The sequence below is a fragment of the Bombina bombina genome, chromosome 1 (assembly GCF_027579735.1).
Source record: "Bombina bombina isolate aBomBom1 chromosome 1, aBomBom1.pri, whole genome shotgun sequence".
Lineage (NCBI taxonomy): Eukaryota > Metazoa > Chordata > Amphibia > Anura > Bombinatoridae > Bombina > Bombina bombina.
In genome coordinates, this window is record NC_069499.1 from 649,948,721 (window position 1) to 650,092,899 (window position 144,179).

The window sequence follows — 144,179 nt, forward strand, 5'->3', positions numbered from 1 at the left end:
AGAAACTATACTCACAAACAGAGCGGCACTATGGTGTGCCTGAAAGAGCAGACCGGGACCTCAGCGTTGCCCGGAAGACCAGCATAGGCAGCAGCAAATCCTCGGTCCAGAGCGTGTTGAGTATGGCCAATCAGGATCCCAATGTGGAAACACACCTTCCTCTCTGTGTTCCGAGAGTCTGGACACTTACAGGAGGCAAAACAACTCACTGTAGACAGTGTGTATGACTCTGATCACTCAAACTAGCAACAGTCCAATGTGGGAAATAGGGGAGAACAAACTCCAGCAGGGTAAAAATAAAAACAATTTTATTAAAATGTTTTAAAAACAAGCAACGCGTTTCTCGGCTACACAGAGCCGTTTCATAAGGCTAATCAGGGCATGCTATTACCTGGCTTAACGATTTTGGTTCTCATGAGCTGCATTAACTTTATTGAGTTCCTGGTAGCCAAGCGTGCTAAGCCTACTGTTAGCATAGCAAGGGCTCTGGCAAGAAGAGGATCAGGTTAGTGAGCTCTCCAGAGCATTAGGATAAGTATTTGACCCTTAAAAAAATAAAGGAAACAAAGGAGTACTGATGTTTTTTGTCAGTAGTTTTAATTTTCTTAATTTTCCTTGGTGCATTCATTCAGATTTTTTTTCCTAAACCAAAATGAAAATCTGAATGACTGCACCAACAAAATTTTTTCTTGACTAATGCACACCTCTATTGAATACGCATTTGCTATCTGGGTGAATTTTTACATGCGACTTTCAGACAAGGGACTGTGATAATTTTGAGAACTTAATCGGATTTCGCTTAGTAATAAAATATGTCAAATTAATCAGGTGTGATTACACATCATAACTAAATCCGGGCACAGGAAAAAAACATTGTTTTGAATAGTGTGCATAACTTGATTAATCAGAAAGCTGAATTACGCGTGTATTGTGAAACACAGACACAGGCAGATTGAGGGAGCCCATAGTGTTCAAGACACATGTATGTTCCTGAGCCTACCTAAGTATGCTTCTCAATATAGGATACAAAAAATAAACTAGAATTTGGAATTAAAAAAAAGGTATGCTCTGTCTCATTCAGTTACACTTTTATATTAGGAAGAGAAATAGAATACGTTTGAGAGACTTTTAGTGCTTTTAGATATCTAACTAAGAAAAAAATAATGTTTTTTTCCCAATAAAATATTCATTCAAATATAGGTTGCAGTCGATAAATAGTTAGCTAGGCTCCCAGACCAAGCTGGCAGACAAGATGATGATGATACACTTATGCATGAAACCACAGCTCATTGAATTCCACAGGCACATATGCAGGTTGCAGAGTTTGCAAAAAGAAACAGCACAATCTACTAGGATATGAGAAATAAAATATGTCTGCATAGAGGGCCAAACACAGGCAAGCAAAATGAAAGATTATCTTCAAATACATCAACACATCCATTTCACTTAACATTTGTTATAATACCATGAATATTAAAGGGACATTCTACACCAGAATTTTTATTGTTTAATAAGATAGATAATACCTTTGTTACCCATTCCCTAGTTTTGCATAACTAACAGTTATATAAATACACTTTTTACTTCTGAGATTACCTTGTATCTAAGCCTCTGTAAACTGCCCCCTTATTTCAGTTCTTTTGACAGACATCCATTTTAGCCAATCAGAACTGGTTCACTGGAACTTCACGTGCGTGAGCACAGTGTTATCTATATGACAAACATGAACTAACACCCTCTAGTGGTGAAAAACTGTCAAAATGCCCTGAGAGAAGAGGCGACCTTCAAGGGCTTTGAAATTAGCATATGAACCTCCTAGGTTTAGCTTTCAACTAAGAATACCAAGAGAACAAAGAAAAATTGGTGATAAAAGTAAATTGGAAAATTGTTTAAAATTACATTCTCTATCTCAATCATGAAAGTTTATTTTGGACTAGACTGTACCTTTAAGCTGTAACACTTCAAAGTTGGTAATGTACTTTTAAGATAAACCTTAGAAAACATTGGTTATAATGTATGTTCAGTTTACTTTTAGACAGATGGATAAACATAACAAATGTAACAATCAAAACTGGAAAATTGATTGCAATTATTACTTCTAACATTCTTAATCTTGAAGGCATAATTTCCTAAACATAAAGAACGTAGCAATTATCCTCAATTAAAGAAAAGAAGAAAAAAAACAAGTGTGGTTATGTGTATTTCTACCAGTCTGCTTCCTGATGTTGGTGAGTAATGTAAGTTGTATTGTTGCAATAGAGAAATTGTTTTTCCTCAAATAAGACCAGGCCATTTTGAAGTGCTCTCCTGTTTTTAGTTCCCTTTTCTAAATATATTCATATGAGCCCTCTATGATTAATTTATTGTGGTATGAATTCATTTTCCTTTAGTGTAAAGGTTAGTCTTGTGTTTGTTTCTTTTGGTGAATAAATAATATTTTCATTGATAAGCCAGTCAGCTTTTTTACCTGCAGCTTTGATTACTGCCTCCTAGGTTAAGTAGAGAATTAGGAATACTTAATTATTTGGTCTCACTGTGACAAAATGACATAACCTGTGCTTCTGAATTTAGTCATCAAATGTAGTTTGAGATCAAAGAATCCAGCCTGCTTAGAATAATAATAGGAAGACATTTGTTCAAAGCATGCTTACTTAGGATACTAAATATTTAAATATTGTCCTTGGCATCTATTCAAGATATTTAACGGCAAGCATATAAATGGAATTCTGAATCAGTAACCAACAATTTGCTGTAAATGCTTTATTTTCGATGTTCCATTTCTAATTGCTAAACCATATAACACTTCTGCCCCCCTCCCATTGCCAAGTTAAATTACCCAAATGTATACCTCTTTTATGCTATCATTATTACAGTTAAAAGCTTACTTTCCATTTGCAGAAAATGCTCTATGCCTCAACTGTAAAAAAATATTTTTTTGGTGTACTGCAGGTAACTGAAACCTTTTTATGGAAAATTGTTTAAAAAAACAAAACAATTTAATAAAATGGTTTATATTTGTAGTTCACTGTTTTTGTTGTTAGTATCATGTCAGAGTATATAAAAAATAGCTTCCATGGTATATAGATGATAATTATATATTATTTATTCAGCATATATAAAAGCTAACGTAGTTAAAAACAATTTACATAAATATCTGCAAACTGAAACATAGATACAACCACTTTAAAACCCAAGCCCTGTACTTTACATGTCAAAATTTTGAGGAAAAAGACTTTAAAACTTCTTGAACTTGCCTGCTTTTATGTAGTATTTGTTGAACACATAAATATTGAACTGTGTAACAAACATTTAACATTGATTTAGAGTGAGCGAATATGGCCACAAGTTGCTGTTTTAATCAAATATACTGCAGCATTCAACTATCCACCCAACCACTTCCTTTGTCTTGGTTCAAATTAAAATGTTATTACAGGGAAATCTTATAGAAAGTTGGTCCTTAGTATAGGCTCCATTTATTAAGGAGCAGAGGCTACTTTGGAGAACTGACAGTGCAAGCTCACTCATGCTCAGATTATTTTTAACCCCACCAGAGATAAATCACCTCAAGCTCATTCATTCTAGGTGACTGACAGGCCTTGCTCTTGCTAGGATGGTCATTTGAATGCTGGATTGGTGCTGCACAAGACTTTTCTTGTGGAAAAGTAAATATGAGTAGCAGACAATAGTTTGTTTTCCTTGCTTAGCTGTTCAATCAGCCTCCAGGATTATGGGCGCCATGTACTAAGCTTCGAAGTGACCGTCCGTCTGTATTTCCGTGTCAAAATTCGCTCACGATCTGCTTCTCGTATGTATCAATCTGCGATCTGCTCAAAAAAACACTATTTTCATCAGCGATCGTAATTTTACTCAACTCATCGTTCCGAAGCCTTTTTCCACTTACTACATGTTCGATCGCACGTAAATTCGATGTAATCGGAAATTATGAATGTTACAACTAATCCGCCCGCTCCAACTTTCACTGTAACTTCGCGTGATTTGCTTCGCGACCATTTAGGTAGCGAATACAATAGAAAACTATAGGGGGTATCAACCTGACGCCAGGTAGAAGTACTTAAGTGAAAGGACTAGACTACTATTGTAGCATTATTGGTTGTATGGTAGTTTATTTGGTAGTTTATGTGCAATTTATGAAATGCTAATTAATAGTTAAATGTACTCCCATTATAACATTTTCTAACTATGATTTGTATCTTGCTTTAATATACACAAATTAAAAGGTCTCTAAAAACATCTTTCTCAAATGTTTCCAATAGAGAATACAATAAAAAAGAAATTACAATTAACTACTATTATCTAATTTGCTTCATTCGTTAGTTCTCCTTTGTTGAAGAAATAACAGCTAGCGAGTATTTCTAATATCAATATATGTTATTCAACAAAGAATATATAGAAAATAAAGCAATTTAGATAATGAAAAAAACTAAATTAAAGGTGGGTTAAAATTGCATGCCCTTTCAAAATCAAACATTTGGGTTTCATTTTACTGTGCCATGTAGGCCTTATTTTTTTAAAATACATTAAGCAATATGAAAAAAAATTGAGCATATTAGATAATTTAAAATGTTTTTCATGCTCCATCATGAATGCTTTCCTTTTTCGTTCACTGGAACTTTAAAAAAATAGATACAGAGAGAAGTTATCTAAATCATAAATCTATTTTAAAGGAACAGTAAAGCAGAAATTGTACAATCAAGATTCTGTTAACAGAATCCAATTTTGTAAAACATGAACGTAAGAGAAACAATTTTGGAGCAGACAAGTAAACAATATAAATATTAATTTATAAATTATAATTACCACAAATATCGCTATCACAGTCATCGGTTATGCCCTCAATGACCTCCGTGCCAAGCCTCTGTAAAACTTTTCTTTCAAAGTCTGTCAAATCTGCGACATAAGGTTGTCCGCCTCCAGTACCTCGGTCATATTGCTTTTCTTTGGCAATTTTTGATTTAGTTTGACGCTTGATATCGTTGAACCTTTTTTTGCAGGACTCGATATCTTTTTTAGTGGGTCCTTGAGCACTCACTGCGTCACTAATTTTCTCCCAAATAATCTTCTTACGAGCGCCTGGGGTTTGCTTGACTCGACTACCATAAATATTGTCATAATATTCGAGTACTAGATCAACAAGTACAACATTCTGTTGATGCGAGAAGTTAGGGTTGCGAGTCTTCTTAGAAGTAGCAGAATCTCAGGAGCAAGCCATCTTGTCAAAGTGAATACCGAAAAGTAAATAAACAATATTCTAAGATTTCTGGGAAAATGCACATTCTTATACATGTCAGCAGCCAGACGTTGCCGCTTGTCTGGCGATTATGACACCTAGATCGTCACGTGGGTAAAGAACTAAACCAATCAGGTCGCAGACTGCTTCTTAACTTTGCTCTTTCGCGCCGAACGAAGCTTCAAAGTTATCAATAATCCGATTGTCTTCGACACACAATAGACGCAAAATTTTACGGCTTGGTTTTTAGTACATTCATGTAACGAAGTGCCATCCGCATGGTGCGAATGCCGGCGGGTTATTTCGATACGGTCTGTGCGAAAAAATTGACGCCTTAGTACATGGCGCCCTATGTTTGTATCTCAGCCCTTCCTTGTTCAGGACTGTTGCTGTTTTTGAAGGATTCCATGGAGTTCTCCCTTTCAGCTGGCATCATAACTCCCATGAGTACAAACAATTCAGCCAAGTTTGTCAAGTTTCAGTTCTCTTTTTAAAAGTTTAAAATTTCTGATTACTTGTTGCTGTCAAAATAAAAATGTAAAATATCAGTTATTTGTGAAACTTTTTGAAAGTCCAAAGTGTCAAGTCACTTTGCCTTTCTTTTAAGTTTTTACTTTGTAAAATCTGAGTGCTTTTTCGGTTTCGCCGAAATTAATGCTTAAATAATGTTTAAGTCTATTTTCTGCTGGAACTTATCTGAACAATATTCATTTTAAATATTACTATTTCCATCTTGATTTCTCTTAAACTAATCATGTCTTGGATTCACTATAGCTCGTCATACTTGCTTCGCATTTTAAGTGCATAAGGTATGTTATATAATATTTATATTGATTATAATGAAAATGTTTTTAGGTCTGAACTTAAAAGGACCTAATAGTAAAATAAATAAATAAATAAATAAAATGTTCCGCTTATATATTTTATTTCTTCACTTGTCATGATGTTGAGGTGACCCACATCGGTCACAAAATGTCTCCTTATGTTTAGCCCTGATGATTAGTAAAAAAAATAAAATGTTTTACAAAATAGAGCAGTTATGTTTTTTAATGTCTCAATATTTTTTTGTTAATATAGTCAAATATATATATATATATGTTGCAGCTTTGATTACTTCTTATTGATTTGAAGATATTTTAATGTTGTGCATAATATTTATGGAAACTGGCTGTAATATTTAAAAAAATGTTCAATGAGCAAATATTTGTTCAATGAGCAAATATTTGAGGTCATATAATAATTAATACATTCAACTACAGATGAATAATCGGAAACTACTTAATTCTGATATTTTAGAAAGAATGAAAACATGTTGAAACTTATAAGGACTTGCAATGTCTCTCATGTCAATTCAATGTCAGTGAGTCTTACTGCAAATTAATGAGGCTAAACATGCCTGTACATTAATAATGAATAATTGGGAAGAAGAAATGCAAACAGTGAAGGAGGAGAAAAGTAGGAGGGTGTGATAATCATCCGTCTGTATCTTTGCAAATTAAAGAACAGATACAAATCCTGCATGCAGTACTAATCATGTTTCCGTACTTCTTCTAGGTAAATATAATCATTGCTGAATAAGATGAAAATTCTATTAAGTTGAATGCTCTAGGCTATTTATTAAAATGATCATATTAGAATGCTAGAACCAGCTAATGCAAGTAATTAAACAGAGTCTAACATTTCAGACCTTCTTTATTTTGAAGTCAAATCACCACTGCATCTATATCTATTATTTTTATTATTGTTTTATTTTATTTATTAAGCGCCAACAAATTCTACAGAGCTGACCATGGGTACAAATGATATAAGTACAACAATGATACAATATTTGTAAGAGACAAGACAAAATGTATCAAATAAATACAGGAAGAATGAAGGGTCCTATTCCCATGGAAATATACAATCTAGAAGGGTAGGAGAGTGAGAAATAGGAGGTGAGTAATTCAAGGGTGAGAATGATGTTAGTACAGAGTTAGATTAGGACAATTATAAGGGAAGTGGAATGACATGTGAAAGGACAAAGAAAGAGAGAGCAGGGGTGGTGTCAGAATTGATAAAGAATAGGAGCCTAATAGTGGAGTATAGCTAGCAGGACCGATAGTAAATACAGGAGTGCTTGGTACAGAAGGAAAATCCAAAAGCAAGGTCAAACGTTCCTAGGTCAGGACAGACAGCAAAGGTTCATAAACGATATAACAAGCAAGAGGTCAGGGCAGGCAGCAATAGTTCATAAACGGGAAAAAAGGCAGAAAGTTCAGGTAACCAAGATTTATACACAGAACTTAACTCAAGGATAGCTCTTTAATAACTGAGCACTGAGTTCACTGAACAGCAGTGCTTTATAGGGTTGCTAAATGAGTGCCAGCTGGTAAGGGGTGTCGTGTTTGCTTTAAATCTCTCACATCTCACATATCCTGTACAATACTGTTTGTCCAATACTGCATTGCTGCCACTAGATGGAGTGCTTGTGCAACCACTGCAGTACTAGGTACTGTCTAGGTACTTTTCACAGTTGCTGCAGTTTGTAGGGAAGAGAAATAATGTTGCACCAATATGGAGGATTCCAATAGCAGCCAATGGAGGTAAAGCTGGCTTTGCACTGCTGAGTCTGGACACCAATGGAAGACTAGCAGGAGTACCCTCTGCAGCATTAGTAGAGGTAAGTGCATTACAGTGCCCCCGCCCCTTTAGATGTACCCCCTGGGGGCAATCAGGACCAAGTTTCTCTGGATGACTTTTGTGAAACCTTTGAACAAATAAAGGGGCATGGACATCATCCGCAAGAACCCAAGATCTCTCTTCTGGTCCATAACCTTGCCAGTGGATTAGATATTCAAGGCATCTCCTCCTCCTTCTGGAATCAAGAATATCCTGGAATTCATACTCCTCCATTTTATAATCACAGGATCAGGTCTAGGAGGCATTCTTAATGCAAAGGGATCAGGAACCATAGACTTTAATAAGGATATATGCAATACAGGGTGTATTTAGAAATCATTTTATTGCAGTAGGGGTTATTATTTTAATTATTTCAAAAGGCCCAATATATCTAGGACCCAGTTTCTTTGAAGGACAGTTTCTGGTGGGCAGTGGAAAGCCATACTTTTGGCTAGATTACGAGTTGTGCGTTAGGCTTAAAAAGCAGCATTGGCCGGTCCCAACGCTGCTTTGCAATGCCTGCTGGTATTACGAGTCTTGCAGGTACAGGTGTACCGCTCACTATTTTGGACAGACTCGGAAATACCGCAAATCCACTTACATCAATTGCATAACCTCTTTTTTTAATGGGACTTGCATAGCGCCGGTATTACGAGTCTGCCAAAAAGTGAGCGGTAGACCCTCTCCTGTCAAGCCTGGTACCGCATTTTAAAGTCAGTAGTTAAGAGTTTTACACTACAACGCCGTAGCATAAAACTCTTAACTAAAGTGCTAAAAAGTACAAGCACCCATAAACTACCTATTAACCCCTAAACCGAGGCCCTCCCACATTGCAAACACTAAAATAAATATTTTAACCCCTAATCTGCCGAACCGGACATTGCCGCCACAATAATAAATATATTAACCCCTAAACCGCTGCACTCCTGCCTCGCAAACATTAGTTAAATATTATTAACACCTAATCTGCCATCTCTAACATCGCCGACACCTACCTCCATTTATTAACCCCTAATCTGCCGCCCCCAACGTCGCCGCCACTATATTAAAGTTATTAACCCCTAAATCCAAGTCTAACCTTAACACCCCCTAATTTAAATATAATTAAAAGACATCTAAATAAAATAACTATCATAAACTACATTATTCCTATTTAAAACGTAATACTTACCTATAAAATAAACCCTATGCTAGCTACAATATAACTAATAGTTACATTGTATCTAGCTTAGGGATTATTTTTATTTTACAGGCAAGTTTGTATTTATTTTAACTAGGTAGAATAGTTATTAAATAGTTATTAACTATTTAATAACCACCTAGCCAAAAAAATACAAAAGTACCTGTAAAATAAAACCTAACCTAAGTAACAATTACACCTAACACTACACTATAATTAAATTAATTCACTAAATTAAATAAAATTATCTAAAGTACAAAAAAACTAAACACTAAATTACAGAAAAAAATAAAAAATTACAAGATTTTTAAACTAATTACACCTAATCTAATCCCCCTAACAAAATAAAAAAGCCTCCCCAAAATAAAAAAGCCCTACCCTACACTAAATTATAAATAGCCATTAAAAGGGCCATTTGCGGGGCATTGCCCCAAAGTAATCAGCTCTTTTACCTGTAAAAAAAATTACAAATCCCCCCCAACATTAAAACCCACCACCCATACAACCAACCCTACTCTAAAACCCACCCAATCCCCCCTTAAAAAAACCTAACACTAACCCCTTGAAGATCACCTTACCGGGAGACATCTTAATCCAACCAGTCAGAAGTGGTCCTCCAGACAGGCAGAAGACTTCATCCAAGCCGGGCAGAAGTGGTCCTCCAGATGCGCAGAAGTCTTCATCCAGATGGCATATTCTATCTTCAACCATCCGGCGCGGAGCGGGTCCATCTTCAAGACATCCGACGCGGAGCATCCTCTTCTTTCCACGGCTAATGACGAATGAAGGTTCCTTTAAATGACGTCATCCAAGATGGCGTCCCTTCAATTCCGATTGGCTGATAGAATTCTATCAGCCAATCGGAATTGAGGTAGAAAAAATGATTGGAACAGCGAATAGAATGCCAGCTCAATCCTATTGGCTGATTGGATCAGCCAATAGGATTTTTCTACCTTAATTAAGGGCTATTTGTAATTTAGGGTAGGGCTTTTATTTATTTTGGGGGGTCTTTTTTATTTTGTTATGGGGATTAGATTAGGTGTAATTAGTTTAAAAATCTTGTAATTTTTTTATTATTTTCTGTAATTTAGTGTTTATTTTTCTTTGTACTTTAGATAATTGTATTTAATTTAGGGAATTCATTTAATTATAGTATAGTGTTAGGTTTAATTGTAACTTAGGTTAGGTTTTATTTTACAGGTACTTTTGTCTTTATTTTAGCTAGGTGGTTATTAAATAGTTAATAACTATTTAATAACTATTGTACCTAGTTAAAATAAATACAAACTGGCCTGTAAAATAAAAATAAACCCTAAGATAGCTACAATGTAAGTATTAGTTATATTGTAGCTATCTTAGGGTTTATTTTATAGGTAAGTATTTAGCTTTAAATAGGAATAATTTAGTTATTTTTATTTAGATTTATTTAAATTATATTTAAGCTAGGGGGTGTTAGTGTTAGACTTAGGTTTAGGGGTTAATAACTTTAATATAGTGGCGGTGACGTTGGGGATGGAAGATTAGGGGTTAATAAGTGTAGGTAGGTGGCGGCAACATTGGGGGCGGCAGATTAGGGGTTAATAAATATAATGTAGGTGTCAGCGATGTTGGGGCAGCAGATTAGGGGTTCATAAGTATAATGTAGGTATTGGCGGTGTCCGGAGCGGCAGATTAGGTTTTAATAATATAATGCAGGTGTCGGCGATGTCGGGGGCGACAGATTAGGGGTTAATAAGTGTAAGATTACAGGGTTCATGTTAGGGTGTTAGGTGTAGACATAAATGTATTTTCCCCATAGGAATTAATGGGGCTGCGTTCGGAGCTTTACGCTGCTTTTTTGCAGGTATTAGTTTTTTTTTTAGCCGGCTCTCCCACATTGATTCCTATGGGGAAATCGTGCACGAGCACATTCAGCCAGCTCACCGCTAATGTAAACCGAGCTGGTATTGAGGTGAGATGTGAAGCAAAATTTTGCTCTATGATCACTTTTTTGCGGTTAACGCCGGGTTTGTAAAAACCAGTAATACCAGCACTGTCTGTAAGTGAGCGGTGAGCATAAACTGCTCGTTAGTACCGCACCCTTGTTAACGCAAAACTTGTAATCTAGGCATAAGTTTCCTATTTTATAATCAGGAGTAGGGATGTTGATAAACAAAATATTGACCAAAGTTCTTTTGATAACTGAAAAATGTGTTATTAAGTTTTAAATTTGTTTATCTGCTTCAGGAACTGAAGTTGAAATAGGTGATCCAGGCAACATTGCAGGATGGTAGCCATAATTAGCAAAAAAAGGAGACCTTTCTATAGAACTGTGAATTTGATTGTTATAGGCAAACTCAGCTAGAGTTCTATATAGATTCCAATTATCCTGTAGATGAGATATAAAACATTGCAGATACTGTTACAAAGTTTGGTTTGTTTGTTCGGTTTGACCATTGGTTTGTGGATAGAAGGCAGTGGATAATGATCTCTAAATATGTAACCCTTGGCAAAAGAAAGTCCAAAACTTAGAGGTGAATATTGTGCCTCTATCTGTAACTATAGATTCAGGTATGTCCTGCAATCTGAATATCTCTTGGATGAAAAGAGTAGCAGTCTGCTTTGCTGAAGGAGTGCCTTTGGTAGGTATAAAATGTGCTAGTAAAATGTTCTACTATCACTAGCAGTGTATCATACCCTTGGGATTTAGGCAATTCTACTTTAAAGTCCATTGAAATGTCTGACTGTGGTCTTTCAGATATGGATAATGGTTTTAGCAACCCTTGAGGTTTTTTATAGGAACCTTAAGATCTGGAACATACCGGACAAACAATTGCATATGTTGTTACATCTTTAGTGAGAGATGGCCACCAAAAATTAAGGGTAATCAGGTCTTTGGTCTTTTTTTTAAAACTTTTAAAGCTTTATTAGCAATAAAATTAACAATACAGGTAAGTTCCCAAACACAGTGGGAAATGCGAAACGAATTGTATAAGGATCACAATACAACAAAGATAACAAGAAAGAGAAAGGAAACTGGATATGGCACAGTCAATTTTCTCCCAGTTGCAAATGGTGTCATAACTAATACGAATAAACAAACAGTAAGCAGTTATATCTGGTACATTATGAGAAAAAAAAGGAAGGGAGAATAGAAAAAGAGGGAAGAAAGAAATGGAGGAAAAGAAGAAGAAGGGAGAAAGAAAGAGGGAAGAAAGGTTCTTGTAGAGATATTACTTAAGCAAGTGTAATCCGGAGAGTCCATCTACATATCTGACCTAGGGAGCCGATGAGGCTTGAACACTTCCCAGGTCAATTCAAAAAGATCTATTTTATTCAAGGTGTAAAACACATTTCTTTCCATAGAGTTAATGTAGGCCATGATGTCTACAACAGAGGACCAACTTGGTGGCTTCTGGGATTTCCAAGCTCTGGTGATCGCCAGTCTAGTGGCCGAAAAAAAGGTACACACACATATAGCTCTGGAACTTAGGGAGGGTGTGTAGGCCTACATGTAATAAAGCAGTTTCTGGGGGTTTTGGGACATGTATATTTAACATGGTTAACAGAGTGTATACCCTATGCCACAGATGCTTAATCTCAGGGCAAGCCCACCAAATATGGAGAGAATCCCCTGGTTCCCACAGATCTTCCAGCACTGGGGCACAGGGATCAATTTACGTTTAAAGAGTCTCATTGGGGTAAAATGCCAGTGAGAAAGCAATTTATAGTACGACTCATAGAGGGTCATGCAGTGTATGGCTTTTGCAGTAAGATCAAAGGCCCTAGCCCATAGGGACTGGGGGTAATGCACATGTAATATATCTTCCCATTTTTTTATATGTAGTGCCTTATTTTCTGGGGTTGCCCCCTCCATAAGCCAGTAGAAAAGGGACATGGGTCTGCTAATTTTCCCCTCCTGTTTCCACAAAGTCTCCCATACGGTCAGAGGACGGGGAAGGGGTTGGGTGAATCCCCATGATCTCAGAAAACTTTTGATTTGAGTGTATTCAAAACGTAGCTTAGAGGAGCGACCGGCGTACCGGTTAGTTGTTTCTTTTCCCATGGTCATCCAAATCTATAGTGTATGGAAAACATCTCTTTGCATTAGGTTGTTCCTATTTTCTTTCTAAATGTCTTACTTTTTAAACTGTACATTTTTAAATGAGGTCTCTTAGTAGTTGTTAAAGGACTATGTATATTTCTGTATAAAGTATAATGATCATTGGATTGAAGGTACTGAATGAGTTAAACTTGTAAAGGTGTTGAATAAGTTGTAATTGGCTGAAATACCTCCTACCCTGATTATTTAACAGCTGTAAGTGACGCTGGTTTGTTAACTCTGATGAACTGCCTCTGAGGCAGGAAACGCGTCAGCTGTGTCCTGTGCTGTGCCTTTACTGTGATTTTAAACAGATGAAATAAAGGATCATTTTTACACTTTATACCTTCTCTCCTTGCTCATTTTCGGTGAGATTGCTACTAATTTTGGTGCTATTGTTGTTTCTGTGTTGCTACGGGGGTGTGGAGGATTACTGAGATCTTACTGGTCAGCCGTGCTGGGTGACGTATTGCCAGCACCGGAAAGAGGCTTTACACATCGCAGCGGATTTCGGCTTTACACGCCGCACTGAGTGAAAAAGTGAGTACCTGTCACAATAGGAGGATTTCACGACGATATCAACTTGACTCCTTAGATACCGCTTGATGAGGGGTAAGCCTTTGTTCCTTATTATATGTTTTACCTTGGGTAAATGAAAATTTGAACTTTGGTAACAGCCTGTGTTTAACCGCACTAGTGGGACTCCAGAGTGAGTAGTAAACACAGGGCTTTGGATAAACGAATGGCATTCATACACAAAGTTATAAAACTATATTGGATCATATTTACCGGTTAGTTGTGACAGAGGACGGAAAGTATCTGAGGAGAGGGGTGAAATTAGGTCAGAGACTGATGAAAGGCCCAAATTGGGGTGCGAGTCAGGGAGGCCCAACAACAGGCCAGTAAGCGAGTGGATAGGCGGGGATATCTTAGGATAGTGTCTTAATTTATCCCAGGAACTCAGGCATTCGTTTATTATGAAATTCTCTATGTTAAGTGTGCGTCGGCAGTGTGGGGGAATCCAAATCAGATCATGTAAATTAACATTATTGGGGAGGGATGCCTGCTCCAAGGCACGCCATCTGCTCACACCTGATCTGTTTCCCCATTGTGAAATATGGGAGAGCATGGCCGCTTCGTAGTAGCGGGTAACAGAGAGAGAAGCAACTCCACCAAATGATTTCTGGTATTGAAGAAGTTTGTGGGCAACCCTGGCTGGTTTACCCTTCCAGATGTACCTTGAAAAACCACTTTGAAACTGTAGCAACAAACATCTCATAAGTCTTATGGGCAGGCATCGAAAGAGGTAGGTCAACTTGGGAAGAAATTACATCTTCAAGGCTGTAATTCTGCCCAACCAAGAAATTGACTTGCAATCCCATTTAGAAGGTAGGGATCTCAGTTCAGCCAGCAAAGGGAGGTAGTTGTCGCGTATCAGCTGAGCTTTATCTGGTGAAATAAAAATTCCTAAGTGTTTGATATTGTTAGGGCTAAGATTAAACCCATATGTTTGTAATAATGCCTGAGTGTAGTCCACTGGGAATCCCTTAGCATATACCTCAGTCTTTGAGGTGTTGAGCTTGTAAAAAGACATGTCACCGAAGCGTTGGAGCAAAGATAATAAGGCTGGAATAGTTGTGTGGGGAGAGGATGTGAATATAGTGATATCGTTGCCGAAAAGGGCGATTTTATGGGTGGTGCCGTGGAGAGTGATTCCTGAAATAGATGGATCTTGACGCATGAGCTCAGCGAGGGGTTCTATAGCGAGCGCAAAGAGCAGGGGAGACAATAGACACCCCTGGCGCGTTCTGTCGGTCAAAGGGAAGGAGTCAGAGCAGAATCCCAGACCTCTGACCTTAGCCGACGGGCACGAGTATAAGGCTCTAATAAAGGACACAGATTCAAAAGGAAATTTAAAAACATTGAGTACCTCCCATAGGTATTCCCAGCGAACCTGATCTAATGCCTTTTCGGCATCAAGAGAGATAACCGAAAAGGGCTTACCTAGTCTAGTAGCTTCCGTCACGATATTCAACAGGCATCTAGTGTTATCAGGACCTTCTCGGTCATGAATAAACCCTATTTGATCCGTATTGATTAAACTAGGCAGTAGAGTTGCCATACGGTTCGCTAAAATCTTAAAATACATTTTTATATCGGTGTTAATAAGGGATATGGGTCGGTAACTGGGGCACAAGGAAGGGTCCTTCCCAAGCTTAGGTATAGTGACAATTGTAGCTTCCAGGAACTCCCTTTTAAAGGAGCCCCAGGAGCCAGAGTATTGGAAAAATTGGTGAAGGATGGGAATAATATCCTTTTTGTAAATTTGATAAAATAATGCAGGAAATCCATCTGGACCGGGGGCCTTAAGTGGTTTGAGGGAGTCGATTACCCGTTTAATTTCAATTGTGGATATAGGTGCTTTAAGAGAGTCCTGTTGTTCGTCAGTCAGGGTAGGGAGGTGAAGGTTTTTAAGGGTCTGCTGGATATTGAGTCATGGAGTGAGGGTAGAGTACTCTGAATTCTGGATATTATAAAGCTCCTCATAATAAGAGCCTATTTGTTTAGGCAGCGTGGAGGAATGACCCTTATGTTTCAAGATTTGAATTCTGGAGGCGCTTTCTCTATGCCTAAGTTTATTTGCCAACATAGTGTCTGCCTTGTTCCCTTTATAATAAAATAACTGTCTAAGTTTTAGCAACTGCTGTTGCGTCCATTGTAGCTCTAATGAGCAGATATGAGCTTTGAGTTCTTTTATGGCAATGGACTGTGCTGGTGAGGGGGAAAGTCGATTAAGTTTCTCTATTTCATTAAGCTTACTAAAGGCTTGTGAAAGGGGCAACCCACGGGATCTCCTAAGGATGGCCTGCTTTTTTATAAGTAAGCCTCTAACCAAGGCCTTAATAGCCCCCCAGAGGGTATCGTCGGCAACAGCTTGAGTGTCATTTAAAGCGATTAACCCTTTTAGGTCTTTTTCTAATTCTATTCGAAAGGGAATATCAGAAAGGATAGTGTGTGGCATAGACCATGTTGGTAGTGGTGAGGAGGTGGGGGAATTACATACTATAAGTGACACTTGGTCGTGATCAGACCATGCGCATGGCAGGATCTGGGTATCCCTAACATGGTCTAAGGTTTGGGATTGACTAAAGATGTAATCTAATCTAGTGTAGGTTAGGTGAGGGGAAGAAAAGTGGGTATAATCCCTGTCCATGGTGTGAAAGGTGTGCCAGGTGTCGAAATAGCCAAATGCAAGCATAAGGGATCTATATTTGAGGGAGAGGGAGTCTAATCGGTGGTCCTTAGAATTCAGTTTGTTAGTTTTTTTTATCCAGAAGGGGGTCCCAGATAATATTAAAGTCTCCACCCAATATAACTCTACCTTGCTTATATTTATCGACTGTCTTAAGATTTTTGCGTAAACATTTGCACTGACCTGAGTTAGGTAGGTAAATCGATACTAGAGTGTTCGTGCATTGGTTTAGTCTGCAGCCAAGGATAATGTATCTAGCTTGGGGGTCAATTTCATGAAACGTAATTTCGCAAGCCAGCTGCTTGGGAATTAAAATAGCGACACCTCTGGCCTTTGTGGTAAAGGGGGCTAGGACTAGAGTTGTTTAGTGTTTGGAAAAAAGTGTGGGAATGTTACCAACTTTCCAATATGTCTCCTGAAGGAGGACAACATCCGGATTAGAGTGTTTGAGTGATCTGAGGAAGACACTACGTTTGCCTGGTGAAGTCAGCCCTCTTACATTATGTGTAAGGAATTTTAAGGTATCCCTGTTAGCCATTTTAATAAAGTGGGAAGCATTCTGAGAGCAAGAGCATATGGAAAAAAGAAGGAAGAGAAGAGGAAAGAGATAATAAGTGAATAGATTAAGAGATACGGTTTTTATTAAACATCTGATAAATTGTTGTAATGGAAATAGTCCACCAAGGTGAACCCAAACTTAGGGTTAAATGGGGGGGAGGGGGATTGCCAAGGTCTAGCAGAGAGACCGGGCGGTTTGACCTAAGAATGTAAATACAACAATAAACATTTGAATAAAACGATAAACAGAACATAACTGTCAAATAATTTAACTCACATAAATACTTGACCCTGGGTACTCTTCAGCTGCAATGAAAGCCACAGCCAAATACCCAAGGCCAAGGGTAGCAATGAATACATACAGAAAATGAGGTATATACTCATCTTATTACCGAGAGTCCAGGCCTATGGGTCGCAGAGTCCAAAAGTATGGGCATTCAGGGGATCTCCTCCCGAGGAGTGGGCTGGTGTTTCTGCCTCTTAGACCGCTGCTCCTTGACCTGCCACTCAGGGGCCGAAGCCTTAAGCCAAGAGTGGGTAACAGGTGGTTGAGGAGTGTTCATAGATGGAAGTAGGCCCCAGGATTCAAGCAGTGTGAAGCCTTGATTGAGATTAGCCACTGTATGTGAGAGGTTGTCTTTTGTAATGAGTATTTTGGTTGAAAGCCCCATCTGTATTTAATATTTTCACGCCTCAGAACCCCCGTTATTGGGGCGAGCAGCCTCCTCTGCTGGAGGGTATATTGGGATAAGTCCTGCAGCAACTGAATATTCTTAAACTTTTCAGGAAGGGTGGGCTTGCAAAAGGCTGCCTGCAAAATCTGATCTTTCAGGCTGTAGCTGTGGAAACACGCCACTACATCCCTGTGTTTGTCTGACGCGAGTGCTCTAGGTCTCAGCGCTCTATGGCAACGCTCCAAAGTGTTAGGAGTCATAGTGAATGTTCCCAAGAGTTCTTTAAATAGCCCTGAGAGGTAGCTGTTTAGTTCAGCAGGTAAGATATCCTCTGGGATGCCACGGAAGCGAATGTTGCTGCGGCGCTACCTGTCTTCCAGGTCGGCCAACTTATGCTCCAATTTTGTGATCTGATCCGCCAAAGATTCAGAGTATGCCAGGAGATTAGTGTGGTCAGTAGCCAGGTCATCTTGTTTGCGTTTGAAATCATCCACCTGTTCCCCAATCTCAGAAATGTCTTTCCGGAGCTCAGCCGATCTGTGATGTATCTCTTGAGTGATTGTGTCAGGGTATTCACTATTGCAAACCTGTCCCTTTAATTCTTACTCCTCTTCCCCTATTTAAGGCCCCTCCTCTCTGTGCTCTTTGCTTGGTAATTTTTGAATTGTTACTCTATGTGACTTGTCTCTGAAGAAACCTAGCCCATTCCTCTATCTGAGGGGTTACCATATTGCTGCTGTGAAAGCTTGTCAGTCTTCCTTACTCATCTGATACTTTGAGCCGGTCTGCCTTCCCTGCCTCTTACGGTACCATAGGAACCAAAGGATCAGCTCTCAGTTTCCCTGCCTGTTACACCGGGTGCCTGTGACGTCACACCCAGCATCTCAGCGTCTCTGCAGCGCGTGTACCGCGCTGTGTCCCTCCAGCAAACAGTAAATCAGTAAGCAGTATCGCTTCCATCAGGCTCTCACTTTGCCTTCAAACCAACGAACAGGATTTGGTCTGTATATTTACTTATTACCTGGGATATCAGTGTCTCTCTATTCTGCAAACTAATTACTGCTATTTCATTGACTGTTATTAACACCATACTGCTGGATAAGCTTTAACTGCTTTACTACTGCATACTCTCCTTGAACTGTTGATTGCATTATTAACACTTGCTGTGAACTTTATTCAGTGACTGTTTTTCATTACTACTAATCTAAGCTTGCAAATGCTATGTCTATCAGCAAAACCTAACATATCATTGTGTCTGCATAACTTCACTGCTTAAGTGCTGTATATCCAAAAGGTATCTCCAGCAACAACTCTGGATTTGGATTCAATTGTAATTCTATCAATTAACCCTGGATTAGTTTGCACTCCTGTATTGCCATATTTCTCATGCATCTACTGTATAACCATTACTAATCTACCATATCTCTTCAAATTCATTTTGGGATAATATCATCTGCCCTTCTAACACTACATCATTTCATTACATAGTCTCTCAGTATTTTGTGTCTGCTATTTCACATTTATCCTCACTTGCTATCTGCTAGATTATTCTGTCTATCTTATTTGTAGATACATCTCCTATGTGTTGAAATACATATACTCTTGTATCTTGGTTGCGTGACGGCTCCGTTTTTACTCTGTACCCTGCAGTAGTGACCCTCAGTTCAATGAGCATAACTGGATTCCTGTAAGTTAAATCTGTGTGAATCCAAGGTTTGGTGTGAGGCTGAGTGGTCCTGCTATAGCGGATACTAGGTACCAGAACTTATTTTCCTCCTGTTCTATCAAAATACACCACATTACATCACATATCATCACAGATTGATTGGGTTTGGGCGGCCAACAATTTCTGCATAGTTGTCTCTGTGATGTATTTGGAAGAAGATACACAGGAGTTGACACTGGATTGCGAATCCCCATCGTGGGAGTCCTGATCAGCGTGGCTAGAGGCCGACTGAGATGGTACTCTGGAAGTTTGAAGAGAAAAGTGGTCTAACACTGTCTTCTTGGCCTTGGACTGAGGCTTAGACTGTCTCCTGGAGCCATGCGGTATTGTGAATGTGAGCAGACAGTAACGCTGGGGCGAGAAACTTCAAAATATGTTTGCCAAGTAATCCTCGGATGAGGAGCCCCCGCAAGCTGTAAAGTAATCAGTTAAGTTATACAAGTACAAGATATAGCATAGATTAGGACATTAGACAAAGGGTGAGCTGTGCTCAATTATGCATAAATTGCTAGATAAGGTCAACTGCCCCAGCCATGTAAGCTCTTCCACCTACCACATCAGAGAGGAAATACACTCCTCACAGAGTGCACAACAGGGCAAAATACAGAAAGCAACTGATGTGGCGGCGAAAGAGCTCCAGGGAGGGAAGTTAGGGACAATGTTCTGCTTAGGGATACGCACACAAGAGAGTAAGCAAGCTGGAGGGAGCGACTCTAGAGGCTTGAAGCCAGACCCTCACCTTGGGGAAGAGGGGATACGACCCAAAGGAAGGGAAAGGGAAGTGGGAAGTGACCCACCCAGACAGGCTGGGCGGGAGCGGGAAGATGAGGGGTGGCTATCTGCATACAATAATTAAAAGTAATTGGTGAAAATACAACATCACAATCTGAAGCATATCATATAGGGAGTGCAGAATTATTAGGCAAGTTGTATTTTTGAGGATTAATTTTATTATTGAACAACAACCATGTTCTCAATGAACCCAAAAAACTCATTAATATCAAAGCTGAATAGTTTTGGAAGTAGTTTTTAGTTTGTTTTTAGTTATAGCTATTTTAGGGGGATATCTGTGTGTGCAGGTGACTATTACTGTGCATAATTATTAGGCAACTTAACAAAAAACAAATATATACCCATTTCAATTATTTATTTTTACCAGTGAAACCAATATAACATCTCAACATTCACAAATATACATTTCTGACATTCAAAAACAAAACAAAAACAAATCAGTGACCAATATAGCCACCTTTCTTTGCAAGGACACTCAAAAGCCTGCCATCCATGGATTCTGTCAGTGTTTTGATCTGTTCACCATCAACATTGCGTGCAGCAGCAACCACAGCCTCCCAGACACTGTTCAGAGAGGTGTACTGTTTTCCCTCCTTGTAAATCTCACATTTGATGATGGACCACAGGTTCTCAATGGGGTTCAGATCAGGTGAACAAGGAGGCCATGTCATTAGATTTTCTTCTTTTATACCCTTTCTTGCCAGCCACGCTGTGGAGTACTTGGACGCGTGTGATGGAGCATTGTCCTGCATGAAAATCATGTTTTTCTTGAAAGATGCAGACTTTTTCCTGTACCACTGCTTGAAGAAGGTGTCTTCCAGAAACTGGCAGTAGGACTGGGAGTTGAGCTTGACTCCATCCTCAACCCGAAAAGGCCCCACAGGCTCATCTTTGATGATACCAGCCCAAACCAGTACTCCACCTCCACCTTGCTGGCATCTGAGTCGGACTGGAGCTCTCTGCCCTTTACCAATCCAGCCATGGGCCCATCCATCTGGCCCATCAAGACTCACTCTCATTTCATCAGTCCATAAAACCTTAGAAAAATCAGTCTTGAGATATTTCTTGGCCCAGTCTTGACGTTTCAGCTTGTGTGTCTTGTTCAGTGGTGGTCGTCTTTCAGCCTTTCTTACCTTGTCCATGTCTCTGAGTATTGCACACCTTGTGCTTTTGGGCACTCCAGTAATGTTGCAGCTCGGAAATATGGCCAAACTGGTGGCAAGTGGCATCTTGGCAGCTGCACGCTTGACTTTTCTCAGTTCATGGGCAGTTATTTTGCACCTTGGTTTTTCCACACGCTTCTTGCGACCCTGTTGACTATTTTGAATGAAACGCTTGATTGTTCGATGATCACGCTTCAGAAGCTTTGCAATTTTAAGAGTGCTGCATCCCTCTGCAAGATATCTCACTATTTTTTACTTTTCTGAGCCTGTCAAGTCCTTCTTTTGACCCATTTTGCCAAAGGAAAGGAAGTTGCCTAATAATTATGCACACCTGATATAGGGTGTTGATGTCATTAGACCACACCCCTTCTCATTACAGAGATGCACATCACCTAATATGCTTAATTGGTAGTAGGCTTTCGAGCCTATACAGCTTGGAGTAAGACAACATGCATAAAGAGGATGATGTGGTCAAAATACTCATTTGCCTAATAATTCTGCACTCCCTGTAGAAAAAAAAAAAAACACTCCACTCTGGGTACAAACCTCAGAGGCACATATGCTGACACAGCAGCTAATGTAGAATCCCCCCAAGTATTCTAGTACAACTTATAATTAAATTTTCCTGCAGGGAGAGTCAAGGAGGAACACTTGTGGTGTGAAGGCACTATGAGAGGTACCTAAGAGGGTTCCAAGCAGCTGGTAAAACTGGAGAGAGAATAAAGTGTTAAGCTGGATACACTCAGGATCTCCTGCAGATAGGTAGCCCAGCACTCTCAGGGGATCCCCCCTGAATCTGTGTATTTAGCAGTTCTGTGAGTGTCAATAAGGCTGTGGTTTTATAACACTCCAAATAGGTAGTGCAAGGATGTGTAATCTGGTTTAAGCAGGAAGGGCTACCAGAGGGTAGCAATGTAAAGGGTTCCAGCCTTGTGATACTGCAAAAGGGGACTACAGGGATTGAGGTGTGCAGGTCTCAGAGCTCTTCAGGCAGGATAATGCACTGCCTGCTTTATAAGTGGCCTCAGGAGAGGTGGAGAGAGATCGAGAGGGGTAGGTGTCAATCCAGGGTAACCCCCAGGCTGTGTGTATCTTAGTTTGGATTGACTCACCTCCTCTTGTGCTGTGCTGGATCAGATCAGGTCCGAAGGCCTCCACCCCAGCTGAGCCTATGTTTACAGGATCCCTTGTGCCCCAGCAGTCAGGGGATACAGCAGAAGCGTCCTCTCTGGAACCGGAGGCTGTTGGTTAGTAAGGCAGCAAGTGGCTTGGTATGAAGGCCCCCCTGAGCACACCAGCAGAGGCCACGTCGGAAGAGAAAGGCCCCAAGCAAGATGGCGTCTCCTCGCGCCCAAAGTTGTTTAGGCGCGCAGAGGACCCGGTATTGCGGGGCAACAGGTAGAAGCTCATGGAACTTGGGCTGTGATGTGTCTGCTCCAGGGATGGCAGTCAGTGGGCTATATAGGCGGTCCCAGGGGAAGGCAAGACTCAAACGGAGCAGCATGAAGGATGTTGCGGCTAGGTTTCCGGTCCCAAGTGCGGCGGTCAAACTGACCTCTCAGCCGGTTAGGAAGCAGCAATCTTCTGCTCCGGAGCAGATCCCCGACCCTCCGGAGCTAGTAAAGGGCGCCTCGGTAGGGATGAGCAGCAGCTAAACCAGCAAATGCACCAGTGATTCAAAAGTTTTTATGGAGGCCCCTTATTTTATGATAGGAGAAAGAGGCTGCTATTGTAGGCTTAAATATGTCAGAATTACCCCAAAATATAAGCAGTATTGTGGCTTTTAATTCACTTTTAGGGGTCTAGATTCAGGAGCTCTCCTCTGTCACGTCTGCTCCTGCTGGCTGTTAACTCCGCCCCCCGTCTTTGGTCTTTTTTATCCCACCATGGCCACTGAGAGGAGTATCGTGATGATATTGAAGGATGTCCATAACAACTGAGGGAGGAACAAAAACTTCATTTTTGTATAAATATATCCCATCTTGTGATATCAATGGTGGCCCTGTATCTGGTATGTCTACAATAGTACTGCTCTGTTTAATCTTATCCCAAATGGAATGTATAGTAGCGATAAAACACTCTTGAGATAATATTGGTTTGGGTTCTTCTTTAGGTATGGGTAATTCTTCTGTCATGTGAGAAAGAGCATCCGCCTTGCCATTAAGAACCAAGTCTATATGTTATGAACAAAAACATCTGTTGAAGAAAAGAGCCCATCTGGCTTGTCGTGGTTTTAATCAACATGCAGATTGCAACTATTCTGAGTTGCGATGGTCTGTGTATACAGTGACAGGATTTTTTTTCCCTTCTAATAGATGTCGCCATTCTTCAAGAGTCAATTTTATTGCTAACAACTCCCTATCTCCAACATCATAATTCCGCTCAGCTGTAGATAAAGAGTGAGAGAACAAAGCTACTGGATGCATGATTTCCTTAGCTCTGTAGCGTTGTGAGAGAATCAGTATTGATGCTGAGGTAAATAATCTTTTCAACTCTTCAAATGCCTTCTGGGCTAGAGGATTTCAATTAATGTAGTATCTTTCTTAGTTAAAGGGACACTGAACACAATTTTTTTCTTTCATGATTCAGATAGAGCATGACATTTTAAGCAACTTTCTAATTTACTCCTATTATCAATTTTTCTACATTCTCTTGCTATCTTTATTTTAAAAGCAGGAATGTAAATCTTAGCAGCCGGCCCTTTTTAGGTTCAGCACCATGGATAGCGCTTGCTTATTGGAGGCTGACATTTACCCACCAATAAGCAAGCATATCCCAGATTCTCAAGCAAAAATGGGCTGGCTCCTATGCATCACATTCCTGTTTTTTCAAGAAAGATAGCAAGAGAACAAAGAAAAATTGATTAATTGATTATAGGAGTAAATTAGAAAGTTGCTTAAAATTGCATGGTCTATCTGAATAATGAAAGAAAAAAATTGGGTTTAGTGTCCCTTTTAGGCATTTATAGGTTGTACAATCTTGGAAACATTTTGAATGAAGTTTCTATAAAAGTTGCAGTACCCCAAAAGCATTGTACTGGCCAGGAGAGGATAGCTTTTATCTTGCTATAGTCAATCTCTAAAATGCCTGGAGAGATTACATAGCCAAGAAACTTTACTTTTTGAACATTGAAAGCACATTTCTTCAGTTTTGCATACAAATGATGTTTTTTAAAAAAAAAAAGAGATAATACAGTTTTCACATATGTAATATGTTCTGGCAGTGAAGTCGAGTAAATCAGAATATCATTCAGAATAAACGGTATAACAAGCAAGAGGGCAGGGCAGGCAGCAATAGTTCATAAATGGGAAACAAGGCAGAAGGTTCAGGTAACCAAGATTCATACACAGAACTTAACTCAATGATAGCTCTATAATAACTGAGCACTGAGTTCACTGAACAGCAGTGCTTTATAGGGATGCTAAATGAGTGCCAGGTGGTAAGTGGTGTGGTGTTTGCTTTAAATCTCTCACATCCCCTGTACAATACTGTTTGACCAATACTGCATTGCTGCCACTAGGTGAAGTGTTTATGCAACCTCTGCAGTAGTCTATGTACTTTTCACAGTTGCTGCAGGTTGTAGGGAAGAGAAATATTGTTGCTCCAATATGGAGGATTCCAATAGTAGCACATGGAGGTAAAGCTGGCTTTGCACTGCTGAGTCTGGACACCAATGGAAGACTAGCAGGAGTACCCTATGCAGCATTAGTACTGGTAAGTGCATTACAGGTGGAGAGGTAGATCTGAGTGTCATCAGCATAGAGGTGATATTTGAAGCCATAGCTGTTGATAAGTTTACCCAATGAAGAAGTATTAATAGAGAAGAGCAGATGACCCAGGACAGAGAGTTGAGGAACTCCAACCTACAGAGGCATTGAAGAGAGTCTTTAGGAAAGCAGGTGGTCAACAGAGTATAAGGCAGTTGAGAGGTCAAATAAGATAAATATAGAGTAGTGGCCATTACCTTTAGGAGAAAGAAGATCGTTAGTAACCTTGGTGAGGGTGGTCTCAGTTGAGTTTTGGAGATGAAAGCCAAATTAAAGAGGGTCAAGCAAAAGTTGGAGGACAGGAAGTGGGTTAGTAGGTCATAAACTAGTTTTTCAAGGAGTTTTGATACTAGTAGAAGCAGTTATATGGGGTGGTAGTTTGCAGGAGAATCAGGGTCAAGGGAGGGTTTTTTGAGTATGGGAGTGACCTTTGCATGATTGAAAGGGGATTTGAATGAACGGGTAGAAAGTGATAGATTAAATATGTGAGTAAGAGCTGAAGTGAGGTTGGAAGACAGAGAAGGTATTAGATGTGAAGAGATTGGGTCAAGCGGGCAGGTAGTTAAGCGTGAGAAAGACAGTAAAAAAACATTTTATTCTCAGCTGCTGGGGGGGGGGGGGGAGAAGCAGAGAGTGGCAAATTGGGTGACCGGGGGTGGAGATGGAAGATTGCAGGCTTGTGTCGGGAGTCCTTTAACATGTGAGGAGAGAGTAGATATAAGAGAAGAGAAGTAGGTTTGCTTGGCTAAGGGCAGATGTGCATGAATGAATAATGAAGAAACTTATAGCTGAGGAGATCAGGTTCAAATCAAAATTTACTCCAGTAATGCTCAGCAGCGCATGAGTATTTTTTACAAGTAGCGCGTTTTCTGAGAGTGCCAGGGCTGTAATGGACGATGTGAGGTTTTGAGTAGTTGGGGAGGAGCAAGAGTGTCTAGTGCAGAGAAAAAAGTATTGTGATAGTGTGCAGTAGCAGGGTCAGGACAGGTTATCATGGAAGTGTCAGGGGGGGGGGGACGTTGAATAAGTTTGAAAAATTAGAGAGGATCCACAGCGTGCATATTTCTACATGTGACTAGAAACAAATATTTACTTTGAAATGAAGTTAGCCAGGATGGGTAACACATTATCATCATAATATCCATGTTCAGAGTAAAATTAGCCCACATGGAAGAAGATGCCGGTCCTGCAATGGATGAAGATGGAGCAGCCTGGATGATGATGCCTCTCTGCTGGGATGAAGATCGTTCGCCGGACTTCAGCAACTGTGAGTACCGATTTTGGGGTTAGAGTTAGGTTTTTTTGGGTTTTTTTGGGGTGGGTTTTTTTTAGGTTAGGGCTGGGCAGAAAAAGAGCTGAATGCCCGTTTAAGGGCAATGCCCATACAAATGCCATTTAAAGCGCAATGCCCATACAAATGCCCTTTTCTGGGCAATGGGTAGATTAGGTTTATTTTTATTTTGTGGGTTTTGGGGGTGGGGGGGTGTAATGTTAGTGGGTGTTTGTTTTTATTTTTTGCAAAAGAGTTGTTAAATTTAGAGTAAAGCCCTACAAAAGGTCCTTTTAAGGGCCCTTGGTAGTTTATTATAGATTAGGCATTTTTTTATTTTGGGGTGTTTTTTTTCTCATTAAAACAGGGTATTAGAATAGGAATCATTTTTATTGTTTTGTATAATTTCGTTTATTATTTTTTGTAATGGTAGTTTTTTATTTTTTGTAATTTTAGTGTTTATTATTTTTTGTAATTGTAGTTATATTTTTTTTTAGTAATCTTAGTTTTTTGTTTTTTTTTTAGTAAAGACTGACATTAAAAAGTTCAGTTTATTGAAAATATAAATATAAAAAGCTGAGGCACTATCCAAAATATCAAAGGTTAGGACAGCAGTCCCTGAATGGCAGCTTACGTGTTAGGGCTAATAAGCCTTAGTCATAGCTAAGCAGGCATTTTTTTCTTTTCTGCTTAGATTGACCCTTTGATCCGACCGAAGGAAACTACGGTTACAGGAGCAGCACCCGGCGATCCAGAATCAAGAACACAGTCATTAACATCAGCTGAATTTCTTCTGTGGCATCTTCTGTAGAAAGATTGCTGTTTCATTCAGACCATACTTACTGGAGACTGGTACCATTACAATTCAAGTTGTATTCTTGCTGACTACGAGTTTTTCATTAAGACAGCATTTCTTAATAAGTCCATTGTGACTGGCAATGTAACTGGCCTTGCCATCAATATTTCATCTGTGGCTATTACCATAGTTGTCCCAACATTTGTTTTTTGCCTCTCTGACATAGTTTTATTAGCGCTTAAAAATTTCTTGTGTGGTTTTTGAATTTATAACGGGGGGCAACTCTTGGACTGACTCAATCTATAAGTTCAAAGGTGGGTGAAGTTAGCATAATGTCTCAGTCACTCTTGGGCCTTAGTATAATAGGGATACAGTGAGTAATGTTTATGGTATATGTTAAGAGAGAAAACATTTATATATTACTGAAGATTAATATAACAACTCTTACTATAATATAAGAATCAGCCACAGTAAATATTTTATGGAAGCCTCAATATATAGGATATGTATAAATAGTGATGTAAGCACATAGGGCGTTTATGAAAATATGTAGATGTTATTGCAGACTGTTTGTCTCATAGGATCTGGGTCTACATCAATATGTTGTATTGAACTGACAATGAAGCTCAAGATATAATATATCTGGTGAATAAGTACTTGTGAGATACTGCATAGTATAGATTATAGTTGTATCTAATAGCTGGGCTATAACATGCTGTCCCGGCTGCAGATAGCATATTTAGGATGTGATGTAAATTAGTGCAGTCAAACAGTTTATTATAATGTATGTCGCCTATTAGATAATAAATAAAGAACCCAAGAGGTTTCATAATATGTGGGAGTATTCAGATCTGCGTTAATAATGACACTCACTGTAGGGAAGACTATATTTATACATCTCTATTAGTTTCATGAAAAATGTTACACAGATAAAGAGAAAAATAGAAAAATTAAAAAAAATATACCTCCTTATACGACCTGTAAAATATGCTCTGCTGTATAACACACATGTTTAAGTTGGAGCATATAAGATAAAACATTAATATCATAGGAACAACTGAACAATTGAATGTGAGGAACCGTAACGTAATGAGATGATCAACATGTATATGTCAGGAAGGCAACCAAAACAGGATCAAGTCCAAAGTAAGCACTGCAGTCCCAGACCCACTGTTGAAAGTAGGCAACATATTACTCTATTCCAGTCTTCCGAGGGTTAATAGAAATTAATGGGAAATCCATTTTGGAAGGCTTAACTCTCTGGTTCTTGTGGATCCTGAGCACTGTGGACTTCCATCCTGTCAATAAGCCATCTGATAATAGCGGCTGGTGAGGAGAGCAGTAATATTCTGTAACGGTACCTCTCTCAGAATCATTTTACTTCCTGTGAGCCAGGACCCATGTGTAGGCGTTAGCTCATCTGCAAGTTGCGAAGGTAGCCAAACATCTGACCTCTACCGCACCAGTGTAGTTGAGGCAGCGTGGTTATGTTGGTTAGAGCTTAACGGAGACCTAGTATCGCTGTATGTTGAAGGTCCTGTCAGCAGGTCAGAAAGAGTTTGGTCACTAAAATTAGAGACATCATCCAATTGATTCACTCCTTCCTCGTGCTCCCCTAAACTTGCTTCATCGATTGCGTCCCCTGCTTGTATCAGTCAGAGGAGGTTATCAAAGCGTGCACACATTCTCTGTTCAAGGTCCTTCAGTAAGTCTTTAATGGCTTGATAAAAGACTTGCTGATCCATGATGAGGCTGGTAGAATAACCGGTGGCTGTAAATAAGCAGAGCGTAATCTGAGAGTTGTAGTATTGGTTCGTTTTCTGTTTTACCCGGATTACCGGGTGGGGGGGGGGTTGAGTAGTTTATTGCAAGGCTGCCGCCATAGAAACACCATCAACCATCCAGATCAGAGCCTCTGCTGTGTCAAACCACATGATAATACTATCATCTGAAACAGCAACTTCTCCTATAGTAGTATTTAGTGTGGGATATGAAAAATGTTGCATATATGCAGCGATAATCTGCATATTATTATAGTCTCAGGCAGAGCTTCCAATTTTGCAGCTAAACATGGCCACCTCCCGGACACACCCCTGTTTTCACTACTATTTAACTTGTTTTGCCAATAATATAGTATATATTACATTTTTGTAAGTTAATAAGTGTATTGTGAATTTTTAGGAAATGTCACCTGCATACTGCTGACAAGAAAATTCAGTGAGTCCAGCTTGTTTAAAATGCTTACAACATTTCACAAGAATTATGAGAGAGCTTCAGGCATACCCTGTTTAACCAAGGGAACTGACCTGTCCCTCCCACTTTCTGAACCTCTGTTTTATTTTACAATAGAGAAAATACAAAGTGAAATGTAATTTGCAAAAGATACACAGAAATATACAAATAAAGTAACACAGAAACTTTCAAAATATAATCAGAATTTGTAAAACCACCAATCAATCTAAATGTAAACGTATTAAAATAAAAAAATAGATAGTACAAAGCTTAAATGTAATAGTACTGAAAGAACCCAATCTGAAGTGTAAAGTAATATGAAATGCGAAGCACAAGTGTAAGGCTAACAAAACTCTCATATCATGCAGTGTTATACTGCACTGGGCTTGTCTCTCCTTCATATACAGAAATGCAGGGAACACCCTTTAGACCAGTACAGCAAAATTTGCCTGTCAAGAATCTTTTGAGAGAGCTCAAAGTGCTAAAGGGTTCCACCCTTTTTTTTTAACATTCAGTGAGTACCGCCCCTGTGAAATATGCACTAGAATTTCTCTCCAAGCAGGAGAATCTTTTATCATCAGGCCCCATGTTAGCACCTAATTGGGACATGTGACACCTCTTTTAAAAAAAAGAGAGGTGTGCCATCTTTAGGTTTCATGCAAGGTGATCATTTAACCCATAACCCCAATATGTAAAAGTATGTCAGACTCTACATGTGATTCCTTTACATGCACATAAAATATATTATTTAATGGAGAAATGTATTGCCATTTATTTAACAAGTTTCATGCCTTTATAGGTGACAAGAACCATGTGAAAAAAATTGCTATGCTAGCCTAATTTTTCTTTGTTGTTTGGATTTGGCGGCATCCTAATAAATTTGAGAACTAACTAAATGAAAACATAGGTGAGAATATATATACATTATATATATATATATATATATATATATATATATATATATACATACATACATACATATATATTTATGCGTTTTTAAAAAAGAGGAAACCAAGAATTGGTTAACAGCGTCACAACATAAACCAGGCAGTGTACCATGTGGACACTGTGTATACTGCCCATTTGTTAAAAGATCTGCCATATTCAGTACCCCAACTAGGGGTAAGGTGTACTATGTAAGAGAGAGGATATCATGTACCTCTAAAAACGTAATATACCTGCTTAACTGTTCATGCCCCAGATTCTATGTAGGTAAAACTACTAGAGAGTTCAAAAGTAGAATTCGAGAGCATAGAGACGACATTAAGAATGAAGACATGGATAGCCCAGTAGCAAGACACTTCAAACTCTACCATAATTCAGATCACACCAAGTTGCAAATTATGGGCATCGAACAGTTAAAACAGAATAGAAGGGGCGGTCACTTAGACAAAATCATTTTGCAGCATGAATCAAGATGGATTTTTAGGTTAAATACCTTAAGTCCTATTGGTTTAAATGAGAAAATAGAGTATGCACATTTCTTGTGAAAAGCTCTCCTTATCTAAAGTATGTATAAGCAAAAAGGGTTAACTTGCGATTAATATGTATTTAGTTAAAAGAGGGTAGTGACATTTAGGAAGCTCCATATACCTTTGTTACTATAGTATAATGTAGACCTTAATGTTCATTAACTGAAAGTTTCTTTAACTTAAAAAGAACATAACAGCTACATAATTATAGTTAAAACAAGTAAATGCAGGTAAAAAGCAATATATTTAGTAGTGGAGGTGCATCCATAAAGTCGTAACTATAAAATTGTAATAATCCGTAATATGTTGCAATCTAATCCTAAGTATGCATCAGCCAAATTTATCTCTGTGTATATATTGTAAATATTAATGATCAGTTCCTTTGTGTGCGGTTTTTACACCGATTGAATGACACGGTTTTGCTTTGAAGCTGTGTAGTTTGAATAGTGCTGTGGAAGAGAGGGGGAGGTACTGATAATCAATGGTAATATAAAGCCTGTGACACACACCCCTAGACACACATCTGATGAGGCCCCGACACTCAGCCCTATGTGGGAGGGGAGAAACGCGTCATGATTGAGCAAAGCACAACAGGTGAACAGCTGTGAGCAGCAGAGAACAGAGCCAGCAGCATTTGAATCTCACTGAGGAACGCTGAAACGCTGAAGGGTACATGGCGGTAAGCAAGTGAAGCAGCCCCATTGCAGCAACAAAGACTCTTCCTTTGCCTAACTGCTATAACAGGTACTGAAATAATAGTCCTTTATATTGGCTTTAAAGTCTTGCAGCTGACAGCCGGGTCTGTCCCGCCAAGGTACAGTGTGCGTTATATCTTCAGAAAGACACTGCATACATATCTCTCACAAGTTTAACCATAAAAGGAATCACAAGCATAAATCTTGCAATCAAGCTGTTACATTGTACAAAAGGAAAGTTAAGAAACTGTGTCCAGATCCAGAGCGTGTGTCAACACTGAGAGCTTGGAAACTGAACAGTTACTTGTTAATAACAGCTGCAACATTGGGGCCCCATAACAATCGAAGGACTAGTTTTGTTTACTAAGTTCTTTATTTACCTGTCTCCCAGTTACATTTGTAATATTGATATTATGTGTATATGGATACTGTGTATATGGTGCATACAAGTCTGTGAGATATATTTCAATGAATAGCTGGCCAGCCTGTTCTAAATACCTGTATATTTTAGTTGGTGTGTATTCCACTTTAAAGGAATAGGGTGGAGGGTAGACGTTCTGATTTACGGTTGTTCAGAATTACATAGTAATAAAACTCTGTTTAACTAAGTGCGGCCTGTGTCCCTCTTTGATTGACTGATAATTTTTCGCTCAATCCTTCTTTTATATTGTATTGCATATATATATATATATATATATATATATATATATATATATATATATACACTCACCAGCCACTTTATTAGGTACCCCTGTTCAATTGCTTGATAACACAAATTGCTAATCAAATGGCATTAACTCAATGCATTTAGGCATCTAGATGTGGTGAAGGCTGATTGGGAGTCAAATATGTAAAAATCCAAATAACCGTTAAATGTGCGAATGCAAAAACAAAAATAAAAATAAAAAATTAAGAATAAAAATAAAGATTGTCAGTGAAATCCAAGTGGCTGTGTGGAAGAAGTCCTGATATACAAAATAAGAATTATAAAGTCAAGTGATCCAACATGAAATAAGTCAAATGTTCAAATAACCTTTGTGATCAAAATCAATCCAGGTGTATAATCTGATCCAAATACGTGAATAAAAATCAAAAATCAAAAATCAAAAGTCCAGGTGATTTTTGATTTTTATTCACGAATTTGGATCAGATTATACACCTGGATTGATTTGGATCACAAAGGTTATTTGAACATTTGACTTATTTCATGTTGTATCACTTGACATTATAATTCTTATTTTGTATATCAGGACTTCTTCCACACAGCCAGTTGGATTTCACTGAAAATCTTTATTTTTATTCTTAATTATTTTTTTGCATTCGCACATTTAACGGTTATTTGGATTTTTACATATTTGACTCCCAATCAGTCTTATATTCCCACTGTTTTTGTGCCCCAGGTCCTTAGAGACCTATTTTTGTATACCTTGGTTTTATATTTGTTTTTACCACCTCATCATATTTTATTTTATTTATTGTATTTTACTGTAATATGTTATTGTATCACCTTTTTATTGTATCACTATCATTGTATACCGGTTTTATTAGTACTATGGATCCATGTACTCTTATACAATTGTGTTATTAATTATCTGTCATTATATTATTTATGTGTTATTAACTTTATTAAATATTGTCGACATTTTAGTATCCTAATTTGTAGTATCCACTAGACCCAGCCTTTCAGCTTAGGCGCTCCTAACATATCCCACATATTTCTCTTTCTCTTTGGGTTACTAGAGACCCATTTGTTTTAGGAGCTAGGTCTTGGGAGTTAGCGCCGTCGGATAGACTTTTTTCTTATTTTTCTTATACTTCAGAATTTGGTGTGAACAACATTAAAGCATGGATCTATCCTGCCTTATATCAACGTTTAAGGCTGGCGGTGGTGGTGTAATGGTGTGGGGGATATTTTCTTGGCACACTTTGGGCCCCTCAGTACCAATTGAGCATCGTTTAAATGGCACGGCCTACCTAAATATTGTTTCTGACCATGTCCATCCCTTTATGTCTACAGTGTACCCATCTTCTAAAAGCTACTTCCAGCAGGATAATGCACCATGTCACACAGCTCAAATCATCTCAAACTGGTTTCTTGAACATGACAATAAGTTCACTGTACTCTAATGGCCTCCACAGTCACCAGATCAAAAAATCAATAGAGATGGATGTGGTGGAATGGGAGATTCACATCATGTATGAGCAGCCGAAAAATCTGCAGCAACTGCGTGATGCTATCATGTCAATATGGACCAAAATGTCTGAGGAATGTTTCCAACACCTTGTTGAATCTATTCTATGAAGAATTAAGGCAGTTTTGAAGGCATAAGGGGGTCCAACCTGGTACTAGCAAGGTGTACCTAATAAAGTTGTCGGTGATTGTATATATATATATATATATATATATATATATATATATATATATATATATATATATATACAAGTAGCCCTCAGTTTACGTCAGGGTTAGGTTCCAGAAGGAATGGTTGTAAATTGAAACCGTTGTAAATTGAAACCCAGTTTATAATGTAAGTCAATGGGAAGTGAGGGAGTTAGGTTCCAGGTCCCTCTCAAAATTGTCATAAGTAACACCTAATACATTATTTTTAAAGCTTTGAAATTAAGACTTTAAATGCTAAACCACATTATAAACCTAATAATATAGATTGTAACATCAACAAACTAAGTTTAATGAACAAAAACATTTGCTAAACATCACCTAATAAAATAATTACACAACAGACTGCATCATCATCAAACTAAGTTTAATGAACAAAAACGTTTTTTTTACTTGCATTTTTCTGCAATCAGTCCTCTGCATTGTTAACATGTTAGATAATATTGGGTCTGCACCTATTCTATGCATTTCAATCTGCAGTGATTAATAGGCAGTTAGGCACCCTCAGCTCAAGCTGCTGGACAGGAAGATAACAGGGAAGTGCCTGCTAAATTTTAGTCGATAGCTAATGTCTGTTCTGTGTACACAGATCAATTTGTGCAAAACAAGCGGACAGCTCCACCTACTGGCTATTTTAATTAGTGCACATGACTGAAAAAAAAGGTTGTTATTCTGAAACGGCACAAATTGAGCCGTCGTAAACCGAGGGTCACCTGTATATATATATATATATACAGTTGTATGCAAAAGTTTAGGCACCCCATATAATTTCCATGATTTTCACTTATAAATAATAATTGGGTGTTTGGATCATAAATTTAATTTTGATCTATCAAATAACTGAAGACACAGTAATATCTCAGTAGTGAAATTAGGTTTATTGGATTAACAGAACATTTGCAATATGCATCAAAACAAAATTAGAGAGGTGCATAAATTTGGGCACCCCAACAGAAATATTGCATCAATATTTAGTAGAGCCTCCTTTAGCAGAAATAACAGCCTCTAGACACTTCATATAGCCTGTAATGAGTGTCTGGATTCTGGATGATGGTATTTTGGACCATTCCTCCTTGCAAAACATCTCCATATCAGTTAGGTTTGATGGTTGCCGAGCATGGACAGCCTGCTTCAAATCAGCCCACAGATTTTCAATGATATTCAGGTCTGGGGACTGGGATGGCCATTCCAGAACATTGTACTTGTTCCTCTGGATAAATGCCAGAGTAGATTTTGAGCAGTGTTTTGGGTCGTTGTCTTGTTAAAATATCCAGCGTAACTTCAACTTTATGACTGATTCCTCAACATTATTCTCAAGTAACTGCTGATATTGAGTGGAATCCATGTGAGCCTCAACTTTAACAAGATTCCCAGTACTGGCACTTGCCCCACAGCCCCACATCATGATGGAACATCCACCAAATTTTACTGTGGGTAGCAAGTGTTTGTCTTGGAATACTGTGTTCTTTTGCATAACGCCCCTTGTTATGACCAAATAGCTCAATCTTTGTTTCATCAGTCCACAGCACCTTCTTCCAAAATGCAGCTGGCTTGTCCAAATGTGCGTTTGCATACCTCAAGCGACTCTGTTTGTGGTGTGTGCAGAAAAGTCTTATTCCGCATCACTCTCCCTTACAGCTTCTCCTTGTGCAAAGTGTGCTGAATTGTTGAACGATGCACAGTGACACCATCTTCAGCAAGATGATGTAGGTCTATGCAGGTGGTCTGTGGGCTGTTTTTGACCATTCTCACCATCCTTTGCCTCCCTGATATTTTACTTGGCCTGCCACTTCTGGCCTTAACAAGAACTGTGCCTGTGGTCTTCCATTTTCTCACTATGTTCCTCACAGTGGACACTGACAGCTTAAATCTCTGCGATAGCTTTCTGTAGCCTTCCCCTAAACCATAATGTTGAATCTTTGTTTTCAGGTCATTTGAGAGGTGTTTTGAGGCCCCCATATTGCCACTCTTCAGAGGAGAGTCAAAGAGAACAACAACTTGCGATAGGTCATCTTAAATACCTTTTCTCATGATAGGATGCATCTGTCTATGAAGTTCAAGGCTTAATGGACTCACCCAACCAATTGTATGTTCCAATTAATCAGTGCTAGGTAGTTACAGGTATTCAATTCAACAAAATGACAAGGGTGCCCAAATTTATGCACCTCTCTAATTTCGTTTTGATGCATATTGCACATTTTCTGTTAATCCAATAAAACTAATTTCACTACTGTGTCCTTCAGTTATTTGATAGATCAAAATTAAATTGCTGATCCAAATTATTTATAAATGAAAATCAAGGAAATTGTCAAGGGTGCCTAAACTTTTGCATACAACTGTATATATAAATCCAGAATGTTAGAGAAAGAAACAGTATAACTAAATGAGTTACTGTGAAAGTAGGGGATTTCAGCACTCTTTTAATTCCCTAAAAAATCTAGTAAAGAGATAAGCAGCTGGAGGATTTTTCAGACAGAGAAACATGCACACACGGATTCAATAAATGCAAATAAGTTTATTAAAAACTCTATAGAAGTAGAAAAATAGGGCATCTGTAAAAATGTTAAACATTATTATTACCACTACAATGGGTGATCAACCACAATTATTAATTATGCAAGTTTGCCTAATCTAAACTAGTACTATTAGATTACACATCTGTGCACAGATTATGAGAGGAGGCAGTAATATCAAATGAGGACAAAGATCTAGAATATCCCCAACCATTTGATTATGGCAGTCACTCAGATAGTAGTAAAGAAAGTGGCTTATTATCTTAAAGTAGCATGGTAACCACACTGTTTCATATTGAATGTGACAAATCACAGAGGTAATACGACCTGAACCAAGTGGATAAACGATCTTCCAGAGAAGGTTATATGCATGTAGCTGCCATTACAAGCTCATCATCCTGATGAATCAATAGAAATCAAGGTGAAAACGCCTTCTACAGGGAGTGCAGAATTATTAGGCAAATGAGAATTTTGACCACATCATCCTCTTTATGCATGTTGTCTTACTCCAAGCTGTATAGGCTCGAAAGCCTACTACCAATTAAGCATATTAGGTGATGTGCATCTCTGTAATGAGAAGGGGTGTGGTCTAATGACATCAACACCCTATATCAGGTGTGCATAATTATTAGGCAACTTCCTTTCCTTTGGCAAAATGGGTCAAAAGAAGGACTTGACAGGCTCAGAAAAGTAAGTAAGATATCTTGCAGAGGGATGCAGCACTCTTAAAATTGCAAAGCTTCTGAAGCGTGATCATCGAACAATCAAGCGTTTCATTCAAAATAGTCAACAGGGTCGCAAGAAGCGTGTGGAAAAACCAAGGCGCAAAATAACTGCCCATGAACTGAGAAAAGTCAAGCGTGCAGCTGCCAAGATGCCACTTGCCACCAGTTTGGCCATATTTCAGAGCTGCAACATCACTGGAGTGCCCAAAAGCACAAGGTGTGCAATACTCAGAGACATGGACAAGGTAAGAAAGGCTGAAAGACGACCACCACTGAACAAGACACACAAGCTGAAACGTCAAGACTGGGCCAAGAAATATCTCAAGACTGATTTTTCTAAGGTTTTATGGACTGATGAAATGAGAGTGAGTCTTGATGACCCCATTGAGAACCTGTGGTCCATCATCAAATGTGAGATTTACAAGGAGGGAAAACTGTACACCTCTCTGAACAGTGTCTGGGAGGCTGTGGTTGCTGCTGCACGCAATGTTGATGGTGAACAGATCAAAACACTGACAGAATCCACGGATGGCAGGCTTTTGAGTTTCCTTGCAAAGAAAGGTGGCTATATTGGTCACTGATTTGTTTTTGTTTTGTTTTTGAATGTCAGAAATGTATATTTGTGAATGTTGAGATGTTATATTGGTTTCACTGGTAAAAATAAATAATTGAAATGGGTATATATTTGTTTTTTGTTAAGTTGCCTAATAATTATGCACAGTAATAGTCACCTGCACACACAGATATCCCCCTAAAATAGCTATAACTAAAAACAAACTAAAAACTACTTCCAAAACTATTCAGCTTTGATATTAATGAGTTTTTTGGGTTCATTGAGAACATGGTTGTTGTTCAATAATAAAATTAATCCTCAAAAATACAACTTGCCTAATAATTCTGCACTCCCTGTAGTATCCAAATTTCAGGCAGCAACACTGACAAACTTAATCGATCCTTCAATAGGTATATTCATCAAACAGGAGCTGTTAGACAAACGAGGTAAAGAAGTCCTCTGGTATCTAACATGTTAGCCATTTTTAACAATTTGGGCAGGTGAATTACTTGCAACAACAGGTGTCAAATATGGAGTTACAACTTCCAGCAGTAGGTAATCAAAATGTCCGTTTATACCTTTTCGGGCAGATGAGTACAAAAGTAGTAAAGACACTGTGTTTACAGCCTTTCTTCTCCTTTTAAATGTTGCGTCTCTTTGCTCATACAGAGACTGACCAGGTAGGAGTAAAGTTAATTTACTTGAGTACATTGGGACAAGTAGACACCACTGAGCTGCTATAGAGATGTGTCAGTCAACGTGCGTTTCGCCCCACAATGCTGAGCGAAAGCAGGGGCCTCATCAGGACTGTTTATATATACACACATATAAAGAGAGAGAGATAATAATTTATTGGTGCAAGTATTTTACATTTTTTTATTTTGTATGCATGTATGCATTTGTTTATTTCTATGTGTTACTTTTTGCTACACTTTGCAATTTTAGGTAAGGATAAGAGTGTACATAAAGGGTTTAAATACATTTTTTGCCACTGTCTGACATTACTGTTTCCCCCATAAAATACAAATATAATAACAATGCAGAAAGACTACAATTTTACATTTTAATTATAAATGATTATTGTTTTATTGGAATATATTGGCACAGAATCATAAATGGTTTTTTTTTTGAGAAGGTGAATTGATTCTAAACATGAAACCATAAAGAGCATCAACTGTTTGACTGCAGCAGTTAGAGAAAAATGACGCTGAATTTAACAACATACACTTTTAAAAATAATGCTAAAATCACTTGTTTGGTATTCTGTGTGATTTTTGTTGGTCATTTGGGGTATTTTGGCAAAAATAAAAATGCTCCATTACATATTACCATTTTTGCAGACATCTTTTTAAAATATTTGATCCAGCAGCTATTAATAAGGGAAAAACTATAGAATTATAACATATACTAAACTTGCCTAGATTCCACAAAAAACACTGATGAAACTAAAATTGCAACTCCAAAATTGTGTCATTCATGTAGGTTTGCATCAAGTCAATGGAGCAGAAACAGTTCATGCTCACATAAAGAAAAAAAGAAAAAGAAAACTTGGAATTAGTTAAAATGAAATAAAAAAATAAAAATGAAATAGCAGGACAAGACAGTAGCACAAAACACTTCACAGTAACAATACAATCTTTCCACATGGTGAGCGGTCATACAAAATCATGACCGTACCTCAATAGCCTTCTAGAACACCCAGAGAATGTTCCTCATTTATGTCTGAAAGACACCTTTCATTTCATCCATTAAGACTACTTTTACCATAATGAAACAGAGTTCTAAAAATGTTACAATTACAAACTTTTTCCTAAAATATTTTACAAGCTTGTTCAACTTGTTTTGATTGTAAATATTGTTTTTTTCTCCTAATTGAAAGCAATTAGCTTTTAATATGTGAGATACCACATACTGGGCACCACATGGAACAATAGATGTTGATGGTAGGAATGATCACTAACAACACTGTAAAAGAATATTAGTGAAGTGATATTCAATGAATTTGCAACCTGACCTTGTCTTTATAACAATTTATTTGGCACCCTCACAAGTATCTATTAATCTAAATCAATGTCTTAAGAAAGATGCTCTTGTCAAAAAACATAGGAATTGTTATACTACAGTGTGTGGTAATACATTTTTTCTTTGATAAGTGGGAAGTATTGCTTGTGAAAGAGGGAAGAAAGAGAATGAAGGAAGAATTGTTATGAGACATTAGCTGCAATTTTACAACTGAATTTGACTCAGCAAAGCAATTGAAAATCAGTTCTGCTGCCATAATTTATTATAAAAAATCTAACTTTCCAAATAGCAATGAAAGTCAATGTTTTACAGCCAAACGTATTTCCTTCTGCTAAATTTGTATTGAACACAATATATTTATTAAGCTCTCAAATAAACTGATTTCTTTTTACTCTCTAAATAGTCTGCATCAGGGTACTGAGCAAAGCCTAGCCTGTGTTTTATCTTTTACAAAAGCTGTTTGGCTCTGACAAGGTTGAAACGACAGCCATGTACAATGTCAAGTGATGAGTGCACAAATCCATAACAAAGTTTTATGCCCGTGAAGTGTTCCCTGTGTCTATTATACATGGTTTTATGATGTGGAAAGATGGCAGTGGTTTATGTATCAATTTCAGTCATCTTTCTATCTGTGTTGTTAGGTATTGCAGAGTCCAACAAAAAAAAAAAAAAACAGGCAGAAAAATCAGTTATACGACATTAGTCTGCAGCCATGAAGGGCACTGCAAACTTTTTTAGCTTATCTTACTGGTTTTCAAAATATACCTCTAACCATATGAAATATCCACACAAATTGACAGTGGGTGATTTTTTGCAAAATGATTCAAAGGTCATATATATTTTTAATAATTAAAAAAAAAAGTATTTCTTAATATAAGATTTAGAATATTGCGCTCCATTTTACTATGCAGCTTTGGAGCACTTTTAGCTAGACTTGTGCATGATCGAAAAATTTGTTTTGGAACGATTTGGATTTTATAGAATTTTGGTTCGGATCAATTCAAATTCGGAAAAATTCAAATGAATTCATTTCGGATTTGTTTCGGATTCATTCGGATACGAATAAATTCGGCTGGATTTGGTTCGATTCGATTTGGAAATTCGGAATTTTGGTATGTGTTAGGTGGGATGTGCTGTGTATTAGACTAGTATTATGTACTGTATATTAGGTGTAACCCATAGCAGAGTGATATAACCTAATATACTGTACAATACTAGTGTAATCCATGGCCATCCGAATCTACCGAATAAATCTGAACTAATTCGGATTTATTCGGAAGATTCGGCACTATTTCAATTCGGAAATTCGAATCGATCCGAATCAAAATTCGGCCGAATTTCCAAAATGATCCGAAACGAATCGCACATGTCTACTTTTAGCTGCAGGCTCACATCACCGCTGCTTCTTAACCTACTGACATGTTCTACTGGTGTGATTGATAGCCCCTGCTAGCCATGCACAAGCAGGGAGCAGCATTGCACAAGCATACACGTGTGCAATGTTAAATTCAGGCAGCGTATTGTTGCCTGTTAGCCTTGATACTGGAAGGAAAGGTACAGAGCTATCCACCCTTGTCCGTGTGGTGCTTCTTAAATGTAGGCCATATGAGCAACATTTTTGTGCATGCAACTTTTTGTATCTTGTTTAGCTTTAGAGAGTTGGGGGCCTATTTACTAATGTGTGAGTGGACATGATCCGATATTGCGGATCATGTCCACTGCACATCGATAAATGCCGACAGCATACACTCTCGGCATTTATCATTGCACCAGCTGGTGCAATACCGCCAATTGGCAGGGGGTGTTAATCAACCCAATCATATTGGATCGGGTAGTCCATTACCTTTAATTATTGTACAAGCAAACATAATCAACCATGAAAGTGCAGGGTCTGTCAATCACACAGACTATTGAGTCATTTAAATTCAACACCTCTGAAGTGGCAGAAAGTCTTACAACTGCTGCCTCTTAACTTACATTAAGGATTCTCTCAGGAGAGAACATGCACTAAAAGGGCTCAATAGCTGCCTCAGCAGCTTGATAAAATGAGCCTTAGGGGCTGATTTATCATGGCCTGAATGGGGCCAAATACCCCTGTTTCCGCACAAGCCTTTAGGCTCATCAGAAACAGGAGTTAGGAAGTAGAAGTCTTAAGAACGCTCCTCCTCAACTTGTCTGCTGCCTCTGAGGCTGCGGACATCAATCTGCCCGATCGAATATGATCCGGTTGATTGACACCCCTTGCTAGGGGTGGATTGGCCACAAATCTACAGTGGGTGGCATTGCTCAAGCAGTTCACCAGAACTGTTTGTGCAATGTTAAATGCCGACAGCGTATGTCTGTCAGACATTGATAAATCGTCCCCCTAGTGTTTTTATATTAATTAAATGTTAGAAATGCATTATTTATTTCTATTGGGACTTTGTAATAATATTATATAAAAAGGAATCACCAATCCAATTGTATTTTCAACAATCCCCAGGTACTACACGTTGAAATTTGTTGGTGTAGTGGAGGCACTCCCAAGCCTTAATAGCAGTCCTGGTGATGTTTAAGAAAATGTGACCAGTGATGTCGCAGTGGGGGCACAACCCATAAGTGGCTGTCAGTGTAGGACCCTGGATGGGGGAGGTTAATCATTTGGAAAAATATGCTTTTATTGCTTCACTGGCAAAAATGAGTTTATTTTATAACATCCATAGGCTTATATGAGCCCCTCTTTCAAATTTGGCTGCCCTTGATGACAATTTAGTAAGGTAATCGCAGTATCAACAGTGGTCACCTGGTTATTTTTCTAAATTGTGAACAAAAACACACTTTTTTTTGCATTATTTGTTGCAATATTCTGACATGTCATGACACATAAATATAATAATGGTATACTTTGAATCTGGGCATGCTAAAAAAATAAAATAATAATTTGAGTGGTTTACTCATTTCATGGTATCTTTTTTTTAAAAAAGATAATATTAGGGTTTGTTTTTTTGTAAGGTAATGTTAGGTTTTTTTCAGGTAAGGTTAGTTTTTTTTGGGGGGGGTAACTTAGGGGGTGTTAGGTTACGGGGGGTTAGTGTATTAGGGAATTTAGATGTCAATGGGTATTTTATGTTGGGGGTTGTGGTGGTTTAGGGGTTACTAGTATAGAGGGGTAGTTTGAGATGGGAGGTTGTGTAAGTTTAGGGGTTAATAGAGTAGTGTGGTAATTTACGATGTGGTAGTGTAGATGGGTAATTTCTAATGGGGGTTGTGGTGGTTTAGGGATCAATAGAGTTGTTAAGAGCAACTGTTTCCTCTGGTCAAACTCTTTATACAACCTTTCAGGTCGCGTAAAACGTTTGACTGTTTAATGTGTTTGCGTCGGAGCAATTGCATTTGCTTTCAACTTGTAATACGAGCAGACATTGTCACTCAATGCCACCCATAAAAATATGGGGAGCTTAAATGAATTTGTGGTAATTTAAACAGTGCAACACTTGCAATATGGATTTGAGTTTAAAAAACACTGCAATCGTGTTTACGCTCTTAGTACTAATGGTAGTGTGCCTCTTGCAATCTGGCCCTAAAAGGGCAAAATATTGAAACTTGAAATGCAGAGCATTATGTCTCAAATCAGTGGTGGGTTGTATGCACAATAAAGAAGGAGCATTTTGGCAAAATAATAGACAAGGGAAAACATTATGGGGCATATTTATGATTGTGCGAGCTGACATGATCCAATATAGCAGATCATGTTTGCTGCATATTGATAAATGCCGACAGCATACGCTCTCTGCATTTATCATTGCACCAGCAGTTCTTGTGAACTGCTGTTGCAATGCCGCCCCCTGCAGATTCGCGGCCAATCGGCCACTTTCAGGGGTGTCAATCAACCCAATCATATTCGATTGGGTTGATTTCTGTCCGCCGCTTCAGAGCAGGCACATAGGTTATGGAGCAGCGGTCTTTAGTTGAGAGCCAGCAGTCATTAGACCACTGCTTCCTAACCTGTATGCCAGCTCTTACTAAAACCACCCTGGACAAGGTTGCCTGGGGTGATTGACAGCCTGCTTGTAGTGAGCCCAGGTGGACAGGTTTGTGGAAGCAAACTATGTCATCCAGGCTTTGTTAAATTGCCCCTTATATCATTATGCATTGTATTGTATACTTGTAAAGCGCGGCTAATCACCCGTAAGGGTCTCAAGGCGCTGCTCATTTTATCAACCTCGGAAGGATGAAAGGCTGAGTGGACATCGCCGGGGACCGAACCTGCAACCCTTGGGTTGCTACAGAGCTCAGCCACAGTGCCTTAGCATGCTGATCTATCTGTCCGCTATATATTGAGCTATATATTGAGCTATATATTGTTTTTAGATCTTATATTTTATTATATAAAACTAATTAACTGTTTTCTACTTTTGTTTCTTTTTTGCCTTTGTTGAACAGAATTTTGAAGTCAATTACTAATAATCTAGATAGGTGGGGTTTTTTTGCCTGTTTTTACTTTATTATTCTGTAGACAATGTGCTATTATTTCACTTATTTAATACTTATTGTTATAGGTTCACTTTTTATGCTGTATTTGTGAATTTCCATTAAAAGGGCATTCAACCTGTTGCTTTTGTTTAAAAATTGTTCATGCTCCACACTCCTTAGACATGTCAAAAAGCTAATTCTGTAAACTAGGTTTTCTAATACTAGTACTATATGCCTAAAAAAGCTATTGATTTACAGCATTTTTAAGTAAACCTATTAATTTACAGCATTTTGAAGTAAACCTATTGATTTACAGCATTTTGAAGGAAACCTTAGTTAAAGGGCCATAATACCCAAATGTTTAAACACTTGAAAGTGATGAAGCTGACTAGAAAATATCACATGAACATCTCTATGTAAAAAAGAAAGACATTTTACCTCAAAAATTCCTCAGTAGCCACATTCCATTGTAAAGGACTTCTCAGCAGAAAATCAGTATGTCTGTCCCGGGACAGCTTACGTGCACACTCACCTTATTTCCCTATTCAGTGTAAGGAAGTTTACAATGAAATCTCATGAGAGTTAAGTCAAATGTCATGAGATCACAGTATAAAAGTTCATAACCTCAGCACTGCTGACGCTGATTGGCTGCTGTTCATTTCTTCATTATTATTTTTTTACCTGCAACTGGGCAGCAGCTGAATTATAACTTTTTACACAGAACTTATTCTGCTGAGCTGAGGAAGTTGTGATGCTCAGGTGATGTTTTTTCTGTCAGCTTTTTACAGTTAGACTGCATTAGTTTCAAGTAATTTAGCATATGAGTATTATGAAAGGAACCTAAACAATGGCTGCAGTAAAAGGACATTAGGCACCTCTTGCATTTGTCTGAAATATTGTGCTTTGTCCCATGCTCCCTAGAGAGGCCAGACATCAAAATCTGTAACCTACATTTAAAATTGCTGCAAATTACCAAAACTAGCAGTTTAAATAGCAGCAGTTAAAGGATAACGATTTTGCTTTTTGGCCTCTTTAAGTTAGTGGGGCCCCTCAGTCCAGCTCCTTATTTCCCTCCCTCTGTATGACTTCCCCCCTGTGTGGTACACCACTGTCCCAGTATTCAGTATGTCCTATATAAAAACTAACACTATATATTATACCTCCTGATATCATAAACACTTCATACACTAAATACAGATGCACATTGCATCCTCTCATACCCTCACCCATAATGACAGTGCATGGCCCCACAAAGCACAGGCCCTGGAACTAGTGTCCCTCTCACCTGTCCCAAAGGGTAGGCCTACTAGTGAATCTTGTTTAAACATAACATAAATAAATTAATTATTGGATACATATTTCTTTATTTCTGTTATTTTATATGGGTAGCATTAATATAGGGGAATAATCTCAGCTATGCCCATAGAAAGTCCAGCATTTCCAATGGTCAGCTCCTCATTTGTTTATGGAAACATCTCAGACCCAAATGAAACTGCTTTTCTAAATGAAAATAGACAACAGAATATGTTACATTTACCAACATTTAGATTTCCCCCATGTTTTGCAGTAAACATATTTTACTCTTTTCCAGTGACATTTGCATACATTACTTTGCCCATAATGGGTGAACACGGGGTCTTATTTCTTTATTTGGGTTCAATGACTCTTTTTTACTTCTCTGTGCTTCCAGTATCCAAAATTCATTAAGATATGCAAATTTACCAGGCATGGTTTCGATGGAAGACAATGGGCCATGGCAATCTGTTGTCTTACCCAGTTTTTTAACTAAGGCGGCTCAATAAAACTATCTGTGAAAAAGCACTGTGTTAAATTCCTCATCAACCATTAAAAATCATTGCTTTGCAACTATTGTGCCGTATCGCTTACCATGCTACATATTTACTTGTCATTAGTTGTAAAAGGAAGAAACAATTTAATTAAAAAATAAATTTACCTTGAAATTGTTCTGAGCAACTAGTATTGTTTCAAAGTATACTTGACTATGGAAAATACTTCTCAACGGCTTTCTGAGCTAGTGAGGGGGTTTTGCGTGTCTGTACGGAATTCAGTGCATGCTAAAAACGACTATGCCAGACCACAGCAAGAAAATTATAGGAATATCTTGGCCTACTTGAATTTAAAATTTGATTTAAAGGGATATAAAACCCAAATATTTTCTCTCATTATTCAGATAGGGCATGTTGTTTTTAACAGTGTTCCAATTTACTTCTGTTGTTATCTAATGTGTTTTGTACTCTTGGTGTCCTTTGTTGAAAAGGATACCTAGGTAGTCTCAGGAACTGCTGATTGGTGGCTGCACATATACAGTATGCTTCACGTTATTGGATCACCCAGTGGATTAAGTAGCTACCAGTTGTGCATAGCTGCTTCTTCAAAAAAGTATACCAAAGAATAAAGCAAATTAGGTAATGGAAGTAAAGCGGAAAGTTGTTTAAAATTATATTTTCTAACTAAATCATAAAATAAACATTTTAAGTTTCATGTCCCTTTAATGTAAAACATAGGGCTAGAGAAGCAGCAAGCTTAAATTATTCTGTCTGCAGAAATAGAAGGTAACATTTCTGAAAGATGTTTTAAGATAGATGTAGCAATTATACATCATTGTATAAGTACATTATTAGGACCTACTTTGTGAGGAATTTACATCTGATCCAGGGTTCACATGCAACTCTCAATAGTGTTTTAAATAGCACTTTGTTACTTTTGTGTTAAATGCAAGTAACAGATTAAGACAACAAACTTAATGCAGTGTTTAAGCAATTCCAACCTCAGTGCCTTTCTTCCACCTACTTCCAGCCCTTTGCCTTATTGCACTACAACATGGAAAGTGCTAGCTCTTAAAAAATGTTGTATGTTTTGACAATGTCAGCTGCTGGTAGTGGTTTCCATAGGATAGTGCGCAGTGGGAAATGTCATTGCTTCCATGCCTCCCCTTATATGCTCTAGCGCCCCCTTGGGGAGACCGCCCAACACTTTGAAAACAAGATAGTGCATGCAATTTCAGACTAAGAGCTATTGCTTTGTATTTTTAATGTGTATTTGTGGATCATGTAAATCTACTGCATAGTCCTTTAAATAAAAGCTAGACTGGGCCAACTTAATATATATCTATATATAATGTACTGTCCTGAGAAAGTTTGGCTTGAGTCATAATAATGACCTGACTTTGTTAGGCTATCAGTTGTTCAGTTTTATAGCAAACACCAAGGGACCAATAAATTAAGCAGTGTATGCTGCTCATTTCGCTCGAGTCTTGCCGGAATCAAGATATAAGAAGCAGCGGCCTTAAGACTCAGCTCCTTAACCCATCCGCCACTTCTGAGGTGGTGGACTGTAATCATCCTGATCATGTACGATCCCCTGATAGTGGCCAATTAGCTGCAGGGGGCGGCATTGCACAAGCATTTCACAAGAAATGCTTGTGCAATGATAAATGCCGACAGCGTATGCTGTCGGCATTTATCGATGTTGGGTGGACATGATTCGCTACATTGAATCATGTCCGCCTGCCATTTGTTAAATCTACCCCCAAATCTCCTCCTGTAATGTTTTAGAGTGTCACATTTTATTGAGATTTATCTTACGTATATGTTATATATTATAATATAATAGTTTCTATATTAGAAATGTCATAAATATTTTAGCCATAAATATTGCAAAATATATAGCAAATAATTCATATTCAATGGTGATGAAAACAGTTGAGGCCAAACTTTCAGTGCATGTGTTTTTGTGCTTAATCAATTATAAAGGCAATTCAGAACTCCAGATTTCTCTTACATTTGAACTCTCTTGTTAACTTTATTAATGGAATCATTCTAAGATTAATTACAAAAATGCTGCAGTTTATAATGCAATTAGAAATTCTACACAATAAACAAAGAGAGACAAGTGCTAAAACCAAGAAATAAAAATAAGATTAGCATGTCCTCTGTCTTCTTACCACCTCAGGAACAGCCCCTTTTTGCACAAAATATGTCTTTTACATAGAGGACATTTCCTGCAATTTATCAGTCTGGTCCTACCTAAAAAGCACAACCCAGCCCCAAAATGACAGCTAATCCTCCATTAATCAATAAACATAACAAACATTTCAGCCTACTTTGGGCTTCATCAGTGAGGTGCAGCCATATCTTTCTACTACATTAGACAGTAGATTCATCTCTAGTTTCTTGCCATAACTCTTAGGGAAACTTCCCCAAAGGTCAAAATGTTCATAAATAAAAAGAAGTTATGAAACCAGAAAACCAATAATAGCATAATAGCTGGTTTACTGGCTAGTTACTGGCTAGCGGTCTTAAGACCGCTGCTTCTTAAAGGGACATGCCACCCACATTTTTTCTTTTATGATTTAGAAAGAGAATGCAATTTTAAACATATTTCTAATTTACTTATATTATCTAATTTGTTTTATTCTCTTGATATTCTTTGATGAAAAGCATATCTAGATATGCTCACTAGCTGCTGATTGGTTGCTGCACATAGAAGCATCATGTGATTGGCTCACCATGTGCATTGCTTTTTCTTCAAATAAGGATATTAAAAAAATGAAGCAAAATAAATTATGGAAGTAAATTGTAATGTTGTTTAAATTTCTATTCTCTATCTGAATCATGAAAGAAAGATTTTGGGTTTAGTGGCCCTTTAACTCCTGTTTCCGGAGAGCCCTTAGGGTTAACAGCAGTGAATGGTTTAAGTATATTAGGGTTAATAGTGGTAGGCAGTCCATGTGCTTTATTGTTAATAGTGGTGAAGGGTCTTGGCAGCTTAGGTTTAATGGATGCAGTGGATGTCTGAAAGGTTAGGGTTAACTGAGATGCAAAGCAGTTGTGGGTCAAATGAATTGTGTATGTAAAGGTAAAGTGTTAATAGGAGTATATGTTTAGGATGGCTGAGGCAGTGGGTAATCAGATGATTACTTTACAATAGAGATTATACTTGGACAGATGTAACATATACATCAATGTTTATTAAATGTGAAGGGATTTTTCTGTTGGTAAAAATAAGTTTGAGATTTATTCTGAACACAGGGAGTTGTAAACTTTAACACACATGCTATAGCCACTTGCTGTTACCTAATACTTTGAGTATAATCAACTCAGTATTTAACCTCTTCGCTATCTGGAATTAAAAAAAAAAAAACTTGCCCTAAAACTATACAAGTAGATAACACAAGGTATTAATCTAGGTCCATTTTGGTATATTTCATGCCACCATTTCCTTATCGAAAATGATTATATCAATTTTTTTTCACAAACTCTGGGTTTGCCACTGAAATTATTTACATACTGTTTGTGCAATCATGACACAAATGATTGTAAAAGCTTCCCTGTGATCCCCTTTGTTCATAAATAGCAGACATGCATGGTTTTGACATTGTTTTTTAGTAATTAGAAGGACACTGATTGCAGCTCTGCACCACACTTCTGAAATTCCCTGCAGTGAAGGGGTTAATGAGATAGCTGTTAATGAAAATATAATTGTAATGTAGGTAATACCCTCCTACCAGACACATCCCTGATCCCTCCCAAACAGCTCTCTTTCCCCCTTACCCATGCTCATCCTCACCATCCTAGGTACTGGCAGGCAGTCTGGCAGTATGCAGTTTAGGGCTACCTCCTCGATCCCTAACCATCCCCCCTCTCACTAGTGACGGCCATCTTTGGTACTTGCAGCTGCCTGCCAGTACCAAATTTATAGATATTTTTAATTTTGTTTTCCTTTTTTTTTTCTGTAGTGTAGTGATCCCCCACCTCTCCCTCCTATTGATCTTTTCTGTAGTGCAGCACCCCATCCCTCCCTCTCCCTTCAATTTCTTTTCAGTAACGTGGCCCCTCCAAATCCATCCACCTCCCTCCCCCCTCCAACGCTGTGCCACCCACTTGCCTCCCCCATTCCTTCCCACACCTCCCACTGGCACCAACGGAGATCATTACAGACAGTGAAGCAGACCTTGTTACCATCTGTAATGATCTGGCAATCTTCCTTCATGTGTAAGGGAGCACTGATCGTGATTCATTACCATGGAAGCCCAGGAACAGCAAGTCTCAGTTGGCACATGGCAAACAAGACAAATTGGTTTTCTAGCAGTATGGACATAGATCTATTTTATGCAGTGCAATGGGCTATGTGCCGCATGACATAGATCTATGTCCATTTGCCCCAAGGGATTAAAAAAAAAGTTGCCTGCATTTTCATTTACATTGGACATTTCTACTTTAAAAATGTACCTAACATTAAAAAAAGTAATAATAATATATTTATTACAAGTGAGAATTAGATTGGTGCTTGTTGTAGCCGGAGTCTCTGCATGGGTTATGTGTTGCTATGCATCTTTTTGCTTCAGTTTCCTCATGGAAACTCTGCATAGTGTTTTGTGATGAGTGAAACTGTGTGTAATTTGTGTTGGTGGCTTCAGGAAAAGCTTTATGTGTATGGCACTAACAAAATAATCTTTAAAGCAAGTGTAGTAGACTGGTTTCATACATTTTAGCATATGAGATAGAGATTAAGAGGCATATTTAAGAAATGTCTTGCGGACCTGATCCGACAGTGCGGATCAGGTCCGCAAGACATCGCCCTCTCCGCATTTAACATTGCACCAGCAGCTCAAAAGAGCTGCTGGTGCAATGCCGCCCCCTGCAGACTCGCGGCCAATGGGCCGCCAGCAGGGGAGGTCAATCAACCCGATCGTACTCGATCAGGTTGAATTGTTGTGATTCCTGTCCGCCTGCTCAGAGCAGGCCGACAGGGTTATGGAGCAGTGGTCTTTGTGACCGCTGCTTCATAACTGCTGTTTCTGGCGAGTCTTCAGACCTCACAGCTGTTTGTGGCCGACGGGAGCGTTGCGATGGGGGCGTGGCCGGGCGCCACGAGGGGCATGGCCGGGCATCGCAAGGGGCGTGGCCGGGCGGGTGTCGCCGCGATGGGCATTGCCGGGCGGGGTCCCGCAATGTGAAGACAGAGCCAGAGAGGGAGCAGGAGAGGGGGGGGGGGGAGAAGGGCCAAAGAGGGGGGGAGAGAGCCAAAGGGGGGGAGCACAAGAGAAGGAGGGGTGGGAGCACAAGAGAAGGGGAGGGGAGAGCCAAAGAGAAGGGGGGGGGGAGAGCAAAAGAGAAGGGGGGGGAGAGCCAAAGAGAAGGGGGGGGAGAGCCAAAGAGAAGGGGGGGGGGAGAGCCAAAGAGAAGGGGGGGAGAGCCAAAGAGAAGGGGGGGGGAGACCCAAAGAGAAGGGGGGGGGAGACCCAAAGAGAAGGGGGGGGAGAGCCAAAGAGAAGGGGGGCGAGAGCCAAAGAGAAGGGGGGGGGGAGAGCCAAAGAGAAGGGGGGAGAGCCAAAGAGAAGGGGGGGAGCCAAAGAGAAGGGGGGGAGCCAAAGAGAAGGGGGGGGAGCCAAAGAGAAGGGGGGGAGAGCCAAAGAGAAGGGGGGGAGAGCCAAAGAGAAGGGGGGGGGGAGAGCCAAAGAGAAGGGGGGAGAGCCAAAGAGAAGGGGGGGAGCCAAAGAGAAGGGGGGGGGGGAGAGCCAAAGAGAAGGGCGGGGGGAGAGCCAAAGAGAAGGGGGGGGAGCCAAAGAGAAGGGGGGGGAGAGCCAAAGAGAAGGGGGGGAGCCAAAGAGAAGGGGGGGAGAGCCAAAGAGAAGGGGGGGAGAGCCAAAGAGAAGGGGGGGGAGAGCCAAAGAGAAAGGGGGGAGAGCCAAAGAGAAGGGGGGGGGAGCCAAAGAGAAGGGGGGAGAGCCAAAGAGAAGGGCGGGGGGAGAGCCAAAGAGAAGGGGGGGAGCCAAAGAGAAGGGGGGGGAGAGCCAAAGAGAAGGGGGGGGGAGCCAAAGAGAAGGGGGGAGAGCCAAAGAGAAGGGGGGAGAGCCAAAGAGAAGGGGGGGAGGGGGGGAGCCAAAGAGAAGGGGGGGAGGGGGGGAGAGCCAAAGAGAAGGGGGAGGGGGGGAGAGCCAAAGAGGGGGGAGAGAGAGAGCCAAAGAGGAAAAAGAGCCAAAAAGGAGAGAGAGCCAAAGAGGGGGGAGAGAGAGCCAAAGAGGGGGGGGGGAGAGAGAGCCAAAGAGGAGGGGAGAGCCAAAGAGGAGGGGAGAGCCAAAGAGCGGGGGGGAGAGAGCCAAAGAGGGGGGGGAGAGAGCCAAAGGGGGGGGGAGAGATAAAGGGGGGGGGGAGCCAAAGAGGGGGGAGAGAGAGAACCAAAGAGGAAAGAGAGCCAAAGAGGAGAGCAAAAGAGGGGAGAGAGACAAAGAGGGGGAAGAGAGAGCCAAAGGGGGGGGGCAGAGCCAAAGAGGGGGGGCAGAGCCAAAGAGGGGGGGGAGCCAAAGAGGGGGGGGGAGAGCCAAAGAGGGGGGGGGAGAGAGCCAAAGAGGGGAAGGAGAGAGCCAAAGGGGGGGAGAGCCAAAGGCGGGGGAGAGAGCCAAAGGGGGGGGGGAGCCAAAGGGGGGGGAGAGAGCCAAAGGGGGGGAGAGCCAAAGGGGGGGGAGAGAGAGAGCCAAAGAGGAGAAAACAAAAGAGGGGAGAGAGCCAAAGAGGGGGGGGGGGGAGAGCCAAAGAGGGGGGGGGGGAGAGAGAGCTAAAGAGGGGGGGGGGAGCCAAAGAGGGGGGAGGAGAGCCAAAGAGGGGGGGGAGAGAGCCAAAGAGGCGGGAGAGAACAAAAGAGGGGGGAGAGAACAAAAGAGGGGGGAGAGAGAGCAAAAGAAAGGAGGGAGAGAGCCAAAGAGGGGAGAGAGAGAGCAAAAGAGGGGAGAGAGAGAGCAAAAGAGGGGAGAGAGAAAGCAAAAGAGAGGGGGGAAGAGAGAGCAAAAGAGAGGGGGGAGAGTGCAAGGGGTGGAACCGCTGTACTGCAAAAAGTGGCCCGTGTACACGGGCTTTAGTACTAGTTATTTAATAAAGGCCCTTTGATAACGGATGGTAAATTATTAGCAAATGTGCAAATATTAAAATTACAATAATATTACTAAAATTACAATCTTATTTTGTCCTGCTGCATATTTCCGTGGGAGGGGCATCAGGGAATATTTTTGCACCCAGGCAGCAAGTACCCTTGGCTCACCCCTGACCAAAAATGTGACAAGCAGAAACTTTTGTGCAACATATTAGCCTGGTCCTGGATAAAAAGCACAGTCCAACCTGAAGCACCGTGCTGAAAGTCTTCAGGTATTTTGCTTGTAAAGAAAGATATATTGGCGGCTAAAATAATGAGGTATGGACACCATTATACTCTATAACCGTTCATGATTAACCCCTTAGTGACCAGACCACTTTTCAATTTGTTGACCATCTGGGACCAAGGCTATTTTTGCATTTCTGCGATGTTTGTGTTTAACTGTTATTTTCCTCTTACTCATTTACTGTACCCACACATATTATATACCGTTTTTCTCGCCATTAAATGGACTTTCTAAAGATACCATTATTTTCATCATATCTTATAATTTACTATACAAAATTATAAAATATTAGGAAAACATGAAAAAAAACACACACTTTTTCTAACTTTGAGCCCCAAAATCTCTAACACATCTACAACCACCATAAAATACCAATGCTAAACAGTTTCTAAATTTTGTCTTGAGTTTAGAAATACCCAATGTTTACATGTTCTTTGCTTTTTTGCAAGTTATAGGGCAATAAGTACAAGTAGCACTTTGCTATTTCAAAACCATGTTTTTTCAAAATTGGCGATAGTTACATTGTAACACCAATATAGGTCAGGAATCCATGAATAACCCTTCAAATGTATATAATTTTTAAAAGAAGACAACCTAGGGTATTAAACTTGGGGTATTTTGACTTTTTTCATGCAACCATTTTACCACCAATCTATGCTAAAGTTTGGGGGGGAAAAAAATAATTTGATTTTTTGACAAATAGCAATTTAAGAATACATTTACTGATAAAATGGTAAGGGTTACTGCCAAATAACACCCTAATATGTCTTCAGTAGCATCTCCTGGGTACAGTGATACCACCCATGTATAGGTGTGTCGGGTTCTCTGTGGGCTAAAAGCCCTTATTTTTAGAGAGCGCATTCCAGTTTTTCAACTTGGAATTTTCACATCGGTCATCATGCACCCATGTCCTATTTGGGACATTTCTGAAGCTGGCCAATGGAATTTACCCCCATCAAACCATATATTTTTGAAAAGTAGACACCCTAGGGTATTTCAAATGCTGGTATTTTAACACTTTCCATGCACTAATTCAACCACTAGTCTTTGTCAAACTATAAAGTAGTTATTTTTTTGTGTTATTTTTCACACACATTGTATTTTATGCATGGATTTTCAGTTCCTGTTATGTGTTACTGCCAAAAAACAGCTCAATATGTGTTCAACAACATCTCCTGAGTACAGTGATACCACCTATGTATAGGTGTGTCGGGTTCTCTGGGGGCTAAATGGCCTTATTTTTAGGTAGCGCATTCCAGTTTTTCAACTTGGAATTTTCACATCGGTCATCATGCACCCATGTCCTATTTGGGACATTTCTGAAGCTGGCCAATAAAATTTACCCCCATCAAACCATATATTTTTGAAAAGTAGACACCCTAGGGTATTTCAAATGCTGGTATTTTAACACTTTCCATGCACTAATTCAACCACTAGTCTTTGTCAAACTTTTGGGTAGTCATTTTTTTGTGTTATTTTTCACACACATTGTAATTTAGGCATGTATTTTCAGTTCCTGTTATGTGTTACTGCCAAAAACCACCTCAATATGTGTTCAACAACATCTCCTGAGTACAGTGATACCACCTATGTATAGGTGTGTCGGGTTCTCTGGGGGCTAAATGGCCTTATTTTTAGGTAGCGCATTCCAGTTTTTCAACTTGGAATTTTCACATCGGTCATCATGCACCCATGTCCTATTTGGGACATTTCTGAAGCTGGCCAATGGAATTTACCCCCATCAAACCGTATATATTTTTGAAAAGTAGACACCCTAGGGTATTTCAAATGCTGGTATTTTAACACTTTCCATGCACAAATTCAACCACTAGTCTTTGTCAAACTTTTGGGTAGTCATTTTTTTGTGTTATTTTTCACACACATTGTACTTTAGGCATGTATTTTCAGTTCCTTTTATGTGTTACTGCCAAAAACCACCTCAATATGTGTTCAACAACATCTCCCGAGTACAGTGATACCACCTATGTATAGGTGTGTCGGGTTCTCTGGGGGCTAAATGGCCTTATTTTTAGGTAGCGCATTCCAGTTTTTCAACTTGGAATTTTCACATCGGTCATCATGCACCCATGTCCTATTTGGGACATTTCTGAAGCTGGCCAATAAAATTTACCCCCATCAAACCATATATTTTTGAAAAGTAGACACCCTAGGGTATTTAAAATGCTGGTATTTTAACACTTTCCATGCACTAATTCAACCACTAGTCTTTGTCAAACTTTTGGGTAGTCATTTTTTTTGTGTTATTTTTCACACACATTGTACTTTAGGCATGTATTTTCAGTTCCTGTTATGTGTTACTGCCAAAAAACACCTCAATATGTGTTCAACAACATCTCCTGAGTACAGTGATACTACCCATGTATAGGTGTGTCGGGTTCTCTGGGGCCTAAAAGGCCTTATCTTTTGGTAGCGCATTCCAGTTTTTCAACTTGGAATTTTCACATCGGTCATCATGCACCCATGTCCTATTTGGGACATTTCTGAAGCTGTCCAATGGAATTTACCCACATCAAACCATATATTTTTAAAAAGTAGACACCCTAGGGTTTTTCAAATGCTGATATTTTAACACTTTCCATGCACTAATTCAACCACCAGTCTTTGTCAAACTTTTGGGTAGTCATGTTTTGTGTTATTTTTCACACACATTGTACTTTAGGCATGGATTTTCAGTTCCTGTTATGTGTTACTGCCAAAAAACACCTCAATATGTGTTCAACAACCTCTCCTGAGTACAGTGATACCACCCATGTATAGGTGTGTCGGGTTCTCTGGGGGCTAAAAGGCCTTATTTTTAGGTAGCGCATTCCAGTTTTTCAACTTGGAATTTTCACATCGGTCATCATGCACCCATGTCCTATTTGGGACATTTCTGAAGCTGGCCAATGGAATTTACCCCCATCAAACCATATATTTTTGAAAAGTTGACACGCTAGGGTTTTTCAAATGCTGATATTTTAACACTTTCCATGCACTAATTCAACCACTAGTCTTTGTCAAACTTTTGGGTAGTCATTTTTTGTGTTATTTTTCACACACATTGTACTTTAGGCATGGATTTTCAGTTCCTGTTATGTGTTACTGCCAAAAAACACCTCAATATGTGTTCAACAACATCTCCTGAGTACAGTGATACCACCCATGTATAGGTGTGTCGGGTTCTCTGGGGGCTAAAAGGCCTTATTTTTAGGTAGAGCACTCCAGTTTTTCAACTTGGAATTTTCACATCAGTCATCATGCACCCATGTCCTATTTGGGACATTTCTGAAGCTGGCCAATGGAATTTACTCCCATCAAACCATATATTTTTAAAAAGTAGACACCCTAGGGTTTTTCAAATGCTGATATTTTAACACTTTCCATGCACTAATTCAACCACCAGTCTTTGTCAAACTTTTGGGTAGTCATTTTTTTGTGTTATTTTTCACACACATTGTACTTTAGGCATGGATTTTCAGTTCCTGTTATGTGTTACTGCCAAAAAACACCTCAATATGTGTTCAACAACATCTCCTGAGTACAGTGATACCACCCATGTATAGGTGTGTTGGGTTCTCTGGGGGCTAAAAGGCCTTATTTTTAGGAAGACTACAAAAAAAGATTATATTGCGCTTGGCTGTCAATGCCTCAATTAGTAAAATGTTTTTAAATATTTAGGTTCTGATAAACTTTCCACTAAACAGTGATAAGGAGAAAAACCCACAGATCTAGTAAAATTTCAATTAAAAAAAACTATAACACATAATAAAACCAGTGAAAATATATGTGTACTGATCAGTTGTTGCACAGTACTAATAATACTCCTGATAAATAATACAGAATAAAATGAATGAATATGAATAGAATGAATATGAATAAATAAAAACCACACTTCACTGTTTAACAATAAAAAGGTAATAGTCCATTAAGGTGAAGGGTTTCCAAAGTATCCTTTAAGATTCACAACAGTACCTTTTGGAAGTGTCCAAAATGAATCTTGAGTGATTAGTTCACTGATGTCAGCTGGAATATGCTTATCCCCGTTTGTGGGGCTGGTTCCTCCCGGTGCAGCTTCGGATTAGTCAAAAGAATCCTTATTTGACTCGTTGTGTTACCATGAAAAAGAAGAAAGAAACAGAAGCGCACCAGGGCACGATTCAAGTGAAGATTTTATTATATTAAAACACACACGCAACTTATAATGTTGCACTTACAAGATTTAAAAATAATATGAGCCTGTATACAAATTATTTGTGTGCGCTGGAGCAGAGATGACAAACCGTTCCTGTCAGCCGTTCTAGGTAAGTACAAGGCGTCCGGACTGCCCTTACGTACTACCGTGATGACTGTCCACACACAAGAACAGACCAGGAGCAATGTCCTAGAATCCTCAACGCGTGTCCCCCGAACTTCGGTCGGGCTTTATCAAGAGGTGAAAGAGTACTATTCAGAATTGGCGCTTTTCAGCTTTTTAAATGTCCATATCTGTTAGGCACACCCCTTTTCCGGGGCCTGCTGCGGGTGTGTCGTATCCTACCCATTTGATTGGTGGAAAGTCTGTAACAGAAAAAGGAAAAAAGAGAAAGCAGTGGTAAATGTTTCTTCTGCAAGGATATTAGATTACAAATATATACAATTGTATCAGTCTTTAGATAAAACATTAAAACCATAATTTAGTGGAATTGTGTTTCCTAAAACTAGAAAGAAAAGTATACGAAAACTAACTCCCATATAACTCACATTGACATAGTTAGACTGCAATAGCGGTATATTCGAAAACGAGGAACATAATAAAAATATATTATAAATATTTATAAAAACCGAATACAAAAAAGTGCAATATAATGAAATTGATACAGTTGTTAGATAAATTATTTGAAGATATTAAAAACCACATGTTGATTGAAAATTTCATACAAATAAATATAATTATAAAACATTAAAGTGGAATGCCCTGAATTTGATAAGATCTCCATACAAGGCCATAAACCTAACAACAGATTATTAAAATGATACTGGATAAAATTTATAAATAGTTCATTAATATTAATATTATATTATGTTATATCTATATAAAGATTACATATATGCAGCTACATCTATGTCGATATTCAACCCTAATGGTTGTAGTGTTTTCAACTTGTAAATCCATTTAGTTGCCAACCTTCTTAGATCTAGTAACCTATTGGGTTTATTTGGTGGAACCCAATCTATCACCTGTACTTTAGAGATTTTGGTAGTAATCCAAAATCTCTAAAAGTACAGGTGATAGATTGGGTTCCACCAAATAAACCCAATAGGTTACTAGATCTAAGAAGGTTGGAAACTAAATGGATTTACAAGTTGAAAACACTACAACCATTAGGGTTGAATATCAACATAGATGTAGCTGCATATATGTAATCTTTATATAGATATAACATAATATAATATTAATATTAATAAACTATTTATAAATTTTATCCAGTATCATTTTAATAATCTGTTGTTAGGTTTATGGCCTTGTATGGAGATCTTATCAAATTCAGGGCATTCCACTTTAATGTTTTATAATTATATTTATTTGTATGAAATTTTCAATCAACATGTGGTTTTTAATATCTTCAAATAATTTATCTAACAACTGTATCAATTTCATTATATTGCACTTTTTTGTATTCGGTTTTTATAAATATTTATAATAGATTTTTATTATGTTCCTCGTTTTCGAATATACCGCTATTGCAGTCTAACTATGTCAATGTGAGTTATATGGGAGTTAGTTTTCGTATACTTTTCTTTCTAGTTTTAGGAAACACAATTGCACTAAATTATGGTTTTAATGTTTTATCTAAAGACTGATACAATTGTATATATTTGTAATCTAATATCCTTGCAGAAGAAACATTTACCACTGCTTTCTCTTTTTTCCTTTTTCTGTTACGGACTTTCCACCAATCAAATGGGTAGGATACAACACACCTGCAGCAGGCCCCGGAAAAGGGGTGTGCCTAACAAATATGGACATTTAAAAAGCTGAAAAGCGCCAATTCTGAATAGTACTCTTTCACCTCTTGATAAAGCCCGACCGAAGTTCGGGGGAAACGCGTCGAGGATTCTAGGACATTGCTCCTGGTCTGTTCTTGTGTGTGGACAGTCATCGCGGTAGTACGTAAGGGCAGTCCAGACGCCTTGTACTTACCTAGAACGGCTGACAGGAACGGTTTGTCATCTCTGCTCCAGCGCACACAAAGAATTTGTATACAGGCTCATATTATTTTTAAATCTTGTAAGTGCAACATTATAAGTTGCGTGTGTGTTTTAATATAATAAAATCTTCACTTGAATCGTGCCCTGGTGCGCTTCTGTTTCTTTCTTCTTATTTTTAGGAAGCCCATTCCATTTTTTCCACTTTGAATTTTCACATCCCATGCACCCATGTCACATTTAAGACATTTCTGAAGCCGGCCAATGTAATTTACCTCAATCAAACCATATATTTTTGAAAAGTAGACACCCTAGGGTATTTCAAATGCTGGTATTTTAACACTTTCCATGCACTAATTCAACCACTAGTCTTTGTCAAACTTTTGGGTAGTCATTTTTTTGTTAATTTTCACACACATTGTACTTTAGGCATGTATTTTCAGTTCCTGTTATGTGTTACTGCCAAAAACCACCTCAATATGTGTTCAACAACATCTCCCGAGTACAGTGATACCACCTATGTATAGGTGTGTCGGGTTCTCTGGGGGCTAAATGGCCTTATTTTTAGGTAGCGCATTCCAGTTTTTCAACTTGGAATTTTCACATCGGTCATCATGCACCCATGTCCTATTTGGGACATTTCTGAAGCTGGCCAATAAAATTTACCCCCATCAAACCATATATTTTTGAAAAGTAGACACCCTAGGGTATTTAAAATGCTAGTATTTTAACACTTTCCATGCACTAATTCAACCACTAGTCTTTGTCAAACTTTTGGGAAGTCATTTTTTTGTGTTATTTTTCACACACATTGTACTTTAGGCATTTATCTTCAGTTCCTGTTATGTGTTACTGCCAAAAAACACCTCAATATGTGTTCAACAACATCTCCTGAGTACAGTGATACCACCCATGTATAGGTGTGTCGGGTTCTCTGGGGGCTAAAAGGCCTTATTTTTAGGTAGCGCATTCCAGTTTTTCAACTTGGAATTTTCACATCGGTCATCATGCACCCATGTCCTATTTGGGACATTTCTGAAGCTGGCCAATGGAATTTACCCCCATCAAACCATATATTTTTAAAAATTAGACACCCTAGGGTTTTTCAAATGCTGATATTTTAACACTTTCCATGCACTAATTCAACCACCAGTCTTTGTCAAACTTTTGGGTAGTCATTTTTTTGTGTTATTTTTCACACACATTGTACTTTAGGCATGGATTTTCAGTTCCTGTTATGTTTTACTGCCAAAAAACACCTCAATATGTGTTCAACAACATCTCCTGAGTACAGTGATACCACCCATGTATAGGTGTGTCGGGTTCTCTGGGGGCTAAAAGGCCTTATTGTTAGGTAGCGCATTCCAGTTTTTCAACTTGGAATTTTCACATCGGTCATCATGCACCCATGTCCTATTTGGGACATTTCTGAAGCTGGCCAATGGAATTTACCCCCATCAAACCATATATTTTTGAAAAGTAGACACCCTAGGGTTTTTCAAATGCTGATATTTTAACACTTTCCATGCACTAATTCAACCACCAGTCTTTGTCAAAATTTTGGGTAGTCATTTTTTTGTGTTATTTTTCACACACATTGTACTTTAGGCATGGATTTTCAGTTCCTGTTATGTGTTACTGCAAAAAAACACCTCAATATGTGTTCAACAACCTCTCCTGAGTACAGTGATACCACCCATGTATAGGTGTGTTGGGTTCTCTGGGGGCTAAAAGGCCTTATTTTTAGGAAGCCCATTCCATTTTTTCCACTTTGAATTTTCACATCCCATGCACCCATGTCCTATTTAAGACATTTCTGAAGCCGGCCAATGTAATTTACCTCAATCAAACCATATATTTTTGAAAAGTAGACTTCCTAGGGTATTTCAAATGCAGGTATTTTAACACTTTCCATGCACTAATTTAACCACTAGTCTTTGTCAAACTATTGGGCATTCATATTTTTGTGTTATTGTTCACATACATTGTACTTTAGACATGGATTCACAGTTCCTGTTATGTGTTACTACCAAAGAAGACACCAATATGTCACCAACATCTCTTGAGTTCAGTGATACCACCTATGCATAGGTTTGGTGGCTTGTTTGGGGGGTGCAATGCCAAATGTCTGACATGCGTTTGTGATTTTTTTTTCACATTTAACATATTTTCTTTGCCTATCGTCTTTTTGGGGGGTCTTTTAACATACCCCAATTTATTTGTTTTCCATGAATGTGCATATATTTGAAAAGTTTGCACCCCAAGGTATTGTATATGGTATGCTTTGATGCCTTTGAAGCAACCGTTTTAGCCCAAAAAATTGGAGAAAGTGTATGGTGGTTATTTTTCAATTTTAATTTTTACAGACACATTGCTTTTTGACTAGGATTTAGGAGAGACTGTTGTAAGTTATTGCAAAAGAATACTTCAGGTTGTTTTCTGCAAGGCACCCTGAGTACACCTATGCCCCCCATGCATAGGTTTGCCAGGATTTTGGGAAGGTTATGTTACAATGTTATGACTTGTGATTTTAGTTATTAACAATGAGAGTATTTCTTCTGATAGGCCTATCTTTAGTTTGGGGCCTATCACATACCCCACTTTTATTTATTGCCATGAAAGTGTATATTTTTGAAATGTTGACACCCCAAGGTATTGTATATGGTGTGCTTTGATGCCTTTGAAGCAACCGTTTTAGCCCAAAAAATTGGAGAATGTGTATGGTGGTTATTTTTCAATTTTAACTTTTAAAAACGCATTGCTTTTTGACTATGATTTAGGAGAGACTGTTGTAAGTTATTGCAAAAGAATACTTCAGGTTGTTTTCTGCAAGGCACCCTGAGTACACCTATGCCCCCCATGCATAGGTTTGCCAGGATTTTGGGAAGGTTATGTTACAATTTTATGACTTGTGATTTTAGTTATTAACAATGAGAGTATTTCTTCTGATAGGCCTATCTTTAGTTTGTGGCCTATCGCATACCCCACTTTTATTTATTGCCATGAAAATGTATATTTTTTAAATGTTGACACCCCAAGGTATTGTATATGGTGTGCTTTGATGCCTTTGAAGCAACCGTTTTAGCCCAAAAAATTGGAGAAAGTGTATGGTGGTAATTTTTCAATTTTCATTTTTACAGACACATTGCTTTTTGACTATGATTTAGGAGAGACTGTTGTAAGTTATTACAAAAACATACTTCAGGTTGTTTTTTGCAAGGCACCCTGAGAACACCTATGTCCCCCATGCATAGGTTTGACAGGGGTTTTGGTTAAAAAAAAAAAAAACAGGCCCAATTTTAGTAGTGAAATGTAAAAATCTGGCACAGTAAAAGTAAAAAAAAAAAAAAAAAAACCCATCTAACAGTAAACATAACCAAAAAAAAAAATATATATATATAACACCAAATGTATTTATTTTTTAAAAAATTGACCATTGTATGGTACCGCTTGAAGCAGTCCCCAATGCAGAGTGCAGGCTGTCCAGGGCAATCAGGAAAGTGATATATGGTGTCCCTTCTCTTCCCCCTCTTGGTACAGACTCTGCATTTTTTTTGTGGTTTCTGCTTTGCGGCAGTAGGGGGGATTTTAAAAATAAAATGAGTAGCCCCAACTCTGCTCTCTCCCATCACCGCCCGGGGAGCAGGTGCATCATGGTACAAAATCCCAGTAATAATCTGGAGCTGAAACTGTAAAAATTTTTTTTTTGTAACTCTGTGGTTTGCTTTTTTGAACAACAAAAAAGCGTTGTGGGTTGCAATCTGCATTAGGTAAATTGCAACCTTTTTGTACCAGGCCCTTGTCTTCCGCATAATTAGGTAGGGCTGCAGCAGCTGATCAGCCAGATCAACCCCACCCATATGCCGGTTATAAGATTTGATGCACACTGGCTTCCTTATGATCTCAGCTCTGCCACGTACATAAACCGCCACCATCCTCTCTGTGTGGATGGTGGTAAGAAGGTATACATCCTTCTTGTCTCTGTACTTAAGTGCCAACAGCTCCTCTTGGCACAGAGCTGAGGTCTCCCCCCTTCGTAGCCGGGTGCGTACAAGTTGTCCTGGGAAACCTGCGCGGTTCTTTTTAATTGTACCGCAAGCTACTGTATCAAAGCAATACAGTAGCTTGAACAAAAGGACACTTGTATAAAAATTGTCTAAGTACAAGTGATACCCTTTGTTCATTAGGGGTAATATCAGGTCCCAGACAATCTTGCCAGTGGTTCCCATATGTTCTGGGCAACCTGGAGGGTCAAGGTGGCTATCCTTTCCCTCATACACCCGGAAGGCCTGAGTATACCCAGTCTCGCTGTCACAGAGCTTATACACCTTTACCCCATATCTGGAGCGTTTGGAAGGAATATACTACTTGAATCCCAGCCTTCCCTTATACTTCATTAGGGATTCATCAACGCATATATTCCTTCCAGGTGTATAAGCCTCTGCAAACCTGGCAGAAAAGTGGGTTATCAGGGGGCGGATTTTATACAGCCTGTCAAATTGGGGATGCTCCCTAGGGGGGCACAGGCTGTTGTCGCTGAAGTGCATGAAATGCAGAATCATTTCATACCTCTTCCTCGACATAGTCTGTGAGAAAATAGGGGTAGAGCAGATGGGGCTAGTACTCTAGTAGGAGCGAATGGAGGGTTTCTTTATGATGCCCATCAGCATAGTCAATGCCCAGAATTTTTTGAATTCTGGCACATTGATGGGGGCCCATTGCTGCTTTGCCAAATATGTTCCAGGCTTTGCAGCACGGAACTGATGGGCATATAAATTAGTTTGGGCGACAATGTTCCCCAATATATCATCGCCCAGAAACACTTCCAGAAACTGCTGGGGGCTAAAACCTGCCACATCTATACTGGCCTCTGGAGATGAAGCGTTACCCACTCTTCAGCAGCAATGGCAGCAACACGCCACTCTTCAGCAGCAATGGCAGCAACACGCCTCCTTCTGGCAAGGGGGCTAGCAGGGGGGCTGGCAGGGGGGGTAGCAGGGGGGCTGGCAGGGGGGCTAGCAGCCACAGATACATCACTATCAGTTGAGACTGCATCTAGTGATGTATCTGAGCACATGGCAGGGTCAAAATTGGGGTCTGAGTCAGAAATAGAGGCATCTGACTCTGACGCAAGGATGGCATACGCCTCCTCAGCACTATATCTTTTCTGTGACATTTTTGTATCTGTCACAGAAAACAATTACTAAAAAAAATTAAAGTAACTAAATTAATTAACTAAATTAACTAGCAAAAAAGTACAGCTATGCTACTGCCAGTGATTTATAGCGATCACTGGCAAGCTAGGGGTTAATGGCTCTGAAAATTAAATTAAATTAACTAAATGTTTCTGAAAAGAGCCTTTGGGTTTTTAAAAAATTACAACAACAAAATCAACCCCTAAAAAAATGCACAGACAGCAAAAAAGTACAGCTATGCAACTGCCAGTGATATATAGTGATCACTGGCAAACTAGGGGTTAATGGCTCTGAAAAGAGCCTTTGGTTCTATATTTTTTAACAAATAAAAGAAATAAATCTCTCTCTCTGCTAAATACAGGTCTCTCTCTCTCTCCAACAAAATGGCAAGTGAGGAGAGGGAGGGAAATCCACACTGATCATAGTCAATATTTACAAATATTGACATGATCAGACAAATGGGGTATTTTATTATTATTATTTTTAGGGTGGGAGGCTCAGATTGGGTGACCCTAGCTTGCCCCTATGATGATGCAGGCTAAGGACACCCCCAGAGGCCCCATGATGCACTGGGCATCGCCATCTTGGATGCCTAGTGAAGGGGGAGGGGGGGGCTATTTGGGCTTTTTTTTTTTTTATTTTATCCGTTTTTTTTTTTATTTTTAATTTATTATTTAATAACCAACTAAGTGCCTCGACCCACCGAGGCACTTAGCACACAAGCAGAGCATCGGAAGCGTGTCCGATCGCTTCCGATGCTCTGAAACACTGCCGGGCTCCACGTGGAGCGAAACCGGAAGTGATCACTCGTGGGGGAGTGATCAATCCGGTCCCGGCACTCGGGAACAGTATTGCAGGATGCCTAGACATCAAGGCAAGCCTGCAATACTGTTAGAGCAGCTGGAAGCAATTTCGATCGCTTCCAGTGCTCTGTTAAACCGACGACGTATGCCATACGTCCTCGGTCGTTAAGTGCTTTTTTTTTGAGGACATATGGCATACGTCGTCGGTCGTTAAGGGGTGAAAGGGACATGAAACCCATTTTTTTTTCTTTCATGATTCAGATAGAGAATACAATTGTAAACAACATTCTAATTTACTTCTATTATCCCCTTTGTTTCATTCTCTTGGTATAATATGTTGAAGGAGCAACAATGCACTAATGGTTTCTAACTGAACTCATGGGTGAGCCAATCACAATCGATATATATATATATATATATATATATATATATGCAGCCACCAATCAACAGCTAGAACCTAGGTTCTCTGCTACTCCTGAGCTTGCCTAGATAAACCTTTCAGCAAAGGATAACAAGAGAAGGAAGCAAATTAAATAATAGAAGTAAACTGGAAAGTTGTTTAAAATTGTATTCTCTATCTGAATCATAAAAGAAAAAGAATTGGGTTTCATGTCCCTTTAAATATAACATTAAAAAATAAATAAACCTTGGTTTTGTGGCTTTAAATTGTTTAGCCAAGAGAAGTATTTTATTGATTTAATACATTTGTTAGATTTTTTTCACAAAAGAGTTATAGCAGAGCAACTTATTCAGGGCAGTGGCTGGAGGATAATATATATAAAATTAATTTTTAAAAGTATTTTTTTTCTACATAAAGTCTAGTATGATACTTGAGAAAGCCTTTCAAAACAAAAGGAAATCCTCTACAAGTTTAAGATAGCACTAACATAACAATGTTTCTATATATTAATTTAAAAACACTTCGGCCCATATTTATCAAGCTCCGTACGGAGCTTGATGGGCCGTGATTCTGGCGAGTCTTCAGACTCGCCAGAAACACAAGTTATGAAGCAGCGGTCTAAAGACCGCTGCTCCATAACCCTGCCTGTCTGCTCTGAGCCGGCGGACAGGAATCGCCGGAAATCAACCCGATCGAATACGATTGGGTTGATTGACACCTCCCTGCTGGCGGCCAGGGGGGGGCGTTGCACCAGCAGCTCTTGTGACCTGCTGGTGCAATGTTAAATGTGGAGAGCGTATTGCTCTCCGCATTTAGCGAGGTCTTGCGGACCTGATCCGCATTGTCGGATCAGGTCTGCAAGACCTTTGATAAATAGAGGCCTATATGTTAAACATAAAAATAATTTGGGCCCGATTTATGAAGCTGCATAATCAGCTTCAGGGTTCTTTCGATGCAAGTTCATTTATACAAGCCTGCAACTGAAAAATAAGTAGCACCGGTCCACAACTTCATAGGTTGCATATGTCAGGCAACCTAGAATCATACGTCTGGGATTACTGACAAGCCCTGCTCTCATGCAATTGGTTGTTTCATTGTGCAAACTTCCTTTAGAGGTGGTAAACAAAAAGGGGCATATTTATTATAATGCAAGCAGACATGATCTGATATTGTGTATCATGTCCGCTACACATTGATAAATGCCGACAGCATACGCTCTCGGCATTTATCATTGCACCAGCAGTTCTTGTGAACTGCTGGTATAACGCCGCCCCCTGCAGATTTGCAGGCAATCGGCCACTAGCAGGGGGTGTCAATCAACCCGATCGTATTGGATCGGATTGATTTCTGGTGATTTCTGTCCGCCGCCTCAGAGCAGACAGACAGGTTATGGAGTCGCTGCTTCATAACTTCTGTTTCCGGCGAGCCGAAACACGGGGCTTGATAAACATGCCCCAAAGACTGTAAAATAATTAAAAAATGAGACATGCATAAGTCTATCCTTTGAAAAAAGTAACATGTTATTTGGGTAGACTTGATGGGCCTTTTCGGTTCTTATCTACCGTCAATTCTATGTTTCTGTTTCAAATGCTAATGTTGCACCAGAAGCCCTTAAGGCATGTGGATAGTTCTAAGAAACTTGTCTGCACACACTATAATAAATGGGAGCCTTTAGCTGCAAAAGCAAATGCTTTTAACTATGAAAACTGTATTCATTAAAGGGACATGAAACCCAAATTTTTTCTTTCATGATTTAGAAAGAGCATGCAATTTTAAACAGCTTTCTAATTTACTTCTGTTATCTAATTTGCTTCATTTTCTTGATATAGTTTGGTGAAAAACATATCTATATAGTCTCAGTAGCTGCTGATTAGTTGCTGCACATAGATGCCTCCTGTGATTGGCTCACCAATGTGCATTGATATTTCTTCAACAAAGGATATCTAAAGAATAAAGCAAACTAGATAATGAAAGTACATTGGAATGTTGTTTACAATTGTATTTTCTACTTGAATCCTGAAAGAAAGTTGTTGGGTTTAGTGTCCCTTTAACATATATGATAACAATACACCTGTGCTGAAGTGAAGCCACAATGATTTTCATTGGCTAAACCTTGAACAACCTTGTTAACCCTTCATGCCCTAACAGTTACTGAACTAAATAAGGTTACTAATAAAACTACATATTGACAACATAAAATAATAGTATATATCAATGCTTACTAATAGTGATGTCGCGAATAGTTTGCCGGCGAATAGTTCCCTGTGAACATAGCATGTTCGCGTTCGCAGCAGACGGTGAACATATGCAATGTTCGATCCGCCCCCTATTCGTCATCATTGAGTAAACTTTGACCCTGTACCTCACAGTCAGAAGACACATTACAGCCAATCAGCAGCAGACCCTCCCTCCCAGACCCTCCCACCTCCTGGACAGCATCCATTTTAGATTCATTTGGAAGCTGCATTCTTAGTGAGAGGAGGGACAGTGTAGCTGCTGCTGATTTAATAGGGAAATCGATAGCTAGGCTAGTGTATTCAGTGTACACTACAGTCCTGAAGGACTCATCTGATATCTGTTGTAAGGACAGCACCCCAAAAAGCCCTTTTTAGGGCTAGAACATCAGTCTGCTTCTTTTTTTTTTTTCCTGTGTAATCTAATTGCAGTTGCCTGCCTGCCAGCGTGTGTGTCAGGCTCACAGCATATACTGTGCCCACTTGCCAAGTGCCACCACTCATATCTGGTGTAACAGTAGTGTACATTTAAAAACAACAACACTTTTTTGACTGTGAAATAATAGCAGACAGCTGCCAGTACCCAAGATGGCCGCCAATAAGTCAGATGGGGAGGGTTAGAGAGCTGTTTTGGGGGGATCAGGGAGATTGGGGGCAAAGGGGGGATGCTACACCACAGCATATGTAAATATGCTAAAAAAAATAAAAAAAAATTTTATTTTAGTACTGGCAGACTTTCTGCCAGTACTTAAGATGGCGGGGACAATTGTGGGGTGGGGGAGGGAAGGGAGCTGTTTGGGTGGCATCAGGGGGTCTGATGTGTCAGGTGGGAGGCTGATCATTACACTAAAGCTAAAATTAACCCTGCATAATACATGTGTGATGCGCAGCAGCATTTAGTGGCCTTCTAATTACCAGAAAGCAACACCAAAGTCATATATGTCTGCTATTTCTGAACAAAGGGGATCCCAGAGAAGCATTTACAACCATTTGTGCCATAATTGCACAAGCTGTTTGTAAATAATTTCAGTGAGAAACCTAAAATTGCGAAAATTTTTTTTATTTTTTTTAAATTTGATCACATTTGGCGGTGAAATGGTGGCATTAAATATACCAAAACGGGCCTAGATCAATACTTTGGGTTGTCTACTACACTACACTTAAGCTAAAATTAACTCTACAAGCTGCCTACATGCTCCCTAATTAACCCCTTCACTGCTGGGCATAAAACACGTGTGGTGCGCAGTGGCATTTAGCAGCCTTCTAATTACCAAAAAGCAACGCCAAAGCCATATAAGTCTGCTATTTATGAACAAAGGGGATCCCAGAGAAGCATTTACAACCATTTATGCCATAATTGCATAAGTTGTTTGTAAATAATTTCTGTGAGAAACCTAAAGTTTGTGAAAAAGTGAACAATTTTTTTTTATTTGATCGCATTTGGCGGTGAAATGGTGGCATAAAATATACCAAAATGGGCCTAGATCAATACTTTGGGTTGTCTACTACACTACACTTAAGCTACAATTAACTCTAAAAGCTGCCTACATGCTCCCTAATTAACCCCTTCACTGCTGGGCATAAAACACGTGTGGTGCGCAGTGGCATTTAGCAGTCTTCTAATTACCAAAAAGCAATGCCAAAGCCATATAAGTCTGCTATAATGGCATTTCTGGCACACAGTGTTGGGGCAAGGGTCCATCTGACCACTGATACCTGGTCTGCAAAGCATGGTCAGGGCAGGTAATATCACCTACACTGCACACTGTGAAGCGGGTGTAACCCTTACACTACCTGATCGATACAACATCATACCTGATGTTTTAAAGCACGTTATTCCAAACAATTTAGGAATGTTAGGGGATTTATGCCCTTTATGGATTAAAACCAGACTCTGCATCAACTATGTAATTTTCCATGGGAGTTTTGCCATGGATCCCCCTCCGACATGCCACAGTCCAGGTGTTAGTCCCCTTGAAACAACTTTTCCATCACTATTGTGGCCAGAAAGAGTCCCTGTGGGTTTTAAAATTTGCCTGCCTATTGAAGTCTATGGCGGTTCGCCCGGTTCGCCGGTTCGGCAACTTTTGCAGAAGTTCGCCTTCGCCGTTCGTGAACCCAAATTTTTAGGTTCGCGACATCACTACTTACTAATATTAAAACTGGAATAAAAGATCATTTTAATTTGCATAATTGTGAGGATGTAAATCAATTCATAGATTTTAATATGAATTTAATTATAAACAAATAATAATAAAAAAATAAAAAAAGTCAAAATTAAACTTTACTTAGATGGGTCATGTAATTTTAAGACAATTTTAAAGGGATACTAAACCCACATTTTTTCTTTTGTGATTAAGATAGAACACGCAATTTTAAGCAACATTCTAAGTTACTCCTATTATCAATTTTTCTTTGTTCTTTGGTATCTTTATTTGAAAAAGCAGGAATGTAAGCTTATGAGCCGGTCCATTTTTTGTTCAGCATCCTGGATAGTGCTTGCTGATTGGTGGCAACATTTAGCCACCAATCAGCAAGCACTACCGAGGCGCTGAACCGAAAAATGGGGGGTTCTATTGTCAAATTTACTTTGTCCTCTTGGTATCTTTTTCTAAAAAGGAATAAGTGCATATCCTACACTACTGGGAGCTAGCTAATTCTGCCTGTTGTAATTAGCTCACCAGTTGTTTTTAGTTAGCTTTCAGTCCTGCATTACTGCTCTAGAGCTGACTTTAACTATGAGTTTAATACCTTTGCGGGGGGGGGGGGTCAAACACAATTATATACATATTATATAACATATTAGATCATTTCTTGCACCTTTTTTAAGACTTATATCTTAGTATGTATGCAAATGCAAAGCATGTAAATAGAAAATAACAAAGTGACAATATAGTTTGTTACAAGTACTCGGCTACATTACGAGTTGTGCGTTAGAGGCTATGCGGTGCTAATGAGCAGTTTTCACTCAATGCTCACTTACATGCAGCGCTGGTATTACGGGTTTTTACAAACCCGTTGTTAAAAGATAAGAAGTGAGCGTTGAGCAAAATTTTGCTCATTACCACACTCCAATACCAGCACTGCTTAAGTCAGCGGTGAGCTGGTGTAACGTGCTTGTGCATGATTTCCCCATAGGTATCAACGGGGAGAGCCGGCTGAAAAAAAGTCTAACACTTGCAAAAAAAGCAGTGTAAAGCTCCTTAACGCAGCCCCATTGATTCCTATGGGGAAATAAAATTTATGTCCACACCTAACACCCTAACATGAACCCCCGAGTCTAAACACCCCTAATCTTACACTTATTAACCCCTAATCTGCCGTCCCAAACATCGCAGACACCTAAATTATAATTATTAACCCCTAATCTGCCGCTCCGGACACCGCCGCCACCTACATTATACTTATGAACCCCTAATCTGCTGCCCCCAACATCGCCGAACCCTACATTATATTTATTGACCCCTACTCTGCCGCCTTCAATGTCGCCGTCACGTACCTACACTTATTAACCCCTAATCTGCCACCCCCAACGTCGCTGCCACTATAATAAACATATTAACCCCTAAACCGCCACACTCCCGCCTCGCTAACATTAGTTAAATAATATTAACCCCTAATCTGCCGGTCCTAACATCACTGCCATCTACCTACATTTATTAACCCCTAATCTGCTGCCCCCAATGTCGCCGCCACTATATTAAAATTATTAACCCCTAGAACTAAGTCTAACCCTAAACCTAACACCCCCTAACTTAAATATAATTTAAATAAATCGAAATAAATATTCCTATCATTAACTAAATTATTCCTATTTAAAACTAAATACTTACCTGTAAAATAAACCCTAAGCTAGCTACAATATAACTAATAGTTACATTGTAGCTAGCTTAGGGTTTATTTTTATTTTACAGGCAAGTTTGTATTTATTTTAACTAGGTAGAATAGTTACTAAATAGTTATTAACTATTTAATAACTACCTAGCTAAAATAAATACAAAAGTACCTGTAAAATAAAACCTAAGTTACAATTACATCTAAGACTACACTATAATTAAATAAATTAACTAAATAAAATACAGGTGGCCCTCGGTTTACAACGGTTCAATTTACACCGTTTCAGAATAACAACCTTTTTTTCAGTAATGTGACTGCTATTGAAAAGCATTGAGAAGCAGTGCATTGATTAAAATAGCCAGTAGGTGGAGCTGTCCGCTTGTGTTGCAGCAAAGATATGCAAGCCAAGCAAGCTGTAATTAATCAGTTTAACCAGACCTGAGCTATCGAGCAGATTTCAAAGGAACAAGATATTCCTGTCTATAAATCAGTCCAGATCGGAATGCATAGAAAGAACTGTTTTCAGAAAAATGCAAGTAAAGTCTGTGTTGTGTGATTTTTTATTAGGTTTATAATGCTGTTTAGCAAATGTTTTTGTTCATTTAACTTAGTTTAATTATATATTCTGTGTTGTGTGATTATTTTATTAGGTTTATAATGCTGTTTAGCATGTAAAGTCTTCATTTCAAAGCTTTAAAAATAATGTATTAGGTGTTACTTATGACAAATTTGAGAGGGGCCTGGAACCTAACCCCCTCACTTCCCATTGACTTACATTATAAACTGGGTTTCAATTTACAACGGTTTCAATTTACAACCATTCCTTCTGGAACCTAACCCTGGCGTAAACTGAGGGCTACCTGTACAATTAAATAAATTACATACAATTACCTAAATTAAATTAGCTAAAGTACAAAACAAACACTAAATTACAGAAAATAACAAACACATTACCGAAATTTAAACTAATTACACCTAATCTAATAGCCCTATGAAAATAAAAAGCCCCCCAAAATAAAAATAAAAACCCTAGCCTAAACTAAACTACCAATACCCCTTAAAAGGACCTTTTGCGGGGCATTGCCTCAAAGTAATCAGCTCTTTTACCTGTAAAAAAAATACAAACAACCCCCCAACAGTAAAACCCACCACCCACACAACCAACCCCCAAATAAAATACTAGCTAAAAAAAACCTAAGCTCCCCATTGCCCTGATAAGGGCATTTGGATGGGCATTGCCCTTAAAAGTGCAGTTAGCTCTTTTGCCACCCAAGCCCTAACCTAATAATAAAACCCATCCAATACACCCTTAAAAAAACCTAACACTAACCCCCTGAAGATCGACTTACCGGGAGACGTCTTCATCCAAGCCGGGCGAAGTGGTCCTCCAGACGGGAAGAAGTCTTCTTCCAAGTTGTGCAGAAGTGGTCCTCCAGACGGGCAGAAGTCTTCATCCAGATGGCATCTTCTATCTTCATCCATTCGGCGCGGAGTGGCTCCATCTTCAAGACATCCAACGCGGAGCATCCTCTTCTTCCGACGACTAAAACAGAATGAAGGTACCTTTAAGTGACATCATCCAAGATGGGGTCCCTTAGATTCCGATTGGCTGATAGAATTATACCAGCCAATCGGAATTAATGTATAAAAAATCCTATTGGCTGATACAATCAGCCAATAGGATTGAAGTTCAATCCTATTGGCTGATCCAATCAACCAATAGGATTGAGCTCGCATTCTATTGGCTGTTCCAATCAGCCAATAGAATGCAAGCTCAATTCTATTGGCTGATGCAATCAGCCAATAGGATTAAACTTCAATCCTATTGGCTGATTGCATCAGCCAATAGCATTTTTTCTACCTTAATTCCGATTGGCTGATAGAATTCTATCAGCCAATCGGAATCTAACGGAGGCCATCTTGGATGATGTCACTTAAAGGTACCTTCATTCTGTTTTAGTCGTCGGAAGAAGAGGATGCTCCGTGTCGGATGTCTTGAAAATGGAGCCGTTCCGCGCCGGATGGATGAAGATAGAAGATGCCATCTGTCGGACAACTTCTTCCTGGCTTGGATGAAGACTTCTGCCCGTCTGGAGGACCACTTTGCCCGTGTTTGATGAAGACATCTCCCGGTAAGTCGATCTTCAGGGCGTTAGTGTTAGGGTTTTTTTAAGGGTGTATTGGGTGGGTTTATTTTTTAGATTAGGGGTTTGGGCTTGCAAAAGAGCTAACTGGCCTTTTAAGGTCAATGCCCATCCAAATGCCCTTTTCAGGGCAATGGGGAACTTAGGTTTTTTAGATAGGTTTTTATTTGGGGGTTTGGTTGTGTGGGTGGTGGGTTTTACTGTTGGGGGGGGTTGTTTGTATTTTTTTTATAGGTAAAAGAGCTGATTACTTTGGGGCAATGCCCCGTAAAAGGCCCTTTTAAGGGCTATTGGTAGTTTAGTTTAGGCTAGGGTTTTTTATTTTGGGGGTCTTTTTTATTTTAATAGGGATATTAGATTAGGTGTAATTTAAATTTCTGTAATTTGTTTATTATTTTCTGTAATTTAGTGTTTTGTTTTGTTTTTGTACTTTAGCTAATTTAATTTAATTTAGGTAATTGTATGTAATTTATTTAATTGTATTTAATTTAGTTAATTTATTTAATTATAGTGTAGTGTTAGGTGTAATTGTAACTTAGGTTAGGTTTTATTTTACAGGTACTTTTGTATTTATTTTAGCTAGGTAGTTATTAAATAGTTAATAACTATTTAGTAACTATTCTACATAGTTAAAATAAATACAAACTTGCCTGTAAAATAAAAATAAACCCTAAGCTAGCTACAATGTAACTATTAGTTATATTGTAGCTATCTTAGGGTTTATTTTACAGGTATTTAGTTTTAAATAGGAATAATTTAGTTAATAATAGGAATTTTTAGTTAGATTTCTTTTAATTATATTTAAGTTAGGGGGTGCTAGGGTTAGGGTTAGACTTAGATTTAGGGGTTAATAACTTTAATATAGTGGCAAAGACGTTGGGGGCTGCAGATTAGGGGTTGATAAATGTAGGTAGGTGGCGGCGATGTTAGGGATGGCAGATTAGGGGTTAATAATATTTAACTAGTGTTTGCAAGGCAGGAGTGCGGCGGTTTAGGGGTTAATATATTTATTATAGTGGCGGCGATGTCCAGTTCGGCAGATATGGGGTTACATTTTTTTATTTTAGTGTTTGCAATGTGGGAGGGCCTCGGTTTAGGGGTTAATAGGTAGTTTATGGGTGTTAGTGTGCTTTTCAGCACTTTAGTTAAGATTTTTATGCTACGTCGTTGTAGTGTAAAACTCTTAACTACTGACTTTAAAATGCTGTACCAGTCTTGACAGGAGAGGGTCTACCGCTCACTTTTTGGCAGACTTGTAATACCGGCGCTATGCAAGTCCCATTGAAAAAAGAGGATACGCAATTTACGTAAGTGGATTTGCGGTATTTCCAAGTCTGGCCAAAAAAGTGAGCAGTACACCTGTACCTGCAAGACTCTAAATACCAGCGGGCGTTAAAAAGCAGCGTTAGGACCGGCTAACGCTGCTTTTTTTTTATTTAAGTATTTTTATTGAGGTATAACAGATCATACATTAAATTGAAATGCTTGGTCAAGAACATATCACACTTAGACATATTTTCAACATAACATGTTATATAGAAACCTGACCTTTAGCTAAAAACCATAACCTCGTTGAATTTTCATTTTTACGAGAGAAATACATGAAAAGAGAAAAAGGAAAGAAGAGAAAGAAAGAAGAGAAGAAGGAGATTGTCATTTAGCTCGTGGAATTCAGACTTCAAGTTTCTCGTGTACCCTGTATCGCAAGCCATCGGACTTCAATATCTATTTAATTATCATATTTGTTATATATATAATCTTCCCAAATAAAGAGAATCTCATGATAGAAGTCTATGCGTTGTGATTTCATGTAGTGGTATTCCTCTAATTGAATAGTTTTGTGCATTGTATCAATCCACTGGGCCGTATTTGGGATTGAGGATTGTTTCCAATATTTTGCTATTAGAGTCTTAGCGCTATTGGAAGCAATTTGAAGTATGGACAAATGTGTAGCCAATAGTTTCCTGGGGGGTTTATTAAGGAGCCAAACTAACGGGTCCTGTGGGATAGTGATCCCCAGCATCTTCTCCGTTTGGCTTATAACATCTCTCCAGAAGGGGGAAATGTTTGGGCATAACCACCATATATGTCCCATAGTGCCTCTCCCTCTGTCGCAACGCCAGCATATATCTGATCTTTGAGGATATAAGGTTTTTAAACGTGTAGGGGTATAATACCAACGATGCAATATTTTAAAATTAATTTCTAGTATTCTAGCTGATGTGGAAGCTTTCATTGTTCTTTTAAATATCATATGCTTCTCCTTTGGGGAGATTCTAAGATTCAACTCCGATTCCCATTTTTGAATATAATGGTGTTCTAGGCCTAACGGTTCTTGTTGTAGCATGTGGTATATAATTGATAGAGTGTGCCTAATCGGTTGTGCAGACAAGCATAGTTTCTCAAAATTGGTAGGTGATCTCAACATATTATTTTTCCCTTTGTGGTTCTGAAGAAAAGAGTGTGCTTGCAAATAGAAAAACCAATTATTAAATATATGTAAGTCATCTTCTAGGAGTTTTAGCCTTGTATGCATTTTGCCTCCCTCTGACAATGCAAAGAATGGTAAGTTGCTCCTTTTATCTAGGGGGTCTAATTTAGCAATTCCCAATCCTGGAAGAAATTCTGGATTTCCAAGCAAGGGTGTCAATGGGGATGGTATAGAGGAAAGCATGGGATATTTTACTAATAACCTATTCCACATTTTGTATGTCTCTTCTGTAATAAAATTACCCACAATTCTCAGACGGCCTTCAGAGCCATCCAGCCAACACAGAGAACCCAGGTGAGAACATTGATGCATTTGGTGTTCGATTCTCACCCAGATTTTGTCAAGGTAATTAGTGTTCCAGTCTACTACCCGCTGTAAGAAAGTCGCCTGTCTATATTTCTCAAGATCCGGAACACCCAGACCCCCCGACTCTTTAGGGAGAGTCATTAACTTTCTATTAATTCTAGGGTGTTTCCTATCCCATATTTAGTCATTAATTATTCTCTGTAGTGAAGGGATGTAGGATGAGGGGAGGGGGATTGGTACCGTCTGTAAAACGTATAAAAGTCTGGGCAGTATATTCATAGTGATTGTGTTCATTCTCCCTAGCCAACTAAGGCGTTTAGATCTCCAGGAGCTTAAGTCTGCTACAATGTTCTTTTTAAGAGTTTCATAGTTAAGAGTTAATAAGTCAGCTTGGTTGTGAGACAGGAAAATCCCCAGGTATTTAATGGAAGAGGATTGCCAACGAAAGGGGCAAATTTGTTTTGTTAGATTAAGTTCTTCTTCAGACAAGTTAATGTTCATGATTTCAGATTTTGATTGATTAATTAAGAAGTTGGACACAATTCTGAAATCATGAAGTTCTTTCATTAATTCAGGGATTGACTGGCTAGGTGACGACAATGTAAACAGGATGTCATCCGCGAATAGCGAAAGTTTATAGGTATGATTCTGAAGGGTTAGGCCGCAAATATTTTTATTTTCCCTTATTTTTAATGCCAATATTTCTATAGCGCATGCGAAAAGTAGGGGGGATAAGGGACATCCCTGTCTGGTGCTATTTTTAATATAGAAGGGGGCTGAGAGATCTCCATTTACCAGTATGCGTGCGCTTGGGCTATTATATAAAGCAAAGATTTTCCCTAAGATACCCTTGCCAAAACCGAATCTTTCTAAAATGTGATGCAGAAACGTCCAATCTACACGATCAAACGCTTTCTCAGCGTCTGTGGATACCATCACTATTTGTGAATCAGAAGATAGTGCATGTTGGATTAAATGAAGGGAACGGATTGTGTTATCTTTGGCCTCCCTGTTAATAACAAAACCAACTTGGTCTCCGTGTATCAAAGAAGGCATAATGGGGCCTAATCTATTTGCAAGTATCTTGGCAAAGATCTTTGAATCGTTATTTAGCAAGGAGATCGGTCGATAATTCATAACCATATCTGTTGATTTCCCAGGTTTGGGCAATAATACTATTGTGGCCTCTAATGATTGTTGCAAGAAGGGAGTGGCCTCATTTATAACGTTATATAGTCTACATAACTGGGGGGCAATTATGGGTTGAAAGCTTTTGTTGTACAGATTAGTGAAGCCATCCGGCCCTGGAGCTTTACCATTAGGTAAATGTTTGATGACATTAATAACTTCTTCAACTTGAATTGGGCTATCTAATTGTTCTTGTTGTTCTTTTGATAAGGCGGGGATCTGTATGCTATCTAAATATCTCTTAATATGGGAGCTAAAGGAGTCATCGCGTCTAGTGACTATGGGGTCAGAGTCTTTCAAATTATACAGACCTTCGAAGTATTCTCGAAATGCGTTAGCTATAGAAGTGGTATTAGAACATGTGGAGCCTTTTCGCATTTTTAATTGACATAATAAAAGATCTATTTGTTCTTCTACGTAATTTCCTAGCTAAGAATCTCCCGCTCTTATTGTCGCTGTCAAAATAAACTTGTTTAAGTCGGAGGGCATTTTTCTTATATCTATGTAAGAGTTGAGAGTTCATTTCCTGTCTTTTGTTACAGAGTTCGGTATACACAGGTTCATCCCCCGGGTTCTGTCTGTGTTGGGACTCCAAATCAGTAATTTGTTGTAATGTTGTTTCTAATCTAGCTCTTTGTTGTTTAACTTGAAAGCTTTTATGGCTAATACATTCTCCCCTAATGACACTTTTATGTGCTTCCCACACAACTCTTTCGTCCATTTGTGGAGATGAGTTTAGTTCAAAATATTCAGCTAAAGATTTCCCCAATTTTTCATTTATTAGTGTGTCTTCTATTAGGGAGGATTCAAATTTCCAATTAAATATTTTTTGAGAGATGTTGGGCCAATGTAGACTACAGCTCATAAAAGAATGATCTGACCATGTGCATGTTAGGATCTTGCTTTGTACTATATAGGAGAAACTAGAGACATCCATGAACAGATAGTCTATCCTAGAGTATAATCTGTGTGGGGCAGAATAGAATGTATAGTCTCTTGTATGTGGGTTTAGAGATCTCCACACATCATGTACTGCTAAGTCCCTCATGTTCTGTTTTATTGCTGCGATTCGTTTGGATGGGATAGACGAAGAGTGTGTAGAGCAGTCAATATGTGGATTGAGTGGTGTATTGAAGTCACCTCCAATGATCAAAGCTCCCTTTGCATTGTCAAGTAGTCTGTTTGTTATCGTCTTAAAGAAGAGATGTTGTTGTGTGTTTGGAGCATATATACAAACTAAAGTTACAAGCTTTCCATACAGTTTACCCGTTACTGCTATAAATCTACCCTCTTTATCTTTGTGGGTAAAAAGCTCCTGAAAAGGAATATTGCTTTTAATCAGAATCCCAACCCCGTTTGTTTTTGTAGTATTGGAAGAATAAAAGCATTGGCCAAATTTAAATTTATAGGTTTGTGGTTCCCTACCTCTTTTGAAATGCGTCTCTTGAAGCATGACTATATCACTCCTATGTTGTTTAAAGTCAGAGAGAGTTGAATTTCTTTTGAAGGGAGAATTTAGACCTTTGGTGTTAATGGATATTATCCGGAGTTGGTTTATTTGTTTATCTGTCATAGAAAAAGTTGGGTGGGTGTAAGGTTCTTTTTTTACAAAATGCATTACTCTTGTTTGAGGTACTGTTCTGAAAGCTATAGGCTAACAAGTAATGACAATCAAAGGGTGAAAAAAGAGTGAAAGAAAAAAGAGTAAAAGATAGAAAGAGTTCAACAAAGTGAGAAGAAGGATACATATATAGTTTGTAGAGACAGGGGTTGGGTACCAGAGATTCCACTATTAAGAAGTGGAGTTAAGAGAAGACAATCTAAAAGAGTCTTCAAAAAAAGAACAAAGGTTAGTGCTAAGTCAGTCCTATTTATATGAGACAAATACATCAACCAACAAAATGCACATTTCTAGCTAAACTGCAAAATATTAAATTTCTATCCGTAAATACATGGCTAATTCACGCATAAAGTGCTCTATTGCAACTCTCGAATATTCAGGGCAAAATTATATTCTACCTTAATGACACTACTATTGTGTCTTGATTAATAGGTGTTAGATAAGGTATCAAAGCCTGAAGACATTTCTGCTAGCTTTTGTTCATAGAATATGCAGCATGTGTCTAGAAGAAAAAGAGCATAATATATAACAACCAAAGAACCATCAAATAACATAGTTAACATAGCGAACAATAACAGTAAACATAACATTTTCTTTCTTATTTTTTCTCGTCAGAGAATTACGAAAAGGATATAGACTGCCCAATTATGAGCAGTTAGTCTTTGTGAGATTCAAGATTAAGACCTTCAAGAAGTCATGTAGGGAGGTTAGATTTAACAACTGATTCAGAGTTTGTTTGTCTGGGAGGCCTTTTCCTGTATTGAACAATGTTCCATTCAGGTCTCCTGTCTTTCGGGCGAGATGTCATCCCGCTTGTAGCGGGTGTGTTATCTTGTATTGAAGGTGCAGGAATTTCCAGGTTAATGCCTTTGGAAAAAGAGTCCAAGTCCTCCAAAGTTCTGTAGATCCAGGTTTTACCCTCAAGTGATACGATGAGAGCAAATGGATATCCCCAACGGTATCTTATGTTGTGCTTTTGTAAAGTAGTTGTAATAAATTTAGCGTCCTTTCTTTTTTGGAGAGTGATAGGGCTTAAGTCCAGGTAAGCCTGAATCTCCTGATCTTGATATTTAAGATTAGGGTTATCTCTAAAGAGCTGCCAAATAGTGTCCTTATCTTTAAAGCTAAGGAATTTAATTATCACATCTCGTGGTGGAGCTTGATTTGAAGGTTTTGCTCTCAGAGCTCTATGAGCTCTCTCTAAAGATATAGAGGATGTGGTATCTGAGGAGTCCATAAGATGGCGAAAGAGTGATTGTAGATAGTCTTCCAGGTCGGAGGGCTCGATAGACTCTGGTATCCCTCTAATTCTCAAATTATTTCTTCGCCCTCTGTTGTCCAGATCTTCGAGTTTAACATTCAAATCCTGAATTAAAAGGGATTGCTGCTCTTGAGATTCTGTAATGTCTTTCATCTCTTGTCATGTCCAGTGATGACTCTAAATTATCTACTCTGTTGCCGATATCAGTGATATCTTTCTTTAGGTCAGAAATCTCTGTCTTAATCAGATCCTTTAGAGAGTCTATATCATTTTTAGATGGGACATCATTCAACCTGGTTAGAATTTGTGATAGTTGATCTTGCTGGTGATCCGCCATGATGTCTCCTGACCCTGGCGCTTTGTCAGTATGATTCGAGTTTGCTGGTTCTTGGGATGTGCTTTCTCTATCCTGAGACTGGAAAAAGTCTGTGACTGATTTGAGTGTGGTATGCTGTGATTTCGCAGGTTTATCTGGCTTTGTTTGCCGTCTGGAGGACATTATTAAGATTTCAAGTATAAGGTGTATATCTTCGCTGTAATAACTGTATAAAGACACCAGATGCAGCCCCCGTAGTGAGATTGCACAAACAAAAACTTTAAATAGTTCAGGATATAGTTATACTACACAGAGGGTAAAGCAGCACCTGCTATTCAATTATTGAGTTGCTAGTAGGAAATGGCACATTGCTCCCTGAAGTTATAAGCCAAGTTATAAAACATAACAAGCCATCCCAACTGTTTCTTCTGAACACACATTCAGTATATTTGAGATATAGGCATATGTATTTGTCATGCTATTTAATGTGTATCTTCATTTCCATATCTGTTTTCCCCCCTCAGAAAAGAGCAGCTTCATGTTTATTTTTGTTTTCTTTTAAAATGAAAAAAGGGAAGAAAATAAGAAAAAAAGCTATATCCAGATTTTCCTTATACTTGTAACATCAAATCCACTGGTTAGCGACATGTCCTGTATGTTTTGTAGTATGTTAGACAAATAAGTTATGTCCACTTATGGGGGCATTATAGTAGCTCTGTTAACCTGTACTAAGGAGCAGGTATATGCCGTTGAAATTACTATTTGTGCTAACGTATACTATGGTTAGAGTCTCTGGCATGTGTGTTAGCCCTTGTGCCTGATGAGTAGTAGCATTTCGAGTACCCACTTTAATAATACCTGGTCCTGTTGCAGTCGTATGCTGCCTGAGCCTCATGGGGAAAATCCAAGATGGCGACCGCTATCTCCTGAACACTGTGAGCCTCTTCGGATGTTTGCGGTCTGTTCAGGACATATTTGTTATCCCAAGTGCGGCGGTTCTGTTCCTCATGTGTTCCGACACCTCTAGGTGCCTGTATTTTATCCACAGCTAGGTACAAGTGTGCAAGACAAACTCCGGTCCCACAGAGCAACCTCACTGAGCGGCCATGTCCCAGCGTGGCCAGACTCCGCCCCCCGCTAACGCTGCTTTTTAAGCCTAATGCAAAACTCGTAATCTAGCCGAGAGTTTCCAAAACAAAACATTGTGTCCACGTTCAAGTCTGCATGAAGAGTCATTATACATGTGTCTGTATTATTAACAGATTGACTCAATAATACAAAGAAAGTGAAAACAGCACAAAGTGCTACAAAAACAAAGAAAAACAGAAAGAAATGAGCATATCCTCTCAAAATATGTCAAAATGCAAATGTGCTAGTTTCTTAAACTATAACTAAATGGAAATTAAAGGGACACTCAAGTCAAAATTAAACTTTCATAATTCAGATTGAGCATGCAATTTTGAACCACTTTCCTACTTACTTAAATTAACAAAATGTGCACAGTCTTTTTATATTTACAGTTTTTGATTAACCATCTCCTACTGAGCATGTGCAAGAATTCACAGAATATATATATATATATATATATATATATGCATTTGTGATTGGCTGATGGCTGTCACATGATACTAACAGGAGGAGTAGAAATAGACATAACTTTACAAATTTTCAGAAAAAAAAAACATCTACTACTCATTTGAGGTTCAGACCTACAGGCCCATTTATCAAGCTCCGTATGGAGCTTGAAGGGCCGTGTTTCTGGCGAGTCTTCAGACTCGCCAGAAACACAAGTTATGAAGCAGCGGTCTAAAGACCGCGGCTTCATAACCCTGTCCGCCTGCTCTGAGCAGGCGGACAGGAACCGCCGGAAATCAACCCGATCGAATACGATCGGGTTGATTGACAGCTCCCTGCTGGCGGCCGATTGGCCGCGAGTCAGCAGGGGGCGGCGTTGCACCAGCAGCTCTTGTGAGCTGCTGGTGCAATGTTAAATGTGGAGAGCGTATTGCTCTCCGCATTTAGCGAGGTCTTGCGGACCTGATCCGCAGTGTCGGATCAGGTCCGCAAGCCCTTTGATAAATGGGCCCCTAAGTGCTATTGCATTGTTTTGTTATCATGCATTTGTTGATGATGCCAAACTACTGTATTTACTGGTCCTTTCATTTAACTGTATTTGGGTTTTATATCAATAAACTCTAAGTTAATGATAATAAAATAATAGTTTGATAGGCCTACCTGTTCATAAAAATCCTCACAAGTAAACTTAATAGTTATAGGCCTAGATTACAAGTAAAGCTCAATTGATAGTGCAAGCAGGTATTAAAAGTTGATGGTTAAAAACATTTACCAGAAAATCTTAACGCAGATGATATTTTTTCAGTCCACCCTAAAAATGTATTGGATAGTGCAGGGCGCATTATTAACGCTCATATTACAAGTGGTGAGTTAGGTGTTAATTTTGAGCGAAATAAAAATATAGGGCTGGAAAATATTGTGGTTTTGGAAACCTGAAGAATGTTTTAAAAGTGATTTAAATGGATATGGCATATGACAGGCACATGACTGGGAAGGGTTCATGGTATAGATACTGTATGTGTGTTTTTGTATATGTGTGTATAAATGTGTGCATGTGCACATTTGTATGAATGTCTATATACATATGTATGTATGTGAATGTATGTGCGCAGCGCTTGTAACTTTTATTTCAATAGAACAACATAGTATAAAAGTATGTAAAGAACTTCACTACCTAAACGGAGATTTAGTGCACCTGGTTTAGCATTCCTTTAGCTTAGCACTCATGTGATAACTGACATTGGGACAGATTATTATTGTACCAAAATGCCACCAGATATATGTAGAAATATGTATTTATGAATAAATAGAACATATGCTTCTAGGTGAACAACATTGGAATGTGAAATGTTCGTATTTTCATGTCGGGTTAGCGCACTTGAGAATATGCAATAGTGTTTGGGCACGAGTAAGGTGTTTTCACTTTTTTTGCTCCATTGACTTCTATTGGGGAATACATAATCGCGGGCGCAATATTGTAAGTTCGTCTTTTTCAAAGAATTGGGTTAGGGCGTGAGCAAAACAGTTTACTTTCCACTGCTTACTTCTAGAGGAGATAACACTCAAGACGGAGCGTTAAATAGCACTTCACTTGTAATCTGGCACATTTTCAGCTTCCCCCACAGAAGTCTATAATGTGAGGGATTTAGTTGCAACATACAGATAGTGCACCCTACATTTTTGTAATATGAGTGCAAATAAAAAGATCTATTGATTGCACTTAAGCAATGCTAGCGCACAAACATGCTAATATTTTTGCACTCCACTTGTAATCTAGCTCATAATAATTTGCAAAAGTATTTTTTTTTTTTGTTAGAGTAAAGCTAATATGTATTTGGCATAGCCTTCTAGCACAAAAGGCACAGTGAAAGAATTTAACAATGACTGTAATATTCATGAAGTCATCCTGAGGATTAATTAAGCAAATACTTTAGATAAGAAAGCAAATAGTTTTCATAGACCTTGTGCTGTTAATTGCAGTTATATTCTATACAGATAGATAGTTAGATAGATAATTAGATAGATAGATTATTATTATTATTATTATTATTATTATTATTATCGGTTATTTGTAGAGTGCCAACAGATTCCACAGCGCAATAAACAAAGGGGGAGTACAACAAAACAATTATAGGGTAGAGGGCCCTGCCAAGAGTTGCACTGTTGTAGTCAGCTCTTAAGAAGGTGATCTACAAACAGCTGGACTCTTAGGCTTACATGCTAAGAGGGTTCAGGGGATTGCAGTGGAGGAGAGGAACTGGTATAAAGAAAGGTTAGTGTAGGTTGTATGCATCCCTGAACAGTAGAGTCTTTAGGGAGCACTTGAAGCTTTCAAAACTAGAAGAGAGTCTTGTGGAGCGAGGCAGAGAGTTCCACAAGATGGGAGCCAGTCTGGAGAAGTCCTGTAAACGGGAGTGTGATGAGGTGACAAGAGAGGAGGAGAGTAGGAGGTCATGAGCAGAGCGAAGGGGACGGGAGGGAGAGTATCTGGAGACAAGGTCTGAGATGTAGGGGGGAGCAGTGCTGTTGAGGGCTTTGTATGTAAGAGTGAGAGTTTTGTGTTTGATCCTAGAGGCAAGAGGAAGCCAGTGAAGGGATTGGCAGAGAGGCGCAGCAGTTGAAGAGCGACGTGTAAGGAAAATGAGTCTGGCAGAGGCGTTCATTATGGATTGTAAAGGAGCTAGGCGGCAGGTGGGGAGACCAGAGAGGACATAGATAGATAGATGGATGGATAGATATATGGATGGATAGATAGATAGAAACTACATACATGCATACATACATCAGTGAGAGGGAGAGAGAAAGAGAGAGAGAGGAGAGTGCCATCATTAATGCTACATCCCAAAATGCTATTGATGCAAATTGGAACTTTAAAACATTTCCACCTGAAGATTTTGTTTTTATTACATTTCTTACACTTAAAGGCATAGTCAACACCACAAATGTTATTGTTTAAAAATATAGATAATCCCTTAATTACCAATTCCCCAGGTTTACATAACTAACACTCAGCCAGATTATGGCCTAGATTTGGAGTTCGGCGGTAGCCGTCAAAACCAGCGTTAGAGGCTCCTAACGCTGGTTTTGGCCGCACGCTGGTATTTGGAGTCAGTGATTAAAGGGTCTAACGCTCACTTTTCAGCCGCGACTTTTCCATACCGCAGATCCCCCTACGCCATTTGCGTAGCCTATCTTTTCAATGGGATCTTTCTAACGCTGGTATTTAGAGTCGTTTCTGAAGTGAGCGTTAGAGCTCTAACGACAAGATTCCAGCCGCCTGAAAATAGCAGGAGTTAAGAGCTTTCTGGCTAACGCCGGTTTATAAAGCTCTTAACTACTGTACCCTAAAGTACACTAACACCCATAAACTACCTATGTACCCCTAAACCGAGGTCCCCCCACATCGCCGCCACTCTATTTAAATTTTTAACCCCTAATCTGCCGACCGCCACCTACGTTATACTTATGTACCCCTAATCTGCTGCCCCTAACCCCGCCGACCCCTATATTATATTTCTTAACCCCTAACTTGCCCCCCACAACGTCGCCGCAAGCTACTTAAAATAATTAACCCCTAATCTTCCGACCGCAAATCGCCGCCACCTACGTTATCCCTATGTACCCCTAATCTGCTACCCCTAACATCGCCGACCCCTATATTATATTTATTAACCCCTAATCTGCCCCCCTCAACGTCGCCGACACCTGCCTACACTTATTAACCCCTAATCTGCCGAGCGGACCTGAGCGCTACTATAATAAAGTTATTAACCCCTAACCCGCCTCACTAACCCTATCATAAATAGTATTAACCCCTAATCTGCCCTCCCTAACATCGCCGACACCTAACTTCAATTATTAACCCCTAATCTGCCGACCGGAGCTCACCGCTATTCTAATGTATTAACCCCTAAAGCTAAGTCTAACCCTAACACTAACACCCCCCTAAGTTAAATATAATTTTTATCTAACGAAATAAATTAACTCTTATTAAATAAATGATTCCTATTTAAAGCTAAATACTTACCTGTAAAATACATCCTAATATAGCTACAATATAAATTATATTTATATTATAGCTATTTTAGGATTAATATTTATTTTACAGGTAACTTTGTAATTATTTTAACCAGGTACAATAGCTATTAAATAGTTAAGAACTATTTAATAGTTACCTAGTTAAAATAATAACAAAATTACCTGTAAAATAAGTCCTAACCTAAGATATAATTAAACCTAACACTACCCTATCAATAAAATAATTAAATAAACTACCTACAATTAACCTAACACTACACTATCAATAAATTAATTAAATACAATTCCTACAAATAAATACAATTAAATAAACTAGCTAAAGTACAAAAAATAAAAAAGAACTAAGTTACAAAAAATAAAAAAATATTTACAAACATAATAAAAATATTACAACAATTTTAAACTAATTACACCTACTCTAAGCCCCCTAATAAAATAACAAAGCCCCCCAAAATAAAATATTCCCTACCCTATTCTAAATTAAAAAAGTTACAAGCTCTTTTACCTTACCAGCCCTGAACAGGGCCCTTTGCGGGGCATGCCCCAAGAATTTCAGCTCTTTTGCCTGTAAAAGAATAAATACAATACCCCCCCCCCCCCCCAATATTACAACCCACCACCCACATACCCCTAATCTAACCCAAACCCCCCTTAAATAAACCTAACACTAAGCCCCTGAAGATCTTCCTACCTTGTCTTCACCATACCAGGTTCACCGATCCGTCCTGAAGAGCTCCTCCGATGTCCTGATCCAAGCCCAAGCGGGGGCTGAAGAGGTCCATGATCCGGTCAAAGTCTTCATCCAAGCGGGGCAGAAGAGGATCTTCCATCCGATTGAAGTCATCATCCAGGCGGCATCTTCGATCTTCTTCCATCCGGAGCGAAGCGGCAGGATCCTGAAGACATCCAGCGCGGAACATCCATCCGGACCGACGACTGAACGACGAATGACTGTTCCTTTAAGGGACGTCATCCAAGATGGCGTCCCTCGAATTCCGATTGGCTGATAGGATTCTATCAGCCAATCGGAATTAAGGTAGGAATTTTCTGATTGGCTGATGGAATCAGCCAATCAGAATCAAGTTCAATCCGATTGGCTGATCCAATCAGCCAATCAGATTGAGCTCGCATTCTATTGGCTGTTCCAATCAGCCAATAGAATGCGAGCTCAATCTGATTGGCTGATTGGATCGGCCAATCGGATTGAACTAGATTCTGATTGGCTGATTCCATCAGCCAATCAGAAAATTCCTACCTTAATTCCGATTGGCTGATAGAATCCTATGAGCCAATCGGAATTCGAGGGACGCCATCTTGGATGACGTCCGTTAAAGGAACAGTCATTCGTCGTTCAGTCGTCAGTCCGGATGGATGTTCCGCGCTGGATGTCTTCAGGATCCTGCCGCTTCGCTCCGGATGGAAGAAGATCGAAGATGCCGCTTGGAGAAGATGTTTGCCGGTCCGGATGTCCTCTTCTTGCCGGATAGGAGGAAGACTTTGGAGCCTCTTCTGGACCGGATTATGGATCGCCAACCCCCGCTTGGGTTGGATGAAGATCTTGGAGCCAGGACGGATCGGTGAACCTGGCATGGTGAAGACAAGGTAGGGAGATCTTCAGGGGCTTAGTGTTAGGTTTATTTAAGGGGGGTTTGGGTTAGATTAGGGGTATGTGGGTGGTGGGTTGTAATGTTGGGGGGGGGGGGTATTGTATGTTTTTTTTTACAGGCAAAAGAGCTGAAATTCTTGGGGCATGCCCCGCAAAGGGCCCTGTTCAGGGCTGGTAAGGTAAAAGAGCTTGTAACCTTTTTAATTTAGAATAGGGTAGGGAATTTTTTATTTTGGGGGGCTTTGTTATTTTATTAGGGGGCTTAGAGTAGGTGTAATTAGTTTAAAATTGTTGTAATATTTTTCTTATGTTTGTAAATATTTTTTTATTTTCTGTAACTTAGTTCTTTTTTATTTTTTGTACTTTAGTTAGTTTATGTAATTGTAGTTATTTGTAGCAATTGTATTTAATTTATTTATTGATAGTGTAGTGTTAGGTTAATTGTAGGTAATTGTAGGTAGTTTATTTAATTATTTTATTGATAGTGTAGTGTTAGTTTTAATTATAACTTAGGTTAGGATTTATTTTACAGGTAATTTTGTTATTATTTTAACTAGGTAACTATTAAATAGTTCTTAACTATTTAATAGCTATTGTACCTGGTTAAAATAATTACAAAGTTGCCTGTAAAATAAATATTAATCCTAAAATAGCTATAATATAATTATAATTTATATTGTAGCTATATTAGGATTTATTTTACAGGTAAATATTTAGCTTTAAATAGGAATAATTTATTTAATAAGAGTTAATTTATTTCGTTAGATTTAAATTATATTTAACTTAGGGGGGTGTTAGTGTTAGGGTTAGACTTAGCTTTAGGGGTTAATACATTTATTAGAATAGCGGTGAGCTCCGGTCGGCAGATTAGGGGTTAATAATTGAAGTTAGGTGTCGGCGATGTTAGGGAGGGCAGATTAGGGGTTAATACTATTTATGATAGGGTTAGTGAGGCGGATTAGGGGTTAATACATTTATTATAGTAGCGCTCAGGTCCGCTCGGCAGATTAGGGGTTAATAAGTGTAGGCAGGTGTCGGCGACGTTGTGGGGGGCAGGTTAGGGGTTAATAAATATAATATAGGGGTCGGCGGTGTTAGGGGTAGCAGATTAGGGGTACATAGGGATAACGTAGGTGGCGGCGGTTTACGGAGCGGCAGATTAGGGGTTTAAAAAAATATGCAGGGGTCAGCGATAGCGGGGGCGGCAGATTAGGGGTTAATAAGTGTAAGGCTAGGGGTGTTTAGACTCGGGGTACATGTTAGAGTGTTAGGTGCAGACGTAGGAAGTGTTTCCCCATAGCAAACAATGGGGCTGCGTTAGGAGCTGAACGCTGCTTTTTTGCAGGTGTTAGGTTTTTTTTCAGCTCAAACAGCCCCATTGTTTCCTATGGGGGAATCGTGCACGAGCACGTTTTTGAGGCCGGCCGCGTCCGTAAGCAACTCTGGTATCGAGAGTTGCATTTGCGGTAAAAATGCTCTACGCTCCTTTTTTGGAGCCTAACGCAGCATTTGATTAAACTCTCGATACCAGAGTTAATTTTGTGGTGCGGCCAGAAAAAAGCCCGCGGAGCGTTAGCAGCCCTTTTACCGCCGAACTCCAAATCTAGGCCTAAGTGTTTTGCGTTATGGCCGGCTCGCTACTAACTTGCAAGTTATTTCCACCGCTCACCTTTAATAGCTGCTATTACAGGTTTTCCAATAACCGGCGTTTGTGGGCAATATGGCAGCGTCAAGCTCCATACCGCACACAAATACCAGCGCTGGCTTGAGGGAGCCTAAAGCTCCGTAATGCAGCCCCATTGATTCCTATGGGGAAAGAAAATGTATGTTTAAACCTAGCACCCTAACATAAACCCCGAGTCTAAACACCCCTAATCTGCCGCCCCCGACATTGCCGACACCTACATTACACTTCTTAACCCCTAATCTGCCGACCCAACGTCGCTGACACCTACATTACACTTATTAACCCCTAATCTGCCGCCCCTGACATCGCCGTCACCTACCTACACTTATTAACCCCTAATCTGCCGCCTCAATGTTGCTGCCACCTACCTACACTTATTAACCCTAATCTGCCGCCCCCAACGTCGCCGCCACCACTATACTAAAGTTATTAACCCCTAAACCTCTGGCCTCCCACATCACTAACACTTAATAAATATATTAAACCCTAACCCTTACACCCCTAACTTTAATATCATTAAAATAAATCTAAATAGAAATTACTATTATTACCTAGATAATATCTATTTAAGACTAAATACTTACCTGTAAAATGAACCCTAAGATAGCTAAAATATAACTAATAGTTACATTGTAGCTATCTTAGGTTTTATTTTTATTTTACAGGTAAGTTTGCATTTATTTTAACTAGGTAGACTAGTTACTAAATAGTTATTAACTATTTACTAGCTACCTAGTTAAAATAAATACAAGGTTACCTGTAAAATAAAACCTAACCTGAGTTACACTAACACCTAACATTACCCTACTAAATTACATTTTTAAAAAAAACCATTTATCTAAATTACAAAAAAATAATACACTAAATTACACAAAATAAAAAAGAAATTATCAAATATTTAAACTAATTACACCTAATCTAATAGCCCTATCAAAATAAAAAAGCCCCCCCCAAATAAAAAAACCATAGCCTACACTAAACTGCCAATGGCCCTTAAAAGGGCCCTTTGCGGGGCATTGCCCCAAAGAAATCAGCTCTTTTACCTGTAAAAAAAATATAAACAACCCTGCAACAGTAAAACCCACCACCCACACAACTAACCCCCCTAAATATAAACCTACCTAAATAACCTAAGCTCCCCATTGCTCTGAAAAGGGCATTTGGATCGGTATTGCCCTTAAAAGGGCATTTAGCTCTTTTACGGTGCCCAAAGTCCCGAATCTAAAAATAAAACCCACCCAATAAACCCTTAAAAAACCTAACACTAACCCCCAAAGATCCACTTACAGTTTTTGAAGACTGGACATCCATCCTCATCCAGCCGGGAGAAGTCTTCATCCAAGCGGCAAGAAGTCCTCAACAAAGCCGGGAGAAGTCTTCATCCAAGCGGCAAGAAGTCATCCTCCAGGCGGGCAGAAGTCTTCATCCAGACGGCATGTTCTATCTTTATCCTTCCAACGTGGAGCGGCTCCATCTTTAAGACATCCAGCGCGGAGCATCCTCTTCTTTCGATGACTATTGAAGAATGAAGTTTCCCTTTAAATGGCATCATCTAAGATGGCATCCCTTGAATTCCGATTGGCTGATAGATTTCTATTAGCCAATCGGAATTAAAGGGTAAAAAATCCATCTTGATAAAGGCTCTTTAGCTGAAACGCGTAGACGTTTTTAAAGTCTGCTCCTGCAACCAAGAAACCACTCCCAGAACTGACTCTTTCTACGTGCTCAGATAGCACATACTGAGCCGGTAGGAGTTTGTGTCTTCAAGGATCTTCAGCAGTTTGAAAAAGTGCGCGCACTTCAACGGTCCTAATTGGACCACTGCCAAACATTGCCCAGCCTACAGGTAACAGGTGTATCAAGCAAGGACGCTCAAAGCTCCGAAGTGAGTAAACACCATATATTTTGCTGCTATGAACTATATTTATCTGATGTGGACCACACATTACAACTGATTGCTATATCAATTGCTAAGAATATAAAGCTCAATACTTACGGCGAAATTTAACCCTGCCTCATAACTTTGTATGTCACATATTAAGGAGATATCACAACCTTCTCTATAACATCCATAGATGAACTTATTATCCATGAACTGCTTATACTACGGCTTGTAATTCAAGGGATCTTCATTTAACAGGCATCCTTGATTATAAACTTTTATATACATTGTTGCAACACAGTTCATTTATAAGGTTCAATCTGTTCTCCTGTTGCTCACAGTATGCATTTGGTATAACTAATATAGTGTATCAAACTATTGCCTTTTTAGTCCAGCATTGTTTTATTGTATTTTTTATTATTCATTTTATACACCGGTGTATTGTATATGTATATTATTAACTATTGATGTATTAAATTAACATGTTACATTTTATTTTGTGATTTCATCTGTTTTAGACTTTTCAAAGTTAACGTGCCCATCCCAGCAACCTTCAATGCGGGATCTCTTGTAGTCTATATTATTATTTGATTGTTTTTATAAGCTTTTTAACAGTCAGCCTTAGGCGCCACTGACTCCCTTTGTTTTTTCGTTGTCATTTTTTCACACCTTTGGGAAGTGTGAATTTGTCAGTTGGCAAATACTGTTACTCCAATCATAGATCAGTGTCATATCTCTGTTTTTTCTCTGTAAAAAATCCTATTGGCTGATGCAATCAGCTAATATGATTGAGCTTTAATCCTATTGGCTGATCCAATCAGCCAATAGGATTGAGCTCGCAGTCTATTGGCTGTTCAACTTAGTGTTTATTATTTTTTGCAGTTTATATAATTGTTTTTTTTTATTTAATTTATTTAATTTTAGTGTAATGTTTTACTGTAAGACAGGTTAGGTTTTATTTTACAGGTAACTTTGTATTTATTTTAGCTAGGTAGTTAGTAAATAGTTAATAACTATTTACTAACTAATCAACTTAGTTAAAATAAATACAATCTTACCTGTGAAATAAAAATAAAACATAAGCTAGATACAATATAACTATTAGTTATATTGTAGCTAGCTTAGGTTTTATTTTACAGGTAAGTATTTATTTAGTTTTAAATAGGAAAAATTTAGGTATTAATTGTAATTTTTATTTGGAATTATTTTAATTATGTTAAAGTTAGTGGGTGTTAGGGTTAGGGTTACGTTAGGGTTAGGTTTAGGGGTTAATAACTTTTGTATAGTGGTGGCGACATTGGGGGCAGCAGATCAGGGGTTAAAAAGTGTAGTTAGCTGGTGGCAATTTTGGGGGCAGCAGATTAGAGGTTAATAATATTTAACTAGTGTTTACGATGCGGGAGTGCAGCGGTTTAGGGGTTAATATGTTTATTATGGTTGCGGCGATGTCCAGAGCGGCAGATTAGGGGTTAATAAATGTATTTTAGTGTTTGCAATGTGGGAGGGCCTTGGTTTAGGGGTTAATATGTAGTTTATGGGTGTTAGTGTACTTTGTAACACTTTAGTTATGAGTTTTATGGTACAGCTCTGTAACGTAAAACTCATAACTACTGACTTTAAGATGACGGTACAGATCTTGTAGTTATAGGCTGTACCGCTCACTTTTTGGCAGGACAGGCAAACTCGTAATACCAGTGCTGTGGAAGTCCCATTGAAAAATGACTTTTTGAAAGGTGCGGTAGTTACGTTGCGTGACGGCCAAAAAAGTGTGCGGTACAGCTGTATCTACAAGACTTGTAATAGCAGCGGTAGTGAAAAAGCAGCATTATACTCATAATGCAAAACTCGTAATCTAGCCGAAAGTAATATTAATACACTTTTACCTCTGTGATTATTTTGTATCGAAGCATTTGCAGACTGCCCCTTTATCTCTGTTCTTTTGACAGACTTGCATTTTAGCCAATCAGTGCTGACTCATAAATAATTCCACAGGGTAAGCACAATGTTATCTAATCTGACACATGAACGAATGCCCTCTAGCTGTGAAAAATTGTTAAAATGCACTGAGATATGAGGCAACCTTCAAGGGCTTAGAAATTAGCATACGAGCCTACTTAGGTCTAAATTTCAACAACGAATACCAAGAGAACAAAGCAAATTTAATGATAAAAAGTAAATTGGAATTAATATTTGTCTTTACATATTATTGTACTGGTAGGCTCAAATCAGAAATGTATCTGATAATGTTTTCTATTGTTCTTTAATAATATTGCAGTGACGATGTGTTACCCACTATTCATTGTTGATAACTTTAACCCTAGATTGTTCATTTTTTTTGACATGCGAATACTCTGTATCTTTGTTTCTTTGTTTACCACTCTGAAAAATCAATAAAACATTTAATTAAAGAAAAGAAAGTAAATTGGAAAGTTGTTTAAAATCGCATGCCCTATCTGAATCATAAAAGTTTTGGCTTTACTGTCCCCTTTTAGAACTATTTATAAATTGTGATTAAATGTCACAATTCCTTAACTATAAATATGATTATGCAATAGAATTCTATCATTCCCTTAAATCTACCTGTATATTTAATGGGTAACGTTTGCTGAAACATGACCTTTGCAAAAAATAAACATTTTGTTGGGTTTAGTCTGAAAGCCAAACTGCTTTCATGTTTTTACTCACCAGCTATATTTACCTAAAGGTCAGGCAGTTTGAGGAAACAATTGCAAATGTGGCATTTATCCTTTAATACGGTCAGCAGCTAGAATTGGTGATGTAAAATTCTGAGACACCTAAAAAAATGTTCTTTAATTTATTTCAAATGTCATTTAAACAAAAGACTGAATCATTCTGAACCTAAGATCAATCAAACATTCTCAAACGTATACAACTCTGATTTTAAGTTAAAAATGTAAAAGATCAAAGAAAAATTAAAGATTTTTGTTAGATTTTGTTTTATGTTGTCATTTTGCCTTCTTTTTTTCTAACCGTATTCTTTTAAAGGGCCGTTAAATACAGTAGAATTGCATAATCAGCAACTGCATAATACAAATACAACACAAAAGCACTTACTTTAAATGAACAGTAGTTTTATTTTCTGAGAAATGTAAACATTGTCTTCCATGTTCTTGTCCACTGTATCATGTGATAGCCATTAACCAATCACAGATGCATATATTTATGCACTGTTAACTTTGCACATGCGCATTAGCAGGAGTAGAAACGTGTACACACTTTTATAATAAATGTAAATTTGGAAGCTTTTTGTTTGTTTTAAATTGAGTATATTCAGTATCAGAGAAGATCCTTGTAAATGCAAACTTAAAGGGACATAAAACTCAATATTTTTCTGTCATGATTCAGATAGAACATACAACTTTAAACAACTTTCCAATGTACTTTTATCATCCTTTGTTGAAAAGCAGGAAGGTAAGTTTAGGAGTGTGCACGTGTCTGCAGTACTATATAGCAGCAGTTTTGCAACAATGTTATACTTTAGCAAGAACACTAGATGGCAGCACTATTTCCTGTTGTGTAGTGCTCCAGAAATGTGCACGCTACCTATCTGGATATCTCGTCAACGAACAATAATATAAGAAGGAAGCAAATGTGATAATATAAGTAAATAGGAAACTTAATTAAAACTGCATTCTCTATCTGAATCATACAAGAAAAAATGTGGGTTCCTTTAAAATTACACTGTCCTTGCTGCTTTTTTTGTGTAAGCTATTTACTTTATGCCTAAATAAATTGCTACATATTTTTTTTTTTTATTCCACCGTATTTCATATTTTTAAATATTTTTTAATATGTACGATCATTCTATTTTAATTTTTTTCAAAAAAGCTTACACCATAAACACTGATAAAACTGATATTGACAGCTTCTACAATAAAAGATAATCAAATTGTGGTAATAGATTGCACACAGATAGATAGATAGATAGATAGATAGATAGATAGATAGATAGAAAGTTTTAGGAGATGTATTATGTTACCATCATTTTACAAGGTTTACAGCAGAAATTCAAACACGGCCTGTGATTGCAGAGTTGCTATGAATAGTGTTTTGCTTTTTTTTGCTAATGTTTATTCAAAAAGTAGTAGTCAATCAGAAAGATTCCTATAACTTGTAAACATACCTTTAAAGATTCCTATAACTTGTAAACATACCTTTTAAGATTCCTATAACTTGTAAACATACATTTTACGATTCCTATAACTTGTAAACATACCTTTTAAGATTCCTATAACTTGTAACCATACATTTTACGATTCCTATAACTTGTAAACATACCTTTTAAGATTCCTATAACTTGTAAACATACATTTTACGATTCCTATAACTTGTAAACATACCTTTTAAGATTCCTATAACTTGTAAACATACCTTTTAAGATTCCTATAACTTGTAAACATACATTTTACGATTCCTATAACTTGTAAACATACCTTTTAAGATTCCTATAACTTGTAAACATACATTTTACGATTCCTATAACTTGTAAACATACCTTTTAAGATTCCTATAACTTGTAAACATACATTTTACGATTCCTATAACTTGTAAACATACCTTTTAAGATCCCTATAACTTGTAAACATACATTTTACGATTCCTATAACTTGTTAACATACCTTTTAAGATTCCTATAACTTGTAAACATACATTTTACGATTCCTATAACTTGTAAACATACCTTTTAAGATTCCTATAACTTGTAAACATACCTTTTAAGATTCCTATAACTTGTAAACATACATTTTACGATTCCTATAACTTGTAAACATACCTTTTAAGATTCCTATAACTTGTAAACATACATTTTACGATTCCTATAACTTGTAAACATACCTTTTAAGATTCCTATAACTTGTAAACATACCTTATAAGATTCCTATAACTTGTAAACATACCTTTTCTTTTGCATATTTACTTAAATTAAAGTGGTAAAACAGGCAAGGTGTGATCAGAGAGTGAATACTGCAATATGCTACAGTCACACATGCTCATTATACCTAGGGAGCATGTGCTCAGTGCTCACAACACCATTGTCACAAATACAAGCAGTGCAACATTGAGGAGTTGATGAGAGGAGGTAATGACACTTCTGCACAGCTACTGGATGATGATGGCATCATCAAATTATCTAAACAACCAATGTCCTGATATACTGCATTGCAATTAGCCCTAATAGTGGCCTCCATCTACAGGAAATAGACCTAATTGCTCACCTGATCCCCTCACAAGTTCGGTAATCCTGACCTTGTAACTACCCCTTATGGTCGATCTGCTTCCTGGTAACCCTAACCATAAATTCCCTATAGTAAACAGCTGTTGCTGTCCTAATGCCTAACTGCAATTGAACACTACTTCAACATTTCCCACTGCCAGTAATCCTGTCCTGATGCACCCCATTAAAATGAACCCTGACTGTGAACCCTCCACAACAAATATTCCTAATGAACTATTTCATTCCCTAATACATTTTACCCTAACTCCATCCTCCATCTATTGCAAGTATTCTAGTAGCTGACTTTCTCCATAATCACATCAACCAATTGTAAAAACTTCAGTTTTAACAGTTATTATCCGTACTTAATCTTGATTGATTAACCTTATTAACTAATCAGGATTACTAAATTTTCTATAGATAATGGAAGAAATGCATTTGGAGAGCAAGAAGTGATTAAGATGAAAATTAAAAGACCTGTTGCTGATGTTCAAAACAGAATAAATGAGGGAAAATTTAAAAGGACTTCAAAAAAGGTTAACGTATGTATTTTATTTTTTATCATTTATGTGGAGAGGTTGTGTAAAGGGTGGTCTGATTTAGTGAGGAGAATGAAACAATGAGGGGGTCATATATGCAGGGAAACTGTGGTGGATATATCTGCATAAAGGGGATTTTAAGGCAGTATTTACAACTGAGGATCATGGTCAGGACAGTAATGGTAAGAGAATGTGAGCGAGCAGTGTTACTTGCTGCTGGGGAAACTTGCAGCTAGGGTACATTATTATTGTGAGGATTATGTGGGCCATTAGGGGTATTTACAAAGAGAGATGGTTGTGGTTAATAATAATTACAGGTGGGTGAATAAGGTTAACCTATTAGAGGTTTTGCAGTGGGGTTAAGTCCTTATTAGAATACTAGTGGTACGGACAATGTTGATCAACCACTATGGATATTAATTGGGGGAGTTGCATGGCCACATAGTAATATAGGCTAAAAAAACTCAATACTATCAAGTGTAATCTTTTACATAATTATGTTGCAAATAGTGTCAGTTACAGCAAAGGTATCAGGTCAGCCATAATTTTTTGCTATATGTGCTTGCAAAGAATGCATTTAGGGTTAACAATGTCGGGGTCAGATGAGAGAATTTTAGAATTAAAAAGCAGTGATGACTCAGTTAGGGTTAAATTACAATGGTGGTTAACTCAATATAAAGGATCATCTATTTTGATCTTCCAAATTGTGTTGCCTCAACCTATAAGCAGCGATGTGGCCTAATTTAAACTAGAAATAGGTTAGTAAGAGGCTGCCGGCTGTAACGCATAATACTGGCAGCCTAAGGAAACTGTCAAATATTATGGTGAAGCAGAAACCGTTTAATGTGAGCAATCTCACTTTTAGCAATGATGTAGTTACGCTGCTGTTTAGTCACTACCAATAGCTAGAATGACCATATTGCCAATTTAAAAAGGGACACGTGAAAAATACATATGTCAGGGTTCTCATACAAAACATTTCTTTAAACAGCCCTGACATAAGTATTTTTCATAAGTGTCCCTTTTTAAAGCGGCAATATGGTCACCCTACCAATAGTAGACTGCATTTGATCATGGCCAGTGTTGTACTTTTGATTATACAATTCTACTCTAAGGATTTCTTTCTCTAATTCAGATTTTAATGCTATCAATAATGTTTTCAGTTTTTGTTATTCTTTCATTGAAATAAAATATCATAATGCTTCTTTTGAACATATGGCATTCTCAAGGTCAGGAAAAGCACTTTGGAAGTACTGAACATGACGTTACTTTGATCACAATTATAACTATGCAAAGTAAAGTGGATCTTCAAATAGGTCAGTCTGAGTGGGCACAAAGAAAAAGGAAAAGCATGAAGCAAAATATCAGCATATATATGATTTTCATGAGATGAAACATAGAAAACTATATAATAGAGAGGCAACAAGCTTTAGGAGCATATTTACATTCAGCCTTTAAATTTGTCTAATTAGTAAGCTACCAGATTTCATATAATTTAGTAAGTTATAGTGTTTGGTTCTATTATAAACACAGTGGGGCCTATTTAACAAATGTCTGTCGGACCTGGTCCGACAGACCTTGCTGAATGCGGAGAGCAATACGTTCTCCGTATTCAGCATTGCACCAGCAGCTCTTGTGAGCTGCTTGTGCAACGCCACCCCCTGCAGATCCGCGGCCAATCGGACGCCAGCAGGGGGTGTCAATCAACCCGATCGTACTCGATCGGGTTGAATTGCGGTGATGTCTATCTGCTCAGAGCAGGCGGATAGGGTTATGGAGCAGCGGTCTTTAGACCGCTGCTTCATAACTGGTGTTTCTGGCGAGCCCAAGCTCCATCCGCAGCTTGATAAATGGGCCCCAGTATCACAACATCCTGAAAATGCCAAGTACAAATAAATACTAAAAAATCAATTTCTCAGAATACTTATAACTCATATTTGCCAGGGAAAGAGAACCAGAAGTAGATCCCGTTTTGAAAAATAAAGAAATATATAGTTATTTTAACAAAGTTAAAGTTTAAAGGAAATTATTTAGATTTTTGTGCTTTCAGCCTCTAACAAATATCACAATTTTACTCAGAAATCTATTTTCCATATAGCCATATATAGATTTGTATTCAGGGCTAGATTATGAGTGAAGCACTATTTAGCGCTGGCACGTTAACTTTGCTGGATTGATGCTTTTTGTGCCTATCGGGTGGTGTGTTATGAGTGTAACTGTTATTTTAAAGGTATTTTTGATGGTTTTTGTGCAACTTTTTTGTCTTGCGTAACAAATAACCCAAGTTGCATTAATCCGACAGGCATGTTAAATTCAATTGTGCTCAAGCGAACACGTTTACTTTCAGCTCATAATACGCACGCTATTTCCAACGCACACAAAGAGCAATGATATACCCCCTTATCGCTTGTGCACAACAGTTATCCTGTGACGCATAATCTAGCCTTTTAAAGGGACAGCAAACACTTTTTACTTAGAAGACATTTTGGTTGTGTTGCTATAGAATAACATATCAGACATCTTGTTTGCTGCAATTGCTTTTCAGTAACCAAACACCATCCACCATTTGTCTTATTTGGAGGAGACAACAAGGTCAGCCACAGGCATAATGTTAGTATAAAGTTAAGTGTCTTGCAGTTATTACAAGTTACATTAAGAAAAGATATGCAATATATATCTTGACATGATGGACATATTTCTATAGTTAGTTAAGGACAACAAAATCTGCGAATGGTGTGCTTTTATTTTTCATTTTTAACATTTCATTGTAAGTTACACTGCCGTGATTGTCACTAACAGTACTGGCATTATTTTAATTGTTTTTTAAAGGCAATCGCTTAGTATTAACTTTCATACAGCCAGATTACGAGTTTTGAGCGCTATAGGGAAATTAATGAGTGCCACAAAAGCGTCGTTATTTCACCTCTCTATAGCGCTACTATTAAAGGTTTTAAAAAAGCAGGCATGTGCCGGCAATATGGTTGCGTTGAGCTCCATACCGCACTGAAATACAAGCGCTGCTTTGAGGTGCTTTTGCACAATTTCCCCATAGACATCAATGGGGAGAGCCGGCAAAAAAGAAGCCTAATACCTGCGATCGCGGAAACAAAAACTCTGTAACGCAGCCCCATTGATGTCTATGGGGAAAGAAAAAGTTATGTTTAAACCTAACACTCTAACATAAAAAACACGTCTAAACAGCCCTAATCTGCCGCCCCCGACATCACCGCCACCTGCATAATGTTATTAACCCGTAATCTGCCGCCCCCGACATCGCCGCCACCTACATAATGTTATTAACCCCTAATCTGCCGCTCCTCGCCACCACCTACATTACACTTATTAACCCCTAATCTGCAGCCCCCAATGTTGCCGCCACTATACTTAAGTTATTAACCCCTAAACCTCTGGCCTCCCACATCACTAACACTACATAAATATATTAACTTCTAAACCTAACCCTAATGTAACCTTAACCCTAAGCATAACCCTAACACCCCCTAAATTAAATATAATTAAAATAAATCTAAATTAAACTTACAATTATTACCTAAATAATTCCTATTTAAAACTAAATACAAACTTACCTATAAAATAAAACCTAAGCTAGCTACAAAATAACTAATAGTTACATTGTAGCTATCTTAGGTTTTATTTTTATTTTACAGGTAGGTTTGTATTTATTTTAACTAGGTAGACTAGTTAGTTAATAGTTTTTAATTATTTACTAAAAACCTAGTTAAAATAAATACAAATTCACCTGTAAAATAAAAGCTAACCTGCCTTACAATAAAACCTAACATTACAATAAAATAAAATACATTAAATTAATTAAATACAATTATCTAAATTACAAAAAAAAAATAAACACTAAATTACACAAAATAAAAAACAAAATTATCAAAAATAAAAACGAATTACACCTAATCTAATAGTCCTATCAATATAAAAAAGCCCACCCAAAATTAAAAAAAATACCTAGCCTACACTAAACTGCCAATGGCCCTTAAAAGGGCCTTTTGCGGGACATTGCCCCAAAGAAATCAGCTCTTTTACCTGTAAAAAAAAACAACAACCCCCAACAGTAAAACCCACCACCAACACAACCAAACCCCCCAAATAAAAACCTATTTAAATAAACCTAAGCTAAACATTGCACTAGAAAGGGCATTTGGATGGGCATTGCCCTTAAAAGGGCATTTAGCTCTTTTACATTGCCCAAAACCCTAATCTAAAAATAAAACCCACCCAATAAACCTAACACTAACCCCCGACGATCCACTTACAGTTTTCGAAGACCGGACATCCATCCTCATCCAGATGGCAGAATTCTTCATCCAAGCAGGCAGAAGTCTTCATCCAGACGGCATCTTCTATCTCCATCCATCCGGCGCGGAGCGGGTCCATCTTCAAGACATCCGACGCAGAGCATCCTCTTCCTATGAAATCGTCTGGAAAATGAAGTTTTCCTTTAAGTGACGTCATACAAGATGGTGTCCCTTACATTCCGATTGGCTGATAGAATTCTATCAGCCAATATAAATTAAAGGGGAAAAAATCCTATTGACTGTTGAAATCAGCCAATAGGATTTAGCTTTCATCCTATTGGCTGATCCTATTGGTTTTGGGCACCGAAAAAGAGCTAAATGGCCTTTTAAGGGCAATGCCAATCCAAATGCCCTTTTCAGGGCATTGTTCAGCTTAGGTTTATTTAGATATGTTTTTATTTCGGGGTTTGGTGGTGTGGGTGGTGGGTTTTACTGTTGGGGGTTTGTTTGTATTTTTTTATATGTAAAAGAGCTGATTTATTTGGGGCATTGCCCAGCATAAGGCCCTTTTAAGGGCCATTGGTAGTTTAGTGTTGGCTAGGTGTTTTTTTTTATTTTGATAGGGCTATTAGATTAGGTGTAATTCATTTTTATTTTTGATAATTTTGTTTTTTATTTTATTTAATTTAGTGTTTATTTTTTTTGTAATTTAGATAATTGTATTAAATTAATTTAATTTATTTTATTGTAATGTTAGGTTTTATTGTAAGGCAGGCTAGGTTTTATTTTACAGGTAAATTTGTATTTATGTTATCTAGGTAGTTAGTAAATAGTTAATAACTGTCAACTAACTAGTCTACCTAAATAAAATAAATACAAACTTACCTGTAAAATAAAAATAAAACCTAATGCCTAGATTTAGAGTTCTGCGGTAGCCGTGAAAAGCAGCGTTAAGGGCTCCTAACGCTGCTTTTGGCTGCCTGCTGGTATTTAGAGTCAGGCAGGAAAGGGTCTAATGCTCACTTTCAAACTGCAGCTTTTCCATACCACAGATCCCCTTACGCCAATTGCGTATCCTATCTTTTCAATGGGATCTTCCTAACGCCGGTATTTAGAGTCTTGGCTGAAGTGAGCAGTAGACCCTCTACCGACAAGACTCCAGCCGCAGAAAAATGTCAGTAGTTAAGAGCTTTCTGGGCTAACGCCGGTTTATAAAGCTCTTAACTACTGTGCTCTAAAGTACACAAACACCCATAAACTATCTATGTACCCCTAAACCGAGGTCCCCTCACATCGCCGCCACTATAATAAATATTTTTAACCCCTAATCTGCTGACCGCACACCGCCGCCACCTACATTATCCCTATGAACCCCTAATCTGCTGCCCCTAAAATCGCTGACACCTACATAATATTTATTAACCCCTAATCTGCCCCCCCCAACGTCGCCACTACCTAACTACACTTATTAACCCCTAATCTGCTGACCGGACCTCGCAGCAAATCTAGTAAATGTATTAACCCCTAAACCGCCGCACTCCCACCTTGCAAACCCTAAAATAAATAGTATTAACCCCTAATATGCCCTCCCTAACATCACCACCACCTAACTTCAAGTATTAACCCCTAATCTGCCGACCGGACCTCGCCGCTACTATAATAAATGTATGAAACCATAAAGCTAAGTCTAACCCTAACCCTAACACCCCCCTAAATTAAATATAATTTTAATCTAACGAAATAAATTAAATCTTATTAACTAAAGTATTCCTATTTAAAACTAAATACTTATCTGTAAAATAAACCCTAATATAGCTACAACATAATGAATAATTATATTGTATCTATTTTAGGATTATATTTATTTTACAGGCAACTTTGTATTTATTTTAACTAGGTACAATTGCTATTAGATAGTTATTAACTATTTAATAGCTACCTAGTTAAAATAATTACCAAATTACCTTTAAAATAAATCCTTACCTAAGTTACAATTAAACCTAACACTACACTATCAATAAATAAATTAACTAAATTAACTACAAGTACCTACAATTACCTACAATTAAATAAACTAAACTAAATTACAAAAAAAACCCACTAAATTACAAAAAATAAAAAAAGATTACAAGAATTTTAAGCTAATTACACCTACTCTAAGCCCGCTAATAAAATAACAAAGCCCCCCAAAATAATAAAAATTCCCTACCCTAATCTAAATTAAAAAATTTAACAGCTCTATTACCAGCTCTTAAAAGGGCTTTTTGGCGGCATACCCCAAAGAAATCAGCTCTTTTACCTGTAAAAAAAAAACACAATACCACCCCCAACATTACAACCCACCAACCACATACCCCTACTCTAACCCAAACCCCCCTTAAATCCAATAGATCCAATTAGCCAATCAGATTGAGCTCGCATTCTATTGGCTGTTCCGATCAGCCAATAGAATGCAAGCTCAATCTGATTTGCTGATTCAATCAGCCAATCAGATTTTTCCTACCTTAATTCCGATTGGCTGATAGAATCCTATCAGCCAATCGGAATTCGAGGGACACCATCTTGGATGACGTCACTTAAAGGAACCTTCATTCGTCGGTAGTCGTCGGAAGGAAGACGATGTTCCACGCCGGAGGTCTTGAAGATGGAGCCGCTCCTAGTCGGATGGATGAAGATAGAAGATGCCGCTTGGATGAAGATGTCTGCTGGTCCGGATGTCCTCTTCTGCCCAGATAGGATGAAGACTTCTGCCACTCTGGATGTCCTCTTTTGGTCCATCGGTGCCCGGCTGGGTGAACAAGACTCAAGGTAGGGAGATCTTCAGAGGGGTAGGGTTAGGTATATTTAAGGGGGGTTTGGGTTAGAGTAGGGGTATGTGGGTGGTGGGATGTAATGTCGGGGGGTGGTATTGTGTTTTTTTTTACAGGCAAAAGAGCTGATTTCTTTGGGGCATGCCCCGCAAAAAAAGCCATTTTAAGGGCTGGTAATAGAGCTGTTAAATTTTTGAATTTAGGTTAGGGTAGGGAATTTTTTTTATTTTGGGGGGCTTTGTTATTTTATTAGCGGGCTTAGAGTAGGTGTAATTAGCTTAAAATTCTTGTAATCTTTTTTTATTTTTTGTAATTTAGTGTTTGTTTGTTTTTGTAATTTAGTTTAGTTTATTTAATTGTAGGTAATTGTAGGTACTTGTAGTTAATTTATTTAATTTATTTATTGATAGTGTAGTTTTAGGTTTAATTGTAACTTAGGTTAGGATTTATTTTACAGGTAATTTGGTAATTATTTTAACTAGGTAGCTATTAAATAGTTAATAACTATTTAATAGCTATTGTACCTAGTTAAAATAAATACAAAGTTGCCTGTAAAATAAATATAAATCCTAAAATAGATACAATATAATTATTTGTTATATTGTAGATATATTAGGGTTTATTTTACAGGTAAGTATTTAGTTTTAAATAGGAAGACTTTAGTTAATAAGAGTTAATTTATTTTGTTAGATTAAAATTATATTTAATTTAGGGGGATGTTAGGGTTAGGATTAGACTTAGCTTTAAGGGTTAATACATTTATTATAGTAGTGGCGAGGTCCGGTCAGCAGATTAGGGGTTAATACTTGAAGTTAGGTGGCGGCAATGTTAGGGAGGGCAGATAAAGGTTAATAATATTTATTATAGTGTTTGTGAGACGGGAGTACGGCAGTTTAGGGGTTAATACATTTATTAGAGTAGCGGCGAGGTCCGGTCGGCAGATTAGGGGTTAATAAGTGTAGGTAAGGTAGTGGCGACGTTGGGGGGGCCAGATTAGGGGTTAATAAATATAGGGGTCGGCGATGTTAGGGGCAGCAGATTAGGGGTACATAGGTATAATGTAGGTTGCGGCGGTGTACGGAGCGGCAGATTAGGGGTTAATTGTGTAATGCAGGTGTCAGCGATAGCGGGGGCGGAAGATTAGGGGTTAATAAGTGTAAAGTTAGGGGTGTTTAGACTCGGGGTTCATGTTAGGGTGTTAGGTGCAGACTTAGAAAGTGTTTCCCCATAGGAAACAATGGGGCTGCGTTAGGAGCTGAACGCTGCTTTTTTGCAGGTGTTAGGTTTTTTTTCAGCCCAAACTGCCCCATTGTTTCCTATGGGGGAATCGTGCACAAGCACGTTTTTTCCAGCTAGCCGCTACCGTAAGCAACGCTGGTATTGAGGGTTGAAGTGGCGGTAAATTCGGCTCAACGCTCCCTTTTTAAAGCCTAACGCAGCCCTTTAGAGAACTCTTAATACCAGCGTTGTTTAGAAGCAGCGCTAGAAAAAAAAGACACATAGCTAACGCACCCCTTTGGCCGCTAAACTCTAAATCTAGGTGTATGATAGCTACAATGTAACTATTAGTTATTTTGTAGCTTGTTTTATTTACAGGTAAGTATTTAGTTTTAAATTGGAATTATTTAGGTAATAATTGTAAGTTTAATTTAGATTTATTTTAATCATAATTAAGTTAGGGGGTGTTAGGGTTAGGATTAGACATAGGCTTAGAGTTACGATAGGGTTAGGGTTAGGTTTAGGGTTAATATATTTATGTAGTGATGTGGGAGGCCAGAGGTCTAGGGGGTAATATTTTATTTTAGTATATTCCGTCGTGGGGGGCTTTCGGTTTAGTGGTTAATAGGTTTATTATAGTGGCGGTATGAGCAGCAGATTAGCGGTTAATAATCTTTAAATAGTGTTTGTGATGCGGGAGTGCGCTGGTTTAGGGGTTAATACGTTTATTATAGTGGCGACGATGTTAGGGAACGGCGGGATAGGGGTTAATAAATTTTAATAGTGGCGTCGAGGTCCAGAGTGGCAGATTTGGGGTTAATAATTGTATTATAGTGTTTGCGATGCGGGAGGGCCTCGGTTTAGGGGTTAATAGGTAGTTTATGGGTGTTAGTGTACTTTTTAACACTTAAGTTATGAGTTTTATGTTACAGCTTTGTAACATAAAACTCATAACTACTGACTTTAGATAGCGGTACGAATCTTGTGGCTATGGGCTGTACCGCTCACTTTGTGGCCTCCTAGGCAAAATTCGTAATACCAGCCCTATGGAAGTCCCATTGAAAAAGTACTTTTTAAATGTGCGGTACTGACGTTGCGTAACAATGCTTTTTCACTCATAACGCCAAACTCGTAATCTAGCTGATAGTTAACTATTGCAATCTGTTTCTGTCCACACCATTGCTAACCTATTGAAATTGATGCTTTTCAACTTAGACAAGTAATTTATTTTTTATTATTTTAAACTAGTGTTCCTTGAGGGCTGGGAAAGGCCACATTTTAAGGATATCCGGTGTAAACACAAGTGAATCAGTTATTGGTTTAGATACTTACAATTTGTCACAAAGAATATTTCAAAAATCTAGTCTGTCTCCAGCAATCAAGCATACATTATGGATGCTGCTTGGAACTGCTTGCATATTTTGTTATAAAAATAATTTTTGAGATATGATTTTACACATATATTTTTCCTAATTAGAACATAACCACCGAAATGAATCCAGTATTTGAGAACATATACTTTGATGATTAATTTAATATTTAATGTTTACTTTTTTTTATACAAACACTTTGAAGAACATTTTTTAAAAAATTATTGTTAAAATAATGTCATATTTTTTTCTGTTTGTGCTTCTCTTTTTTTTTTTCATTTATTGCACAAAGTAATTTTTCTGAAGGTGTTATTTATGGAAGGTTTTTATGTTTACACATTGGCCTCTAGTTATCAAGCCGTCAACCTCAAATATGCTGGAATTCCACATCGTATTTGTGGCGAGGCTGATTCGCTGTAGTTATCAAGCACTACAGCCTTGTAGTTATCAAGCACTACAGTAGAATATAGTGACGTAAGCAACGATCCGCCGGACTCAGTCCAACACAAATCGATTCTTACGTCACTCCAGATGTTCCGAAAGCAAGTTCGGCACAATCTGACTACTTTTGGGAGTTATCAAAAAACTAGCAGGTATGCTCGGCACTTTTCCAGCCCAGCGTACCTGGTTTTCAATCTGCCGCCCTGGAGGTGGCGGATCCCATAGGAATCAATGGGAGTCCGACCATAGCGAAAGCTCATGTTCGCTGCTGCCCGACATCCCATTGATTCCTATGGGAAACGTATGCACCTAATACCCTAACATGTACCCCGAGTCTAAACTCGGCAAATTTCAATTTATTTTAACAAGGTACAAAAGCTATTAAATAGTTATTAACTATTTAATAGCTACCTAGTTAAAATAAATACAAATTTACCTGTAAAATAAAAACTAACCTAAGTTACAATTACACCTAACACTACACTATCATTAAATAAATTATTCCTATTTAAAACTAAATACTTACCTGTAAAATAAACCCTAATATAACTACAATCTAATTAATAATTACATTGTAGCTATTTTAGGATTTATATTTATTTTACAGGTAACTTTGTATTTATTTTAACTAGGTAGAATAGTTATTAAATAGTTTTTAACTATTTAATAACTACCTAGATAAAAGAAATACAAAATTACCTGTAAAATAAATCCTAACCTAAGTTACAATTAAACCTAACACTACACTATCATTAAATAAATTAAATTAATTAACTACAAATACCTACCATTAAATACAATTAAATAAACTAACTAAAGTACAAAAAATAAAAAAAACTAAGTTACAAAAAATACAAAAACTAAGTTAAAAAAAATAAAAAATATTACAAGATTTTTAAGCTAATTACACCTAATCTAAGCCCCCTAATAAAATAACAAAGCCCCCAATATAAAAAAATGCCTTACCCTATTCTAAATTATAAAAGTTAACAGCTCTATTACCAGCCCTTAAAAGGGCCTTTTGTGGGGCATGCCCCAAAGTAATCAGCTCTTTTGCCTTTAAAAAAAAATACAACTCCCCCCCCACATTAAAACCCAACACCCACATACCCCTACTCTAACCCACCCAAACCCCCCTTAAAAATACCTAACACTAACCCCTGAAGATCTCCCTACCTTGAGTCGTCTTCAGCCAGCCGGCCACCGATGGAACAGAAGAGGACATCCGGAGCGGCCGAAGTCATCATCCAAGGGGCGCTGAAGAGGTCTTCATCCATGCGGCGTCTTCAATCTTCATCCATCCGGAGCGGAGCGGAGCCTTCTTCAAACGAGCCGACGCGGAGCCATCTTCTTCCAACGACGCCTACCCGACGAATGGATATTTCTTTAAGTGACGTCATCCAAGATGGCGTCCCTCGAATTCCGATTGGCTGATAGGATTCTAAAAGCCTATCGGAATTAAGGTACAAAAAATCTGATTGGCTGATGCAATCAGCCAATCAGATTGAGCTCGCATTCTATTGGCAGATCGGAACAGCCAATAGAATGCGAGCTTAATCTGATTGGTTGATTGGATCAGCCAATCGGATTGAACTTCAATCTGATTGGCTGATTGCATCAGCCAATCAGATTTTTCCTACCTTAATTCCGATTGGCTGATAGAATCCTATCAGCCAATCGGAATTCGAGGGACGCTATCTTGGATGATCTCACTTAAAGGAATATCCATTCGTCGGATAGGCATCGTTGGAAGAGGATGGCTCCGCGTTGGCTCGTTTGAAGAAGGCTCCGCTCCGGATGGATGAAGATTGAAGACGCCGCATGGATGAAGACTTCTATCGGATGGAAGACCTCTTCAGCGCCCCTTGGATGATGACTTCGGCCACTCCAGATGTCCTCTTCTGTTCCATCGATGGCCGGCCGGCTGGCTGAAGACGACTCAAGGTAGGGAGATCTTCAGGGGGTTAGTGTTAGGTTTTTTTAAGGGAGGTTTGGGTGGGTTAGAGTAGGGGTATGTGGGTGGTGGATTTTAATGTTGGGGGGTTGTATTTTTTTTACAGGCAAAAGAGCTGATTACTTTGGGGCATGCCCCGCAAAAGTCCCTTTTAAGGGCTGGTAATAGAGCTGTTAACTTAGAATAGGGTAGGGCATTTTTTTATTTTGAGGGGCTTTGTTATTTTATTAGGTGGCTTAGATTAGGTGTAATAAACTTAAAAATCTTGTAATATTTTTTTATTTTTTGTAACTTATTTTTTTTATTTTTTTGTACTTTCGTTAGTTTATTTAATTGTATTTAATTGTAGGTATTTGTAGTTAATCAATTTAATTTATTTAATGATAGTGTAGTGTTAGGTTTAATTGTAACTTAGGTTAGGATTTATTTTACAGGTAAATTTGTATTTCTTTTAGCTTGGTAGTTATTAAATAGTTAATAACTATTTAATAACTATTCTACCTAGTTAAAATAAATACAAAGTTACCTGTAAAATAAATTTAAATCCTAAAATAGCTACAATGTAATTATTAATTACATTGTAGCTATATTAGGGTTTATTTTACAGGTAAGTATTTAGTTTTAAATAGGAATAATTTAGTTAATGATAGTGTAGTGTTAGGTGTAATTGTAACTTAGGTTAGTTTTTATTTTACAGGTAAATTTGTCTTTTTTAACTAGGTAGCTATTAAATAGTTAATAACTATTTAATAGCTATTGTACCTAGTTAAAATAAATTGAAATTTGCCTGAAAAATAAAAATAAATCCTAAAATAGCTACATTATAATTATTAGTTAGATTGTAGCTATATTAGGGTTTATTTTAAAGGTAAGTATTTAGTTTTAAATAGGATTAATTTAGTTAATAATAGTCATTTTATTTAGATTTATTTAATTAATATTTAAGTTAGGGGGGTGTTAGGGTTAGGGTTAGACTTAGGTTTAGTGGTTAATAATTTTATTATAGGTTGCGGCGGCATAGGGGGGCAGGATAGGGGTTAATTAATTTAATATAGGTGGCGACGGTGTAGGGGGGCAGATTAGGGGTTAATAAGTTTAATATAGGTGGCGGCGGGGTCCAGGAGCGGCGGTTTAGGGGTTAAACAATTTATTTAGTTGTGGCGAGGTCCAGGATCTGCAGGATAGGGGTTAATAAATGTATTATGGGTGGCGGCGGTATAGGGGGGGCAGGATAGGGGTTAATAGGTATAATGTAGGTTTCGGCGAGGTCCGGGAGCGGCGGTTTAGGGGTTAATACATTTATTATAGTTGCGGCGGGGTCTAGGAGCAGAGAATTAGGGGGTAATAACTTTATTTAGTTGCGGGGGGCTCCGGGGTTGCCGGTATAGGGGGTAGAACAGTATAGTATAGTGTGAGTGCTTAGTGACAGGGGTATTAATAAAGCTGTAGAAAAGCCGAAGAGCAGCGAGATCCATGTGTGATAACTATCACAGTCCGCTGCTCATCGCCCCATACTTCGTGCGCGGCTTTTGGACAGCTTTTTTAATAACTTTGGTGAGCGTATTCAGGTCCACGGCGGCAATGTGAGGCGAGCTTAGGCGGGCATATTTGACCGGCGAATGCAAGCAAATTACGGAGCTTGATAACTAGAGGCCATTGAGTTAATGGGGAATTCTAATGAAGGGTGTGGTATTTGTTATGCGAGACATTTTCTATTCAATGTTTTTCTTTCTCCATTACCATAGTGATCAACTAAAAATTAGAGGGAATATGAACCCTTATTTAAATGAGGGAATTTCATTATTCACATTAGGGCTCTCACACAACTCTAATTAAATAAGAGGGGAGATAGGGGCCCAATTATAGACCCTCTTCCACCACTAGTGGGGCAGTTGATCACCATTTTAACAGCGAACAACTGCATCCTAGAAAGTCATTGACTCATTTGAAAGAGGGGTTCTATTTTTTAAAATGAGAGGTCACTTGTTCCTCTGGTCCCAAAAGGGGTACGATTAGAAGATAGAGCCCCTTCTCAGGTTAAAAAACATTTAAAAGGCTGCAACAGGTAATCACTGTTTTTATGTCAATCAACTTAAAGGGGAGTTTTTGGAACTGATGCTAATTATGGATCCATAAATTGTGCATTTTAATTATTTAGGAAATTATGACTCTCATGCTCTTATTTTCTATCTACACCATAGTGAATTACACAAAAACATAATTTATTATTATCATATTGGCACATTGTTTTATGGTATCCCTGCAAATTAAATTTATTTTTAAAAATTAATGTTCTGTTGAAAAAAGTGGTATCATTTATGTGGGTATCATGGATTGGGAAAACTCCATTATGTCCACTTTAATGAAGCAGAAGCCAAGTAATAAAATTCAGAAAGAACTGGCCACCTTCATTTCTAACATGCTAGTGGATTGTGAATTCCAAGGGTGCCAGAAATAAACAAGCTCCTTAACCTGTCTGCCACCTAAAAGGTTGCACATTGAAATAATCCCAATCTGTTATGATTGGGATGATTGACAGCCCCTGCTAGTGGCCGATTGGTCTCCAGTGAGCAGGGGGCAGCATTGCAAAAACATTTATGGCAAAATGCTTGTGCAATGTTAAATGTGGACTGCATATACTACAACGAATCATGTCTGCTCAACAATTGATAAACAGAGCCCTTAGTTTGCACATATGCTATAACTCCAAATCCTAAAGAAAGGCAAATAAGAAAACAAAAGTGAAATAGTATAGGCCCCAAAATTTAAAATACTTCACATACAGACTTACTGAGAAAGTAGAGGCCAGGAACACTGAAGTTAATCTGGGTCTGCACAATTAAGTGCTGAGAATAATTTATTTTATGCATCAGCTAAAAAAGTACCAGGAAATTTATTTTCTTACAGTAATATAAATTTGTCAAAGACAAACCTCATTCTGTAGAGTTAGGTCTGGAAATTTTGGCAATATTTAAAATCGTGTAACTCATCGGTTTCATGATTTACAGTAAGAGAAATGTTAAAATTCCAATATTGAAGATGAAAAGATGTGCCCATTTTCTTCTTATGTAAATTAATTTCTTGCAGTGTTGTTGATGTTAGATGAAAATCGAACAAATAAGAAAATAATGTTTTCTCAAAGATTGAAAAAAATTGTTAAAAAAATAATTCAGCCAATCAGATTGAGCTTGCATTCTATTGGCTGTTCCGATCAGCCAATAGAATGTGAGCTCAATCTGATTGGCTGATTGGATCAGCCAATCGGATTGAACTTGAATCTGATAGGCTGATTCAATCAGCCAATCAGATTTTTCCTACCTTAATTACGATTGGCTGATAGAATCCTATCAGCCAATCGGAATTCGAGGGACGCCATCTTGGATGACGTCACTTAAAGGAACCTTCATTCGTTGGGTAGTCGTCGGGGAAGGAGGATGTTCCGCGCCGGAGGTCTTGAAGATGGAGCCAGTCCTCGTCGGATGGATGAAGATAGAAGATGCCGCTTGGATGAAAATATCTGCTGGTCCGGATGTCCTCTTCTGCCCGGATAGGATGAAGACTTCTGCCGGTCTGGATGTCCTCTTCTGCCCCATCGGATGAAGACTTTGGCCCGGCTGGGTGAACACGACTCAAGGTAGGGAGATCTTCAGGGGGGTAGTGTTAGGTTTATTTAAGGGGGGTTTGGGTTAGAGTAGGGGTATGTGGGTGGTGGGTTTTAATGTTGGGGGGGTTGTATTTTTTTTTACAGGCAAAAGAGCTGATGACTTTGGGGCATGCCCTGCAAAAAGCCCTTTTAAGGGCTGGTAAAAGAGCTGGTTACTTTTTAATTTAGAATAGGGTAGGGACCTTTATTATTTTGGGGGGCTTTTTTATTTTATTAGGGGGCTTAGAGTAGGTGTAATTAGTTTAAAATTCTTGTTATATTTTTTTATTTTTTGTAATTTAGTGGGGTTTTTTTTCGTAATTTAGTTTAGTTTATTTAACTGTAGGTAATTGTAGGTAATTTATTTAATTAATTTATTGATAGTGTAGTGTTAGGTTTAATTGTAACTTAGGTTAGGATTTATTTTAAAGGTAATTTTGTAATTATTTTAACTAGGTAGCTATTAAATAGTTATTAAAATAAATACAAAGTTGTCTGTAAAATAAATATAAATCAAAAAATAGATACAATACAATTATTTGTTATATTGTAGCTATATTAGGGTTTATTTTACAGGTAAGTATTTAGTTTTAAATAGGAATACTTTAGTTAATAAGATTTAATTTATTTCATTAGATTAAAATTATATTTAATTTAGGGGGGTGTTAGGGTTAGACTTAGCTTTAGGGGGTTAATACATTTATTAGAGTAGCGGCGAGGTACAGTTGGTGGATTAGGGGTTAATACTTGAAGTAAGGTGGCGGTGACGTTGGGGGGGGCAGATTAGGGGTTAATACTATTTATTATAGGGTTTGCGAGGCGGGAGTGCGGCGGTTTAGGGGTTAATAAATTTATTATAGTAGCGGCAAGGTCTGGTCGGCAGATTAGGGGTTAATAAGTGTAGTTAGGTGGTGGCGACGTTGGGGGGGCAGATTAGGGGTTAATAAATGTTATGTAGGTGTCGGCGGTGTTAGGGGCAGCAGATTAGGGGTTCATAGGGATAATGTAGGTGGCGGCAGTGTGCAGTCGGCAGATTAGGGGTTAAAAATATTTATTATAGTGGCGGCGATGTGGGGGACATCGGTTTAGGGGTACATAGGTAGTTTATGGGTGTTAGTGTACTTTAGAGCACAGTAGTTAAGAGCTTTATAAACCGGTGTTAGCCCATAAAGCTCTTAACTACTGACTTTTTTTGGCGTTAGGAGTCTTGTCGGTAGAGGGTGTACCGCTCACTTCAGCCAAGACTCTAAATACCAGAGTTAGGAAGATCCCATTACAACGATAGGATATGCAATTGGCGTAAGGGGATCTGCGGTATGGAAAAGTCACGGCTTGAAAGTGAGTGTTAGACCCTTTCCTGCCTGACTCTAAATACCAGCGGGCGGCCAAAAGCAGCGTTAGGAGCCCTTAACGCTGCTTTTGACGGCTAACGTAGAACTCTAAATCTAGGTGTATGTTTAGAAAATAGGAATGTAAAATATGCATTTTGCGCATCTGGTTTCCCAATTTATGCAGCGTCACCTGCAAAAGCCGTTGACGCGTATAATTCATCCGTCGCCCACATTTTTTACTCCCTTAAAGGGACAGTATAGTCCAAAAAAAACTTTCATGATTCAGATAGGGTATGTAATTTTAAACAATTTTCCAATTTACTTTTATCACCAATTTTTCTTTGTTCTCTTTGGTATTCTTAGTTGAAAGCTTAATTTAGGAGGTTCATATGCTAATTTCTTAGACCGCCTCTTAAGAATGCATTTTAAAAGGTTTTTCACCACTAGAGGGTGTTAGTTCATGTTTTTCATATAGATAACACTGTGCTCGTGCACGTGAAGTTACCTGGGAGCCATCACTGATTGGCTAAACTGCAAGTCTGTCAAAAGAACAAATAAAGGGGCAGTCTGCAGAGGCTTAGATACAAGATAATCACAGAGGTAAAAATATATAAATATGGGGGGGCGGAGCTAACCGCCATCAAGAGCAGACGTGCAGAAGGGAAGCTCCTGACACTTTGGATACAAAAGTGCATTTTAAGCGTACTAACTGCCTACATTTTGGGGCAATTCTACTGGACACCCTGCTGGGGCAGTGACCCTTCACTGATAGACCAAGAGAGGGGAGTTTTGCAACTATTTTTTGACCCCGGACGCCTGTATAGACTCGGCTGTCGCTTGGCCGTCACTCGGCATTTCTCTAAGGCCCTGCAAGTGCTCCGGAGGGTCGGGGATCCGCTCCGGAGCAGAAGATCACTGCCTTTCTACAAGCTAAGAGGTTGGTTTGCCTCCTGCATATTCGTCCGGGGTCTTTGTCCCCATACCCTCCAACCCCACTCCGCCTGTGTCCCACCTCCCCGCTGAAGCATCGCCTATGGTCACATAGTTTGCCACACCGAGTAGCCACAGGACCCAGCACAGACTGCAGCAAGCGGACTCCTACCTTCCCTCCCGGCGTTCCCGAGTCCTCACGCACCTCTCACACTTTTGGCGCGAAGTTCGGCCATCTTGCTGGAGGCCCTCCTATCGCGGAGCGGTGCGGCCTTGTTTTGAGAGAGGAGGAAGTCCGATGAGCGCTGCCGCCTGCGGCTTTTGCCTGATTGCAGCCCTCTGATCAAGCCGAAGCTGCTTCTTGATTTCTATCCGACTGACGAGGCACAAGAACCACGACCTACACATCCGAAGCGGAGGCCTCTACATCCGGCCTGAGGTGGGGTAAGATAAGGAGGGCAAGTCTGACATACTAAGGGTACAACCTGCTTGGGGTTTATCTGTGTGGGCCACCTACATATTTGGTCTCCCCCCATTATCTCTGAGGCCTCACAATATCAGGACAGATATAACATTGGGAATCCAGAAGGCCTCTTCATATATCTGCAGGGCCCATATAATCCGCTGCTATTTCATAATGGAGTCTTTAGGTAGCCTCCTTTGCACAAGCATCTAGCCTGAGGAGAAAATAGATCTAGCCTTAACATACCTCAGTACATATCCCAGCACTGTTAACCTTGCAATAAACCGGACTATAGCCTATCTGTGTCCCAGAGACTGCCACAGCTACTACCCCCATCTGCCCACAGGTCTAGGTGCATGATAGAGATAAGCTGGGCTCTCAATCTTCTTGGGATCTTGAAACACCTACTATAAGTCAGAACCGGACCTTATCATATACCAGGAGCCCCGTCTGACCCCTTCTGTGGTCTTTAATCATACAGGCTCATTAATAATCTTTTCTGCAGATTTGCTCCATTACAAATTAGCCTTAAATACCTCAATCCCATGCTCTGAGTAATGACTTAGGACACTAAGTGCTTTACCCTTTGTTTTCTATTTAGCTGCTGCGTCAGCCAAATGTTCTCTGTTGTAAACAGAGTGGAGTGCATTTATTTTTACTGAGTTGCTACTGGTGTGTGCCGCTCTTTGGTTTATGAATACTGAACATATGAGATAGTTACACTAATTACCTTTGCCTTTTCTAGACACCAAGATACTTATCAGGATTGGTATAACATACTGACTAACTTTCAGGTTTGCCTATCACGCCAGCACAACATACCCCTGGCCAAACACATCTAAGCCAGCCTAGAACTAGAACACTCTCCTTTACTGCACATTCACATAGAACTTACCTCTTTAACCTCCAATATACTGACACACACTCCTCATGCACATTTAGGCTACACCACACTGCACTTTCATTAGCACAGACTGTAACTTGCCCCATTTCTCACACATGTGATTCAAGAGAAACACCAGAATATTTGCTGAGGCCCACTCTGGCCATTATTGTATTGCATTGTATTGGTTTTCATTTAATAGGTGAACCCCAACTGGCCCCCCCTTTCCGGCCCTGCTTGTCTGGGCTGGTCACTTCCCTCTCCCCTTTTCCCTTCCGTAAGGTCGTACCCCCTATTCCCGGGCCAGAAGGGGACTTACCACAATTTTACCCATAAATTTTGGAGTGAATTTGCCTTTGACCTGTGTCTGGGGGGTCTCGCCGGCCCTCGCCCCCCGGTGGCGGCCTATCCTTTTTTGCAAACTGGACCTGTGGTCATTTAATCCCTAGTGGGGTGGCCGTCATGGAGGGGTAGGGGTCGGGGAGGCCGTCTGGGCCCCTCTCTGTGTACTGTCTAATGTGATTACTTGCTCATGTTCTTATTTTTGTAACCCCCTGTGAATCTAACCTCTGGTGCCACCACTAATCTACCTGCCCTGTGTCCGCTTTTGCCTCACGGATTCTCCTTTTGCCACAATCTCAAAATGCCTCATACGATCAGACGAACCACTAAAACACCTGGTTCGGTGAAAAAAACGGTGATAGATCACTTCTCTCTACCACGCAAGGAGCTGGAAGATGACTCCAATGATGGCCTGAGTGGGTCAGAATCTCTAGGAGATGGTTCTCAGCATGATGCTCTGTCAAACCCCAGGTCTCAGCACTTCATTACTGAGGATACCCTTCAGAAGATGCTCACTAACCAAACTCGCTCCATCACCAAAGAAATTCAAAAAAATCACGCTGAGCTCAAAAAAGACATTTCGGAAATAGGTGAAAGGGTGGACTCTCTGGAAAGGCGGCAGGATGATATCATTACGGATCAATCCAACCTTTTGGCCTACTCTGAATCTTTGGCTGACCAGCTGAGTCAGCTCGAGTTTAAACTGGCGGATGTTGAGGATAGGGCCCGCAGAAATAATATAAGATTTCGGGGTATACCGGAAGACATTACACCAACAGACTTGCAGGGTTTTCTCCAAGAGCTCTTTGGTAGCCTGTTGGGTCCTATGGAGGGCCTAACTTCCACTATTGAAAGAGTTCACAGAGCTCTACGCCCCAGGTCCATCTCGCAAGAAAAGCCAAGAGACGTTATAGCCTGTTTTCACAGTTTCCTCTTTAGAGACAAGCTGATGCAGGCCGCCTCCCGTAAGCCTCAGTTGCCGGAAAAGTTCCAAACCATCCAGCTTCTTCCCGACTTGTCGGCTCACACCCTACAATTCAGAAGGCAGTACCAACCAGTCACACTGGCTCTCAGAAATGCTGGCATCAGATACAGATGGGGATACCCGTCCAAGTTGTTAATTACAAGGGACAATCAAACCCACATAATTTCTTCACTGGCCCAGGGCACTGTATTGCTGGCACAGTGGGGTCTTACCAAAGGAGACACGACGGAACCCATTCCCATTAAGGCAAAATTGAGGGCTACTGCCCCAGAATGGACTGCTAAGGATCAGCGCTCCAAAAGGCAAAAAACGCAGCAGACACAGGACTCTCTGGGTCCCCAAGACCCCTCCTCCTGAATGTATGGCACCATTGGTCAACAACAGCATTAACCTGTCATCATGACCTAACATAGGGCCCATTCTTTATGGAGGGTCCTACTTTATGTGCATATTTGCATTACCAGTGTTTATATATGTCTTCTAATACTATATGGGATCAACCCAGCATAGGTCGGCCCACGTTGGGTCTAAAGTTACAGTTAATATTATTATTTTTTCCTTCTTGTATTTCATGTGCATGTTTGCATTACCAGTGTTTATGCATGCTTTCTAATTCTATATGTGGTCAACCCAGCACAGGTCATTCATCTCTAAATGAATAGGTATAGTATTACCTCCACCCTTTAGATAGCACAAGAATTTATTTTTTCTCAACATGCTATGACTGATTTTATACTTACCTAGTCTGGATGCTTCGTACCTTACTCAGGTTTGTTATGGTTGTATGTACATTTCCATTGCTGGTTTCACAGGTTTAATTTATGTTTATAGATTTCTTTGTATCCTTCCCGTGTGCACAGAGGGGGGCCGATAGTCTCGGCTCTCTCTCTGTTCCTATTCCTAGCCCCCCCCCCACATAGGTAGCCCACGCCAGGGTTCCACTTAGGTGAACTATTTTCACCTCATTTCCTATCACAACACCTCTGAACTGACTTCTTGTCCTAATTTCCCCCCCTAACCCCCTCTCTTCGTTTTCCATTCTATCTCCTGTCCCCAGGCCACGGCCGTGAGATGGTGCACTCTTTAAAGGTGCTCACACATAATGTCAGGGGGCTTAACTCCCCCTTTAAAAGGAGTCTTTTGTCTCGTGAACTTAAATTTCACAATCCTGACGTAGTCTTCCTGCAGGAGACTCACTGGCAGTCGGGCGCCCCTCAATATTTTCACTCCCGTTCCTATAAAGTCCTGGAACACTCACCCTTCTCCAAAAAAGCTAGAGGGACGGCCATCCTGCTTCACAACAGGATCGCCTACGAGCAAATTTATGCACTTACTGACCCTCAAGCCAGATATACAATTCTGGTTTGTAAACTGGACCATGTTCTTCATACATTGGTCTCCGTTTATCTCCCCAACTCCCGGCAGCCTGCATCTCTCCGTACTATTTTGCAGACGCTTGATACGATCAAGCAAGGGAGGGTCTTGATCGCGGGAGACTTCAACATGACATGGGAGCCAACTCTCGACCGCAAACAGCTTCAAGCTGGCAGTAAACATTCACAAGAGACATATGTCTCTGCCCAATTTAGGGCAGTAATGTCACAATTTGGATACTTCGACATTTGGAGAAGTTTACATCCCAACGATAGGGACTTTACTCATTTCTCTATCCCCCATAAAACTTACTCCCGGCTGGACTACATCTTTTGTCAGGCTGGGTCTTTGGACTCGGTCTCCTGCTCCAGTATCCCCCTCTGTTCCTGGTCAGATCATGACCTTGTAACGGCAGGGCTGTTCCCCTCAGATAAAGTGCCTAGTAAATCCAATTGGTGCCTCCCTAGGCACATTTTGGCCGACATCCCGTTCAGAGAGGAATTAAGACGGGACCTGACTGAACTGTTAGTTTGTAATGACAACGGCCAGACCTCAGACGATATTCTCTGGGGCGCGATCAAAGCAACTGTCAGGGGCCTTATCATTCGCAAACAAGGAGCACTGAGAAAGCGAGCGGGCCTTACCCTTGCGCAGGCACACGCAAAACTCAGATCCTTGGAATCCCTAAATCGCGCTTCCATTAGCCTCGATGTAGCAGCGCAGATTGCTACAGTTAAGGAGCATATCAACCTCCTAGAGCTCCGCCGCACACAAACTAATCTCAGCAAACTAAAACAGTTATACTATTACAAAGGTAATAGACCTGACACTATGCTTGCTAATAGGCTCAGGCATAAGCATAGTAACTCCCGCATTTCCCAGATCAATTATAATGGCAAGTTGCATAAGAGGCCCTCTCAGATTGGAGAATGTTTTGCTGACTTTTACTCCAAACTTTACAATATCGAAAATTCGGAGACTCTCACCCCAACTACTAGCCAGGATATCAGAGACTTCCTGGCCTCCGCTAACCTCCCCACTCTTACTACAGAGCAACAAGACTCTCTCACAGCCCCTTTCTCTTTGGCGGAGATTAAGCTAACGATAAAAAATCTAAAACCCTTCAAGGCTCCAGGGCCTGATGGCTTTTCTGCCCAGTTTTATAAGGTATTTGTCAATGAACTATCCCCCTACTTGCAGAGGTTCTTTACCTTAGCAAGTGAAGAAGGTTCCTTGAAGGAGGAATTCTTAAAAGCAGCCATAGTCACTCTGCCAAAACCAGATAAGGACCCTTCGTCCTGTGCAAGCTATAGGCCAATTTCTTTAATTAACGTGGACGTGAAGGTTTACTCTAAAATTCTTGCCAACCGTATCAGCAGGCTTCTCCCGCACCTTATAGGTCCGGATCAAGTAGGGTTCATTCACAGGCGCGAGGGGCCGGACAATACTAGGCGTCTTGTTAATATTGTGTGTGAATCTACCAGAATGCAGAAACCTTTCTCGGTTATCTCTTTGGATGCCGAGAAGGCTTTTGACCGAATCCGCTGGTCCTACTTGTGGGAAACCCTCAAAACCTTTAACTTCCCTCAGTCCACATGCAGGGCTATCCAGGCGCTATATTCTGCCCCGTCGGCTGCTGTTAGGGGTCTTGGCTTTCAGTCTGACCCTTTCAACATCTCCAATGGTACTAGACAGGGGTGCCCCCTGTCTCCGCTGTTGTTTGCCCTTGCGATCGAGCCCTTGGCTGCCCATATCCGCGACGATGCGTCCCTTCCAGGGATAATGCTCTCAGGCACTCTGCAAAAAATTGCATTATTCGCAGATGATATCACAATCTTCACTGCGGACCCCGGTAGAGCTGTCCCCAGACTGTTGGATGTTCTGAAGACCTTTGGTGACCTCTCATTTTATAAATTGAACACTCAAAAGACAGAGATATATTGGTGGGGATGCCCCCACAATTACATTAACAGTTTAAAGAAAAGTTATAACTTCAAATGGTCACAGGAGCAGGTCACACACCTGGGGGTTAGAATATCTAACAATGCCTCAAAAATGGTCAAGGATAATTACATCCCCTTGCTGTCAGAACTGAGATCCTTAAAAAATGCTTGGGATCACAAGTCCACCTCATGGATGGGGCGTATAGCCTCTATTAAAATGTCTTTCCTCCCTAAGCTCACCTACTTGTTTAGGTGCCTTCCCATCAGAGTCCCTATGCCACTCTTGCTACAGTTCCAGAGTGAAATAACAAAGTTTATTTGGAAGGGCTTGACCCCCAGGATAGCTCAAAAAAATCTGAAATTTCCTATACATCTAGGAGGCCTGGCTTCCCCTTCTGTGGTAAAATACTACGAGGGGGCCATGCTTACCCACATCTCCCAGTGGGGAGTTCTTCAGTCCCGTGATAAATGGCGCGAGATTGAACAGGCCTCTTTACCCCATAATGTCCTGCTCAAGGATATTATTTGGACTCCTCCGCACAGTCGCAGAATTTTAGGTGTCAGCAATCTAGTCATCACAGATTGCCTTCAGGTCTGGGACAAGATCCGGCATCGCCAACTAATTGCCCCCCATCCTTCCCCTATCACTTCGGTGGCTGGTCTGCTCTCTGGGTTGGCGGATACTCACCCGAATATATGGGCCAGACTAGGGATTCGGCGGGTCTCGGACTTCTGGTCCGCATCACAGCCCGATGGCTTTATAGACCCAACTCTCCTGGGCTCCCCTGGGGATATTCCTCCGGTCCTCTTTTTTGAGACCATCAGGATTAAAAGTCTCCTGAGAAGTTGGGGTTTTCTCCCCACCACCTCTCGTCAGTCCACCCCGTGGGAGTCTGTCTGGAAGACGGGTCACAGACTTATCCGGCCATTATCGTTCCATTACGGGACTCTCAATGGCACTGTCCCGCCTGAAATTGCCCCGCACTTGCAGATCTGGGATGCTTTATTGCATTCTCAAATCTCGGTAGACGCCTGGCAAAGGGCCATCCTTCTGATGAAAAAAACCCTCCATTGCATCACTATGTTCGAAACTTATTACAAGGTGATTTCTCACTGGTACCTGGTTCCCACACGCCTAGCAAGGATGTACCCAGGAGTGTCGCCTCTTTGCTGGAGGAACTGTGGTTTGCAGGGCACCATGCTCCACATTTGGTGGGAATGCCCTAAAATTACTTTCTTATGGTCTCAAGGTTTCCGCGCCCTTACTGATTTTGGAATCAGAATTCCGCCTGGCCCGCCTACTGCTTTGCTCCACCTGGGCTTACAGGATCTACCTAAGCATCAAGCTATCTTCAGTACCTACTTATTAGCCTCTATTAAGACTAATCTGGCTAGGTCCTGGAAAAAAGAAAAACCCCCTTCATGGAACGAGATTGAGAAAACCATGGCCTTCTTATACACCATGGAAAAGACTATATATTTTGACTTAAACAAACTGGATATATTCGAACTTGCTTGGGCCGATTGGAAAGACAAGTTTGATACTTCCTGGAGCCCTCCTGTCACGTCCTAAAGCCTACAGCCTGACTCTTCTTGATCTATCTACCATCTTTCCCCATTTTTTCCCTCTCCTCTTCTATGCTCCCCCCCCCTCCTTCCCCCTCCCCCCTCCCTAGACTTTGTTCTGATTCCAAGACATGTGTTGTGTTATATAGGTTCCTTTTAAGATATCCCATTTGTCCTCAGACTAATGTGAGATGTCATCTCTCCACCAGGGGAGTCCATCTAATCTTATTAATATTGTATTGTTTCTCATCTTTGGGACCCCTGGCTCTATTTGTAACCATATACTCCTGTATGCCATTGATGTTTGTGTTTGGGACCTGCGTGTCCCTCATTGTTACTTCTATAAGTTTGAAAATAAATAAAAATCTTTTGAAAAAAAAAAAAAAAAAAAAAAATATATATAAATATGGGGGGCGGAGCCAGCTATCAACGAAGCAAGCCGCACTGTTCAAGAGCTCCTGATAATAGCAATGATTTCACTGGCTTTAAAGCCTATCTTACTCACTTTTTAAAACTCTCTCAGCTACTTTTAAGGAATTCTATCTGCCTACTGCCTGTGGGGAAACTATACTCTGCTGAATAGTCATATAGCCTCAGCCTTTTAAATCCCGCTAGTGCGCTGAGCGTGTGGAAACATGGCCGCGCTCCTTCTCACCCAGATTAAGGAACTGCTCAGTCACCACAACGCAGCTCTCCTAGACGCAGTAGACAAAGCTTTCAAGCCTTCCGCTGCTCACTCTATTTTTCCTGCTGCCCTAACCACTTACATGGAGCACCGGGTACCAGATACAACTGTCCCCCACCAGCCGCCATCTTTGATGCCAGCCTTGGAGCAGTTCCCGCCACTCCGCCTCACGCAAGAACAAGCTGGGCAGAACAACGGTGCAGCCCTGGAAACCGCTACTGAGCGATATGGCTTGAGAGCAAACAAGCTTGACTCCGGACTCGGTAAAACATCACTGACTGATGTACTGCAGTGCAAAGGTGGGCGAACAAAAGTAGGAATTCTGCGCACCATCCTAACCCTTCAACCACCCTTCCGGAACTCCTATGGAACCTACGGACGACGTAGAGATGACAATCCAGTGCCGAGTGCCTTGGGAGGCGATATATCACAGCAGAGTGGGGCTCCTCAGAACTTTCCTTCAGTCCCGGTCTGGCGGCCATTACTAAGAGCAGAAGTACCACTAGCTAAGCAGAACACAGTCTTCACATACATGCAGTGTATGCTGTCAGATAGAGAATTGGCGATTCTTAGAGGCATCGGCTAGAGACTTATCGTTACTATAACAATGAATTCCGAACCCTATTCTCCTTAGCTATCTATCCAGCCTGCCTTCAGTTAAAGTCTACAAGTTGAGAGACTCTGGTGACTTATTTGTTATGTGTGTTCTTTTTTATGTTGTTTTGCCACTTGTTTACTCATAGTTAATTGGTATGCGTGCTTGATGCTTGTTTTGGTTACTCTTTTTTTTTGTGGAACTGCTCTTTTTTATTTTTTCTATCTACGCATAAGCAATTCACCAAGCTCTGTTTAATATATACCAACAAGTGTGTCTTACAGGTTTACAGCAATGCTTGTGTGCCCTATTATATTTTTGAGTATTCGCAAACTTATTATTGTCTAAACCTTCTGGAACATAGAATCCATATGCCTTATTACATACTCCCTCATGCCTGTGGGCTTTTATATTGCTTGAAAATACAAGGAACTGGGGTGAGATCTGTGAACATGGCGTCCCGCTGCCAGCGGCCAAGGCAGCGGGATGCCTTTCCTTCACAGATTTTTAGCCCCATAGCGGAGTCCCAGATACAGTTTTACACCACACTACAAACCAATATACATAAATGAAGCCATAAACTATTGCTATAAGCTCAACATTTAGATTTTCCCCTAGTATCCTATCTACAATTATTGTAAAACCATAGCAAACCTATGTGAATTCCGCAACGCTTATGTGTAACTGTAGTTTGGGAGCGCTGTAACCCTACCCTCTATAGAAGCCGTTTATGTGTACATGATTATTGTTTTAATTGCTCACCTTATGTTAAAGTTATTGATGGGACATTGTTTATCTATCTGCAAAAAATTGTGTAACCATGGCATACTTCTACACTGTCAATGGTACTTTATTTGCATATATATATCCAAGAGAGATGCAACAGCACTGCTAACTAAAACCTATTCTATGTTATGACCTTAGTCTCCCCAGGAAGCCCTCTCTTCTAGAGCAGGCTGGACCCTTACCTATATTTAGCTTTTCATTCCTTATGTTCAGTTTACCATTCCCCCCCCCCCATAGTGGAATATACTTCCTAACATAGAGGAGCCACCTTTGTGGCTCTCTTGTCCCCACCACACCAGTATCCATATACATTGCACCGTATTATTCAAACACTAGAACAATTTCGCCTTTTCTCACAATCCCAATGTATAGACCTTTCTAAACGTCTCCTATATAATTAATTAAACCTAAAAGATCTTAAATACCCACTTAGGAAATTCTATCTCTATGTGTAAAAAACAGCTCCACAGAAAAATAACTTGTTTGGAGCCAACAATTGGACCATTAGAAATATGGGCTACTCCATGTATTTAAAACACCTCCCCCCCCAACCACATTAATGTACCCTCTATTTGCGAGGGGCTCAATACGCAGTTTATCTTGTGTATACCGCAATCTAACTACTGCTTTTTTCATTTCCTAAGCCTTAATTCCATCATAATTTTTAAGTGGAGAGTCTGTAAGACCACCTGGATCAGCAGGTCTGACCATTGCTGTTTTCCATCTATATAGTTGCTCCTTACACTGCATCTGGTAGCCCCAATCACGGTACTAGCTTGGATATACTATTTCAGGCTCCATTTTCTGTTACAGGAAGCAATTGTTATATTTAAACACTCCACTACAGATTCTATCTATCACTACAGGAAGTGACTACCATTTTACATCTTCTATAGTACTATCTCTCTGGCTATACTCTAACTATCCTATCCACTACAAGTAAGTAACTACACGCTTAAATTTAAACCATTTATGAGTAACCCTGTGGATCCTTCAGCATTCCAAGTTCATATCCCTAATGTTTCATGTTATATGGATCCACAGGTCCTCAGGAACAATGCTGCTACTAATTCTGAAAATGGAGGTTTATCATTAAGACCCAAAAGTGGTCTCCTGGTTACAAGTTCCTTCTATCGCCTTATTTTATTCCACTACTTTTGTTGGCCCAAAAGTAATATATTGTATCTTGTAGAAGGTTCCTGAAAGATTAATATCCTATCTGTCTAATGTTTGAAAATTGTGTAAATTGTTGGCTTAATGCCTCTTGAATGCTTATTTTATTACCTCTGTAATATGGAAGCCATATCCCATGTGACAAAATAATGTGTTATTACGATATATGTATCCCTTTCACTAAACCTCAATAAAAATATTAAATAAAAAAAAAAAATATATATAAATATAACTGTGTTGGTTATGCAAAACTAGGGAATGGGTAAACAGGGGATTATCTATCTTTTAAATCAATAACAATTCTGGTGTAGACTGTCCCTTTAAGCTAACATAGAACCGTGTCGCAAATCAGTATCACATATTCAATGAAAGGACTTATGCAGTAACCCCGCCACACATAGGCAGACGCAGCAAGCCTTGCGCTGAATATGAAAGTACTGTAACTTCCTGAAAATAGTAACTAACACCTAAAATCCTAACAGATTAAATTAAAATAAATTTATCTAAAATTACCAAAAATAAAGAAGTCTAACATTACAGAACATAATAAACAAAATTATGCAAAATTAAAACATTAAACCTAATCCCTATCAAAATGAAAAGCCCCCCAAAATAAAAACACCCCCTAATCTATTGCTAAACTACCAATAGCCCTTAAAGGGCTTTTTGTAGGGCATTGCCCTAAGTTGAACAGCTCTTTTGCATTTAAAAACATTCTAATTCCCCCAACTGTAAAACCCACCACCCACCAAACCCCCCAAAATAAATAATCCTAACACTAAAAAATCTTAAACTACTCATTGCCCCTAAATGGGCATTTGTATGTTCATTGCTCACTGTTCCTGAAGTCCGGTGGAAAAGGTCCTGTTCCAGGCGGTGAAGTCTACTTCCAAGCTGCCGACATCTTCTTCCAAGCGGGGACCTCTTCTTTCTTCATCCATGACCAAGCCAGAGTGGAGATGAACGTGAAGCAGGATGAAGCATGGAGGATCCTCGTTGCACGATCGCCGCCATACACTGAATAGTGAATTCAAGGTACGTGTTTAAATATGGGGTTCCTTGAATTCCTATTGGCTCAAATTTTTAAATCAGACAATAGGATTTGAGTAGCTCTCATCCTACTTGGCTGATTTAAATGTTAGTAGGGGTTTTATGGCGATTCAGGTTAGTGCGCAAGTAGGGTGTTAGATTTTTTTCCACTTTTTTCCTCCATTGACAGCCCAACCCGAAACACACAAAATGTTTACTTCTAGCGCAGTTAGCGCTCTCGCTAAATTGTGCTAATTAGCACTCCACTTGTAATCTAGCCCATAGAGTTTTAAATACTGTGTAGTGAATAATATAAAGTGTATTGAGATTTTGAAATGAATACCATCTCTCTTCATCTGTCTAATTTTGCTTCTTGTTTTGTTTCTCATTTTTCTCATTTATCAGTGGAACGAAAGCAAACTGTATTTTCATATTAGCTGTTCAAAATGCTTTAGTCAAGGCAGCATGATGAGGTTTTCCATAGCCCTCTAGGGTTTGCCAGCTTACTTGCTTCAGATACCATACTTTAAAAATGAACTCACTTAGGAAAGTCATAACAAGTGCCTGATCTAATTTGGGTGATTTGTCAAAGAACAGCTGTAAGGGAAACCAGGTTCTGACTAGTCATGTAAGCTGAATAAAGCTGCATTTTCTATTAGCTCTGCAAGGTCTTGTCCAGAAGGTAGACAATGCTGATGATACAGATAGTGCTTAAAAATGCTTTTGTCTGGTGTACTGAACCACACACATTTCTCTCTTACTGGATTGCAATGTATTTTCAGGAAAACTTTTATTATCAATCAGCAAAATTACAAGTTTTGCAGTACGGCTATACCACTGAGAAATTGGCCATTGCATGTGGAATATGCAGGTCTCCCGTATTACAAGTGACGGTGGTACAACCTGTATTACAGGTAGTGCGATCCGGCTATAACACAAGCGTTATAGCATATACTGCCGCAATCCATTCCGCTATCTGAGACCAGTAGTTATGGATTTTGCAAAACAAAAATGTTTCACAAAACTCATAACAAAAATTTTACTATTACTCCCTAAACTGCCATCCCCCTGCAACGCAAATACTATAATAAACCTATTAACCCCTAAACCGCCACCCACCCACATAGCCAACACTAAATAAACCTATTAACCCCTAAACCGCTGGCCCCCAAATCGCTACTACTATAATACATCTATTAACCCCTAAACAGCAAGGCCCCCCACATCGATAATACTAAACTAAAACTATTAACCCCTAAACCGCCGGCCCCCCAAATTGCAAAACACTAAATTAAACTATTAAAGAGACATTATACACTCATTTTTTCTTTGCATAAATGTTTTGTAGATGATTTATTTATACAGCCCATAAAGTTTTTTTTATTTTTTAAATGTATAGTTTTGCTTATTTTTAAATAACATTGCTCTCATTTTCCGACTCCTAACCAAACCCCAAAGTTTTAGGAGAATACCGACAGATACCTAATTCGGCTTGCTCCTGTTTGTGTAAAGGATCTTTCCACTTGCAAAAGAAGTGGAAAGGGGGGAGTGTTTTATTTTCCACTTGAAGTGGGCTTTCCAGCTGCCTTTTCAACAGAGCTAAACTAAGAGCTTTTAAGTAAGTTTTTAAAATGTTTTATACTGGATTTTTATGTTAGTATCTGTGCATCTTATTCTTTATAGTAGTGTTTATTACATGCAGTTATATGAAAATTGGTGTATACTGTCCCTTTAACCCCTAAACCTACCCCCCCCCTTAACTTTAAATTAAAAGTACAATATAACTACCTTAAAATAAATAAAAACTGTGAAATTAACAAAACTAATATTAAACTATAAATAAACCTAACATAATCAGCCAATAGAATTTAAGCAGCTGTCATCCTATTGGCTGATTTGAATTTTTCAGCCAATATGAATGCAACGGTTCCCTAATATAAAAGCATTAAAGCTTTAGTTTGCAGCTGTGATAGCATGAAGAGGAGGATCCGCGCTGGATGTCGTGGTCGGTCCTGGTCAGCTCCGTGCCGCCACAGCTATGTGCCACTGGGATGAAGATAAAAGAATGATGCAGTATAACTGTAAAAAGCTGACAGGAAAATATCACCTGAGCATCTCTATGTAAAAAAGGAAGATATTTTACCTCACAATTTCCTCAGCTCACCAGAGTAAGTTCTGTGCAAAAAGTTATACTCAGCTACTGCCCGGCTGTAGGTAAAAAAAAAAAAAAATGAACAGCAGCCAATCAGCATCAGCAGTGCTGAGGTCATGAACTCTTTTATTGTGATCTCATGAGATTTCACTTAACTCTTATCAGATTTCATTGTAAACTTCCTTACACTGAATAGGGAAATAAGATGAGTGTGCTCGAAAGCTCGCTCCTTCCGCTGTCCCAGGACAGACATACTGATTTGCTGCTTAGAAGTCCTTTACAATGGGATGTGGCTACTGAGAAACTTTTGAGGTAAAATATGTCTCTTTTTTACATAGAGATCTTCAGGTGATATTTTCTAGTCAGTTTTTATAGCTATACTGCATCACTTTCAAGTGTTTAAACATTCGGGTATTATGGCCCTTTAAGTAAAAAAAACAAAAAAAACAAATGATATATACATTATGAATTTCTCTGATAATACTTAAAAGGATTAAAAGTTTATCTTGTACACATTACGGGGATTATGGACTATATTACATAACAGTATTAAATGAATAGATCAAAAAAATGCTCACATCTTCAGCATCCGCAATGTAATATCAGTTGTTTTTACGAATTTCTAGATACACTTTAGTTTGGCTAATCACTTAAGAAAAAAGAAAAAAGAAAAAAGAAAAAAATAATCAGTTGCTTCTATAATAGAGCACATAAACTTATAACTCTGGGATGTGGAAGATCTATAGGATACATTTTCCTAGGTTTATCAGATAAACCTTGTTGGGGGGCGGAGCTAATGGTTAAGTAGTGGGAATTTTGTTAGAAGTATTTACTGAACAGGAAGAGGCTATCCTCCAAGAAACACCAAATGTGTGTTATCAATGTTATAAAGAAAAAAACAAAAAACAAATTTTTAGCTAGTTAATGGGGAACAAGTAAACCAGTGCTATGCGCTTTTGGGTCCCTTGTTAATTGAGGTAACTAGTAGTTAAATAGACAGTGTATAAGAGAGGAACATTCATATGTATATCCAAACTGAGTACTGCTCTGTATAGTTGACTGCTCTTAAGTCATAAAATAATACTTTAGACTATACCTGTAACTGGGGTGCCATTGGAATGACTAAATGCTGTAATTCAAAATACTATTAGGTATTAGGGTGTGAACATATTGGAGCAATCCTGTGTATTTTTTTATGCCATAAGGGTACGGGCCCTATACCCCATGGCAGGAGACATAAGGTTCTCAATATTTCTCTGCCCCTAGTACCAGGTTGCAATATATATAGCTTTCCCCCCATTGACTAGTAGTGATGAATCTAGGTTAGGGCATATTTCATGACAGTCTGTCATTAGTATTATATTAGAGTACCTTGTCAACAGAGAATACCCTTATTTTCCCTAGAAGCTGATAACAGATGTGAACTGCTATATACGTGGTATCAGGGTTGGATGTCATCTCAAATGATAAAGCATGGTAATATACATCAATATATATCAAGACTATTCAAAAGAGCATATGCAGTGGCATAAACATTATATAAATTAAAATAGCATCTTTAGAGAGAAACCATTGTTGATTATGCAGGTAGGCAGTCAATTGAATTAACTACTTAGGGGACATAAATAACATACTAGCTTGGGATCAGGAGTCTGATAAACTCTCGAGGGTAGATAGAGTAAGCTTTTGTGCATTTAGAACATACAGAGAAACATTGGGTTATGCCCCACCATTTATACTTTAGAATTCCATGTAGACTGAAGTATTATTTGTGATGAGGGTATACTTTTAGGATATATGAGCTAGCATGGTACCACTACTAAACTATACATGGTATGTAACAGAAATATTAAACTATCCATTAATGGAATATAGCTAGGTTAGGTAAACAAGAACCTGGGTTTTAAAGAACTATCCTATTGTCTCAATGTCATCTTCACCCCACGCCAGTACTTCCGTTAGAACACCATTTTGGGGTAAGCACGGACTTCTGAGTAGCAGTCTCTTCAGGCAGAATCTTTCGTATTAGGGTGACCGCTCCTTCCTCTATGGTTCTCTCCGGCTTCTGAAGCCGCTATTGTAAATTCTTCTGTCTTTGTAAGTAGCCAGGGACATATTCAGCCAATCCTGGGAACCTGCGCCCCTGCTCCATTGTCTTCCACTGTATGCTGCTGTTTCTTCAACCCAGGAAGGGCTGCAGCAGAAGATAACGCTTATGTCACTGTAGATGCCCAGGCCTCGAGCTCCATTGCATCTGGCGTGCTTGTTCTCTGAATTGGGGAGGGTCAGTATTGAGCTCTTTTGTTTGGCTCTTTGTGGGTCTGTTGCTTTCTCGATCCCATGCACATAGTGGGCGGCGTAGTAGAGAAAGCTATACAGGTGTATAGTAATAGAGTGCGCCAGAAAAATCCAAATTCCAATCGAATAATAGTTTAAATAATGTAGCTAATTTAGTCTCCATAATATAGGATAACTGCAATATTGTGTGAATGAAGAAAAACAACAGAGTGTGACAAAAATATGATCAAAATATAATGAGTGAATAGAAAACAAAACTTTTGCTCAAATTTGTGATAGTGACACTCAAATTCTATATCTGTATAAAAAAGAAAAAGTTTATCATGCTTATCATAGAAAGTCCCAAAGATGATTGTGAACGATATCTCAAAAGGTGAATGTCTCAAAAGGTGAATGTAGACTCCGGTGCAATGGTGATGTATAGGTGCAATAGGCTGCTGGTCTTGAAACTGCGTGATCAGTCAGTATAACTAGAAAATGAACAAGGAAAGACAGCGCCTCATAGTGTAGGTAAATTTCATAAGCTGGGGTCACAGGGAAAACAAACAGTTGTAGATATTCTCACAAGAATACTGGCACTCTTATAAAAAGAAGTGCGAATGGGAAGACTGACATTCAACAGCAGTCAGTATGCTGGAACAGATGTCATCCAAACCTCAAGGGCGCAGCTGTGGGCTCTCCTCCGCAAACAGAAGGGGATCCTCTGGATCAGCACTGTGTTGAAAGTGCAACTTTCACTGCGTGTGGCTTCCACTAAATACTGAAAATCATCAGCGATGTCCAAACAGTAATAAAAGCTGTGTTTAAAAGACTACCCTTGCAAAAACAACAGGGTATATGGAGATAAAAAAGCCAAATGACAAGGCTTAAGTATAAGAACAAAGTACAATTTATTGTATGAGCTTAAACGCATTTCTCGGCCGCAAGCTCCTGGCCGTTTCCTCAGATTAGTTAATAATAATAATTAACTAATCTGAGGAAACGGCCAGGAGCTTGCGGCCGAGAAATGAGTTTAAACTCATACAATTTTATCTCCATATACCCTGTTGTTTTTGCAAGGGTAGTCTTTTAAACACAGCATTTATTACTGTTTGGACATCGCTGATGATTTTCAGCATTTAGTGGAAGCCACACACAGTGAAAGTTGCACTTTTCAACACAGTGCTGATCCAGAGGATCCCCTTCTGTTTGCGGAGGAGAGCCCACAGCTGCACCCTTGAGGTTTGGATGACATCTGTTCCAGCAAACTGACTGCTGCTGAATGTCAGTCTGCCCATTCGCACTTCTTTTTATAAGAGTGCCAGTATTCTTGTGAGTATATCTACAACTGTTTGTTTTCTCTGTGACCCCATCTTATGAAATTTACCTGCACTATGAGGCGCTGTCTTTCCTTGTTCATTTTCTAGTGGCGTAGTGCTTCAACCACTGCTTCCTCAATACGATTGAGATGTGTAGATAGAAGTGCCTTGAGTATCTTGTAGAACTGTTTCACCATGTTTACAGTATTTGTAAAGTGTTGTTCTGGTACTGTAGCTATACCTAGTTTCCTGGAAGAACATTGGCCACTGAGCCTCAGGGTTCTCAGCATCTGTTCTGCTAATAGCGGCTTCCCTTGTAATGGCGTCTGCAATTAGCTGCTTCGTGGCCTTGTAAGAGAGCTTGGGTTAGGCAACATTCCCACTACAGATTCCAGAGTCGCTCCTATGCATTCTGATGCAGAGCTTTCGTTTTATGTACATAAATAATATACGGCTAGATTACGAGTTTTGCGTTAGAAGCAATGCGGTGCTAATGAGCAGTTTTGTCTCACCGCTCAATTACATACAGCGCTGGTATTACGAGTTTTCAGAAACCCGTCGTTAAAAGACAAGAAGTGAGCGTTGAGCAAAATTTTGCTCATTACCAAACTCCAATACCAGCGCTGCTTAAGTCAGCGGTGAGCTGGTGTAACGTGCTCTAGCACGATTTCTCCATAGGAATCAACGGGGAGAGCTGGCTGAAAAAAAGTCTAACACCTGCAAAAAAGCAGCGTAAAACTCAGTAACGCAGCCCCATTGATTTCTATGGGGAAATAAAAGTTATGTTTACACCTAACACCCTAACATGAACCCCGAGTATAAACACCCCTAATCTTACACTTATTAACCCCTAATCTGCCGCCCCCGACATCGCTGACACCTACATTATATTATTAACCCCTAATCTGCCGCTCCGGACACCACCGCCACCTACATTATACTTACGAACCCCTAATCTGCTGCCCCCAACATCGCAGACACCTATATTATATTTATTAACCCCTATTCTGCCGCCCCCAATGTCGCCGCCACTTACCTACACTTATTAACCCCTAATCTGTCGCCCCCAATGTCGCCGCCACTATTATAATACATATATTAACGCCTAAACCGCCGCACTCCCGCCTTGCAAACATTAGTTAAATATTATTAACCCCTAATCTGCCGTCCCTAACATCGCCGCCACCTACCTACATTTATTAACCCCTAATCTGTCGCCCCCAACGTTGCCGCCACTATATTAAAGTTATTAACCCCTAAACCTAAGTCTAACCCTAAACCTAACACCCACTAACTTAAATCTAATTTAAATAAATCTAAATAAAATTACTATCATTAACTACATTATTCCTATTTAAAACTAAATACTTACCTATAAAATAAACCCTAAGATAGCTACAATATAACTAATAGTTACATTGTAGCTATCTTAGGGTTTATTTTTATTTTACAGACAAGTTTGTATTTATTTTAACTAGGTAGAATAGTTATTAAATAGTTATTAACTATTTAATAACTACCTAGCTAAAATAAATACAAATTTACCTGTAAAATAAAACTAACCTAAGTTACACTAACACCTAACACTACAATATAATTAAATAAATTAACTAAATCAAATACAATTACCTAAATTAAATTAAATTATCTAAAGTACAAAAACAAACAAACACTAAATTACAGAAAATAATAAACAAATTACAGATGTTTAAACTAATTACACCTAATCTAATAGCCCTATTAAATTAAAAAAGCCCCCCCAAAATAAGAAAAACCCTAGCCTAAACGAAACTACCAATGCCCTTAAAAGGGCCTTTTGCTGGGCATTGCCCCAAAGTAATCAGCTCTTTTACCTGTAAAAAAAAATACAAACAACCCCCCAATAGTAAAACCCACCACCCACACAACCAACCCTCCAAATAAAATACTATCTAAAAAAATCTAAGCTCCCCATTGCCCTGAGGGCATTTGAATGGGCATTGCCCTTAAAAGGGCAGTTAGCTCTATTGCAGCCCAAAGTCCCTAACCTAAAAATAAAACCCACCCAATACACCCTTAAAAAAACCTAACACTAACCCCCTGAAGATCGACTTACCGGGAGTCGTCTTCAGCCAAGCTGGGCCGAAGTTAATGACTATTTAATAACTATTCATCCTAGTTAAAATAAATACAAACTTGCCTGTAATATAAAAATAAACCCTAAGATAGCTACAATGTAACTATTAGTTATATTGTAGCTAGCTTAGGGTTTATTTTACAGGTAGGTATTTAGTTTTAAATAGGAATAATGTAGTTAATGATAGGACTATTTATTTAGATTTATTTAAATTATATTTAAGTTAGGGGGTGTTAGGTTTAGGGTTAGACAGGTTTAGGGGTTAATAATTTTAATATAGTGGCAGCGATGTTGGGGGTGGCAGATTAGGGGTTAATAAATGTAAGTAGGTTGCGGCGACATTGGGGAAGGCAGATTAGGGGTTAATAAATATAATGTAGGTGTCGGCGATGTTAGGGGCAGCAGATTAGGGGTTAATACATATAATGTAGGTGGTGGCGGTGTCCGGAGCGGCAGATGAGCGGTTAAAATTTGTATTATAGTGTTTGCGATGCGGGAGGGCCTCGGTTTAGGGGTTAGTAGGTAGTTTATGGGTGGTAGTGTACTTTTTAGCACTTTAGTTATGAGTTTTATGTTACGGCGTTGTACCATAAAACTCTTAACTACTGACTTTTGTGTTAGGACTCTTAACAGGGAAAGGTGTACCGCTCACTTTTTGGCCTCCCAGGACAGACTTGAAAGTCCCATAGAAAAAAGACTTTACAAAGTTTACGTAAGTCGTTTTGCAGTAAGTCCAAAGAAGTGTGTGGTGCCACTAAACCTGCAAGACTCGTAATACCAGCGGGTGTAAAAAAGCAGCGTTAGGACCTCTTAACGCTGCTTTTTTACCCTAATGCACAACTCGTAATCTAGCCAAAATTATGGTATCATTAAAAAAAACCTTTATATATTTTAAAGGACAATCAATGCCAGGGGTTTCTAATGTGCGTGTCTTGCCGATTCGGCGGTTGGCTCCCCCCGTTTTTTTTTAGATTAGGGCTTTTTTTATTTTAATAGGCACAAAATAGCTGATTGCCCTTTTAAGGGCAATGCCCATACAAATGCCCCTTTAGGGGCAATGGGTAGCTTAGATTTTTTTAGATTTAGATTTTTTTATTTTGTTGGTTGGGTGGGCGGGTTTACTTTTAGAGGGGTACTTTCTAATTTTATTATGTAAAAGAACTGTTTAACTTAGGGTAATGCCCTACAAAAGGCCCTTTTAAGGGCTATTGGTAGTTTGATAGATTAGGGGCTGTTTTTATTTTGGGATGGCTTTTGTTTTTTTAAGGCTATTAGATTAGGTTTTTTTCGTAATTTAGTGTTTGTTTTTGTAATGTTAGGTTTTTGTTTTTTTCATAGTGTTAGGATTTTTTAATATTGCAATTTAGTTTTTTTTATTTTTAGTTTATTTTTATTTATTTTTAAAAATAGTAATGTTATGTTAATTTAAAGTTTAATCTTGGTGGTTTAGGGGTTAATATGTTTATTTAGTGTTGGCGATGTAAGAGGGTGGCGGTTTAGGGGTTAATAACTTTAATTAGTGTTGGTGATGTCGGGGGTGGTGGATTAGGGGTATTTAGACTAGGGGTTTATGTTAGATTTATATATAACTTTCTTTTCTCCATAGACATCAATGGGGATTGCGTTACGGTGATCGCCATTACACTTTCTTTCCGTTGATGTCTATGGGGGAAAAAGTGCACGAACACATCAAGTCAGGCCTTAGCTTTTGTGCAGTATGGAGCTTATCGCACCATATCGCACAACAAAAGAAGGTTTTTCAGTAACTTGTAAAGGCAGCTCTATGGAGAGTGCGATACTGCTCATTTTTTTGTGTTATTTACCCACCTGGTTTAGCACGTAACGGGGCCTATTTATCATATGTCTGTCGGACCTGATCTGACACTGTGGATCAGGTCTGACAGACATCGCTGAATACGGAGAGCAATACACATTGCACCAGCAGCTCTTGTGAGCTGCTGGTGCAATGTCTCCCCCTGCAGACTCGCGGCCAGCAAGGGGGTGTCAATCAACCCGATTGTACTCGATCGGGTAGATTTCCGGTGATTCCTGTCAGCCTTATCAGAGCAGGCAGACAGGGTTATGGAGCAGCAGTCTTTAGACCGCTGCTCCATAACTTGTGTTTCTGGTGAGTCTGAAGACTCACCAGAAACATGGGCCTTCAAGCTCTGTTCGGAGCTTGATAGATATGACCCAACTTGTAATTTTGCTGAATATTTTCTCACATTTGGAATCCCTTTGCAAAGTTTATTTTTATTTTGTATATGTTTTAATTCAAACCCATTTTGGGTTAGCTTATTAGTGGTGCACTAACAGTTGCGCGAGAGCAAGAAGGGGTTTATTGCGGCTATTTGCACACGTTGGATATATTGCTTGCATAACAAGTTGAAAGTAAATGCGATTGCCTGAGCGCAGTTAAAGTTAACTCCACCACAGAGCTCTGGTTAACTGATTGGCAAACAAAAAAGTCGCACAAAACGCGTCAAAAATATATCACAAAGTACAGTTACACTAATAATAACACCATCTAATAAAATTATTAAAAACTCATATTCAAAAAAAGTAATAAGGGCTCAAAGATATGAGGTCTCAGGTGTTAGAAAAAAAGGCAGGCAATCTCTAAAGATGTTTATGTAAGTATATATACTATATATATATCCATTTATGTGTATATCTTTATTTATATGTGTGTATATGTATTTATATATGTGTATATGTATTTACAGACATATACACACTGCACTCATCTGGCTTCTAGCTCGCATTTCGAGTTGATAGCTCGCCAGAAACACGGGACTTCAAGCTCCATACGGAGCTTGATAGATAGGCCCCATTTTCTTTTCTTTCATGATTCAGATAGAGCATATAATTTTAAACAACTTTCTAGTTTGCTTCTGTTATCAAATGTATTTATTATTTGTGTATCCTTTATTAAACAAGCAGCAGTGCACTACTGGGAGCTAGTTGAGCACATTGGGTAAGCCAATGATAAAAGCCACACAGTATATATGCAGCCACCAATCAGCAGCTAGCTCCCATTATCAAAAATCCATTTCATTCTGGTTCAGAAATAAGTACAGTTCTAAAAGGTATTTTTAATGTCTTGTAACTGTTGCATCCTTAATATATATATATATATATATATATATATATATATACAGGGGCATATCTATCAAGCTCCATATGGAGCTTGAAGCCCCGTGTTTCTGGCGAGCCTTCAGGCTCACCAGAAACACCAGTCATGAAGCAGCGGTCTAAAGACTGCTGCTCCATAACCTGTCCTTCTGCTCTGAGGAGACGGACAGACATTGCCGCAATTCAACCCGATCGAACACCATCGGGTTGATTGACACCCCCTGCTAGTGGCCGAATGGCCGCGAATCTGCAGGGGGCGGTACTGCACCAGCAGTTCACAAGAGCTGCTGGTGCAATGCTGAATGCAGAGAGCATATTGCTCTCTGCATTCAGTGAGGTCTGTCGGACATGATCCGCAATGTCAGATCATGTTCGACAGGCCTTTCATAAATAGGCCCCAATGTATCTCACAAAAGTGAGAACACCCCTCACATTTTTGTAAATATTTTATTATATATTTTTTATGTGACAACACTGAAGAAATGACACTTTGCTACAATGTAAAGTAGTGAGTGTATAGCCTGTATTAATAACTCAACACACAGCCAATAATGTTTAAACCGTTGGCAACAAAAGTGAGTATACCCCTAAGTGGAAATGTCCAAATCGGGCCCAAAGTTTCAATATTTTGTGTGGAAACCATTATTTTCTAGCACTGCCTAAACCCTCTTGTGCATGGAGTTCACCAGAGCTTCACAGGTTGCCATTGGAGTCCTCTTCCACTCCTCCATGATGACATCACAGAACTGGTGGATGTTCGAGACCTTGCTCTCCCCCACGTTCCATTTGAGGATGCCCCACAGATGCTCAATAGGGTTTAATCTGGAGACATGCTTGGCCAGTGCATCACCTTTACCCTCAGCTTCTTTAGCAAGGCAGTGGTCGTCTTGGAGGTGTGTTTGGGGTCATTATCATGTTGGAATACTGCCCTGCAGCCCAGTCTCCAAAGGGAGGGGATCATGCTCTGCTTCAGTATGTCACAGTACATGTTGGCATTCATGGTTCGCTCAATGATTTGTAGCTCCCCAGTGCTGGCAGCACTCATGCAGGCCCAGACCATGACACTCCCACCACCATGCTTGACTGTAGGCAAGACACACTTGTCTTTGTACTCTTCACCTGGTTGCCACCCCACACGCTTGACACCATCTGAACCATATAAGTTTGTCTTGGTCTCATCGGATCACAGGACATGGTTCCAGTAATCCTTGTCCTTAGTCTGCTTGTCTTCAGCAAACTGTTTGTGGGCTTTCTTGTGTATCATCTTTAGAAAAGGCTTCCTTCTGGGACAACAGCCATGCAGACCAATTTGATGCAGAGTGCGGCGTATGGTCTGAGCACTGACAGGCTGACCCCACTCCTTTAACCTCTGCAGCAATGCTGGCAGCACTCATACGTCTATTTCCCAAAGACAACCTCTGGATATGTCGCTGAGCTCGTGCATTCAACTTCTTTGGTCAACCATGGTGAAGCCTGTTATGAGTGGAACCTGTTCTGTAAAACCGCTGTATGGTCTTGCCCACCGTGCTGCAGCTCAGTTTCAGGGTCTTGGCAATCTTCTTATAGCCTAGGCCATCTTTATGTAGAGCAACAATTCTTTTTTTCAGATCCTCAGAGAGTTATTTGCCATGAGGTGCCATGTTGAACTTCCAGTGCCCAGTATGAGAGTGTGAGAGCGATAACACCAAATTTAACACACCTGCTCCCCATTCACACCTGAGACCTTGTAACACTAATGAGTCACATGACACCGGGGAGGGAAAATGGCTAATTGGGCCCAATTTGGGGGTGTACTCACTTTTGTTGCCAACAGTTTAGACATTAATGGTTGTGTGTTGAGTTATTTTGAGGGGACAGCAAATTTACACTGTCATACAGGCTGTACACTCACTACTTTACATTTTAGAAAAGTGTCATTTCTTCAGTGTTGTCACATGAAAAGATGTAATAAAATATTTACAAAAATGTGAGGGGTTTACTCACTTTTGTGAGATACTGTATGTATATATATATATATATATATATATATATATATATATATATATTTATATACAGGGGTTGAAAAAGAGCTAGTGGCCCCATGAAATGTCTTAGTGGTCCCATTTTTTAACTTCATATTTTTGCATCACGGAATGTGTAAAATACACGCTTGTATTACACATTTGTATTAACAGAAATACACTTTCTATACATTCAAAATTAAGATGAAGCTCTAAAAGTGCCTTAGAAAAGCTCCTCCAGGTTTTGCACATCTCTTCAACGCCTTTGTTTAAGAACACCTCTACTTAAACACACCTCTATTTAAACACACCTCTATTTAAGCACACCTCTATATAAACTTTTTTTTTTTAACAGTGCCCCTTAAATGAATACAATAAACCTGAATAACCTTTCACTTAATGCCCCTTAAAGGAATTGTAATCCTTCCTTTTTTGGAGAGAGGGAGAGAGAGAGGGAGATAGAAATACACAGAGGGAGGGTGAGAGATATATGGATGGAGAGAGACACACAGAGGGAGGGAGGAAGAGATAGACACACAGTGTGATAGGAAACAGTTTAGATTAAACAATAATGTTTCAGGTTTTGATAGGTTAAAGTGTATGTAATCATAATCACCAATAATACCATGACTTAGGTATTAGGTACCTGTATGATTACAGAGTTATTATAGATTCGTGTTAAATGTCACTTCTATGCGACTTAGAAGGAATGATATACTCAATTAAGTGAGTTAGAAAGAAAAAATGGATTCTTATCTAATGTAATGAATGAACAGCATAGACTCATTAACATTGGTGATTAGTGAGATGAAACTGAATAACTCATACAAAAAATAAATTGAGTTATTGTGGAAAAAATAAATACAATATAGATAACTTTCTGATAAGAACAAAGTTATACTCCTTTAAATGATCCGAGATTTGAATAATGTGAATTTTTATAGGATTTTATAGTTCCACATAGTAGAATGAGATTTCAGTAATGCATTACGAACTTGGTTATGTCCTAGCATGCTATTATAGTGTTCGTTGGTGCACATACCTGATTCAGGAGCTGACCGTGATGTTACAGAGGATAGCTGTGATACTAGACTCTTAGAAATCTAGAGCGTTCAGTGAAGAGCGGGTGAGCAGCAACCAGAGAGAGCAGCGATCCTTCGACTCCGGCGTGGTGCGCAGTGAGAGCGGTGATGACGTCACCCGCTGCCTGTCAGTCCGTTCCGGGTAGAAACACAGAGTGCTGCAGATTCACGCAGCTGAAGATTTGGTTAGAGTTTACTCCAACTTTGATAGGAGTAAATAACAAAAGGTATTATTCCAATATGAAAAAAGGATAATTACAAATATTAGATTTAGAATATAATAAATGTCAGAAAACTTTTAGGCTTCTTAATGTTAAGGAGATAGAAAGACTGGTACTGGTCTCCTATTCCACTTCCAATAATCAAGCAATGATTTCTGGGAAAAGAGGTGAATAAATAGAAATGTGTTAGGGGAGGAGATCTTGCCTTAAAGGGATAATGAAAGGCAAATTGTTGACAGATCCCCCCATTCAAGAGCCCCTCCCAGTAACCTGAGGACCAGGTTTACAGGGATAACGAACATGAAACTCCCTCAGCAAATCAGGAGCATTTAAGTCATGTAAGAGGACCCAGGAGTTCTCATCATCACCATAATCCTTCCAATGGACTAGGTACTCAAGCTTCCTCCTACGAATCCTGGAGTCCAGGATCTGATCGACTTCATAATCTAGAGGATCTGGGATGGTGTGGATATCAGTAGAAGGAATCTCAGTTCCAATGAACGGTTTCAGTAATGATACATGGAACGAGGGGTGAATTCTCATAGTGGGAGGTAACTTTAAAGTCACCGCATTCTCATTGATTACTTTGAGAATCGGGAATGGACCAATATACTGATCCGCCAGTTTTTTACTCGGAACTGGTAACTTGAGGTTCCTCGTAGACAACCATACCATATCTTGAGGTTTGTATTCAGGTGATGGTAATCGTTTCTTGTCAAAATATTTCTTTTGAGTTTCTTTAGCAGTAACAAGATGGTCATGTAGTGATTCCATGACGTTTTTTAAAGTTTCAGTGTAAGTGGAGACTGATGGAGATTGAGAGCACGTTAGTGAGTTAGGATAAGTACGTGGATGAAAACCATAAGTAGCAAAAAATGGAGAGATTTTGGATGAAGAATTGACTGAATTATTATATGCGAATTCGGCGCTAGGTAAGTAATCATACCAATCGTCTTGTTGAGATGATATAAAGCATCTCAAATATTGTTCGAGAGTCTGGTTTAATCGTTCCGTTAGTCCATTGGACTGAGGATGGAAAGCTGTAGTGAGTCGTAATGAGATCTGTAAGGTCTTGCATAAAAATTTCCAAAATTTGGAGGTGAATTGACATCCACGATCTGTTACAATGGAGGCAGGTAATCCATGTAGTTTAACAATATGACTATGGAAGACTTTTGCAGTTGTGTAAGCAGTAGGTGTTCTCTTTAATGGAATGAAATGAGCCAGTTTAGTTAAATGGTCTACTACAACCATTATGGTATTGTGACCATTGGAGATGGGTAATTCAACAATAAAATCTATTGCAATCATATCCCAAGGCTTTATGGGTATGGGTAAAGGTAATAAAAATCCGTAAGGTTTATGATGTTCCTTCTTTTTCCTTGCGCAGATTTGACAATTTATTATATAAGTGTGGATGTCAGCCTTCATTTGTGGCCACCAGTATTCTCTACTGATAAGATCAGTAGTTTTACCTATGCCTGGATGTCCGGCTAAAGGGGTATCGTGATGTTGTTGAATGATCTGCTTCCTTAGAGATGATGGAACATATATCAATCCATCATTCAAATATAAACCAGATTCAGAATCTGGGGTACAAATTGGTGGAATGTCAGGATCTAAATGTTGTGCTTGGTATAAGTCAGATGTCTCTAGGACTGCTGCAGCTATGATTTTAGTTGGTGGAATAATATAGGCCATAGTTTGAGTGTCTGCAGTTGAATCAAATGACCGGGACAAAGCGTCTGCTGTTACATTCTTTGTACCTGGTATGTGGGTAAGTAAAAAATTAAACCTATCCAGAAACAATGCCCAGCGAACCTGTCTTGAAGAGAGAGTTTTATTTTTCTTCAAATATTGAAGATTTTTATGATCTGTATAAACCTGGAATGGGATTGTGGTTCCCTCCAAGAGATGTCGCCAGTGCTCCATTGCTGATTTCATCGCAAGTAACTCCTTATCGCCTATAGAATAGTTTGTCTCGGCAGGAGTTAGTCTTCGAGAAAAATAGGCGATAGGATGGAGATGATTATCTTGGTTTCCAGGTTGTAAGAGAATGGCTCCAATTCCAACATTGGAAGCATCTACCTGTAAAGTGTATGGCAAGTCTGGATTGGGTAAACTTAGAATAGGAGCTGTT